The sequence below is a fragment of the Aquila chrysaetos genome, chromosome 14, assembly GCF_900496995.4.
Source record: "Aquila chrysaetos chrysaetos chromosome 14, bAquChr1.4, whole genome shotgun sequence".
NCBI lineage: Eukaryota > Metazoa > Chordata > Aves > Accipitriformes > Accipitridae > Aquila > Aquila chrysaetos.
The window spans coordinates 15,836,245-15,980,423 of record NC_044017.1 but is presented as its reverse complement, the minus strand read 5'-3'; the positions used below and the strand labels follow the sequence as shown (position 1 = coordinate 15,980,423).

At 42.0% G+C, this 144,179-nt stretch overlaps 2 protein-coding genes and 2 long non-coding RNA genes across 4 annotated transcripts; 2 read left to right on the top strand and 2 right to left on the bottom strand.

The window, feature by feature from the left end:
• Window positions 1-57,237: 57,237 nt before the first annotated feature.
• On the top strand, window positions 57,238-58,594 carry LOC121233798. Its single transcript, XR_005933965.1, has 2 exons — window positions 57,238-57,362; window positions 58,349-58,594. It is a non-coding gene; the product is annotated as an uncharacterized LOC121233798 (long non-coding RNA).
• Window positions 58,595-72,764: 14,170 nt separating this feature from the next.
• POU4F1 (POU class 4 homeobox 1) lies at window positions 72,765-75,320 on the bottom strand. The gene is made up of 2 exons (XM_030036630.1): window positions 74,776-75,320; window positions 72,765-73,871 (listed from the first exon to the last, which is right to left on the bottom strand). Exons 1-2 carry the CDS (start codon window positions 74,896-74,898, stop codon window positions 72,822-72,824), a joined length of 1,173 nt encoding a protein of 390 aa, XP_029892490.1. The 5' UTR covers window positions 74,899-75,320; the 3' UTR covers window positions 72,765-72,821.
• A 9,263-nt stretch (window positions 75,321-84,583) lies between these two features.
• OBI1 (ORC ubiquitin ligase 1) lies at window positions 84,584-107,787 on the bottom strand. The gene is made up of 6 exons (XM_030036591.1): window positions 107,598-107,787; window positions 102,739-102,874; window positions 101,672-101,763; window positions 99,782-100,030; window positions 96,332-96,420; window positions 84,584-86,929 (listed from the first exon to the last, which is right to left on the bottom strand). Exons 1-6 carry the CDS (start codon window positions 107,667-107,669, stop codon window positions 85,426-85,428), a joined length of 2,142 nt encoding a protein of 713 aa, XP_029892451.1. The 5' UTR covers window positions 107,670-107,787; the 3' UTR covers window positions 84,584-85,425.
• Window positions 107,788-107,955: 168 nt separating this feature from the next.
• On the top strand, window positions 107,956-132,031 carry LOC115350711. Its single transcript, XR_003926573.1, has 5 exons — window positions 107,956-109,019; window positions 116,894-116,980; window positions 128,622-128,703; window positions 130,075-130,234; window positions 131,870-132,031. It is a non-coding gene; the product is annotated as an uncharacterized LOC115350711 (long non-coding RNA).
• Window positions 132,032-144,179: the final 12,148 nt, after the last annotated feature.

Below are 144,179 nucleotides of genomic sequence, written 5' to 3'. Positions count from 1 at the left end.
GAAACTGCAAAAAGGATGTGCAGGTCACAAACTTCCTATGCAGTATACCAAAGCTATCCTAATTATTATTATTCACTATTCCTATTACTAACAAGTAATGCCTGTATCATAGCATGGTCCCAAAGGCAGTCTCTGTGTAAACAGTCAACATTTCATACTCTGTTATCTATGGTTACCCCTCACTTTTCTTCGTTCCGCGTGGCAGAGCCCTTCACTTCGTTTAGCTTCTAGATCAGCAGAGCATATATGCATAGGTTTAGTCTTAAACATACCTTGAGACCCATTTAAATCCTCTGGTCAATTAAGAATTGCATACAACTTATTTGTTAAGTCAAGCATGTGCTGAAGTGCTTTGCCAAACTGGGGTCTAGGTACCTAGAGTTAAAAAAGATGTATTCAGAAAACTCTTCAAGGCAAGAGGAGGAAAATAACGCAACAAATTGTTTCACATGGAATACAACTGTTAAACTTGGCTTCCTGCAGATTTTCCTGCACCTCTGCCCTCCTAAAACTAATCCTTACTTCCTTCCCACATGCCTCCGTGTCTCGCTTCACTTTTTCCAACTTTCCAGTTCTGTTTCCCTCCTTGCAGCCTGCACTCTCCCCACAGTCCTCTCACACACATGCCTCCCTCCAGCTATGCAGGAGGAAGGCACCAGAGTGCTGTAGGTGGTTGGGATGCTGACTGTGCAGACTGGCCAAATTGCAGCCTAGCTGAGCAGATCACCCCTGAATTCAGACAAACGCTATTCCTTCAGAGGGCTTGGATTTGATTCTCTTTCCTGCACAGATCCCGTTCCTTCTTATAGTTACCTATAAACATGTCACTACTGCTTCTTAACAGTCTGTCACTAAATCAATAAATAGCATAGCAGCAAGAGAGAGAAGATAAAAAACTTATATCAGGACTAGAAGGCTACTAGGATGTAAGACTGTTAGGATGCCATATTTACTCAAACACACCAGTTTAAAAGATTACTTATAGAAACTATTTATTTCTCAGTTACTTCAGTGAAAATTAAATTTTTATTGTTCGTTTGGACATGACAATAGCGAGCTTGAATAAAACATGACAGTGATACAGTGGATAAAGATACTGTCCCACTGAAAACTGTTTAGAAAAGTTGCCTAGGAGACTTAGTGAGATGAACTCACCCTGATTCTCTGTAGGACTCCTGACACCACTCAGTTTTAGTGCAGTGAAATTAATCACTGAAATTAACCACTGACACCTGCCTACTACATCCATAGGTGCATCAATCTTGATTGTTTCCTACTCACTTGGTATTATGTGAAGACTGACTCAGACTATTGTCTCATTTGCATTGACTCTTAGTTCTCATTACAAAAAACAGGTGCAAAGCATACCCCAAATGTTCTGAAATGTACTTTTAAGTATAAATAAATAATATATATAGGAATATCCTGTATAAGCGGATAGCATATCTTCAGGATTTACCTGGAAGATAGGTTAACACTGTGATGGATGTGAGGAAAGGATTAATATGAAAAAAATACTATGTAAATAGATGCTAAGGCTGAATCTATTATGCATGTCCAGAAAGCTATGAACAAGTCCAAAACTGCTATCTTGATAGATCGTACATGTTACATTTTATAACCATCTGTAAAAGAGATTTTAATAATTCCAGGGAAAGGAAATAAAAATGCTTATATTTACTGTGAAGTTTGTGATACAGACTAACTGAAGTAATAAAGCAGCGCAGTTTATGTCGTACTCTGGGGCTAATACTATCATCTATGTAGCAACTGAATTGACAAGGGATTTTTTTTGTGCTGGTACTGAGGTAGCACATGTCCTGCAGTAGGTATGTTTGTATCACCTAAAAAGGAAGAGCTTTCTTCATCTGTCTTTCCCTCAGGATCTGGCAAATGAATTTTGGAGCTTAAGGAAACAAAACCCACCTTTCAGTATCATCATCAGTCAACACCAAGCAAGATGGCTGCTCTCACTTTATAAAGCTGAATCGTTACTAAAGGCCCAACAGCAGGCCTTTTTCTGTACACATTTTGTGTTACTTTCCTCCACCTTGTTGTCTTTGGCTCCTCTTTTCTACTTCAAGCTCCATTATGCTGTTCTCTTTTCATGGCTCACCACCAACATATACATTACCCATTCTTTTTCAATCTCTCCTGTCAAGCTCCACTGCAAATTCATTCTTTCCTCTTTGATGCCTTCCTAGCTACCCAGCTCTATCTTAACTGAATCCTAGGTCCACAGCCCCAGATGACTTTTTACCACTTTTAACTCATTTCTCAAGTGTCCCCCTTTTCCTGCCTTTACTTTTCTTTCCGCCAGAATTTTGCTTTTCTTCCAAGAAAGCACAGGCAACACAAGTCATGACCTTCCTTCCTCACCTTGGCATGCATCTCCATTTTCCTCCTCCTTTTACAGATCTTGCACTATTTTCTGTCATAGACATTGACATTTCTCCTTTGCTCTCTCCTCCAAATCGCATCCACATGCCCCAGTGACCCTGTTCTATTCCAGCTCCTCACGTCCTTTGTTCCCACACACAGCTTCTCTCTTACTCTTCTCCTTAACCTCACACTCTACTTTGACTTTCCCCTCATGGTACAATATGCTTTAGATGCTTCAGTCCTAGAAAACGTCACCTTTGACCTTTCTTTCCTCTCCAAGTATAGCCTTAACTCCCTTCTCCATTTCATTTTAACTTCATCAAGTAGCTTGTTTACAATAAGGTTCGGTAATTCTCCTCCTCCCTTTCCAACCCATACCCTCTCCAACACACCTTTTTGCCCCCTGCCCTCTATGGAAACTGTTCTTGCCAGACACTCTGAAATCCTCTTCCTAGCCATTCTTGTTCTCGTTCTCTTTGACACGTCCACCATCCTTTACGTGGCTACCCGGCCTTTTCTTTATATAAGGTTTTCTGCTCCCTTTTCATGATATTGTCTTCTACTAGTCTTTTCTGTCCATGCTTTTGTCACATCTTCTATAAATCCATCTCAGATTTCTTCCTCATGCAGGAAGGAGTTACAAAATGGCTCTTCTTCCTTTATATTTATATTATTCGTGTAAGAAAATGAACTGCAGATGTTCAAAGGCATACCTTCTCTGACCTAGACCACCTTTTTCACTCCACGAGAAAGTCTGCTTTGTGGATTTCTACATGCTTGTGGATCCCTAACTTCTTTGCAAGTTAAAAAGTCTAAACAAGGCCTTTAATTATCTTCTGACAAATAGTCTCCAATAGCACCTTTCTGGATCACTGGATCATATTTTCACCTTCCTGCAGCTGAAGTATCTTATAAAAATACCTTTTATAATAACATACTTATTGTAGATCCTATCCAGACTGTGCCTAAGTTTTCTAAGTCTTTTGGCAAAGCATTTTCAAGACAAAATTGTCTGTGTCCTCTCACTCAGTTATTCCCTTCATACACACACCCACCCACACACACACAAAGCGAGTCCTTCGTCACCTTCTAGCTAGCTTACTGCAGCAGTTTTCTCCACCATTAACGAACAGTGTTGTGTCGCACTTGGATTGCTGTTGCAAAGACCATTTCCCAGCTCAGTGCTCTCGTAATATTTCCTTTCCTTTTCCTCTTGCCTCTTTCCTTGCTTGCCACAGTAGATATTATAGCAACCTGTGAACACTCTTCACTCTTTCCTTACTTTATAATTTTTAATTTTGTATTGATTATTGGACTCTGATGCTCTGCCAGTGTCAGGGCTGGTTGTCCTCTTGTTCCATTTTCAAATAAGCTTTTTCCCCCAAGCTTCCCTTCATGATCGGCTTAACATCTGCAAATACAACTTCTCCTCTACTATTTCTCCATTCCAGAATTCCTCTCTTTTCTGTGGTGCCCACAAAAAAGCTTGACAACATATTTTATCATTTTATTACTGGAAATATCATGCTGTTGTTCAAAATAACCACTAAGCTGGCAGGCATAGCATAATCATCTCTTAGTATTCCTCCATCTATGTCCATCTACCTGTAAGTATACACCGATTCTTGTTTTATAGTAAAATTGTATGCTCTTTAGGGCAGGGACTAGCTCCCTCTTCTGTGTTTGCACATTGCTTAATACAATGATGTCCTGGTTCGTGACTCCTGAATGGACAAGTAAATAATAATGATAATATCTCCACTCTTCCTTCTACAGAGCTCACCCACTGAGCTGACGGCCTAAATGAAACCCAGCGTGATTAATAATGCATCCTTTTACTGACTCTTACACGTTATTATTCTTGTCACCTGTCAGGATCCACTTTGAGGGAAATCTGTTGTTTTCTAATGAAAAAGGGAGTGAAAAAGAGGCAATTTCTTTTGCCCATTTCTTCAGAAAAAAAATTAAAAATGGATGAATCATAGTGACAATCATGAAAGAATTAACCTCCCCCCCTCCTGGAAGGTAGTCCCAGAAGGTGCCAGAGTTTTGAGGGGTTGTCACAACAATCCCCGGACATTATGTTAGGAATACAACTTTCAGCCCTATTCCGGTACTAATTAGTGTTTATTACTGTGTGGACATTTGCCCACTGAAAACCAGACCAAAAGACCATCAACCTATTTCACATAGGCCACTGAACCATAAGTAGATGATAATGAATTTTGGTTCCTACCAACCTGGGCCAGATTTGAAGCAATGACCTAGAGGTGAGAAACTCTACATCTCATTACCATTCCCCTGAGTAAACCAGTTCTCAAATCATGGGATGAAAAGAAGGAGGGAAAAACCAAGCCTTCCTGGTGTGAGTTAAAGGTCTGCATGAACTTTGAATTTCAAAGCTTTTTCTCAATCATTAATTTAATTCAATTTAAGTAGACTTTAAAGTCTTTTATATGACTGAGAATCTCCATAGTCAAAGTAAAGAGATATAAAAACAATTTAAAAAAGAACGTGAGGGTAGTTACTTCCTCTTGCTCCCGTTCACCCATCCCCCTTCCATTTTCCTTTGTCACAACAAGCCCAATGAGGGAGATCAGATTAAATATGATTGCCTACTATTCTGCCTAGCTGACAGCTCACCTACAGTGCTTTCAAAAATAAATGTTATGGCTGTTTTTGTACGAGCTTCAAACATGTATTTGACCTTTTAATATTTTATTTGGTTTTATTGATTTTTGCTTTAATACTTTAAAGTTTTTGTAGCTGAGGAAAATTGCCAGCATAGTACACTACACAAACGGACTGATTTGCATATGGACGCTTGTAAGATCCTGACCCTGATCTTCTCTAGCAGTGGACTGATGGAAAAGTCATGGATAGATTGTAATGAACAAATGCACATTTCAGCTTTCATGAAATGGGTCTTAGGAAAATAAACTGTGAAAAGATTGCAAACTGGTGCCATAGAAATGACAGCTAAAGCATAAACATAATGCAATCAAATTCATTCTCACCAAACTTTAGACCTTTTGCTGTAATTCTTTATATAAAAATCTCAGTTTTTTCTTGACCGTTAATACTGTTAATTATATCTGTATTTCTTAAGAATATTATGAGTTGCCATTTCTGCATAGTAGCAGATTGAATTTATTCACCTTACGGATATATTATTATCACAGATAATAACTGCAGCATGATAATTATCATTAATTATTCATTTGGATTAAGAGGCAAATAGGCTTGCATTCAAGGGTCTTCCAGAGCAGTGTTCATTGTTCCAGGGCCCTGTGTGCCAGTGTGACTAATTCATACTCCTTTCAGTGCCACTGTTGACATCTGACCGGTCCCATATGTATTTATTTCAAAATATTATAAAAGGAATAAGTGCATCATTTCAGGACATAACCACTAAAATAGACATATGGTTCTTTTCTGCCCTCTGAGTGAGAATACACAATTTTCTATTAGAGGATATGCTCACAGAGTATCATTTCAATAGATCTGTATGTATGCCCTATCTTTGCATTCCTGTGTCATCCTATTTAAGCTTATATAAGCCAATATATTTACATAATAGCTTTTAGCACAAATAATAATGTGTGAAGCTGCACAATTTGTCGTTCACTGAACATAGTATTTAGTCAAACTGATTTTAATCCATTCTGAAGCTGAACTAGGTTTAATGTACAAGGATCTTCTCAGCGCAAGGTTAGAAAAATCCAAGGGGAGGGAAAAAATTAGAAGGAAGGGGGGTATGGCTGATGAAAAGGGGACAATAAATAATATAAATGCTAATTCCTTTATGTGGCTTTCACCCAATACTTATTAGCAAGCCTCTCTCTCTCTCTCTCTCATTCCCTCTCTAATCTTTGCTTCATATCTGAAAAAATGTCTTGAAGGTAGTAACACGATCATCTGAGGACCAACATGACAGCTCCAATATGCACAGAGTGATAAATGTCAGTCTGGCTTTTATAGCTCTGAGGCTGCACTTATATATGCCCTCTGTGACTTACCATCTTTGCTTCCACAGATGATTCCTTTTTATTGTTAATATGTCAGCACAGGTCCAGTGCTATTCGCTATGAATTGCTCTGTAATAGTCTGGAACCCTCTTTCTCTAACTTCAGTTTTAGCTTGTTCCACTATTTCTATGCTTAATTTTAAGGTCATGTCCCTAGTGTTCTGGAACAAAAGCAGCAGATTCCATGTGGAACAGTATGCACTTTATTGGATATAAACACAGGACAAGGAAAGAAGAAAAAATGCAGAGACAGCAAAAGGAAATAGTGGTATCAACACTGCTAAAATGTATTATGGAAATGTCAGTTAAAGACTGCAAATTTCAACAAGATAAAATTAAACAATCAGGAAAGGTTGTTATCCTACTAATAATCGTCATCCCTTTTTGCACTCACATGCATCACCAATATATTGTTGGCAGGGAGATATATGTGGGGTGGAGAAATACATTGGTACTTGGGTCAAAATTGATAACAAGGCACAACAGAAAAAACATATTTGCAGTGGTACCCTTCGAAATGTGCAGCAAGAGATCGGCACCTAGAAAGAAAGAGAGAAGGCAGAAGGGTTTCACAGCCTGCCTGTATTAGGTCATCTACATAGTGACACATCCACTGCAAAACTGAGAGCGGGTCAGTCAGTACTTAAAAAAAAGGAAGGGGGGGTCTACAGGGTTTTGAAATGGAAGCAGAGCTAGAGCAGGATCAAGTGAGGGCTGAGGTGGGATGGTTGCAGTGAAGGACTCTCTATTAACAAGGGAGAGGGAAAGAACTGTTTGCTCAGAAAGGAAAGGGCAATGCAAGTTGGGGGCACAGGGTGAGTAGTCCACAGAAATACAGCATCTACCATTTGTATTGTGGGAAAATCTGGAGACCAGCAACCACACTGGAGACATTGCCCCAACATTTCATGAGTCTTGGCAGAGCAGATGAATTCCTCTTCTGATTAACAAGTGAAAGAGGTCAAATAACATTAGGACACCATGGCATAACTGGTATGTGGCACTGGCAGACAAAATCGCATTCATCAAATCAAGGGGACTGGAGCTCAATGCATTTAGAAAAGTCATGATATTCATAATTTGTTTCCAAACACTTGTTCATTCAGAGGGTAGAGAATAAAGGGGAAGAACTTACAAATTGGTGATAAGTTTTTGGGGAGCCAGGGATAAGGCTCCTAGGCTGGACAGCAAAAACAATACAAAATTATTTAGAATTAATTAATACACAGCAACAAAACATTGGCAAAAATTGTGGTGATGATGCCTGCAGGAATCTTTCAGAAGATGGCAATAGCATCAGGCCCAATAATAGCTTTTTTCAGTATAACTTGTGAAGCTTGATATTGAATCCCAACCAATGCCAGGAAGAAAGGAATGTTTTTCTTGAAGCCTCCTATCCTGTACAGAACTTTTAAGCCATAATACTATGAATCTGGAAGAAGAATGATTTTACTTCATTAACTAACTTCATTCTTATAAATAAAGCAACAGCAGTTTTAGTGTCCAAGTTGGTCAAGAATACACTGATGGGTGTGAAAACCTCAGTCTCATACACTCTCATTATATTTTTTGTTATAGTTCATTGTTTGTTACCAAAATAGCTGAGTCCCTGTTGTTTTTCACTTTTCTATAACCACCCAAATTTATGCATATTTCCTTCAGAGGGGTCTATTAAGTCAGAATGGTGGCACGCTCTTTCCTTTTGTGTTAACATTGGTGGCTATCCAAGATGAAGGCGGTGAAGCAGCCAGCACTGATTGCAATGGAGGGTGCAAACCTAAATCTCACTATGAGTCCATGCTAAAGAGAGGTACAGAAACAGAAACTTTTCAGTTGTTAAATGATCTAATATATACTAAAAGCAATCTGAAAAATCTTCCAAATATGTCATTATAAGTTTTCAAATGCCCATCACCTAGTCCTCATTGAAGGCTGTCTCCACAGGAGAGCCTTTTTAATTTTTATCACCCTCTACTCACTTTTAAACCCCTTTTGAAAAGTGAAAAAAGATATTTGTCTCTTTTACACTAGCTTCCTCATCAGCAACTTCCAGAAAACAAAGTATTTTGTGAATTAAAAAAGAAAGAATTTTCATCCTGATGATTAAAAAACAGATCATTTCATTCCTTAAAAGAATGAACAGCTAAACTGGAGTTCTTAATGGAAGCAGTTCATAATCTTAATTAGCAAGTTCTAAAAAAAGTTTTATATAATAAATTATTTTTTCATCTGTTAGAATGTCAGAGCATTTTACTCTGGGTTTGTGAGAAGTCTGGTAGTACTACTGTGTAACCCTCCTCAAAACAAAAGTGATTTTATTTTAAAGGTTGGCATAAATGTCATAATTACATACAGTATTTGTATGAGAAAACAAAGTAGATCAAAGAGTGTGACAGAGAAGAGACAAACAGCCACAGCAACAGAGATTTCATGCTCAGAAAAGGAGCCAAAATAAATTACATTTGATCTCTGTTAACACTGTTATAATTTCACCAGGAATAATCTCTGGATCTTGTGTATTACTTCTAATCCTCCTCAGGTACTGGGCTGTCTGTAAAAGTCACTTCTTCTGTCTGATGCTGTCATACTTCTGTTCTGCTGCTGCAGCGCTGAACATGTTGCAGGCAAATGCACTCTTGATCTCTCTGTGGATAATTTTAGTCATATCAAAGTTGGCAGGACACGAGTGAACTAGAACAGATGAATAACAAACTGGGCGTGACTGGACATAATTGAATCTGGAATCTTCCACATCACCAAGCAGAGAACAAAGAAAAGTAGCCAAAAGCTGACTATATCCCAAAGTTACAAATACTGACATTTTGAGAAGCTATCTGCACAGGACTACATTATTGTGTTATTATATTTCCCCCCCGTATTTTCCGATCAAGCCCATTAGAAGAGGCTGCTTGACTGTTGGGGGTTTTTTTCAATTTATTTATGGAAAGATATTTTTACAGGCTAACCCAGTTAAGCTTGACAGCTTGTTTACAATAGGACCCAGAAGACACATTACTCTATGCGCAACAATATAAATATACATTTGAGATGCACACTTACACTCATAACATTTGTTAAACATCTGAAGTGCACAGTGATCAGGTATCCAGAATGATCTCATTCTCTATTTAAATATTATGAAGGTAGAGAGATTGTTTAGCTTCCTAAGATGAGAACAACACATTACCATAATTAGCATGTGTTTTAAGAAAATTGTATAACATAGCTACTTTCTTAAAAGGTAATGATGATCTGATATAAGAGGTTTAAACTTCATCAGAAAGTCAGAACAGTGTTCTATCTCTGTTTGCATAATATTTTTCAATTTGGACATCCAGACTGCCTGAAACTGAAATTAAGTTAGGTTATTGGCCTTTTCCTTAACTGAGCCTATATCTACCTTATTGATTAGTGTGGACAAATAGGAATGGATTTATAGATCAAAACAGGTCTTGCTGAGAACCTGAAATCCACTTCATACTCACCCTGGGGGAGTGGTTTGTGTTGGACCTGCTTTAGCTTGGTCCTGGGATGTGGAAGCCCAGGAGCCATCCAAGAGCTCCTCTGGTTTCCTTCCATCCAGAAGAAATCTGGTGTGTGCACCCCAAGACTGCTTCGAGATATGGACCTAACCCCTGGAGATCCCTCCAAAAGAGCTCCCCTGAGCCTGCCAAAAGGGCTGACAGAAACCAGGTCTCAGAGCAGTTAATGCCATCTTTCAGTAAAATTATACTCCTGAATCCAAAAAACAAAGAGTCAATAAGGACAAATACTCAGGCAGGCTGCTCTCCGTCTGGAAGCTCAGTAGAGATCTGAGAGTAGGATTTTGTATTTCCTTATACCAAATCAACTTCTCCTTTAAAAAAACCCCTATAGATATTGTTAATATCTTGTTTTAAATTACTCCTTTTAAAGACTGCACCGTGCTGTTACAGGTGAATTATTAATCTGCTGCCACACTCAGGGTATTAATACTGGGAAGCACTAACAAACACATTCAGTAGCAGCTCCAAAATGCATGACTCCTCAGTCTTGTTTGCCACTGCATTAGAATACGGTAGTAGTAGAAATATGTCAAAGTTCGTTCTGTAATTAAAAAGGTACTGTCCATTGCCAGAACACAGAGCTATGCTGGAAGTTCATTTTTCTCCATCTGTGCAGCATGAAACTTTAATTGTGGAACAGTTTTTAAAAGTCCTGTGGCATAACCTGAAAGGAAATGAGCTAAAGTGTAGGATGGTGAGCATTCATGTATGACTTTAGAATCTACCCCTAGCCTCCAAACATGACGGTTGTGTTAGAGATGACAGGTTAACATGAGCTTCTACCCAGTCTTCCTTATATTTCCTAATGAAACCTTAGTTCCCACTCCTTTCCAGAAGACATAGTCTTGTCCCCAAACTATCGGATAGTGCTTCTGCTATTCCTATTACTGCTTAGTTCCCTTTTTCCTCAGGGATGACTAATGTTTAATATAAATGAAGCAGAACAGTTCCAAGGAATACCTGGTTTGTGGGTCAAGTGCACAGTGCACAACTTCTTCAGCTATTTTGTCACAGTTTGCAGTCCTCTCTTCTTTTGTGTTCACATTTGTGAAATTAAGCTATCCTGGCAAAAATATGTCAAAGAATAGACTTGCATGCTACTTACCTGAATATTCATGGAAGAGGAATTTTAGAGTAGCACAGCTTTGAAATTCAGAGCTTTACATACTCATCCTGTCAGGAAAAAAATTACCATGTGCCTTATGCTGAATCACAATGAATTCAGGCTTTGATTCAAAAAAATGGCACTCAGGTGCATAACCAGCTGGCCTGACGTGTGCGGGGAGTATCTCTAGGTACTCCTGAGCTGCACAACACTGCGGAGGGGCTCCAGAAGGGCTCCCCCATCTCCACAAGACCCTGCAGCTCCACGCACCCACGCTTGTCAGCATCCCCAAGTAGTAGCAATAAATCTTGCACTGTCGAGGCTGTTTCTACTCAGGGATGGATAGCAGGGTTAAAGCTCCACATTGCCACAGCTCTCGTGCTTTCTGTCCTAAAATCGTGCCTGTTCAGAGAGAGCTCAGCTGTCTTTGCAAAACACTCCGCTGTGTAGTAGACACGTACCGCAAGCCACTAGATTTGCATAGGATAGTGTACATGCTTTTGTTAGCCGCAAGTTTGGTTGTCTCTAAACAATCACGATCCAAAGAAACCTTGGTTATCTTGTATTATCAGAACGTTCTTGGTGATCAGTTCATAGTGTTTTAAAAGTTCATTAAAAAATTCATTGAATAATTAAGGAAATAGTGATCTCTTTGTGGCTATTTCATGAGCAGAAAGAAAGGTTAAATTCATGGGATAAATTATTCATTGTGAGTTATTCACTCAGCTTTAATAGTTTGTAATTCTATAAAGAGCTTTGCTTAAGAAATGCACTATATAAATCAATCAATAGCACTAATAATATGCAGGAAGGATTTTCTCCTTTGTGATCTGCTTTTCAATAAATTGTACCCCCTTGACACTTCAACTACCATCATATGACCATTCTTCTCACCTCCACCGCCCCAGCCTGTCTATCACTGGGCCACAGCTGTGACGTTCAGCCACCCAGCCTCCTTTACCCTCACACCAGCTTAACCCATTGCACTTAAGGGTCCATCAGTGCTTGTATGTACCTTTAGCTTCTCCTTTATATCTCTATTTTGTTAAGAATTCAGGCAAACACTCTTACACACACACTCACACATACATGTTTTGTTAACGGTATAGTTCAGTTGCATCATCAGTGTATCGGAAACGGAGCATCGTGGCACAGGCTTCATGCTATAAAATCTGAACAGCCATACGGTCGAGACGTTGAAACACCCCTCATCTAAAGCCCAGAGCCTCCAAATACTTACATCATGCCTACAGTGGTTTGGGGAACGGTGCTTGGAGGAGATACAGCTACGTCCGAGTAAAGCTGCAGCAACACGCGCTTCAGGGGACGGCGGCTGCTTGAGGAAGTGCTTGGGCGTTCCGCGGGCTTGTGCATGAAGGACATGCTGCCGCAGCCTTGGACACCCTAAGTAGTATCCATTCGATCTGGTTTAAAGCTAGTGCGAATATGTATACACACACCAAATCACAGCGTGGTCACAGCCTTAGGCACAAACAGCTTTACTCTTGCGGGCAGCCTATGTACCTCTTCTCTGCCGTGCTCCAGCTCTTGTTAATTCACAGGGGCCTGACACTACAGCTCCTGAAATGAATGTCAAAACTCCCATTAACTTGCAGAAGTGGGCAGAAGTCCAGCCCATTTTACTTTCGATTAGAATTCAATCCCCTTCAGATACAGATCCTTTATATTTTTCGCCTCCTCTTTCCTCCCAGCGCAACCCTCCTAGTATCTTCCAGATGCCTCCTTCTTGGCAGCCAGTCCCTCCTTTCCATCCAGAGGTCGTCCAAAGGCAGCAGGACTGAGAAACGTGCAGCCTCTGAGGCCGCAGTGCTTGGCTGCAGCCACGAGAGTCTTGCTCGTAGAGTGATGTGAGTTGCTGTATAGGGTTAGGACTCCTGGAGTCCTGCTCAGATGGTAGTGCTGAACGGGACGCACTTCTTGCCCAAGCTGGAAAGCGATGTTAATAATTCTTTTGTGTCCTGTTGCCAACCCCTCTCATATGTCCCTTTGGTCTAATCAGTGCAGCCTGATGCTCGCTGTGATCCTAAATTTGGCTACGTGGGAATGTTTTTTCCTCTGCTTCATGCACATATCACTACTGAGATATGTTGATATATTTATGTTTTTCCAATTAATTCTTTTTCTCCTTAACTGGCTAATTTAAAACTTACTTTTTCCTGAGTGGGATCAAACGGCTAATGCTTCAATGAAAGCCTTCAAAAATTATGAATACTGACATAATTTAGTGTCTTTAAAGTATAATTATAGATTGGATTAGTTGAACTGGAAATCTCACAAATTTAGATTCTCTTGAAATATTTATTTGACTATTGGTGACCCAAAAAAATTCCTTTTTGGGCACATTTCAACCTTTGTATTTCTGATTCTAAACAGACTCAGAAAGTGCAAAGACAAGGGAAAAGTGTGTAACTAACTCATTATTTCTATGTCACTATTTCAATTTCAAATAATTTTTCTTTACTGTGTATAATTTGACCTGTACCAAATAATTCAGATGAGAACCTTTAAATGTTTCCTATGGTGCTTCTAGCAAATTTCCTGCACAGCTAGAAATATCTTGCTTTTTCAAGCCTACTGCCTAATAATCATTCTTTTGTTGACTAATACTCTCAAACTGTACGATATTCAGTGGATTGTACTCTCATTTTCTGAGCGTCCAGTTTGAAGCTTCTCTGTTCAATTTGTGGCAGTACTGAGTAGTACCCCTGCATACTGCATAATGTTCAAGCTCTGGATAAAACACAGATGTTAGCCACCTCCATTTGGACACCCAAACTATTGGATGAGAGATGGAAATAGCACAGAAGAAATAAGAGTTAGATTCACTTGTTGACCTATGGGGATGCAAGAAAATTTAAAGGAACTGTTTATCCCACACATTAGAAGAGGAAGGTATTCTGTGGAAAAAGATAGGTTCCAGACCATATTACTTAAGACTGTACCATAATGTGTCTCCACCAGAGGGACAGATTTAGATTTCATATGCATAAGTAACCTTAACTGTGTTTCTCTTTGAAGTTCTTCAGTCTTAATCTTAATACTGTTCTTTGCCTGTAAAATTTGCATGTTAATACTAAACCAATCTTGTATTTTTTTTTTTTTTTAAGATACTGTCATTGTGTTCAGGTCTGTAGCAAAGAAATAAATAAAATTATCCATTTTCACTCTATCTCAGCAACCTATCAAACCGGCAGGTAGAAAAGACACCATATGTTTTTTTAAAAGTGTATACAGAAAGATTAGTCAGGGAGATGTATTGCTAGTGAGGGAACAAATCTGACCCCAGAGAGTCTGAGTTTAACCTTTTAAGCATTCTTCCTACTGAAATTTGTGAACACTACCATGCAGAATGGTTCACCATATATTTGTACTTTTCCTGTATTATATATAGTTTTAATACCCTACAAAATAAAAGTGCTGAACCATGTCTGGTATTTTATTGTGCTCCTAAACTATTATGAGTTAAGTATGACAGATGCCCTCCTCTAACTACAGAAGTTTTTTTTTCCCAGCTCAATCGCATAGCATTTCCATTAAAAGCTGAAGACCCCATCTCTAACCCTGGCAATACCTTCTCCACATGATTAATTATTTTACACATTCTGTAGTCCATTAGGGAAGTGTCTGATGGCCTCAGGACACAGATATCTGGCCTTTATATGCATTATTTTGCCCACCTCTTTTTCTTCTCTGTCCTTTTGCAGTGAAACAGAAAACAGCATATTACTTTGGTTTTTCATTGTCATGTTTGTTTCTTCTATTTCTAATTAAGATTTTTCATAAAAGTCATTAACTTGCACTTTCAATAATTTATTTTTGTAAAAAATCAAGTATCTTATCCAAAGATAAATACCTTACCAAATATCCTGTAGTTCCAGAAAAATATGTAAGATCGATGAAGTCTGTAGAAATATGTGTATCTCTTATTAGAAGACAGGATCAAATAGTTTCAATAATGACAGTGTAAACTAGAAAAAAATGTGTAGATATTGAGATCAATAGCAGCCTAATGGAGAACAGCACTGTGCTTCCAGTCTGTGCTGCTGATGTTCAATGGTCTGTTGTTCTTCTACTTAAGTAGTTCTAGTGGGGAAAAAAAGGATGTACCTGAATTTTATCTGTTGTGGTAATAGTTAACTCTGGCCTGCAAAATACTTTCTCCCATTTTTGCATAAGCTTTTAGTTAAAGGAAGCATGGGGCAAATTCTAACATATTTCCTATACTGTTCAGTATGCTGCCACGTACCAGAACTAGAGAAAACAAATATAATACTGGCTGCAATGAAAAACCCTGCCGAAACTCCCTATACTTTCAAAACAATCCAGATTCCACCCAACACACTGGCTTGAAGACAGAAATGTCATGAAAACTTACTTAACTGTTTTTTTTGCATCAGAAGAGCACATACCTTTCTTTCCTCCAACATTCTGAAAATTGGACCACTTTTTAAATTAGTTGGTTTTGTTTATGATACAAGAGAGCACTAAAATACATCTTGTATATTGATTTATTGGGTTTTTGGTTTTAGGATTTTGGTATTCTTTCTTCTATCTGTTGTAAAGCAGCTCATCCATCTGAATAATTGCAACAGACCGTGAATATAAAAAAAAAAAAACAAAAAAATAAAAATTGTTATTTTGATATTGACTTTAACTATACTCAAAAAAAAAAAAAAATGAAACCTGGAAGTTTCAGACAATGTAAGATTTGTTTTTTGACCTTTATAGGTAAATTACACTTGTCAGAGGTCATGGTTATCAAACTTCAGAGCTCAGGATACTTTCATTCCCGGTTGTAGATAGCAAGGCCTGAGGCAAATACACCGCAGAAAAGGACTGGATATAATGATGTTGGTCTTTCCCCAGACGAAGCTATGGTGACTATACATCTCATTTTGGACCCCCATCTAAGTGCCTAAATTTAGGTGGAATGAACACAGCTTTCAGCCACATTACTAAATTTTCTTAACATCATTTTCCACAAGTTGATTAGACTAAATCCCTTTTAGGAGAGATGGAGAACATGCCCACTGGAAAAACCTTGTAGGCCAGAGTTAAAATTCCCCGCATAAGTTCTGCTCAGTCTTGCCCCTACTGAACACCTTCAATAAAATTTCTTGTGCTGTAGTAAGTCAAGATCACGTCTGTCCTACACCATCATTAAAAAAAAAATCAACTTCAGTCTCACAACTTCATCCTCTGACATTCTAAATTATTCTCGACAGTCAGATTCCTAATGTTTTGACCAGTTTGTTTCCAAAGGGAGATTTATCTAGGTTAAGTCTAAGCATCTATTAAGTAGACTTCAATATCTGAGTAAGTGATCTTTGATTCTCCTTAAAGTTAGTGAAGAGGCGATAAGAAATACATATTTTTAGACTGAGATTCATCTGGCTTATTCCAGAGATCTACATTAGGATGAGATAAATCACAATCTGTAGGTGACAGTGTCTCTTCGTTGATCACTCTGGGAGTTTAACAGCTACTTTAAATGTAGACATAATAGACATCTACATTTGGTCAGTTAAAACACAGAAGAGTAGAAAATTCTTTTCTGAATTCTGGATGCATCTACAAAATAACTCTGCCTTGGGATTTACTTGTATCAAAACTTCCATTTTCTGTTTTTATATTTACCAGAGCAAATTAGAAATGAAAAAATCAGTGCAAAGACAATTTTTACATTCATTCTGCCAAACTGGAATGCAAAGCAAAAGCACTGACTTTCCTTATGGAATTAAAGTTCTTTAATAATGATACGTGGCCCATCACATTTTTTCTCTAAACAATGTAAAATTTTAACATAATATTAAAAATATCTTACTAGAACACAAAATTAAAACTTTTGCCTTCAAAATCAAACAAGGAAGTTGAAATACTTCATTACGGCAGAAATCTTAAGGTAGACACCTAAAGTAGGACAGATGCATCACATCCTAGGTGTGCTGAGTCCTCTCCACGAGGTACGGCTGGCGAGTTCCCGTTCAGACGTGCGAAACACAGCCAGCTCCCCACGGCTATGTCTACAACTCCTGTCCCAGAGCACGCTCTGGAGTTTGACGCTGCCAACCATCTCCCGGCCGCTCCTGGCCGGGCAGGCCGCGCGGGAGCCTTTCCCAGCCCGTGCTTGTGCCTCGCCAGGCAGGCAGGGACTTTGGGTAGCCCAGCTGCTCACTGAAAGTGGTGGTGGCTGATGCTGGTGGCTCAGAGCCGGGAGTATTTGAAGCTCCCGTGACAGGGATGTGGAGAGAAGCAACAACCACAGGCCAGCCTGCTTTCTTTCACAATTGTCCTCTCTAATTCTCCCTTAGGGGAAACTTCCCTTTGCTTCCTACTCTCTATCCTTTCTTCCTTTCTCCTCTACTCTTTTTATTCCTGCCCTCTCCATCCCATTACATCAATGCCACAGAAAGCTTCTGAACTGCATGTAAATCAGGACACAGAATTTGCACTTAGCTGAGTAAAAGCAGTAGATGCGATTCAAGTGCCCTTCTTGCTTAGGTAAGTTGTTCATCCCCAGATACAGTGTGTTCTGGGAAGGCAAACACCACGCCAGCTAAAAAAAAACCAAAAAAACAAAAAAGCCCAACTTAAAAGGGCGAAGGCATTCTTTTTTCTGAAGGCTGTGTACGGCCACCACTGACTGTAGCACAGGCTGTGTACGTAACACACCTCCGAAAACTGAGCCAGAACAGTTTTAGTTTCCACTCTGGAACCAGTCAAGAGGCTAAATATGTTCCTGACTCCCTCAGAGGCCTTCCTGGCTCTTTATTATAGCATGTTGATATTACATCTGGAGCTGTTCATTAATACATTTTAAAGACATATTTAGTCTTAGTTACAGCAGAAGTGGCATTGCAAATGATCTGCCATTCTACCTCAGCTTCTCTTCACCCTCTGAACACCTATGTTACATTTTCATTTTAACAAGATTTTCACTTTAATTTGATTTTTCAGATATCTGCTAGGTGTTGGGTTTTTTTTCTTTTTATTTCTTTTTCCATTACAGCCAGGTGTATAAGTGATTAGTTTATACAAATTTCAGAGGGTGTTTTGGGCTTTTTTTTTAGATCATAGACCTATAGGGAATATGATGTAGCTAATTTAAAATGCTTCACAGATTTACATTGAAAGATGCTCCATAAAAGAATGACACTACAAGTTACATCAAACAAGCAAACATTTGTTATGGGGACAGTAAAATTTACTTTTCACAAAAGGAGCCTACAGTAATAATGCATTCAATTCTATTTCCCAGAATGCTTCTTAAGTATGTTAATAAAGTCTTTATTGTGTCTGCTTATAAAAGTCGCCACCATTTCCCATTAGAAAGTCTCTGTTTATTCATCAAACATTTACTGACAGTGACTGCTGGGAGCAGGCTCAGATTTCCACTCCATTACACGTTTGTGGCATAAAACACATTAATTATAGATATATTACAATATTCAACTCATTGAGGAAAAATTAGATGATCAAGGCTCATTTTCCTTGACAATAAGCAAGTTAATGAAAATACTAATTACCTGATGATGAAGTGGAGCCTTCAGGATTGAACGCTTAGCATCTGTAGAAGAGCTCTGTGAATCTAGCACAGAATATTAAAGCCAGAAGCACTGGAAGTCTAAAGGGTGGTTCATGAGGTCATCATGTGCCCTTTAATCACAGGACAGAGAGTAGTTAGTTCATAACATAAACTTTTATATGCAGCTTTGATGGATGTCACGAAAAGCCACATAAGCATAGTGTTCATTTAAAACTAATTATTTTTGTAAACTGATATTTTTTGAATTGCTAGATACTTTGTTGAGCTCAACTTTTTTAAAGTAACTATGGAACCTAGCAATGACGAATTTTGGTATACAGAGGCATGAGAATGTTGGAATGAGGAAGAATGAGGGGCACAGCCACAAGACTTCCTTCATTTTCTCTGATTTCAGAAAAAGTCATAATCAAAACTAAAGGCATATGAAGTTAAACCATTTCAAATTCAGGAAATTTGTCCTTATTTATTTTTTTTTTATTGCAACCACTTTTGCTTTTGTGTTTATGTAATTCTTTTTACCATTTCCAACTTAGACTGTAAATTGGAATCACTAAACCAATGATGTCATCCTTTGGTTTCTTTCCAAGATCAATTTTACTTCTCATCTGCTTTTGACATTTTACCAATAGATCCAGGTAATTGTTGTGAGTAGGAGGTTCCCTTCACTCTGGACTGTTCACACTGTCTGTTAAAGACAGAAGTATCATTTATGTTTGTTCAGTTTAGTTCATTTTTTCCCCAACTACTGTGTTTGAGAACAACTTTTTAGCCATTACATATTGCTAAATGGGATTTTCCTGAACTGCTATATAGTAAATAATAACAAAATATTCCCAAAGTATTGTTTCTTTTCTGAAGATAGTAATAATCATGTTTAATTAGCAAATTCCTTTCTTGAATTTTCTGTAGGCGTCAGCACTGTATCACCTGACAAAATAATATTATCTTCTAACTAACTGCCCCAGAACCCTGTTGTAATCATGCATGAAAATATCTTCAATGTGTTTTATTCTATGGGCACCTATTTTTTTAATATATTGTTCTTCTTGTGAAAACATAAAACTGTGTAAAGCTGACAACCTCATTCCTAGGAACAGGATAGTAGGGAGTTTGCAGAACACAAATAACCGTATCGGTAAAGATCTCTACACTGTATGAGAAAGGTTTTGTGGAAATACCATGCAGGTCTTGAGTTCACTTTTCATCTCCAAGCACCTTATATTTAGGCTTGCAACATGCAGTTTATATCCTTGGTGTAGACCATTACTACTCCTTTGTAGCTAGATGTTTCTGTAGTACCATCCTAAAGCAGCCATCCAATACCGCTTCCCATGTAAAGGTAAAAATCTCTCTGTAACGATAACCCAACATCTTTCCAAAGCATTTCGAACAATCAATTATGAAATAATTTGGAATATATTTCTTTAAAATGTTCCATCTGTCCTGTTCCTTGTAATATGTTTTTGTATCACTTCCTCAGAAATCATTGGCAATGGACTTACGCTGAAATGAACAGAATGAGCTTTTAACTTGGTAAAACACAGTAAGACATGCATGCAACTCAGGCTTCTCTTGTTATTGACGTTTAGCATGTCTCTATATGTGGAATTGTATTGAAGCTTATATTTTATGTCCCTGAGTTTTTGCTGAAATGGGACTGAAACAGCATGAGTACTATGATTACTTTGAAAACACCCAGGAAAAAAGCAGCCACAAATGTTTCCACTGTCTAGGCAGCAGGTAAGATATAGCAGAAGCTTTCCTCAGGATTGTTATCTAACATTAGTTATGTTTCTTTATTTTGCTGACTGGCTAAACCTACTTTATACACTAAAGAGGGCCAAGGAGAATATTTAGACTGAAAAGATGAAAACTGTACTTCTTACATTAGCACTCTCTACCACCTTCTCTTCCACAGACAACTATATCCCATAGGTCTTTTACACCAGTTTTTTTGACAATTCATGGTCTTACAATTCCACAAGTCTATTAGGAACATTAAAATGGCTGCTTTACTTCAGACATAATACCCATCTATTTTGCCTCCAACAGTTGCCAGCAGTGACTGCTCAGCACAACAGAAGCAAGGATGCACCCGCATGAGCTTCCTCTCTCAGCTTTCAGAAGTCTACAGGGTGAATGCTGTTCAACTGACACTTCTCCACACAGTTTATATTTTGTTTTCTATAACTTAGATATGCAACAAAAATGGAAACTAAGCCTATCACCTAATCTATTTTTGCAGTCTAAAATTTATGAGCCTCACATTATTCAAAATAGTTTCATCGCAAACTTACAAGCTAAAATGACAAACAAGATAAAAGATCAGCATTACAGTTATAACTTCTAGCAATCTTACTGCTTATCCAGCGTACAGGAAGAAACAGGTACCTAAAAACATGTCCGCATGAACAGCAGGCCACCTACGTCATTGGGTGAGAAAAGCCATGGAGAAGGAGGTAACTTTAAGCTTCTATATTAAGTGCATGTATTCAGACTAGAAAGGAAACACACATCTGTATGACATTTATAATCCTGAAGCCAGCTCCGAGTGTAAGTTTCTAGTTAGAGTTAGGTTTTTATTCTGAAGGAAACAGAAGAAGGAGAGATGTTGACTCTTTTTATAGTGTATAAGGTAATGCTCACTTGGGAAACAGGGTAGGAGGATTCCAGGCCTTTCCCATGGGATTTAAACCCCGTAAACATATGGGAGAGGTATTGGCCAGATACTATAGGTAAAACAGAGAGAGGAATATATTAAACTTGTTGGGGTTCAGGCATGAGATAGATGTGTTGTACAGTGTTATCAAGACTTGAGTGGTTCTTCCTGCCGCCTCTGCAACAATGTAGACAACATGTGCTACACATACATTGCTCAGCATAGCCGGTCCCGGGAACCAACCTGTCCCTTAGGGTGCATGGTACAGAATGGCTTGCATCCATTCTGCTAAGGAATAACCCCCTTAAGGCCAACTGGCCACCTTCACAGTGCACAACATTTGATCCTGCAGCTGTCTGGGCTCCATGCACTGCCCTTGTGACCCTGGAACATAATAATTATGCTTTGGGGTTTTTTAAGCTCAGACTGTCCAAAAGAGTATGTCTCAGCCCAGCAAGGTGGTGTTTTCATAGCATGATGTGAAAGTATCTGTCGCATACTTTGGATAGGGCTTGAGTTGCCTGAGCATGCAAAGCCAGTTGCACTAGTGTTGGAGGACTGTGTAGGGCAGAGGGAACCAAATCTGTATATAGTCTTATCTATATTGTCAGCCAATATCCAGAAAGACTTTCGGGGTTTTTTTCGACAAGGCCTAATTGGTCACTCCAAAAGAGACGTCAGGAGCAAACTGAGATGGCACTCAGTTATTCGACAGCATAGAAAGTATTTTAAAACCACTGAGATCACTCCTGCCATATTCTCTTTCTGCTTTGACCTGTTCTCACTTTGTTTTCACGTCCTTCTGCCACAGATCAAAGAGCACCTCTTCAACACCTCTGTGCTCTGACAACAGCGCAAATTGGAATTGCGAGTAGCCAAGCATCTAGTCCCTTAGCTCTTTTACTCAGGGCCATGCTTACATACGCTATTGCTTTTTTACATTCTTTCACATTTAATTCATTTTTCCAATTCTTGCAATTCGTTGTAAATATAGCTGTAGCTTTATTCATGTCTTACTGTTTCACAGAGGAACACATCTCCTGAGAAGAATCATATATTGAGGAAAAAACTCTTTGTCTGCGCAAAGAAGAAATAGCAAATTGCATTATATGCAATAGCAAGTTTTGATATAGAGAATGCAGACACATTTTACACACGTGCATGCACTGGGTTTGTGATGCAAAAAGCCTTCAAACCAGTCCCATAATCTAAATCTTCGAACCGGTGTTCCCATAGACAGTAGTGTGGCAATAATCATGGAGACAATATCTGGAGTTTCATCTTTGTAAAAGAACCATCCTTGGTGAGCTAATGTGGATCTGCCCCAGCACCATAAAGGCTTCAGCAGAATTTAACAGGAAAAAATACATTTCTATTGTGTGAAATTGCATTAAATATTTTTAAAAGAAGTTTTGCAAAGCAGTTCCCACTAGTTTCATAAAGTCTATAAAATTGGCCATATTTTACTTGGTTCGATAGTCAGAATTCTCATTTACAGCAACAGGAATTTTAGTAATTCCTTGTCACTGGATCAAGTCAGTATGATGTGATATTTCTGCCTCCTTTTCAGGAGTAAAAAGTTTAATCACAATTGAAAAACAGCATTCAAAATGATGGGTAAAGCAGAAAACAGACACCTATTTTTTTGCGCGTATATTAAACACAGTAGCATAGATTTTAGGAACAGTTTGTCATGGGGATGCCATAGGATATCACGATACATGATTACATTTCTGACAAAAAATAAGCAAAAAAAGGCAGCTTCAAACAACCTGAAGAGGGAACCAGCAAGAATACATAGTCCATACGGAATACCATTTTCTGCACAAGCAGAACAAACTCTCCTCAACTTTGTTTCAGTTATGGTTCAACATCAGCCACTTATAATTTGTGGCTTCATAAGCACCAAATTAGTGCAAAATTCAACCTTTGCAATTTAAGTGTGAAACCCAGTCCACCTTTCCAAGGCATACTTATTTCTCATGTTTCTCACATTTTACCAATCCTCTCAGACGACTAAGTCAGGTGCTGCCAGTGAAGAGATTTCGGCGAGTGCCCTGGGCCATGCTGACTTACCTGTGGTAGTTCTCCACAGTTCCTGTTCAACCAGCGGTCACAGATTTCCTTGTCAAACCTTGACAATGCGCAGGTGCCACACAACATGGGCACTCTGCCAGATTCAGGACCTCAGAAACACTCTCTGATCTGCAAATGTGAGCAGAGCCATACAAACTAAGTTGTGCTAGACACCTCAGCATGGGGGTCGGTTGCCTGAGCATACACATCTGAAATAACCCAGACTCTCCCTTCTACTCTTGACCTGCAGTTGCAGGAGGGCATAAGTTTTCTTCAGGTCCTGTATCATATCTGGCAATCCTATGGAGCTGTCCCACATATCCTATACTGTCTCCGATGGCGCTAAAGACTTCTGTTTTAAAAACTCTCCTAAATTTCTGACTAGTGTGTAAAATTAGGTGAGAAGAATCCCAGCTCTGGTGTACAGTCCCTCCACAGCTCATTGTGCATTTTTAGCCAGACTTTCAGATGTATTTAGGTGTTTACATGGGAGGATGGGATACCAAAATGATTTTTCTAAACAGCTAAGCAGCTTAGGTGCCTATTTTCCATTGAGATCAAGAGAACTTGGGCACCTAACACATTAAGTAGTTTTAAATATTTTATCTGCATCTCTCAATAATTTATATTTTTAGAAATCCTACCTCCTGCAGTAAAAATGTACTGGTATTAACAGCTTAAGCCTATTCACATTTTCCAGTAAAAGACAAACTAATAGCAGAAATCCTTCAGGTTTCTCCTTTTACACACCAGCTTCAGCTCCTTTTATATTTTACTCCATCCCCCAAAAGCCTGAATAAAAACCCATTTAGTTTTATAGGCTTCAACAGCCTGTATGCATTTCAGGAGAGAGTGGAAACAAATTCCAGTTGTGTGAGTTCTCTGAAAGACCAGTCAGCCATTGATGCTCTCATTCCTGGGGGTTGTTGTATCACCATGATTCTTTTTCCTGTGAGCATTAATTGCTACAGCAGTGATTACCCTTCCTTCATACTTTTAGGAAAGGGGTCTCCCTCCTTAGAAGACTTTTTTATATTGCTTACATTTCCTTTGTGTATTTTTTTGGATTTTGATCGCAACTCTCAATCCCATGTAAATGAAAATTTACTACGAAGACAACAGTGGAATAATACTGAAAAAAAGTATTTATCTATGAAGTGAGGGAGCAAGGAATAAGGTCCCAGTACAGATTTCCAAGAGACTGCTAGAAATGTTTGGCTTGGGTATTGATGCTGCCCATTGTCACACGAGTGTTGCGTTGTGTTCTCTTGATTGCTTCAAACCACAGGCACAGCACATCTTCCTGCAGTCCTGGCTGAGAAATTTACCACCTTCATAGCAGATTTACAATCAGAGAACATTCTAATGATGCCAAATCCTGAATCTTACCAATGGAAAACTAGGGATGCTACGTGACACCCACTACATCACCATTCTCCGTGTAGTTTGTCCTGAATCAGAAACTCAGTAAAAACTTACACCACTCCTCAGTAATACTGCCCAAAAAAACCAAGCAGTCCCTCCTTTGCAGATTTTTAAAAATCATACCTGTGATTCATATAGGAGACATTTTCCCACTACTAACATATTAGATATTTCTGAGAGAGGCATATTTTTCTTCACTAGTTTAATCTCTAACACTTTCAAAGTCTTAAGAGGCTTAGTGCCTAGCTCTAGATATTTGTTAATGTGATTTTTCTGACCTGAACATTTTTCTATAATTTCATCCCTGCAGCACAGCATGTTACATCTAAGTTAAAAAGGCTGTGGGGATACAAAGAAGGAATTATTGTGCTAGAGTCTGAAGTTAAATTCTAACATTTACAAAGAACAAGTTGAAAAGAAACCTTAAATGTCCTAATTTGTAAAGATGTTAATTTTGACAGCTAAAATATAATAGTCACAAAAGAATGAAAGGAAAGAAGGAAAATACTCTTCTTTACCTCTAAAATGCTTTCTTCTTTGTATGTAGCAGGTGCCCCAAGACACATTATACTGCCTGCTTTAATTTGTCTTTAATATCAGATGTGCCTTATTGATTTCTTCTGTGTATGTTTTCATTCTGAATAATTCAGAGGCACAATTTTTTTCCATTATGGTCAATAGCCAGAGAAAATTCTGAAGATAATCAATTGAGCTCTGCCTGACGATTACTAGTGTTGATATCCCCCGAAGTGAGGGAGTCAGAAAGGCCAGGGATAATATGACACAACAGTCAATCAGTGCAATCAGTGGAAGTATCAACACTGGCTGTATGATGAGAGGCAGATCCATGCCGAGGATCCATAACGGCTCCTAAAAGTTCAGATGCTTGGCTTCTTGTCATATGCTACAACAGATGGACTATGTAAGATTAGATTCAAAAAGCCTTCCTGTCTTCTCTCTCCCCCTTTCTAAAACTGATGGGATCATAAAACAGCTGTGTGGTATGATTTACATAACACTCAATTCCTTAATTTTATTTTTTTCTGTTTTAAACTTTCCTAATAACAAATACTTTCAAAGAAATGAGCAGGATGAGCACATGGCCAACAAACGCTCACAAAAACAGATAGAAAGATTATTTTGATTTAGACCTAATGCTGATGGATAGTGTCTTTAGCTAGAGACCACATATGACCACCCTAGTAATTCCCATCACATGCTTCCACATAATCAGGGCACTTCACATTCAATTTATAGTAAAGAAATGTATTTTTTTCAGTGTAGAAATCTAATGAAGTTGCCAATAGTAGCTAACAAATGGTAGTCCTAAGCAATGTGTGCCTACAGACTTGAGGTTTGACGCAACTTCAGCTGAAGGCAAGAATCTGATTGACAGTAAGCACACAGAGATACACACACACACACATATACACACAAATATCTCTGCTCAGGTGGATAGCTCCAGTGAGTCTCCTAAGTAAAGCCATTGCCATGCAGGCCAGTGAGCAGTAGCTATGCAGCTCACCACATCTATTACCTAAATTCATAAAATGGCAATATATGGAATTAAATACTAAATAGCTTATAACTAAATAGTTTAATGACAATCCAATGTGTACAAAGTAAAGGAGTAAATTGGCAGCACTAGCTCAGTTTCCCATGGATAACTTATTTATAAATCTCTCTGTGATTTATTATTAATCTCCTTATGCAATAATCACTCATGCATATAAACATGGCTAAGCTTAAAAATTATATTCTGATTCATGTTTCTTTACAAAAGAAATGTTTTGACTATGGAACTCAAATCATCACTATTTTAAAGGTTTTGAAGACATTAAAGTGAAAAATTATGGAAAATATAATTTTAAATAGTTTCAGGTTTCTTTAATATTCCGTTTTTCATCAAGATATTATGGAGGAAATTACATGAGACTCTTACTCTCAGTTAAACATATCACAGTTAATCTGAAGCAGTTCTTTAAACTAGAATTAGTTTAACTAGAATTGACGTAGTTTATTTTTAAATCAGAGTCCTGGTCCATGAAAAAACCCAAAATATTTTTTAAAATTTATCTCAAAAGTAAAGGTACTTCCTCATAAATATTAATATTCTTTCTATGTTACAAACATATGTGATATGCTCCAATTATTTTCATAAAAGTAGGTCACTATGCATTTTACTCCTGTTTTCCGTATTCCCATGATCACAAAACACGTTATGATTCTTGTTCCACAGTCCTAGAAAACACAACCATAAAAGAAGTTGATGTCTAGAACCAAAACGGCAGATACAGTTGGGTTGAAGTTTTTATACAGTAAATGATCCACTCCACTGCAGCAGTATATGAAGCAATAACCATATGCTACAATTGATTAACACGGGAGTGAAGCTGAGGTACTTAATCAATCGCAAAAGCCACTTATTATGAGTCTATTATAAAGCAATAGGGATTTTTACTATTATTCAATGAGCTAAAATATGAAACAGAAGGAAATAAAAAAAGATAATGTTATTCTTTTCTGTAGAAAAAGGCTAAGTGCCTTTTAGAAAATATACCTCTGACAGATCTAGGAACTGGAGAGCAAAGAAAAGAAATTCAAAGAGGCTGAACATTAAATGTTTTCAAGACGTGTTTCTTGTAAGGACAAAACATGTTTTCAGACTCCGAGGCCAGGATTTCTTGCTTCTTATTAAAAGTTAGACATTTTGTTTAAGCTGTGTCCACAGCAAGTGAAAGACAATGGGTACTTGCAGAGAGCAATTCCTCTCATCTATCTAGACATCTTAGACTGGGATGAATTGCCTTCTGATGGCAAAAAGGCCTCTTTGTCTCCTGTTATGACATAGTGTCTGCATGCTTTTGTGTTGATAGCCCTAAAATTAGGCAAATGCCCAAGATCAGTATAGTTCTCATTTCTTCTTTTCTACTGAAATCTTTTATTGCATTCAGCAATGTTTATCTCCCACCCTGAAATAATTTGGCTAGGTAAAAGTATACTCCAAGCCTTTCTGGAACACCGTTGAGTACACCCTTTTCAAACCACTCCTCCCTTTTCTCCCTGCAATGTTCCTGTTCAGCTGCTGGTCTAGATCTGCAGCAGGCACAGAGCCAAACTTTCCGCCTCCTGCCCCACACAAGTGCTAGAACAGTGGCGAGAAAATTGTGTTGTAGTAACAGGTATTGTTACCTCAGTGATACTTCCAGCCCTTGTGAAGCAAAGGCAGAAGCAAAGTGAACTAATATAAGATCTTCTGAACCACAAGTTGTGGAAACCATTGAAACACTGGTGTGCAGCTGTCAAGCCTTTCACGTGCACAAGTGATACACCAAGAGACACCACTGTTTGACTTTAAAACTTTCCTTGCAGCATCCTTTAAGATGCTTAATTCTTCTGACTCCAGTCAGTTCTAGATGCTTTATGAGTCATTTGGCAGACATATCAACAGCCTTTGGAGTCTTTTTTTTTTACTCCAAAACAGACTTTTGTCAATACAAAGCAGAGCCATATTTGTTTCAGGGATGAGTTTAATTTTGTCAGTTCTCATTTGTTCAGAACCCAGATGTTACAAAAAGAACACAACACTTGATTTTTTACATAGCAATGTTTCTTTATTTCAGGGGAAGAAAAAAATTAGAACTTTTTGGCTCTGAGCCTTTGTCAGAAAAGTGCAACCCAAGGGAATCATTAACTGTGGGGTAATCTCTTTTCTCATGGATGTAATATTAATGTAGTTTCTATAGTCTACCTATTAAACGAATTGGAATGAAGGATTTTATCAGACCAAGATACTGTGAATAAAATAAATCTTATATAAAATTCACTAATTAAGTATATTACTACCAATAATGTTGCAGTGAGCACATTAGTGGAAGCTGACTTTCAAGATTGATATATTTCATTGAGGTAATGATACTAGTAGGTTTGAATTTGGAGAGCTCGATTTTTTTTTTCTCCTTCATGTGAAGCTGATGCTTGGTAAAACCTTACATAAAATATGTAGAAGTACATTAAGGTAAGCAACACTAGACTTTTAATTATCGATATCATTTACTGAGAAGTTGGTACGTTACCAAACTTCTGTTACTATTCTGAGAACTATCACATTTTTCTTATGTTAATATTCTCTTTTATTAATACCAAAGGAGACTAAGTGAAAACAGTAATTTCACAGACATTTATACTCATCTGAAATCATTTTAAAATGACATTTATGAATAAAGTCTTACAACCATTTTAGTAATATACTTGATAATCAGATCCAATATGTCTCATTACTTCCCCCTACATACTGGTTTTAAAAAATAATAATGCACTTTCATAGAACGTTCATTTATTTTTGTACAGTTGTTTAAAACAGTCTATAAAGCTGTCTATAAAAGGAAAACACACATGCACACCATGCTCACATACTTGTGCTTGTATTTCTTAGATCAAGAGATCACAGTAGGCATGGGTTCAAGCTTCGTTAGAGGGCACCTTTAACAACATTACATGTAAACTTCATTCTCCTTAAGGTCTCATAGCATATGAAACCTTCACACAAACACCTATCAATTTGGTCACGAAGCTCCCTTTCTGAACCCCTCTTCTGTCCTGTCCATTTGTCAGTGTATCACATCTAAGGATACATATCATATTTAACCTCAGCAAACTTGATGTTGCCTGCCACATCAACATTTCTTTCACGTACTCTCACATTAAAACTTGCCTTTTTGCAGTGCTCAGGGCCAAATGCCTTGTCGCCATAAAAACGTGCCCATAGTAAACCAAGTAGATTGTACTTAAGATTGCACTGAAGTTACCTTTTTTCCCCTTACCTCTCCTTGTATTGCAATTGTGTTTGAAACTAATTTTGCACATAGGGGGCACAAATGGATAAATATCTCAGGTATGGGGAGGGGGGGGATGTACTGCCACACAGTGATGGCCCATATTTAGGGTGACTACTGGCGCAGAGCTGTAGGTGCCGTTGTACATCCTGAGGTGTGGAAAGAGTTTAGTGCAGGGGTTATAAGTAACTCCACAGTAGGATCTCTCAACTGTTGGGGATTTATCTCCTAATAGGCTGAAAATAGAAATAATCAAAGCAATCTGCTCCCTTCAGTCTGGTGTTCAGAGTGAGAGCAATGAAGCCATTGTCTCTCCATTTCTGGCCACCACTGCCTGCCTCCTTACATCTCCTGGCTCTGGGAGGTGATGGGGGCCCTGGCTGGAAGACAGATGTAGCTGGTAGGGCTCAGTGGCACGTATGAGCTGCTTATAATGGGGGGGATTCACAGCTGTCAACAGCAACAATAAGCTCCAGAGGGGCAAACCATACAGCAAAGTGCAACCCAGGCAGGCAAATCAGTTGGCACACAAGATCCAAGCCAAATTGGCGAGGAAACAAAGGGGAACTGAAAGTCAGAACAAGCAGCAGGATAAGTGCCCTGCTCAAGAGGCCTTACAAAATAAAAACAGAGTAATTTTTGAAATTTATTAAAACCACGGCTTCACTCTCTGGAGGTTACACTGGACAATTTTACCTTAAAAGTGTATGGCATTAAAGATCTATGGCAAATTAGGCATGTTCTCCAAATATACATAGAAACAGACATGAACACCACGTGCCTTCAATATACAAAGCATAACTAAAATGTTATTAAGCAATAAAACTTAGTGTGGAGGACAATGGTAGTGCAGCCTGCTGATTCCTTGAGGGAAGTAATCTGAAGTAGACGCATCCCAAACCCAAAGTGAATTAGGTGGCTTCTGTGCACAATTACATCAGTTACCTGTTGCTTTTGTTCTTCTTTACCTCTTTTGGACTGTAAATGCTTTGGAGCAGGGATTTTCCTTCTGAGGTGTTTGAAGAGGATGTTGTACAGTAGCAGGAGCAAACAAGTAATACCCTATGTAATAGCGATTGGCCATGTGTAGGCTGCCTACTCTATGTGCCTGTTTGAGATGCATTTCATTCTGTGACCAGAATCACTGCTGTTACCCAGATGCGATAATAATGTTCTCTAATCTGTTTGCCATAACACTTAAAACGAGAGTAAATCCATAGACTTTAAGGTCTCAGTTCAGATGCCCAAACATAGATGCTAGCTAGTGTTAACTGAGATTCCCAAGAGTATTCCAAGACATCCATGTAGGACTGGCAGATAATTCTAACTCTCTAATTTTGTAACCTTTTGTGTTGTCAGAATAAAGCTTGTTTTCCTGTTCAATTTGCTTAGCAAAAAACCTTTAGCTTGATTCAAGCTGCAACTGCTGGTTTGGTATCACCAAGTATCTGACAGAAGAGAGACATTCCCATTTACTCCCACCATCCTGTGTTTTTTCTGGTTAGACCACAGTGAAGAGGCAACTTAAACTTAGGAAATATCCATGTTTTCATGTACATCCTTTGTCTTCTTTTTCTTTTTCACCTAAACATTATTGATTTATTCAGCCTTTCTTTAGATCTTAAGTTTCCTAAATGTCATATCATTCTTGTGCTCAGCTGGACTCTTGCATTTTGTCAACATCTTTGTTTAAGTGTTGAGCCCAAAACTAAGCACAGACTTCCCTGGAAGCCTCACCTGCAATGCAAAATAGTCATCTCCCTGCCTTATATATGACATTCCTGTTAACACATCTGAGAATAACGTTTATTTCTTTTTCACCAGAATTGATTTCCACCCCTGTTCTATTTCTGCAGTGCTGCTGCCTGACTAGATATTCCCCATGCTGTTTGTGTGTTCTTGAGCTCTTTTTTGTTGGAGATTCTTACTCAACTCCACTGTGTTGATTTGGGGCCAAATATATTTTTAATATAGCAAGAACATTTTGAATTCTGATCTAATACAATTAGAACCCGTCTCCCTTCTCACTTACAAAAGTACTAAGTTTAGTGTCATGAACAAAATGTACAAACATAGTTTCACTTCCATCATCTAAGTCATTAATCCAAATCCTGCTCAGTACAGACTTTTGCAGGATCCATTTTGAAATGTTCTCCTCACAGTGCAGTTCATAATTACTTTGAGCAAAGTTTTCCACCTCTCACAGACAAGCGTAACAGTGATTTCATTTAACTATTTCTCCAATTTGATCATGGAAGTCCTACATCAGAGTGTTCAGACTGACCCAAAGTTAAATTATGTCACATACTTATTACCTACCAATACATCAAACCCTGATTTTTTTTCACTTTTTCAACTAAAAATGAAGTTAGAATAGTTTGCTATTGAAGACAGGCAAACTTGCCTGTATTTCCCTCATTTTTTCCCCCAGTTTATTTCTAAACCTGTATGCCTACATTACCACTTGAGTTCAAATCAAAGGTATGCCTCTGAAGTAAATCTCCTGATGGTCCTCATGCTTTAGTTCACACTGAGTTTCCCAAGTTCCTTCTGGATTAAACTAAACTAGAAAACACCCATCAAAAGCCCACTGTATGTGCTGCATGGGACCAAATGAAAGAGAGTTTGAAGAAAGGCGTTGTCTGGAGTTAGGGTCTTCCACACCAACTCTGCCTCTACATAGCCACTCCTACTGTGCTGCACTACTTGCTGATTTAGACATAGCCTATGTGCCCTTCTTCCAATCTCACTTAGCTTCCATTAATTCCCAAAAGTAATAGCTCAGCAGCTGCTTCAGCTAACATCCTATGAATTTGAGGGTGTATTTTGTCAGGCTCTGCTGACATGTTATGCTAACTCCTTTTAATTTAGTTTTGTTAATTCAGAAGCAGAAAAAAAAAAGTACAATGTACTTTCTCTGTGCCTTCTGTTATTTACTTTCCTTCCTTCTTCAGTACTGAACTGATACTTTTTCTTGCTTTCCCTCTCTTCCCTCCCTAATGTATTTCTAGAACCTTGTCTGGTTGCCTTTCATGTCCCTTGCTAGTTGTAAGTCATTTTGCATTTTAGCCTTCCTGAGTTCATCCCTACATGCTTGTGCTATTATCCTCCACACACATCCTTATTCAGCTGTCCTTGTTTCCACTTTTAATGTATCTCCTTTTTTTCGTTCCTTAGTCCTTAAAGAGTTCCTGATTCAGCCACATTGTCTCTTGCTATGCTTCCAAGCTTTCCTTCGCATCCGAATACTTTGCTTTGTGCCTTTAATACAGTCTCTTTCAATAACTGCCAGGTCTCCTGAATTCCTTTATCCTTTATACTATCTTCCCAAGGGACCCTACTTACCAGTTCCCTCAGCTGTTGAAGAGTGCTTTTTTGAAGTCCATTATGCCTACTCTGCTGTTCTCACTCCTCCCTGTTCTCAGTATGATGAACTTGTAATCCCTTTCACCCAAAGCTGTATTCCACCATCAGATTTTCAATCAGCTTTCCCCTGTTAATTGGGGTCCCACCTAAAAAAAGCCATTCTTTCTACAGCCTTATCTACAATACCAAACCCTGGGCAAGGTGATGTAATGAATAGCATAATAAAGAGGAGTGTGATGATAGACTATGCACAGCCCAAATCAATCCATTTTATTCAGCATTGGTAGCTCTTCAGCTGCATGATGGTGGTCAGCGCACTTCAGTGAAAATGCACAACGTCTGGAAGGAGTTCAAAGCACAAAGTTGATCAGAGTGCGAGAAAACGGGGACTACAAGAAAAGGTTGACATAATCAGGTTGTTCAGTCTAGAGAAGTCCTGAGAGGCAGTGGGATGACATTTTCTGTATTTTTTAAAAAAAGTAAAATGATCTGAAAGAGAACACATAATCTGTTCTCCACATCTGCAGTGTTTAGTGGGAAAAGGAATCGGTTTATGTTGTTATCATTAGGTTCAAGTTAGTCATTAGTCACTTTCTAACAATGAGGATAATAAACAGTAGAATAGATTGCCTAGGGGAGAATGGATTTAAGAACAAGCTATGCAATTATCTGGCAGGATACTATAAGCACAGTAATCCACCAAAATCCAGATCACCCTCACAGCCACACAAAATAGCAGCAGCATCAAACATCATGTGTATATGAAGAGCCCACAGAACAGGGAATAAAATGAAGCACACTATGAAAAGACAAAAAAATGGAGCATCTGACATCCTTGGCACATTTTAAACAGCAAGCAAATAATGAGTTCCAATTTTATCCATCAAGCGTATCCATTCTTACATTTGCTGGTGTCCTAATGTACCACACAAATGATGAGACTCCCACTCATGTACAAGCTTTTATTCCCTTAAAAAAAGAATTTTTAAGTCACCTCTGCATAACATTAAGTATATAAACTTTGCAAGCTATTTCAGGGACTTAGGGTGAGACTGTGTATTCAGGCCGGCAGAACAGAAGAGCATGAACCTCTCTGCTCATCACTTTCCTGGTAAGGAGCAAACTTCATTGCAGTCCTTGTACTCTTCTTGGTGGGTGATATTTCCATCAGCCTCTACACTACACCTGAGCTGAGGTCCTGGGACACCACACAGACCAGAGCAACTTTAAGACAGGTCGCCAAAATTTTCTCTTTTGGCGTGCCTGCAAAGAAACACCCGTCCTTCTGCTAGGCAGGATAGTTGTCACCTGAGGTACAGAGCGGGGAACCTACCCCAATAGTATACAAATGTGCTCTTGAGACACCCTGAAGGACGGGGTAAACCCAAAGTTCCCCACTACAGCCTGCCGGCTGGATTGCTAAAGAGTCACCACAAAGGGCACTCCTGTCAGCCAAGTACAGAGGAGGGGCAACCATTTGACTTCACGGTGGCTCCTTCAAACCTGCTGCTAGGGCCTTTGCTGGTGCGGTCGTTTCACAGAAAGCGAGGCAGGCTCACGAGGCTGAACGGTCTCGGGCTCCAGGCGGGTCTTCCAAGGCCAGGAGAGCCGCCTGCCTTTGGGGCGGAGGACACGCTGCACCCCATGTGAGTGGAGCACATTAGCGGCGTTCCCCAGGAGCTCCAGGAGGCAGAGTGCATGCCTGAGGCACAGCCCCTCCTGCAGCTCCTGCCGAGGTGATGTGCCTCTGCATTATCCCCAATGTGGCGCCATGCCTGCAAGGCACAATTGAGTCCTCAGTGTTTTGTCCAAGCTATTGCTTCAGAGCCTGAATTTATGATATGAACAGAGATAGCATAGCTCTTAACCAAAGTTAATCATCAAATATTTATGTACATTAAATACTACGGTTATTCATAGTCAGAGATAAAAATACTGCTTTTTAGACAAGGCCACCATTTACGGTATGGGGTTTAGTCTTCGACAAATTCCCCAAATCTTTAGTTCTTATCACAGATATACCCTCTTATGGTTCTTCTTATGTTAGAAAAATTACCCATAGTTGCATCTCCAGGCTTGGCCCGCTTACTTTCTGCTCAGTTCATCTCATCCCTTTCCTTTTCTCTCCATGGTGGAGACCATTTCCCTCACAGTTACTACTTTTCAGTTGCTCATATGGTATGGAAAATTTTGTCTATTTATTTAAAAATACTGGGGCAGAGGGGGTGACTTTTAGGCACATTTTCTTTTAAATGGATCATCTGAAGATCTGATTTAATGCACTTATAACTCAGGAGCTAGGATTTCCAGGAGGGCTGGTTTGACCTTGCTAAAATGAATTTGCCTCTACCCAGCACGGAGGACAGAGAATAGGAACTTTTGCTACCGTGGCTTTTGCATATGTAGGCTTTGCACAATTATGGAGGTTTTTAGCCTGGAATTCACTCAATTTACCTGCTTAGGTCATGGCTTCTGAAGCAATTGGTCTTATCTAACAGCTCCCCCAAAAAAAGGGGGAGGTGCTCCCAGTCACCCCTTCCTGTTCCTACCTTTCTTCTCCCCTGGTAACAACTACATGCTCCTTCTCTCTCCTTTTCACTAAACCTGGCACTTGTCAGACTGATTCAATTTGGTGACTTACCAGAAGCTAACTGCTTTTTGATGTTGTTGTTGTGTTATGACAGGATAGTTTTCAGAGGGTTGATGAGGTTAGTCAGCTCACTGAAGACCCAGTGAGTATCTGCAGTGGCATAAGGTGAGCAGCAGTATTGCACAGGTAGGAGCAGAAAGAACAGGACTTACCAGCAGCAGGGAGCTTAGCCCACAACACACTCCAACACAGTCTAAGCAGTAAAAACTCAAGTGAAAGGTGCTTCCAACAACAGATAACCCAAAGAGAGCTGAACCCGACAGGAAATCTCCTTGGATTTAATACTCTGTACCTTGTTAATAAGTAATAGCCTAGTTATTGACTGCTTATGTTTACAGTATAGAGACCAATACATAAGAAAAGACTTGATAGCCCTATGACATGAAACACTACGATCACAGGAACACAATGCTGAACTAAACTAATTAGCCCTGCAGAGAAGGAAGACTTCTTGTTTAAAGTGCCATAGTGCTCTAAGATGGGTATATTGTTTCCAGGACCAAAGCTTGTATTTGTTCTGCATGCTACTGCATCGCTCAGCAGTAGCAGCTGCAATTAGAGGTAGTCAGATAATTCTGATTGCCTAATGCAGGTATGCCTCAAGAAATGTCAAGGTTGGTTTGGGGCTTTCTGATATTAGACAGTATCAAGACCTATTTGCATAACATTGTTTCAAGAACAATATCAGTCAGTCAGTATTCTAACAAAATAAATTCTTCATAATGTGCCTAACATTCAAACTATGTTGCAAGTATATAACAGCCAGTTTTTCAAGCATGCTCTTATTTAATATTGTCTATACTTCATGGTCACAAATGGTGCTGAGTATAACCCTAAAGCTACACGCCTACCAGAGGAGACATTCAGGTCAACAAACACTCTAAAATATATTTGGGGTGGGGGGACATCTACAGTCACCACACACACACTATTTGGGGTGATAAAATACCTAAAGCAAGATCTTACATTTTACAAGAAACCAGCTACAAAATTATAAGGTATATTTTGTACACATGTTAACATACGTTTCCCTTTACATTTGAAGTAGCTGTGGAGTCAAATTATCACCCTCCAGTTTCAAACGTTGCTATCCCCTCTTCAAAATTTGGTGCACAGTAAATGCAGGTTGTGCTTTTATGTACAGTCCAGGCTTAAGGTAAAAAGCTGAATTTAGAAAAACAGATTCTCCAGTATGATTAAACACAGGTGATAAAAAAGAAAAAAAATTAAAAATACTTGAAGCTAAGTTGCCTTTTCTTGAGCAAAGTCCTAAGGGCAAACTCCATATCCTATGGACCTCTTCTGCCTTTTCACTACTGGAGTATCATAAAAGAGGTAAAATGGAACAGAGCCAAAGCCTCCTTTTTCTTAGAGTAAAGCCTGTTTTACAACAAATGGATAGCTTTTAGAGCACCAGTGGGATAGAATAAGGCCAAAGAATAAGTGGCAGTACATCACATCAAGAGCAATAAGGAGAAAGCTGAAGAACCAACATAATGAATATACACTTTTTAAAGGGTATGGGAAGAGAGGGGTGAAACTGGGTTTCTATGGTCACGGATAAAGCATCTGGAACTAAGAACCAGCACCACGCTGGAAGTATTATGTCATCTTAACTAGCCCAGCCATCCCAAGAGAGCTGGCCAATGCCCCTACTCTTATTCTGGGAGCAGCAGATCTGTTTGGCAAAATCCCCTTAAATGGGAAGGTTCATGATAGTGGATGTTTAACATTTTTTGTCTGCAGGCGCTCTTTTCAAATGCCTATTTTGGGGATTCTCTCTGCATCTGAATTATTTCATAGCTCAGTGCAGAGACTTCTAAATGCCACTGACATTAACAAGTTGTACAGAGATGATAATCTCAGTTGGGCGCCACAGATTGAGAACGTGCCGGCTTGTATGAGTTGCACAGACTGTCAGGGATAAGAAATGGAAAGTGCATAAAGCCAAGTGTCATTTTCATAAGAACTCTCATGTTTGAGGAAAAAATCTATCAGAAAGGGGTGTCAAGACAGATCCTACAAAATGTGAATCATTCTACAAATGACTGGTTTGAAAACAAAAGTGAAGCAAAATAGAACTGGAAAGCTTTTGGGGAGGGTAAGATAATCTTTTCAGACAAAGCACCATTAACAAAATTTGTATTAAAAAATTGTAGAGCTGACTGGAGAACTAAATTGGGTAGAGCAGCTGACATAGAAAAAGTTATTTACTTTGAAGCTGCCTAAGAGATCATATGTTTCCAGGCACTGAAAAAATTTTCTATAGCTACTAGAAAAGGAAACTGGAAGTGGTATTCTTATAAAGGACAACTCTGAACAGTGACCTGAAGCATATTCAGATTAAATGCACAATTCTGATTGTACCCATTGAGGATTGGCTTTACTCAAATCTGGCTATGAAGATTTTCAGATATTTTTATTAAATACCTCAAGGACTGAAGCTGGTCACAAACTCTTGCTAACCATTCCAAGCAGGGTCTGCAGCAGGAATAACTTTATATTCCAATTTTATCACTAGCATTCAAAAAGGATGAGCACACCTGTGAATTCCAGCAAGTCCTTTTCTTTTTCTTTTTTTTCCTTTTTCTTTCCAATGGTCAATGTATTCAGCAAATTATGGCTGAGTCAGTGTTAAAGAGAGTGAAACTGAAAACAGTATCAACAGTCAGTGTAGAGCACTTTGCAGCTGCCTGACTTTGCAGGGTGGCATAGGTACAGAAATGGATCTTGCAATCTGTGGTCCATATCACAGTTTTACAATTGAAAAAATTAAACCATGACTGAGCAGCACATACATTATGGACAAAAGATAAGCGAGCCTCCTCAAAAGTGGGCATACTGTGATCTCATTTATAAAGAGAATAGTGATACTTAAATCTAGTCACAAAGGACATATGGGAACATAAAAGAATGGTAGAGAGAGTAAGGGAGAGATTCACAAAGGGATTTAGATGACACTTAAGTGTCTAACTACTATTTTATGCATTTAAATCCAAAAGTTATTTCTTTAGGATCTCTGTTTAAAACCTGGCTGATCCTGAAAGCCCTTCCCACCCGCCATGCTCCCACTTGCTGGCATTCAAGGTTGCCCAAAACCACTAACTCCCTTTTCTTTCCCATTCCAGAAGTAGCCCACTGTTGCGCAGTATCCATTTAATGCCTCAAACATATTTAAAAGGTTAGGCTCCCTACGAAATAAAGGCAGAAGAATGAGTGATGGTGACTCTTCGTAAAGTGGTTACCCATGTTGTGCAAGACTGAGGTTCAGTCCCTCTTTGCCTAAAGGAATTTGAATCCACAGCTTCAGGGAGGGTACCACAATCCTCCAACTACTGGCTAGCATGACCTCTCTTTTCTGAAGCTGTGTTACCCTGTATGCAAAGGTTTCAGCTAGAAACTCACTGTCTTTCAATTTCTCTTATTGACTGCCAGTAGAGGATATCACACTGAGAACAACACAGTCAGCCCCCACATCACCTAAAGCATCATCCCAGTAACTGTATGGAGATGCAGTTCCTTTGCTGTCTTTCATTAACAGCCTGTCCCTTTTTTTTATGATAGTGGTTTGTTTCCTGAGTGCCTGGCAAGTTCAGCATTTAAATTAACATGATAATTTGATAAAAACTTTAGGAGGAAAAGAGAAATGAAATGTGTGAGAGTTAACCATAGGGATTGATTGCCAAATAGGTATGACTTTGGATATAATGGTCTTTGGGAGAATTCTGCTATGCCCTCCTCTAGGGACCATCCAAAGAGAGTCACTACTTAAGCCAAATCTAAGAAGCACTCACTAGCCGAACGGTCAACTGGCCCAATACATATCACTACAAAATATGAGAGCTAAGGTTGGCTATCGCTTTCACCAAAGTCCTCTGAGACAGCGCTTGTGGATATGGGGAAATGTCATGTCAAACTCAGTAGGTTTCTGCAGCTTGTGTAGAAGCTAATCAGCATTTACTGAACACCCTCCATGCTGTAAACCAAAGCTGTGCACATGCTGTTTGCTAAAATTGCAGGATGTTTTTCTATCAAGTTGCCTTTCCGTTACATTATGCCCTGTGATTTATATTGCTAGCTCTGCTGGATTGTGAGTATTGCCATGGAGGGATATCTGAAACATGCAATTCATAATTGAAGTTGTGGATGCATGCTATTGTATCTAGGAAGCACTCTTTCCTCGTTCGATTGCTGTATATACGGTGTCAGTTAAGAGATGATCTAAACGTTTTTGAGGGAACTGTTCAGAGTTATTTCATTAGAAAATTTCTTTTGCGATGCACAAGAAGATTCTGAATAGATCAAAACCAAAATGGAGTTTTGAATATTGTTATACCTATTTCAGATGATAATATTACGCTTTTTATAAATAAAACATTTTGGCTTTATCAAAGTAATTATTTGTAATAAGATTATTTGAAGTAACTGAATAAAAAATGTTTCAGGTTTTCTATAACAGGAAATAATTCGAGATTTCAGCATTTCACACATTTTAAAGACAAACACATTCTGATATGCGAAAATTCCCGTGAAATGGAAACTTCATTTTCCAACCAGTTGTACTAATTGACTTTTTTTAGTACTAAAGAATGTAGTTGTGTTTTTCCAGTGAACTTCTGATGTCTGATTCCAAACACTCATTAACTGTGATTTTCTCATAAATGTTTGTTCCTATTTTCTTACCCTCTTCTTTCCATACCTTTCCTCCACCACTCTGACTTATGTAGTTATTTGACAAATTATATCTTAAAGCAGATATTTTAACTCAAGAAAAAAGGTGTCTTGGCAGGTCAGCTCAGCACCACCAAGTGCTCCGGGATATTTAACAGCAGAGAACCCTAAGAAGTGAAGGCAGCAAAAGAGAGCAGTTGTCCTTGCAGTCGCAGCTATTGCTAGTTATTTTGGAAGACTGAGGACAGCTGCTGGCAGGTCCCAACACAGAAATCCCTATGTAGTCACAGATTGGTCTGAATGGTCAATAATGATGTGAATACCTGCAAAGAAAGTATTGTGTCCTGATGTAGGGGTCTGCAAAGATAACTACTTATCAGCCAGCTGAGAAGCCTCTTTGGTCTTGATTATGATCTAACGTGCAGTCTTCCAGAAAATTTATTCTGGATGAGGCAGTAGCTTGTGTAGTGTCCTCAGGAGATAAGTCATCATAGAGATAAAGATATCCACTTCTACCCCTCCTATAGCTGGCTCTGCAGTCTTGCCATTCTCACACCATATGACGGCATCTTGAAACCTTGCCTGACAAGGGAATTAAGTGAATAACTTTTCTTTTTTCATCACCTATTTTTATATCCCTTCCCCCAGTCTTACATCAGATGAACTGATGCACTTTGGTATAATGAAAATATAATAGGAGTGTGTGATTAGATAAATGAGATTTTTCACTTCAGTTGATGAGACTTTGTGTCTCGCTGCTCTTTATTGTATATATCTGTTTTATACTCAGAGTAGCAAAACAGAGTTCCTCCCAAATGAAATGAGAAAATATTTTCTCAGCTTTCCCTCTAAATAATGGTTTTAAACATTTTTGCAGACTGTGATAAATAATTATTTAGTTGGATTACATGTGACAAAAACAGTTATGACATTTGTGATACGTAATATTCATGCTGTGCAGACACAGAAAAAGAATTAATTTTCCCTTCCAAATGTTAAAAAATAAACTGTTTCTCACCTGTAAGAAGTAATTAGGATTCCCACTAATTGTAGATTTTTTTGTTTCACTATAGTTCTGCATTGGAAAGGAGCTAAATCAATTTTGTAATGTAATTGCGTTTAGAGGGAGAAAGAGGACAAAAGAGTCAGATTACTAATATACAGGAAATATATGTATGTGTATTCCTTTTTACCATAAATACTGACATTTTATTTATCTGAATTAATCAATGCATAGGAAGCCTACCAGGAATCATTAAAGCACTACACAGTAAAGACAAACCAACAACAGAAGGAAAAATTTTTTAAAATCAAGTATCAAATGAAATACTTAGCTAAACAGCACAGAAATAACCATCCTACTCAGAAAGAAATCAATTTCCAGTTAGTCAGAGGAGGATGAAAAAAGTAAGAGGGTGACAAACAAAATCAAGAGGGCAAAGCAATGAGCAAGCAAAGACAGGTGCCTTCAAATAAACTGTGCTCCCCAAGCCATAGGGATAGATGTAATCAGAGATACACCATCACTTCAATATTTTTCAAGGTACTACACGTGTGAAACCAGGGGCAATAAACAGAATTGGTTGCGTTCATTTTCATTCTAATTTGAGTGTTTTCTTGAAAGCTTTGTTTTCTATTGCTCAGTATAAGCAAAGTATGCACTAAATTAAAAGTAATCTCAAAACATCCATTAAAATAATGCACTAAAATCTGAAGGATTCAGATTTAGGATTTCTCCCAAAACTCTTTCTTCGGAAAAGTATTTATTTACTGTTCAAATACAACTGCGTTAATTTTAAAGACTTCATATAGTTTTCTCTTTTTTTTTTGTCCACACAAAACAAACAAATAAATGTATGGGTCATGTAGTGTTGTATAACTAATATACCATTCATCCCTGTAGCAGCAGAATAGGTCAGAGTGCCTCTGACCATCCATGCCTCTTGACGACTAGCACACTCCCGTGCTTCATTTTGGACCACTCCAACCATCTCCTTCAAAAAGTAACTTGTTCTAGAGGGCCTCAGCAATGGCTGTGTAAGGTTAACAAAGCCAGGTATGTGAGCTTCGTACAAGAAGGCCCAACTGATGAGAGTGCTGAAGTACCTCCATACATTTTAGATATGCATTTAAGTGATTTTCTAGAACGGCTGCTTTCCTGAATCTGTACCTGAAGGAATCCAATATGGGTGAGGTTCCTCTCAGCCAGCCTGAGATGTTTTATATGTCAACATTTACATATAAATTAGTTGTCTAGATATTTAGGCAATGGAGAGCACTAGACATTTGTAGAGTTCAATTTATCTGACATATTTAGACATCTACTTTCAGCAGAGGAGAATCACTCCCCAGAAGCGTATTTGTGGTGTTTGTTGCCTGTAAAAGGAGTCTAGGCAATTAGCTCTGATAGAAGCATGCAATACTAATCCCACCCTAATTAACTAAAGATATAAATGTTTCCATTTCCCTTGACAATCATCATTCCCGAAATATTTTAACAGGAATAAGCTTCCTTAGACCTGGCCTATATAACATGAATACATTTTGTCCATTATGTGTCTACAGTCTTGATATAAACTGGTGCATATTTTCTTTTGGGTATGAACCCATTACAGGAAACAAAAGCAAGGCAGTGTCTTCTACTCAAGAACTTGCAATTAAAACATAGCTTTACGTACTGGTTTGTTAAAACGTGTCACACTGATCCACCTGTCAGGTGTCAGGTTGACAGTCTCTCTGACATTGAATCCAGTGGATGTGGACTCAATACCAGCTGTGCCAGGAGGACGGTGGTAATGAGAGTTAAGGAAAGCTATTGTTGCCAGTGAGATGATCTGCAACAGAGATAAACTTGCACATGGCTTCCGTTGTGGCCGATAACAAAGGAGAAGCAGAAAAAGGGCTCTGAAGGCTCTTGGCAAAAAAAAGTAGCAGACAGATGTGCTGAATCTCGAAGTCCAGTGCAAATGCATTCGGGTCAGGAAAAGTATAAAGAAAAAAGAGAGGGAGAAAAGACCTGAAGATCTTCATCAACAGGTTTATATTTTCTTGAGACTGTAGAAGACAACAGTAGTCCCTAATTTTTCCCTCTAGCTCCATTTGTCCTTACAGTGTTTAGATGGTCAATGCAGCTAATCATATAAGTGTGCACAGAAATAACAAGTATATATTGAAACCACATGTCTTTTTATTCTACCCTGAATTTGCTTTTCTTCCTTTCACTTAGAATAAAGACAGGCTATTATGCCAGCCTGGACAGTACTGTGACAGTACACAACCTAATACTTCCCAAATTCTACTGCCTGTCTGCTTTTATACCATTTATAGTTTCATTTTCTCCGTGATGATGAACTACAGGACTTGGTTTTGACTCTCAAAACTAAGAGCTTCATTAACATAGGCTGTGATTCTTTTCACATCTTAGAAATTAAGTCATTTGCTGTTAATTTCACTGCTGTTTTTCATTAATTCTGAGTAGTGCTTGGCTGGGAGAATTCTGGAAAGATTCTGAGTTGGTGGAGGGCATGGTGATGGCTTTTCAGCAAACACTCCTCTTTTCTCCAAACCAGTGGCTTTAAAGGTGTCTAGAAGCAGTGACTGGCTGGCAGAAGCATGTCAAAACCTTTGTGTCCTGGAAACTTCTTATTAAAAATGCCCTGTCAAACTGCAGTTGTCTATACTTCCTCCCTTATATAAACCAGTTTTTTTGGCATTAAGCCTGTCTGGAACTTTTCAGTCTTTCAGGAGTGTCTCCAGTGTATCAGGAGCTCTGACTACGCTATAGTGACTAATGCCTGAAAGTGTTATTAAGCAAAATATCAGAAGAAAAATAAATTTCATGCAGTCCCCAAGATGGACTGTTTGTAGACTTGACTTACTCTTGTATAGATTTAACAGCAAATGGTAAATAAAGTCTTTTGGGGCTTTTTAAGATGCTTAGATAGTGTAACAGGCAATTTGTATATATCGAATATGCATGTAACTATATAGTATTTAAATGTTCCAGCATGATCCTGATTGAATTGTAACTTGTGTACATATATTTCATCTACCAAAACCTCTCCTGCAATCTCAGCTCCATGTTCTAATTGATCTATTAACATTTTTGCTCACTGCTTCAAAATTGTTACATCCTGGTTTCTGCTGCCTTCTGCTAACAGGGCTGAGGACCATGGAGGTTGTTACTGAGACTCTGTCTCTTCTGTAATTTAGCAATCGTTCCTCCTTTTTTTGTCACTGTAATATTTTGATGCCAGTGTTCTTTAGGATGCTCAACTTTTCCCTTGACTACATCAGTTCTGAATATTTTGCAGGCAAAGTCAGTCATGGAAATGAAAGATTCAGAAAGTAATTTTTCTTAAGGTTCTGCTGCTAAGTGTACTAAGTGCAAGTCACATTCTTTTTTTTCTTTTTTTTCTTTTTTTTTTTTTAACTGGGACAACTTTTTAGAATGCAGCTTTGTGTCTATCAGCACTTCAGAATGCTAATATGAGAGAGAAGTTCCCAGAAGAACCTGATTTGCTAGAACTGTTCAGACTGTCCTTTATTCATTTGGGCTCTGCTGAGTATGATACCACTGTGACTCCCAACTATTACACACTAGTCTAGTGCTTAAAGCACTTAAGAAGGTTATACAATAATCCTGGTCTTAAAGTACCCAGCCAGGGCTGGAGCAGCCAGGTTCTAGGTGCACCTCAGATCACCCCGAGAAGATCCTCCACTCCATAGGTGTATATTCAGTGTGCGTGTTCACACCTTTCCTTCTGAAGTTGGTCTGAAGGGCACAATTAGGGCACACATACCTATAAAGTCATACCCCCAGACTGATAGGGCTGTGGAATACCTGCTTTTCTTCTTCATCAAGAGCTCTAAACACCCAGTTTTGTCGCTAATTGAAGATCTGATATATCAGTACTTAAGAGAAACCAGTTCAGATACATATTTTCCCCTTGTTGCTCCTTTCCTACTGGTTGCCATTGATGTCCCAGAAATCAGCATGAATACCTAAATAAGTGTCTAATTATCTTTCTTTGGCAACTCTCCATCCCAGAGCGGGACACCTTACCTAGCCTGCTGACACTCAAGTGTCTTTAATGACTGTCTGTCCTAGTGACACTGTAGAGGATCAGTAGCTCTTCTTTTGGTATTTCTGTCTCTTATGGTGTCACACCTTTCAACTCTGGAAAGAATATCTCAGGTAGGCTGACTCTCAGAAAATGAAACAGAAATGTAGGAACAGAAGTGGTATCTCTGGTGTTTTAAAGTTCTTGATGGGTTTTTCTTCCATACAATTGCTTTGGCCATACACATACAGGAACAATCTGGCATTCGTAAATTACTTTACAGTCACTCCTTTAAAATGAACAGCAACATGTCACGTGGTGGGGACCAGGCTTTGCATTGCCAGGTGGGAGACCTGTCTTTGATTGCTTGATTAGAGGAAGACATCTTAGGGAGGAAAGAGGAATGAGGTCGATAGTAAAATAGTTACGAGCAAAATTATTTGATGAGCTTCCCCATGTTTTCCAAGAATCTTCTGAATTTTAATTAAAATGTGACCTAGCAGCAACCCTGAGTACTTCCCAGTTTAGGGGTTAATTAGAACATGAATCTCAGATGCCATGGCAGGAGCTGAACACCAGCCAAAAAAGTGCCAGCTGCCCCCTCAGAGTGAGCGGTCTGCTTCAGCGCTTCTGACCCACGCCGAGGAACCTGCTTGCTTGCTGGTTTCCCATTTCTTCACTTCTTCTCTCTTTTCTTAACACAGCTAAATTTGGAATTATTTAAAATGTCTTCTATACTTTTATTTTTCAGAAAGGCAGGTAGTACAGAAAGCTGCTGGCATGTTGAAGCTAAAAAGGTCATTAGCAGCAGAGTACAGAGGCTTTAGGGAGAATTTCTGTATCTCTTGCCCCATCCTATCCACGTCTCCTTAATCTTGCTCTCTTTCAGCCTGGAAGAGTACACACTAGCTCACTGTAGCCTAATAGTTTTGCTTTCTAGTCCCCTCTCTTTCTCCTTTGTGCTTTCAGTAGATTCAAGGATCAAGGCCTAGATATGTCTTTTAGGTTGTTGAACTTTAGTGAATAAGAACAAAAATGAACAAAGCCAACATGTTTTTCATAAGTGATAGCCAACAGAAAACTTCCTCTGGCTGAAAAGTTCAAAGACTGTATTTTCAGAGACAGAGAAATCTAGCTTTCCTACCATGGCTTTCTGGATAAATATTTTGTACTATTGGGACAGAAAAAGTAGCTGTGAGTGAGTTTGCAGCCAAATCCTTCATTTAAGGACAATTTTGATGATCGTTTTGTGGAAATGAGGCTGGAATGGCTGTGGTCAGTTAGAGGGAAAAGAGTAAAAGAAGGAAGAAAAGACAGAAGAAGGGAAAGAGGGAAGGAATCAAAGAGAAAAGCAAACAGTAAAGGACTAACAGTAGGAAGGAAGGAAAGGGAGAGAGAGAAAGAAAGGAGAAAATACAAAACATGAAAAAGGGGTTATCTCATGTCTACTTTGATTTATCTTCATGCAAAAATAAACCTGGTCCCTTCTTTTCCTGAACCAATTCTTCCAGCTTCCTTCTGAGGCAAGAAAAAACAGTTATTCACCTTTCCAGGTAAAAATTTACCTCTATTTCATATTGCAACATTGAAAATATTTGCCGGGTTGGTCTTTTTAAATTCTTATTCAATGTGTTCTATAAGCAAATCAATATTTGTTTTGCTTTTCTTTCTCTCACTGCCTAATGACAGAGGTTTTCAACATCCAACAGGTCTTTTCTTGAGCAGATACAGGTAATTCAGGTCCTGAGTCAGCAAGTTCATAGACCTAACTTAATGCATATGCTCTGATTCACCCCATGCAGCAAAACCCTGAAACTCCCTGGGTCATCCACTGCTGAATCAGAGCCACGCATCTCCATGAGGCATACCAGAAGTTCAAATTATTCGCATCAGTGTACATAATTTTGTATATGTCAGCATAGAAACATATGTGTTAAAAAAAAAAAAACAAAAAAAAAACAAAGAAAGAAATGCTCCAGCTTTTTATCAAGGATGCAAATGATCCTGGAGAGATTTATTTAACAGAATATATACTCTGATATCTCTCCTTTTGAAACCGCATGGGAAAAGTGGGGTATAAAGGACATCCCTACTGGTATAGTTCTACCCCTTCTTAAATCCATGGTAAAATCTACCCTGGCTTCAAAAGGAGTTACGGAAGCAATGCAAACTGTCTTTGAGAATTTTACCTGAAAGGACAGATCTGCAAGGGATTTTAGTTAAATGTCACAGCTTCTATCCGAAAGGTGTAGTTTTGCAGTAGAATCTGCAGTCCTGAGTTAGATGTCTGTTTCCTTACAGAATTCCTTAAATTGTACAGGAAAGCTGGAATCCACAAAGACACGCTGAGCAAGGAAGCACTTCAGGAAATATTGAGATTAAGCATATGCCTTGAACTTTCTCCTTATTCTGTAACTTATTTTTTGATTAGAGGAGATGCCTTCTTCCACTTGGGATCCATGGTTCTAAAGGCCTGAGTTACCACGTTTTACTCCCTAATGAAAGGGGTTTCCTTTTCTAGCTTTTGGATAATAAAGGGCCTGAGAAATGCACATCTAGTTTTCTTTGCCACGTGGAAATACAATCTCCCACCTCTCAGAGGAGTGCTCATTCTCCTCAGCCAGAGCTTTCCTGGATAATTAAGTAATCACTGCAACAGACAGAAAGTGAGAAGTACTTGATAGTCAACCCCCCTCCCCCCGAGAAAGAAGAAGCTGGGTTCCAGTTCGTGAACCAGTGTATGTATTTAATACTAAGTAATCATTACAGCAGTGACTGGAATCCAGATCTCCCTTTTTCCCTGGTGACTGCCTTAAGTACCAGACTCCTTCTGTCTTCTGAGAAGCTTGTTCTTTCACTAGCTTAATGAATATTTAATCACTCTCTGTGAAGTGGAACATCACATCTCGCAAGGAGAGGCTGTGAGCAGCCAACCCCAGAAAATCTACCAGCCTGATGCTTAGAACATTTTGGTGAGAGATGCAGTTTCAAATCCCTAACAAAATAGAATGAATTGAATCAGAATTTTCTACCTTAAATGAAAACAAGTTCAGACTTAGCTTAAAGCATATGCTCTTTTCTACTTTTATGCAACAAATACTGAAGGACTTGGCATCCCCCATTCATCTACAGGGCCACATCACTCTTGCAAGGTATATCGGGAGTTAAACCTATTCCTATCATATTGCATACACAATAAATGTGTTGGATAAAAATAACTTAAAATCCAAAGATTGCATAGGCATGTGTTATACATCTAGAGGATCAGGGTTTAGGCAATTATCATATTGTCCAGAAGCAGATTTTAGACTCTTGGATAATTTTAATAATGAAACACTGGCTGCTTGGGCACAGACTCAGGGAAGTATATCATCTCCTAATTCCTTTTTAGGAGTTAGGAAAATTAAGAACATTAATTAGACAGTCACAGACTGCCTAAATTGGGTGCTTAGGCTTCCTAATTGATTAGTGGAGAGAGCTAAGCACCAAAGAGCAGTCCAGAGAGTTTACCTGCTGGGAGCAGACTCACTTAAAGATGGCTGTTATGAAACATTAGCCATAGAATATAGCTGTATCACTGCCTCCCTCTGAAGTTTAGGCACTGACATTAAGAGCTTAATCCAGTTGCCTATACATAGGCATCTAAAGCCGTATGAGATAGTGCAGGGTAGCCCTTCAGCTGCCCTTTAGCTGACGCTCCAGAGGAACGAAGGTCTCACTTAGCTGGTGGTCATGTCCACCAGCTCGGCAGACAGGTAAACCCAGGGTACTTGAAATAGCACTAGGGGCTTATGCATGGACAACTGAATCAAACCATGAGCAAAAGATTCAACTCCAGACCGTAATAATGTAAATTTAGGAGTCTGTAGGTATGTGTATACCGGTAAGGTAGTTGTTTAAGTGAACGGAGATCGTGGGTATGATCTCTACATGAGATGTGGGTGTCCCTTTAGTTCTGTGTCATATTCAAGAGCCATCATCTTGAATAAACTAGAGTATCTGAGATAGCGCTTGGAGCCAACAAGTGGAGAATTGAATCTACCCTTCAGTCAATATAGACAGCAGAGTCCAGAGAACTATTCAGGTGACCAAATACAGCAAGAATCCAGTGTACTTAGCTGAGGATAACCTCTTGAAAGAGCAGGTTTCATGTGACAGTGATGGCTGCAATCAGTTACAATGGAAAACCATCTCGCAACAAAGATTTGTGGGACCAGAGGGAAGGCAGACCTAAGGAACTGTGTATGACTCAAGTCTGGTGGCTAGGCTTCTCTACTGGAAGGAAGGAAACTAAGAAAGTGAACTGGCCAATATTTTTAGGAAAATGTGTGTCAATGATTATACAAAATAAAATAGAGTGCAATTCATAAACCATACCAAAAGAAGAGATCAGACTCTGAAGAATTCCCAAAGAGCAATCCACCTATGCTAGCATTTCTTTGCACTCCCGGTGACCAATGACTAATGAGTGTTACACAGCTGTCCATCTCTAACAGGAGAGAACACAAGGCCTTTAATCCCTGCTGACCTGATAGTGTAATGAACAGGATATTCCTTGGGATGTAATAGATGAGGCTCGAGTGATCTCAAGCTGCAGCAGGTGCTGAACCCAAATCTTGAACAAGTATCCTAGTGATAAAGCTTTCTTAGAGAAAACAGCAGGATCAGCTCCAATTGTGTTTTCATAGGCATACTTGACACTGTAAGCCAATAAGGCCCCTTGTTTAGACAATATGGCATCAATACGCTGTTGGCTTTGGAGCTGGAGATCTGTCAATTTATGATCGTAAATCCTAATTTAGTTACCAAACTTCCCAATGAAATTCAGAGGATGAATAGGAGTTAGAAACTTAAATATTTTGTGGACTTCCTGGGATGAACTGGCAACTGAGCAGAAAGTTAGAGCATTAGGTTTTGGACTTGGGTCTCAAAGGTAAAATTCATCTCACCTAACTTTAGTTCTGCAGTTTAAATGCCCATGACTAGGCCAGTCACCCTAGTGACTCCTTTATCATTAACAAAGGCAACTTCAAGACATTTCTTCATAAAATCAATATCTAAAGTAGGTCAGCAAGGGACTCCTTTTCCTAAATGTAGTGTCTAGTGCCAGATATTCCAGATACCACAAGATAACACGCCTGGCCTCAGCTGTAATTTGGTAAGTCAAGTATGTAGTTTCTGTTTGGTACCTGCCCGTCCAGCACACAATATAGATAACTTGGTTACCCTACCACCTCTCCAATGGCACTTGGCACCTCTGTAAGAAAAGTAACCAAGCTCTTTGAGTCTCCTGATCCAATGAACAGAATCACCTGTCACTATTCTGCCTGAGACTTCCACATCGCCACTCGTGAAAGGCATCTGAAGGTCTGGAATAGCAACATTTTTAGCAGTACCACTTAGTGTGACTGAGGAAGGACAGTTCATGTAAAAAATAAAGTCATCTGTATTTCATCACAAACCATTTTACAGTTAAACATTTAAAAGCTAGTTCTTTAGTCATTTTGAAATATAACTATCCTAGAAAGCTGTTTTAAAAGGGAAACAAAATCATCTGTATACTCATTAAGTATTAATACTGAAATGTAAACCATAAAAACACATAGTTTTACCTTAAGCCAACAATGTTGTACTTTTTTCATTTTTGTGTTAAATATACAACATTATTATGGATAAACAACTACTATAAATATTTTACTGCAAACTGGTTATAAAATAATAATTTTTAGGTATATTATTTTCTCATACATTTAAAAATAGATAGAAATAAAAACGTATATTATACATAAAAGTGATACATAAAGGAACTTTAACAACAAATAGTTCAAAGTTAAGGTTTATGTGTTGTATCTTTCTTGTTTAATATGAATGTTCAGTATATGGGCAAAGTAAGATAAAAGACAGCCCTTATTACTCCTTTCCTTGTTTTTAAGAGCATGGTGTTTATAAATACTGTGATGAGTAGGAACATGTTCTTGTTCTGAAACTTCAACTCCTTTTTAAAATGTTGGTTTCTGAACATATTTTCATTGGGTTTGTTGTTAAAACTCTTAATGTCCTTTTTATCCATACACATTAAATATTTTTTACAAATAGTACGATTCAAAGAATAGTCATTAACATTCTTGTTTACAGCAGCAGTCTGTCCGGGGTTAATAAATGCTCACCTATGACTTCCACCCTCTCCAATCTGTCTGTTGCTCCAGAGTCTGAAAACATAGGCTTCCCAGCTTCTAACAGGGTTACTGAACTGGAAATCTTCTCCAACAGAGGAAGCAAATTTTGCCTTTAAATTTTCTCCACTGAAGCTGTTTTGATATTGTTCCTCTCCCAAATGAACCTGTTTGAGACCCTCTATTGCTTCTGGTTCCTGGAGTCATATGAAGGCACATGTATATATATTGGTGTATGCATAGAGTATGATATGTGTTGTATAATATACTCACGCCTGCATTTTTTATGGTCAGATGACTATTGAAATCACATAAATATTTTACAGGAGAGAAAGAATTAATCCTCCCTAGCTGTAACCCTCTAAAAATGAAGAGAAATAGGCACCTCCAAGGAGTGATTCATCCTTCCTACATGAGATACTTGTTCAGAGGTGGACTGAACTGCCATGAGATGTTTCTCTCTTTACACTGACTCCAAAGAGACCTGAAACAACCGGTTCAGGTTCAATGTCTACTTTTTCAATGTCTAAAGCCAGCTGAAGGGAATCCCAGCCTAATTAATTGTTCTGCCTGAAAGGAAGATAGCAGTATAACTGTATCTACTCAAAAGGAATTGATGATATCCACGTAGTATAACTTTGGAGAGTAATACTGCCCTCACACCCACTGTCTGTTGTTGCTTCCTCCCTACCTCTCTGTGAGAGCTACCTGTCGTGGCTAACTATCTCGGCTACTTTTACTTTCCTAAATGCATCCATCCCAGGCAATCCCCTCTGACTCTCAGGCCCAATGGTACAGCACCATCCTGACCGGTACCGGTGTCCTCACACTACATAGCACTTGGCCCTGGATCTTACCTAGGACTTCTGCTGGGTTCATGTAGCCTTAACTCAAGTCTGGAGTGAGAAGGGAGAGAGGAAGGGAAGGCAGGCTGTGTATAAAATATCTGAACTAACATGAGGGATGCCCATTGGAGTCATTTTTAAGAGCAGTTGTAAGTAACAAAAATTTAAAAACAGCTAAAGATACAGTCTTACCAAATACATTTTGCTATTGACTGCAGGGGGAACAGGAGACTTCCTCTTTTTATCCACCTTTTCTTTCCTCTCCTCTTTCCCCTCCCCCTCAAGGCAAAGAAATCAAGCTGGATCTCTGATAAGGCAATGAAAACTTCTAGCACATCAAGCCCAACCTAGCAATCTGCTGTTGTTCCTTTCGCATGAATGACTATAGAGTCATTCTCATGGTCACACATCTGCAGCCAAAACAAATTCCTGAACGACTCCCTGTATTCCCAAGTTCTTTGAGACGCACCTGAATGCCGTGTAGACCTGGGCCACAAAGGATGAGGTGAGGATGTATAGCTCTCCAAGGCTGGTTAACTAGCTGAGGATTTCTGTCTGTGCCAAAGCCAGTGGAAAGGATAGGCAGCTCCAGGGAGCTGGCTATTCAGCTCGCCTATTGCAGTCAGCTGTCTTCAGATGAAATAAATCTCCATTCAGAAATGCCTACCTCTGTATTCATGAACAATAGCAGAAGTTTAACTGTTAGCTTAGACTAGGCAACTCGTCTCTTTTACAGTTAAAGGTAGGCAAGATGAACGTACAGCTCATTGACGGTTTTCTTTGGTCACAAGATTCACTCCATGCTGACTGATAAATATAGAGCTGCCACCCAGCATGACAGACGTGCATATGAAATCAGTCAACACATGAATTCCATCAGATTCATGTTTGGGCCATTAATTACAGCATGTACCTTGGGGTCTCCCACCTGCAGATGCCTTAGTAGCAGTGGTAATCACATTTATTCTGGACGTAAGAAACACTTCCTGAGTCATATAGAAAGCGCTGTGCAGAGTAGTGCTTAACCTGAGGGACACAACACAGGATAAAGAGGAACAGTAAAAGATATAGACAAAAGGATATAGGGGATGACAGCAAATGCAATGTTTCCTCTATAAAGAAGTGAGAGGTGGGATAGGAAGAATCAGCTGAGGTAAACGGAGTAAGCTACGTGGAGAGACAAGGTTAGGTGAAGGGACTGAAGGTCAGACAGGGTAAGGGGGATGTTTTCTTTATATCATATCTAGACAGTATGACAGAAACCTTTTTCTTGGGATCAGTGGGCATTCCAAGTCCATGTACCTCTTTTAAACTGAATATGGAGGAAAACTTCAGCTTGGTAGTGTTGATTATTGCCCATTAGAGATTGTGTGGAGATCACCAAGCTCATTTCACTTCAGATCATGGAATGAACTAAAATTGAGGTCCTCAAGGTGAAAAGCTAGTTTTTTTATCCACTACGCTAAAGAAGTAATATCTTTTTTTCTATTAAGCAACTGTGAAAGGAAAGATTGTGCAATGACTAGAAGTACATTGTAAATATCAGGGTTACCAAAAGTCACAGAGAAACCTTTCAAATAATCTGAAGTGGTGATAGAAAGAGTAATACAGTGAATTTGTATTGATGCAACAATCATTAACCCTACACCTTCACTTTCATTTGCATTAAAGAAGCAACTGACTGTATGTTTGTGATGTTCATTGGTTTTACCCTACCAAAACTGTTTGGCAGGTTGGCTAGTTTACTGTTTGTGAGTATACATGTGTGTATGTGTGTCCATTTATGTGTTTAAGCATGTATGTTGAGAAATATATTTCGTACTTTAAGTTCCTTATGTTACAAAAGAGTGCACATATATTATTCCAATATTTTAAATATGCACTATTAAAGACTACTTAGGATTGCTAAATTATGTGAATCCAGATTCTGCCACTTTAGCAGCTGTTAAAAACTATTACTTTGGGCAGTCCTACCGAAATCTGTAAGATTCTCAGGGAATGAGTTAAACATGCAGAATCTGACCCAAACTGTTATTTCCACAGATCACTGTGAACTACTATTTGTGTTCTCAGTCTTATGCAGAGACTGCTGTCACTCCTGTCTCTCATATATTCTGTGGCTTGTCCTATCCTTTATAGATGAGCCCTTGTAAAGCTAGAGATCGTTGAAATGCCCGACTCCATTATCCACATAAACCAGCAACTATTCACATCATTTTTCAACGACAAAGATTTGAAATCCTATACTGGGCAGGCAATTTAAACTGGAAAACTGGGAAAGGCTATTTAATACTGAAATAAATAATCAGGAAGCAAGTAACCGTGAATCATTAGGATGGTTAAGAAAAAATAAACAGAAAACAAGTAACTGAAAAAGCAAGGATAAAATTAAACAGTAATGATGATTTATAGAAAGATACTCCAAGACATGACAGAAGTCTCAGTACACCAAAAGGAAAATCTTGTTTGCTCAAATTATTTGTTTCTTCTGTCTAATGAATGTAATTCTAATATACAAGTGATAACACTGGCATTTCTTTGAAATGTTGATTCAGTTTAATTATGAAAATCACCAAGGTATTTTCTGGCTGCTGCATCACTCCCTGTACTAAGATTAATCACATCAACATCATTCATTTAATCTTCAAAGAGGAAGCAGTTGTCCACAAAAGCCTTCAAATAGCTTCATTAGTGCAATTTTTCAGACTCAAACACTTAGCTGGCAGCATATGATTGAGAGTAAGGAAGGTCATTATATTCATCTGTTTCCTAATCCAATTTATTTTTTTAATGTTTCTACATTTTTTTGTGGATAAGTATAAGCACCACATTCTTGTCCTTTGTTTTGGACAACCAAACCATGTGCAGTTCCAATACAGACAGAATAATTGGTGGCTATCATGTTTTACTCAGTTCGCGATGGGATGAATTTGAACCAGAATATGCTCCTCTCCTGAGCCCGGCACTGATTTAACATACAGATTGTTTTTGTCACCAGTCACAAGCACAAAGGACCTTAAGATGTGTTTACTTAAACATGCAAACAGGGTTAAAAAGGTGAGACACAGAGCAATGTGCCTAATGTTTTCGATGCCAGACTGAGACCTATTAACAATGTTTTAGAGAATAAAAATAAGTCTAACCTCTCCCCATTATTAATATTTAATTACATGCTAAGAGCATCATCCTCTTCAGTCTCCCATGGATGCTGAAAAGACCTTCCCTTGCTTCATATTACTTTAAAACTTCTCTAGCACAACCCTGTGCATTTTCCAAAAATCACGATACCTGATGTCCAATTAGCTGATATTGTGGCACAGTCTTTGAGCAGTTTAACTTTTTAAAAAATATAGCATTGCAACCTAACATATTCACACCGAGCGTGGCAGCTCACTACCAAGATCACGGTGACAACCTGGTCAGACACAATTATCCTACCTGCATAGCACTAAAATAGCCACTGATCAAAATGTGCTTAGTTCTATTACTGAAAATGAAAGCTGCCAGGTTTAGTTTTGAAGCTTTAAAAACCAAAGACTTTATTAAAGTTTTTGCTAACATATTTGCCTGCAGCTGTCAGTGGATTGTGCAAAAATCAGTCAATCAGAAAAGGGGAAGCCTTGAGATGTCAGGCAGCAAACGTAATTTTTTTTTTTAAATAAACTGTTTAAATTAATTAAAATTTTCCTTTCATTTAATTTTAGGTGAGGAGAAAAATCAATGTTATATTCAACAAAAAAACTTGGGCAAAAATTTACAAAAATGGATCCTAAGGCTCTGGTGAATTGCCACGATTGCAAACATGCCAATCATTCAGAGGTTCCCCAAAAGGATGGAAAGATGTGTTTGAACCACGAAGGTGTTTGTTTCATTAACTACTGGATTTAGTTCAGAGAGAGGAGCTCGGGATAGTTCCATAGCTACAAAGCTATATGCTTCAGTTGTCACTGTATCTCACGTAACTATTTTCATTCCTTTCCCTGGCATATAAACAGCGCCCATGCTCCATCCTTGGTTCACAGTGCTATCTAAAATCAATTGCTATATGAAAGAACAGCATAAAATGTAGGCTCCGTGTGGTTCTCAATCTAACCACTCAAACAGTGTATAGGTGAGGCTTTTATAACCACAGGTCCCCTGCACAAGCAAGGATTTTCTTTGTGCTTCTACTTAAAAAAAAAAAAAAAAAAAAGGCAAATCAATATTCTCAAAAGCAGTTGTATTAGCTAATACCCTACTTGCACCTTTTTGTAGATAAGACTTCCCCAACTCTGGTGCAGGATGAAAAACATAGGCTGGTGCAATATTTATTCATGGCAGAGAAAATTAAAGCATATCACAAGATGAGTTTACATACAGGGTTCAGTCCTTAAGCCCGTCTATGAAATTCGGTGGACTATTTTTCTCCTTGTGAGCTCTTTGGCTATGGAAGAGTCATGCCGGGGGACTCCTCACTCCTGACAAGAGATTGAACAATAGTCATGGAAATCATTTTGGTTAGGGCAGAGGTCAGGATGCAGTAACGGACCAACGTAGCGGGAAAGTCACAGCAGCTGGAAGAGTTACCATAGCTGAAGTGATACAGGAGCCACCAGAGTTTGTCTCCACTGGAATTTGTAAGGCATTTGCCACCTGGATATTCTAAGCCATGTTGATATCCCATCCTTAGTTCAAGGTGTTAGACTCCATATATACTTATTGTTACCCCAGTATATCAGAACTTTCCTTGCAGGAGCTGAGGGCTTCTGTGAAGGATTTTTCTTAAAAAAAAAAAAAAAAAAAAAAACCAGCAAGTTTGAGGTTGGAGTACTTGCACTTTTTAAAACATTTCCATGAATTGCTTTCAGATCTTGCCACTGGATCTTGGCAGTATGAGGCCACATCATTTCAAGCTGTGAACAACAGAGGGAATGACCAGGCTCATCCTGCAATTTGTCCCACTTCACTGGAATACTTAGAAATTGTTAAGCAAAGTAAGCTTATTTCTGCTTCTACCTTCTCTCTGCAGGACATAGTGGGGGAAAATAACCGTTCTACTCTGCACTTTTTAAACAGGAGTCTTTTAAAAAAGAACAACTGCATATCCCTGGAATCATGCCATCCAGAGAGTCATCTGCCCTCATAGTTCAGTACTATAATCAGTATGGTCCTAATAACTTAGACTTAAAGGGCTACTATACTCCTTGGGTGACATTTAGGCCCTATCCTTCACTCCTCCTTTTTATTCAGATAGTGTTATCCTCGGGAGTCCCAAAGCTTCTTGGTCTCAATCAGGCCTTAACAGAAGCAAAAGTCTTCAGAAAGGTCTTGCTGTGACAAATGTAGGTATTATATGCTACTGTTCTCCTCAAATCTCAGTTTCTCTAACTACATACTACTTCTCTGAAAACTGTGAATTACATAATGAGTCTAACCAAGACGTATGCTGCAAGTACTGCATCGGTTATTAGGCAAAGATATGAAAATAAAGCTAATCACAGGGAAAGCATTTTCAATTCATCTGCCTCACACTGTCCATTTACAAGGCATTCATTTATGTTGGTTGCTTTTAATTTTAACAGTAAATGAACTTTTGTTGTTAAAGTAGGAACAGATCACTGAGTAAGTGGCAATGTGCAATGGGAATGAAGAATCAAGTAAGGATATATTTACATCAGAAAAGTAAGAGAGAAATAATCTGTAACCTGTAAGGGCGACAATGAATACAAATCTATTTAGATGGCCGCTAAAAACAAATTGGGATTCACCCCTCCAAGGGTCCTGCTCTGCCTTTTTTTATATTAACAATACACAAGTTTTCAATCAAAATTGGTACCAAGTGAAAAACCTTCTTCACAGAGCATGAAGAAGTAGAGATTCACCTTTTTGACCACCTTCTTTCCTGTCTTCTATATATCCTCATAAAATATTTACTCTGCTTCTGAATGACCACTCTGATTATCCTTCGACTCCTTTTCAGATTCCCTGATGATGTCATGGAAATGTTAAACCCATTATGCTAAGCTAGGACCTCCATCTACTGTGACCTCTTGGCACTAGCTTCTAAGGACAGCATGATACTTTTACATGAAAGTTAGTCTTCCTTCAGGTCATCGATAGATGGACTCAATACACCGGCACTTCAGTCAACACCGGTAAAATTTAAGCAAGGCCACGTAACAAGTCCAAATCCGTTTTGTGTTTACAATAAAGTGATTAAAACGTCTATTAAGAGCTACAATTGTATTCTATTGGAAAATAAGCATTTATATTATTTCATGGGTCCACCCCATAGGTAATACATGGCGTTCCTTTTCATTAAGCTGTTAGGGAAGTGATTAGTGACTAGCACCCTGCTCTAATTATCTTTAATGTAGTGTTTCAAATTGATCATGCATAATGCAATTAGAAATCATAATTAAATTAATTTATATTGATTTAAGCCTTTATAAGTTGTTAATAACTATGGCCCATTACATTAATTCCTACAAGCCAACATTAATATTTTCAATATGCTGAGATATTTCACTTTTTCCCCCCGTTCGTGGCGTCGGGCGCTTCATTACGGCGCTCACGGGGGATGGCTGCCAGGGGACGTGCCTGGCAAGTGTCCCCGGAGCCGGCGGGCTCCAGCTCGGCGGCCGTGGCCCGTCATGGTCCAGGGGCGAGTGGGTGCTGGGGGGACGAACGAGCCGACGGCTGACTTTAACGCGGGAACAACGACCGCTGCCCGGGCCGACAGCGGCCCTTTGTATTTCCACGGAGACGGAAAGAGCCCGGCAGCCGCCCAAGGGGAAAACTCGGGGCGTGGGAGTCAAAAAAGAGAGTCCAAAAAAAAAAAAAAAAAAAAAAAAAGGCAGCCCACGCCGGAGCTCCCCGCTGGCCGGGGAGGAGGCGGGCCCGGCCCTCCCCCGCCGGCGGCCCCACGGCCGGGGTCCCGCGGCCGGCGTCGCGCGTGGGTCGGGGGGAGCCGCGCTGCTGCGCGGGGGGGGGCCGGCCGGGCGCAGGGCGCTGGTAGCCCCGGCGGGAGAGGCGGGGGGGGGGGGCCTCGGCCCCCTGGGGCTTGCGGGGGCGGCGGAGGCCGGCCTGTCGCCCGAGGGGGGGGTCCCAAATCTCTCCCTCCTCTGCTGGCAGTGACCTTATTCCCTCCCATGCCCCCGCCCCCATCTACCCCCCCACCCTCCCCAGCCCAAAAAGCTCTCGCGAAAGTTACTTCCCTCCCCGCCCCCATTCAACTTGTGCAGCCTGGCCACTTTTCGAAAGAATTACGCATAAAAATCAAGGCAGTAAATCCCCCGGCGCGGGATGTCACGGACGAGGCAGCGCTGTCAAACGGGTGTGCTTCCACCCCACCCTTGCCTGACACCTTTCAATCAGAAACCGATGGTCCGGGGTCAAAATAAGTTTCCCAGGGAGAAAGATGCCAGGCTATAATAAAATCTTACAGCGGGGGGGTTAACAAACCACTTAATAAAACAATTTATGCTTAAATAATATTTCTTTTAAAATAAAATCGGGGTTTGCAAATCAGGATTTGATTTGAGAGGCATGAATTCTATTATATGTACAATTTAATCACGGGGTATTTAAAATAGACATTTCCATCTAAAATCCAATCAGAAATCAACACAGTACCTCGAGGCATTAAGATGATCATCTCCATTTTGCATTTGTAAACCGGTAGAAATAAATGTGGCTTGTGGATACCAAGAGGTCAAGTACGGCTGCTCAAATATTTTTCTTACAAAATGACGGATTTATTAGACAAATAAGTAGCCCGGCTGATGCAAAACCCCCAGTGATTGAATTTTGACGTTGAGTCAACAACAACTCGAACTACATCAGTGCTCCAAGATTTAGTTATGATGGTAGAGATTACTGAACAAATAGGAGGCAGAAATGAATACAGATTTCCAAGGATCTGCCCCTGGCACCCTCTTCTTGACATTCCCCTCCATATGCTGTCCCTATTCACAGTGTATTCTAATTAAAGGACTGGGCTATGTCTTCTAATTTTACAAGAACTTTTAAATAATTAGTCTGGTGTGTGTTAAAAGGGAAAGCTTCAGACATAAGGGGATTTCAGTCCCTTTAGGATGTCTCCCCGGCTTTGCAGTTATCGCAGTCCCTTCCGTGTGGAAGGGTGGAAAACGCCTCTGATTTGATTGCAGAAAGACACGAACCCTGACCAAACCGCCGTATGCAAACACAGGCGTCCTCGCTTCATTTCCAGCCCATGCAAAGAGGGCGGTTTGGGGGTTTGGGGGTTGGGATTTTGGTGTGAGATTTTTCTTTTTTTTTTTTTTTTTCCCCTCCCAGTGGCAGAGACGTTGAGGGTCCAGCATTCCTGGGAAAATCTGCCCACGGATCCCAACCGCCTGTGAAACAAGCTCGGGCTGCAGCCTGCACAGCCCCGACAGCGGGATTTTTTCACGCTGAACCTGCCCCCTCCTCCTCCTCCTCCTCTTCCTCCTCCTCCCCTCCCTCCCCGCTTTCCCCCCAGCCCACAGGTGTACGTGTCCAAGCGAGTTCCCCGGCCCGAGCGTTGTTAGCTGGCGGGGAGCTAGGCGGGTGCTGCAAAGCCTGCCTGAGCTGGGGGAAGCGCTGCTATTCTTGCTTCATTTCTTCAGCGCTTTGGAGCGTTACTTTTACTTGCTAATCACGGAGGGGCGCTTAAATAATTGAGAGTACGTTTAAGCATAAAGCAGTCAGTTTCTAATCTTTTCAGGGGGAAAGGGACTAATCTGCACCTGCTGTGAGAGCCCTTTTTTTATTTATTCTGTATATTACTTCCACTCCAAGCTGGACCTGATGGCTCCTATTACAGTTGAGCCTTGCGGAATCCATACCCTCCCTTTCGCAGCCCCTTTCTCTGCTCCCCTCTTCTCCGCAGGTACAAACTTTTCCTTGGCAGAGAAGAGGGAGCGGGGGGATCTTACCAGTCACCATTTAGCTGAGATTTTTTTTTTTTTTAGAGAAGCTTTTCAGAATTCCCAAGCTCTCCAAATTTGCCTTCTTTCCATTGCCTCTGCTGTATCGCATGCATATTTGTAGAAAAGGGAAGCACACACTGGCTGCCACGGTGATCTAGATTATTTTTTAATAGGGGATAGCTCGAGAGCAGGATTTTAACGTAGATTTTATCCTATTTGGCATTTGGGAGGAAATTGTTTAATAAGCCTTTCTCCTACTACCTATTTTCACTGCCGAGTTTTTACATTGGATAGAGGCTTCTCGGAGTCCTGCCAAAGTTAATTCCAGATTTATATTTCTGTAACCTACTTAGGATGCAAAAAGAAAAAAAAAAATCCTGTCAAATTAAAGTGAGTCCTCCTGTCTTGCCTGCTCCCAGCAAATAACTTGCAGCACCTAATAAATCCAGATGGAGTTCCTCATATAGCCCGGTGCAGAAATAATTATTGTCCTGGCTTGTTTCATGTCAGAGGCCTCTTCGGCTCATCTGTCATGAAACCAATTTCACTTTATTTACATCCATTTGCTAGTTTAATTACTGTGCTGATGAATAGCCTGAAGGAATTAAGTTACGAGTCTTTGGAAACCTAAAACGACAGATATATGGGTTACCTTTTAAATAGAGGAAGAAAATGATGGGTGGTGTGTGCACCAAAATTTAAAGGTAATAAGAGCCTTTCCTTCGCTAGGTGGAAATGCAGAATCAACTGACACTCAGCCCGTGCGTTTACCTCTGTCTCTATGTAAAGTATCGCTTAGAAAGGCTTTCATATTTTTTGCAGGTTAAACGCAATCTGTATTAAAGCAAAGGTTCCAGAAGATGGGTGCCAGCTTTAGATCTAAGCACAGATGCACTCATTATTTTTCCAGCCACCGAAAGAGGAAAAACATCAGAAAATAAGTCTGTCTTAAAGACCGACTTCGACATAACCTGTGCAATGTACCATACAACACAATCAATAGGGTTACTAGCCTGCGTCAGCATTCGCAGAAATTGTCTCAAGCGCTTCTTCCCTCAAACTTGCCTCTCTGCCATGCACTGTACCCACAGAGGGAATTTCAGCCAGCTGGGGGATCTCGGGCTTTTTACGGAAACCTCCGAAAAGCAGAGTTTATCCTCGTGTTCCGCGTCCCTGGTCTAGCCCACGTCCTTGCCCTTTCTCCGGGTGTTTTTCAACCATTCCCAGCACACACGTGCGTGGCCGCTTGGCCTGCAGATCAGGGGCGGGGGATCTGCTCCATCCACCCCGCACCCTCCCCACGCGGGGACCCTGCTGCGGGGTCCCGGCACACCGGGGGGGTCCCGTCCTCCCCTTCCCCCTCCTCCACTCAATAACTTTCCTGAGGCGCTGTAGCACTTTGTCATAACCTAGAATTTCAAAACTTTAGGCGGCATGTGCCTGAGCGGAAGGTCAGTCTCTTTAATGTTCCCCCTCATTCGTCATGAAAGAAAAGAAAAAAAAAAAAAAAAAAATCCAGGAGTCTCGGAATTAGGCTGGGAGTGTCGATCGCCCGGGCTGTGCCCCGGCGTGTCACCTCCGGACTGGCCAAGAGGGTCCAGGAGGAGCCCGAGTGAGCATGTTCGTTCTAACCCTGAAGAGAAAGTGCCCCAAAGCACCCCAGCTGCCAAGCAGAGAGCGGCAGCCGGACCCCAGCGCCCCCGCACCTTCCCGGGCGCTAAGCCTGGGCCTTGGGTACATCTTTATTTGCCTGAACCGCAGGAGTTTGGGTGAGCCCGCCGGGCCCGCTTTGACGGCTGCCTGAAAAATTCACTTCCACGAGGGCTTTTCCACCGCTCTCTTACAGAGACTACTTCTTCCCCCGCTCCCGGGGATTTTGTGGATCCGGTACTTTTGTGGACCTCGCGGGTTTAGTCACCGCGGGACAAACCTCCCGCGAAGAAATGACGTGCTGCGATAGGTAATAGGGCGCACGGAAAAGTGGCGAGGGCCGTCAGAGGTCCGGCTGCGAGTCGGGGAGGTGATTCTTGGCTCGCTAGGAAAAGCCTTCTCCTCCGCAAGGAGAAGGCTGAAGGGGCGGACGGAGATCCCCTTTGTCACCCAAGTTGAGCAGCACTTTTCAAACCAAATCCTTTGCCGGGGGGAACGTGCCACATTTCCCCCCCTCCTCCCTCAAATCTCGCTAGCGGGTGACCTGAGCCGGTTACACGAAGGTATAAAAGAGAGCGGATCAAAAGAGAATTACAGCTGCGTGTCCGAGCTACTCCGGGTCTTTATATCTGAGGGAAATGAAAGCAGAAAGTATACAGCAAAATAGGGTGGGGTAGTAAAAGCCCCCTTCCCCCCCGCCTCTCTCCTCTCTCCCTCTCTCCCCCTTTGATTAATAGATCCATGTGGCTAACGGCCTGACATATGGTGTGCGAAGCAGCTTGAGATGGTACCTCGGGCATACCCTACGGCCATTAACATATTACAGGCTTCTGTGCAGACAGACAGCAGCCGGCCGCCCGCGCAGCCCTGCGCAGCCCCGCGCAGCCCCGCGCCCCGCCGGAGCTCTCCCTGGTGCTGAAGCGGCGCCGCGCCCGCCCCGCGCCCGCTCCGCGCCCCGCGCAGCCCCGCCGCCCGCTCCTCCGCGCCCCGCGCCGCCCCGCCCGCTCCTCCGCGCCGCGGCGCCTCCGCCGTGATCGAGTTCAAAAAGCAGGCGGGCGCGCACACGGATTTGAAAGTCCTGGATTCGCAGAGGAGGCGAGCGACAGCAGCACCACTCCTCGCCCCTAAAATGGGGATTTCTCGCGCGCTTTTTTTTTTTTTTTTTTTTTCATCTAAGGAAAAAAGGGGTTGCTATATGTAAAACGTTTACTACAGAGAACGCAAAAATTGCCTCGTGCGGAAACCGGTCGCATTTTAAATGCAGTGCCAGCTTGCAGAGCAGAAAAGGCAGATTTCTTCAAATAACCCAAAAGTTGGGAAACTCGCATCTATAGCACCTGGCAGCGGGGGGGGGGGGGGGGGGCGGGGGTGGAGGTTACTCCCAGCCGTGTTGTCTGGAAGCGGGAATTATAGTACACAATACAGTAGCTGAGAATGCAGCAGAACTTCAGGTTTATTTAATCCATTTCAAGGGTTCTGACGGAAACATAAATCACCCCCTGCACTTTGCCTTTTAGTCTCCTGTAGATAACTGCCCCAGCTCTCTTGAACTTTGTTCTGGCTGTTTTGTTGGGAAATAAAGCTAACACTAGATTAAACGTTTCAGGTAGCTTCATCTTCTGATTTCAGGAAAATAGTGTTAATAAGGAGCTTTGATGTTGTTTTACTTTCAGACTGTATGCCTTAAGGCACAAAAACGCATAAAGGTAGCTGGGAAAGTAAATTGCCAGAAGCGAAGAGCACCCTCCCTTTCAAAATCCTGTAAGTACTCCTCTCTCCTACATCAAACCGATCCTATGCAGAGCAGCACTAGTGGGTTTGAGATTCCCTGGCTTTTGCAAACATCTCTCATTTCAAGGCACACACGCCGATGTGTGCGCCTGTGTTTATGTGTGTGCACTCGAGTATTACCAGTTGTTAATGAAACTGAAGATTATAGGGGGAAATACGAAAGGCTAGTTGCAACAGCCGCGCTTTTTTATTGTTATTTATTTATTTTCTTTTTCCCTAATAAGAAGATAAAATCCCCCGGGGAAAAGAATCCTAGAGATTTGCGGTGAGGAGTAAAGCGGATGCAACGTGAGCAGGGAACTGTAGACCTCCACCACGCCGAAGCAGCCCAGAATAAAAGTTTCGCGTACTGCACATTTGGGGTCTTTCTAGCTATTCCGCCAGTAGCCTCCTCTATTATTTCGGGAGCCCAGCACATCAGCCTCGCAGATTCCTCGCACACAATCAATACGTTTTGCATAACACGAGTCTCTCCCCCACGCTCTCGCTTCTCTTGCCTGCTCTCTATTTTTGTTTGCCTCTCGTAGGTGGACGGGGTTTCTACACGGGGCTTTTCTTTTCAGAAATTAGCGCCGACGATACAGAGTCTCAAAAGCAAGCCGTGCGCGGTAGCTGGTGCTAGTCACTGCTTCCTCGGGTCAGAAATTGCGCTGGAGCCCACCACAGCAACCTTGCAAGCATGCGGTTCGGTTTCAGACAGACACAGCTTGCCTCTCTCCAGTCCCTCGCCTTTAACACTCCCCCCCCCCTTCCTCTTACAGCAGTGCTTTAATAAAGTCACATAAGTGATTGAAATTAACATAAATCATTATTAGTTATTAGGATTTGCTCTAAATTACTCTGTGAATATAACACCAAACCCCATCTGCCACTCCTGCTCTAGCAGCAATAGATTGCAGATAAAATAAATGTCCTTACCCCATTAGAATGTTCCTGTCTCTGTAGCCAAAAGCCAAACAAAAGCAATAAATACAGAGCTTTTTTCTCTCCACTATTCAGCTGTGACTGTTTTCATCAGCTCTTCCTCTAGAAAAGCTCGATAGCTGCCTGAAAATATTGCATTTTATATCACCAAAGGGCGATTAATATTGCATTAACTGTATTTAACATTTTTTAAGCGCGAGTAATCTGAAATGAGTAAGTTTCTGTTACTAAATACAGGGGATGTCAGAGCTGGTGAAAACAGCTTAAAATATCTGTATAAACAGATTATTTGTTTCATACTTTGTATTTTTATAATGTTATGGTATAGTGTGCTCTGTTTGAAGTAGAAGAAGCCATGCTAATGGTCTGTTTAAAGTATTCTGACACTGTCTGGAGACATCCAAGTCTCTGCCTTCATTAAATGTTTATTGTCAACACTTCAGTGAAAAAAAGTCTTGTGTAAGTGAATTTCCACTGCTGGATGCTGTCAACACTTTGTTTTATTCTGATCCGCGTGTACAAAAGTTTGTATACATTATGCTGAAGTGAAGAGAGGCAGAGATTTAGCGAGCTATAATTAGTTACCAAACAAACTTTTGTTAGTAATTCGGTTTACATAATGACCATAATCAAGGGCTAAGTTACATATATGGGCGCCTTGTCTTCTTTCCACGCAGCCTGCAAAAAGATGTATTCGTGCTGACATGCTATCCCCTTGTCAAGGAATATCTATTTTTAAAATAAATAATAAAATAAATTTTAAAAACCCAACCCAGACCCACAGCTTTTACGTATTTTAGCTCTGGCTCACCCTCGCAAGGGTCGCTTTCTTTTGTGCGGGCGAGGGGTGCACATAAGCCTCTACCCCTCCCGGCACCTCGGTGCTGGCCGCATGAGCCCTGTCTCCGCGGCCGGCCCCGGCCCCGGGGCGGTGTGTGTCCGTGTGTCCCCCCGCACCCCCCCACACACACTGGGAACCCCTCTGTGCGACAGACACCGCGGGCAAGCGGGAAGGTCCCTCGGCGTTCCCACTGAAGGAGACTGTTTAGAGACTTTTGCGGCTCGCTTGTGAAAATCAATGCGAAGTTACAATTTATCTTCGACGTACCGGCGCAGTCTGCCTTTCTTTTAATTATTTGTTTAATTTTGATATAAAGCCTTTTAAATACTTCAGTCCTCGGAGTCATTAACGTCTTATGACATCCGATTTTTTTTAAGTAGTTCCCCCTTCGCCTCCCGACACGTATTTTTTTTTAAAAAGAGGGGTTTCACAACTTTTCCCCCAGAGTTAGAGACGCTTTGGTACACTTGGCTGAGCAGGCTGAGGGAGTTAAAATGCAGTTCAGAGGAGGACTCCTGCTTTCCCAGAGGGGCTCTGACTCCGCCGAAGTCCAGAGACCAATTTGGGAAGCAGGTTTTTGCCTGCGCAGCCGCCCCTTGGCGATCAGCCACCGCCAGCTCCCGGCCGGGGTTTGGCTGGTGACACGGCCATAAATCCGCGCCGGTACGGCAGGCCGGGCTCCCCGGCCCTCTCTGCCCGCGGAAACACCGCGCTCACTCCGCCTTAAAGTTGCATCTTAAACCAGCAGGAGGAAAGCCGCCCCGCGGGGGGGGGGGGGGAGATGTGGGTGAGCGTCCCTCCGCCCCCCGCGGAGGCAGCCCCCGCGCAGGAGGCGCGGTGGGGACCCCGCAGCGACCGCCGCGGCTATCGGCGGTGCGAAAGCAAAGGCGGAAAGTGCGCGCCTCTGCCCGCGGGGCCCTGCCTGCCCCTGCCTGCCCCTGCCTGCCCCCGGCCGCTGCCTGTCCGCCCGGCGGCGGGGCTGGGGCCCGCCGGTGCAGGCGCCACTTTCTGCTAGTGCTGCTTCTTCAAAGATTTATATGTGACATCTTATTTTAAATTAACTTTTGAGCCCTGGATTTCATTCATCCACCCACCCACCCACCCACCCATCCACCCTCCGCCTACCTATCTGTCTTGCCATGATGCAAAGAGGCTTGGTTGACGTTTTACCACCTCGGTCCCGTCTCTGGGACCTATATATTCAGCTGACCTATATATTCATCCACTGCTTTTCTGCCAAACTGAGCCTCCTTCAGGTGCGAAGGGGTCGCAAAGGAGGAAAAAGAAAATGCTTTCCAAAAGCGGAAGGGGAAGGAGGGGAAGCGGGGGGGGGGGGGGGTGTTCGTGCAGCACGCCTCCCATCAAGCTGTCTCGACAACAATTACTAAAGTTTTTAATTAGCCTCTTGTTATAATTCATTTTATTAATTTTCCAAATCTCAGCCCATGAATTATTAACGGCGGCTCCGTAATTGTGTTTGCAGCGGCGCACGTGACGGCGGCGGCCCCGCCGCTCTCCCCGCGTGGGTCCCCCCCGCGACCGGGACCGGGACCGGGACCGGGACCGGGGCCGAGGCCGGGGCCGGGGCCGGGGCAGCAGCCGGCTCTGGGATTTTATCAACTCTTAAATAACATAATTACCGATAATCAGACGCTCGCCTGGCAGGTGGAAACAGGTTCCCAAGCGGTTTAGAATTCTGCTGCTGATCTTTTAAAAATCAATTAGGCTTTCCTCCGCTTTGGAATCAGCAGGTAAATATAATAAAGCTTTTTTTTTTTTCCCCCCTCCCTTAAATAAATAAATAAATAAATAGCGCTGGCTGAAAAGCGAGACATAAATAACTGGAGGGATTCAAAATCGTTTGGGAAATGCCAGAATAACACAGGGCAGCAGCGGCCGTATCAAGGTTTATGCGCTCGAGTCCGTCAGAGTTAAAATAATTATCTTTCGACAAATCTATTTCTCTTCGGAGGAAAGGGGGGACACGGGGGGGCGGGGAGGGAGGCACATAAACCATAAAATCTGTGCTGTAGGACACTTCATTCTCCTTCTGGGGAGCCTTTTTACTTGTTGAACCAGGACCGAATTAGTCTTAATATCACAGGAGAGTAAAAATCAATACGATCGTGGCAGTGGGTGTCTGTTATTCACTTATGACGGCCTAATCTAAGTTGAAAGCAATCGGAGAGCGAGCGTTAAGGAGAAATTCCGGGAGCCAGCCCGGGTCTTGCGGACTCAGGAGTGGAAAATCACCTCAGGAAAGCGGCCGGACCCCTCAGGTGTGGCGAAAAAGGCCATTCAAGGGACGGCAGCACCCAAGTGTCCTCGGCAAGGGTCACAGATGCTGGAGTTGAGGAGCCTTCAGAGGTGGCAGCCGCCACCCGGCAGCGGCCCCGGCCCGTATCATAGCGGGGGCAGGAGGGGTAGCAGGGGGGAATTCGTAATTTTTGGTCACAGATTGCACTTCTGTATGCAGGAGGTTGCATACAGCTGGGGAATAAATGCGAATGCATGTTCTGTCTCTTCGTATTTTCTCTCTTACTTTTTTCCTCGGATGCAAAAGTTTTAGCAGTCCTTAGGTTAGACCTTATAAACACGAATGTAAACACTTCTCTCTCTCTCTCTCTCTCTCTCTTTCTCTCTTTCTCTCTCTCTTTCTTTCTCTCTTTCTATATTTTTAGTGAGGCGTTTATTAAAAGTGCCTCATGAGTATTTCGTGGTTTTATGAGCTATTCAGATTCATCCGACGGAAAGCATGACATTCCGGTTTTGCACAGTTTCCTACCGTGAAAAATAGGAAACTCTGCAAAGCTTTTATTTTCACCATCTGTTTTATTAACATATTATTTTTTCCTTTGTACTCGATAAGGATTGTACTTATTACAAAACAAACTCCTTAACTTTTCAATACATACATCGGTCATTACTGTATAATACAAATGTGGTATCGTTTGTAACATTTCAATCGCTTGGGGCAGATGAAAAGAACCCCCAACATTTGTAATTATTTTCATTTGTTCATTCCTGACTCTCCAAAAATGATATCCGGTAATACTTTTCTATAAAATAATATTTTTACAAATGCATTTATTAAAAATTCTGATGACATTTCAAGTTAATAACAACAGAAACAAGTCAATTTCCGGTGGACGAGATCTATGTTTTTTTAAAAATACCTTTAGTGCTTATTTTTTAACATCAACAGTTGTTTAAAGTCACAGCTTTTTGAACGTATTATTCTTTTCTGAACATCACGTGTCTTGATTCACAGATTTACCGGCGAAATTAAAAAGATTTGGCTAAAATATGTCTACAGAAGAAATAATCCCAGCTATTAAGTAACTTTTTACATTTGGCATCTGATCTAGTCACAGGTCATCAGAAAATAGAAAGAGGTTCTTTGATCACTCGAAGCAGTAGGTGGCATCCTATACGTTCCTAATGAACAATTGCATTTACAACATAAGGAGAGATCAGTTTAGGATTTTCATATTTATTAACCCAAAATAAAAATAAAGTATCTTGTTACATAATTAAGTGCAATTAGGCCAGTCAGAACAACATATAAACCTGAAACCACCCAAGCTTTTCTTCTTTATACATATTTTGTAGGTGCATAATCCTTTCCAGCAAACTGAAAAGAAATACTTCAGAAGTCCTTCTTAAAATTTTACTTTGATTTATATTCTGCAGTTATAGAATAAACTTCAAGAAACACACGCAGCTAATATATAGTTAATTTTATTCAGAGCACCGATTTTCACATAAGAGCTATCTCAAAGTAATGATTTCTGGATTTAGCAGAAAAATACATCTCTCACTATTTTCTTTTTGGTAGAATTAATCTTATCGTCTAACGGCCATACCTTGAATTTACCAGCCGTGTCTCAGAAATATTTTTTTTCTTTTTTATTATTTTTTTTAAATGCACCCAATAATAATAACTATTCTGTTTTCACGTTTGTTTTATTTGTAAGTATGCTGGGACGCATCTCCCTGTTGTATTTTGGCGTACAGAAATATTTCTGATAGAAATAAAAGTAATAGAGTAAAGACACAACCAAGGAGAAAGCTCAGCAAACATACATGGACAGGTAGATTATTCAGTGAGACTTTTCAGGATCCACACGTGGTTGCAGTTTGTAGCTTTTTTTTTTTTTTTTGTGCATTAAAGAAAATATTTACAATCGTCTTTCTTCTCCTTTTTTTCCTCTTTTTTTTCCTCTTTTAAATCTAAATACAAGTACGTGACAAGAATGTTTGTGTTTTCAGTGAAAACAGGCAGTTAAACTGTGAAATTACACCATCCACAAAAGATTCTACCAGAAGCTAGTCTATTTAGTGCTCAGTTTCAAAATGCATAGAATGTTTGCGCTGCAAACAATGATACACCAAATAATAATCATAATAATAGCAATAATAATAAAATAAATAGATAAATAAATAAATAAATAGATAAATAAATAGATAAATAAATAAATAAATAATATCGAGACTTTACCACGGATCTTTCTATGCCTTTTTTTTCCTTTTTTTTTTTTTAGGTCATGCATAATTTCAGTCTATTGTTTGTTTTGATTTTAACGGAAGGGTGTTTTCTTTTCAGAAATTCCTTGCTACTTGAAAGCCCTAACAGGCGTTCGGTAACAGCCGGAGCCAGCAATGGCTTCTGCACGTAGCTGGCGCTTTTACCTAACGAGCTCTGACAATTTTTTCCTTTTTTTCTTTTTTTCAATCCGCGAGACATATAATGCACCTTGATGATTATTAGTAGTACCAGCATCGTTATTACGGAACAACATCATCGCTTCCAATCCGGGAGACTGCGATAGTGCAAATTGAACCCCCCCCACGCACACACTCCCCCCCCCCCCCCCAAGCCATCCTCTACCTAACGTTTATTATTTACAATAAACGACTTTGAAGCCCAAATGGGTTTTTTGCGTGTTTGTTCCCACCACGCAGACCCCCGCAGAAACAAATGCCATTTCAGCCCCTGCGCTGGTGATCTCCTTCGCGTAGCGGGTGCGGTAACCCCCCAGCCCCGGGAGGAGGCCGGGGCAGCACCTTTTCCCCGCCGCAGCCCGCTGCTAACCGAAATCCAGCAGATTTGGTAGGGATGCCGGGGGGGGGGGGGGGGCCACGGGGTGGGGAGAGCAGGACAGGGAGGGGAGAGGACATAGTTAACCACGAGCCTTAATGAACCTGACCGTGTTCTTTCGGAGCGCGTCCCTGCTCGGGCAGGTTTGGCATCTGCCTCCGGCCGCGTCTCTGCAGAGACAGACAGGGACCTGTCTCCGGCCGTGGATGGAAAAACGCAAACCGCGCGGGCCAGGGAAGAGAAACAAAGGGGCTGTGGAGTAACTTGTTTGTTTGTTTGTTTTCCTTGAGCTAGCTAGGATTACCGAGGCGGGAGCGGAGAGGAAAGGGATCGCTCCCGAGCCTCGGGAGCTCCGGCTGCCCCGCCGGGCTGCGGCCGCCTGCCCCGGCCCCGGCCCCGGCCCCGCTCGCACCGCTCCCCCGGCACAGACAAGACCCATCGCCAAAGCCTCGCGAAAAACCGCATTCGAGGGGAAAAAAAAAAAAAAAAACAAAAAAAACCAAAAAAACCCCAACCAACAAAAACCAACAACAAACCAAAATACAGAAACCCAACCCAAAATAAAACAAAAAAAACCCCAAACCAAGCCAAGCAAAGAAAAAGACACACACCCCTCCCCCCCCAAACCACCGCCGTCCTCATTCATTACCAAGCCAGGGAAAAGAAAGAAAACCAGAAAAGTAATGAAAAGAGACCCAAACCAAACGTAGCATCGTCACCGACAGTTTCGCCTTCCGGGTTTGTTGGTCGGTTTTGTTTTCCTTCGGAAAGTTGTGACTTAGGTTTCTCGGTTTGTGGTTGCTGCTGTCACGGTATTTATTGGTGTGTGTCTGGGTGTGTTTACGCTTTAAGTTGCTCTTTCTCCCGCTTTCTGTCGGGGTGGGGGGGCAGAGGGGGGATGGGGCCGCAGAAGTGACCCCCACGGGTTTCGAGAGCGTTTTTACCTCCGCCCTCCTGCTGCTTCTCGTCGGCGTCCCGGTGTCTCTTTCTCTTAATAATTGATAGCGCACCCCACCGCCCCCCGCACGCCCCCCCCCCCCCCGCCCGAGGAGTTCGCGTTTTCATTTCTGCATCGTCCCTTGGTCCCCAGGAGCTTCCCGCGGCGTCTCGGGCGACGGCGGCGGTGCGTGGGCGTCCCCCGCGGCCCCGGCCCGGCCCGGCCCGGCCCCCCTCCCGGTGCCCCCGGTGCCAGGGCCGCCCCTCCCGCCCGCCCCTAGTAGGTGGCGGAAAATTTCATCCGTTTCTGCTTCTGTCTCTGGTTGCAAAACCAAACCCGCACCACGTTCTTTTTGAGGTCCAATTTCTCGGCGATGGCGGCGATCTTCTCGGAGGAGGGCCGGGGCTGGACGGCGAAGTACGCCTCGAGGGAGCGCTTCTCCGGGGCGGCGATGGAAGTCCGCTTGCGCTTCTTCTCCCCCCCGTTGAAGAGCTCGGGCTTGTTCATTTTTTCCCGCTGGGCGCCCTCGGCCTCCTCCAGCCAGGCCTGCAGGATGGGCTTGAGGGCGATCATGTTGTTGTGGGAGAGGGTGAGGGACTCGAAGCGGCAGATGGTGCTCTGGCTGAGGGAGCCCACGCCCGGGATCTTCAGGTTGGCCAGCGCCGAGCCCACGTCGGCCTGGGTCACCCCCAGCTTGATGCGGCGCTGCTTGAAGCGCTCGGCGAAGGCCTCCAGCTCCCGCGGGTCCGTGTCCGAGTCGCAGATGGAGGCCAAGCCGGCCGCCCCCACCACCGCCGCCGCCGAGGCCACCTGCCCCGCGGCCCCGTGGTGCGCGGCCACCAGCCCCGGGTGCGGCAGCCCCGACGGCATGTTCATGGCGGCCGGGTGCGAGAGGTGGCCCAGGCCGTGCATGTGCGAGTGCGGGTGGGCCGAGGTGGAGATGAGGCCGCCGCCGCCCCCGCCGCCGCCGCCGCCGCCCCCGCCGCCGCCGGCCCCGCCGCCGCCGCCGCCCGCCCCGTCGTGGCCGCCGCCGCCGCCGCCGCCGCCGCCGCCTCCGCCGGGCATGAGCGCCAGGGAGGGCGAGGTGATGTGGTCGAGGAGGTCGCCGGGCTCCAGCGCCTGGTGGTGGTGGTGGTGGTGGTGGTGGTGGTGCGCCAGCGGCACGGTGGAGGTGGAGGTGCAGGGGACGCTGTTCATGGTGTGGTACGTGGCGTCCGGCTTGAACGGGTGGCTCTTGCCCTGCGAGACGGCGATGTCGACGGCGGCCAGAGCCTCGGCCCGCGCCAGCAGGGTCTCATCGAGGCTGGCGAAGATATTGCTCTGCAGCTGCAAGGGACACAAAACAGAGCGGGGTGCGGGGAGAGGAGGGCAGCGGGGCACAGCGCGGAGAGGCAAGGGGCCGGCGGGAGGGAAGCGGGGCGTCGCGGGAGCGCCGGGGGGAACGAGGGGGGAAAGCCGAGGGAGGGGAGCCCGGGAGGGGAGAGGGGAGGTGGGCAAAGTCGGGGTGACCGGCCGGGGGGGGGGGGGGGTATGTAAAGGGGTACGGGGGGAAGAGCCAGGTGAACGGAGGAAGCGGGTTGTAGCAGCAGACAGCACGGGGAAGTGAAGGGAAAGAGGGGATGGGGTAGAATAATGGGGGGCGGGGGGGGGGGGGAAGCGAGGAGGGGCAGCAAAAGAGGAAAAGAAGAAGCGAAGAGTAGAAAGGGCAAGAAGCCGGGGGGGGGGGGATCCGAAAAAGAGAGGATGAGGGCGTGAAGGGAACAAATAAATTAAAAAAAAAAAAAAAGGAACGGAAGAAGAAGAGAAAGGAGGAGAAGAAATGGATCTGTAACTCTCAGCTGGGGAATTGTGTCAAACACAAGAGCACATAAAGCGCATTCCTTTTTAGAGGCCGAGTCATAAAAATTAATACAGAAAGTGGATGAAGTCGGAGACTCGTGTGAACACCGCTTTCAAAAAAGATCACAGGCGCTCAGATGATTGCAGAGGACGACATGAAAAAAACATTAAGCGCCGCTTGTCAAAATGTGCCTCGCAGCGGTTTTTTTATTAATGCACATACACATACATGCAGTATACAGAAAAGAGAGAGAGAGAGAAAGAAAGAGTGTGTGCGTGTGTGCAAGACAGAGAGAGAGAAAGAAAGAAAAGAAAATAAAAGAAAAAATGAAAGAAAGAAAGGAAAGAAAGAAAGAAAGAAAGAGGAGAGCTGCAGCTGCCTGTCCCTTACCGGTGGAGTTGGTAGGCATGCTCTTCTTATTGCTTCCGAGCTGGAGTGTAGAGAGGGGTATTTGTGCTCAGGTAGGGTGGGATGCATGGCAAAATGCGGCTGCTTGCTGTTCATGGACATCATCTTGAAGGCTTGGCATGTAAATCCACAAACACTCCTAAAGTCGGGGGAAAAGTGCTCTCCGGGCGCTCTCCTCCCGCCGGGGGAAGCCGCCGACGGCGGCGGGTGGCGGTGGCGGAGCCGGTGGCGGCGGTGCCGCGGCGGACCCTGCCCCCGCCGCCGCCGCTGCCGCGGTGGCCGGGGCTGGGGTGGGTGGGTGAGCGGGCGGCGAGGCTCCCTCCGGCCCCCGCCGTCTCACTCCTCTGCCTGCCGCTGCCCGGCGCCGGGCGCGCTGCGCTGCGCTCTGCCCGCACCTGAGCCCCGCATCCCGTGGCTACCGCCGGGCGGGCTCTCGCGAGAGCGCGGCGGCTCCGGCTTTGACAGGCATCAGCTGTCTCCCCCCCTTCCTCCTCCTCCTCCTCCTCTTTTTCCTCCTCCTCCTCCTCCTCCTCCTCCTCCTCCTCCTTTTCCTCCCGCCGCCCCCGGTCCCTGCCTCCCCGCGCCTTGTTGCATCTCCCGCAGCCCTCGCCCGTCTCGCCGGGGCGGCGGCGCCGGGGCCGCTCTTATAGCGAGCGGCGCCGAGCACCGGGCGGCTGCGGCACCTGTAGCTGCCACACGTGCGCGCTGCGCGGCCGCCGGCGCGGCCCGGGGCGCCCCGACGGGGCGGGGATGGGCGGCGGGCGCCCCCGGGGCGGGGCCGGCCGGGCCGCGGGCGGGCGCCCCTTCCCTGCCCCCCGGAGCGGCGGCAGGGAGCGGAACGCGGAGGTGCGCTGCCCCGGCCGCGGCCGAGGGGAGAGGCGAGTCCGCGCCGGGGACCCTCGCCGCAGGCGGGGGCGTCCCCCCGCCGCGCCCCGCCGCTCCCGAGAGTTACGCGTCGGCGCCCGGAGAAGGAACCGCGGCGGCGGCCGCGAGTTCGAAGCCCTCGGGGGCTGCCGACTTCCAGGCGGTCGATCGCGGTTCCCCCCCGCCCCGTGTAGTTTTGTTGCAAGTACGGCTGTGTCAGGCACCGCGGGTGACAGCCGCCTCGCCCGCCAGGAGCGTGGGCTTCCTGCACGGGAAGCGCCGCCGAGCTGGAGTTGTGCGTTTCCTCCCGGCTTCCCAGCCCGGCTTCCCTCGCTCCCTCTCCGTGGGAAAACCCAGCTTTCACTGGCGTGGTCTGGGGCAGAAACAATCACGAACAGAACATACACTTCTTTTTCTTTCTTTCTTTCTTTCTTTCTTTCTTTCTTTCTTTCTTTCTTTCTTTTATTTTATTTTATTTTATTTTATTTCTTCCTTTCTTTCTTTCTTTTTTCTTTCTTTCCTTCTTTCCTTCTTTCCTTCTTTCCTTCCTTCTTTCCTTCTCTTTATTCTCTTTCTTTCTTTCTTTCTTTTCTTTCTCTCCTTCTTTCTTCCCTTTTTTTCTTTTCTTTCTTTCTTTTCTGTCTTCCTCTCTTTTCTCTCTTCCTTTTTTCTCTCTCTCTTCCTTCTGTCTTTCTGTCTTTTTCTTTCTCTCTCTTTCTGTCCTTTCTGTGTCCCGTCCCCCGCCCCGCTACCCAGGTACTTTTTATGCAAGAAACGAGTCGATTCCATCTTATACAGCCTGAAAGAAAAAAAAAAAAAAAGATAAAAGTAGCCTGGAGAAACGATTATTTTCTTTTTCCTTCATTCCTCCATTCTTTCCTCTTTCTTTCTTTCTGCCTCTCTTACTCTTTTCTTTCTCTCTCTCGCTTTTCTGTGGTTCATTCTTTGACTACTCTTGCCTTTGAATGAAACGGTTAAGGAGTGACACTAGGGTTAATAACGCGCGGTTGTTTTTACGAGTGATTCGGGGTTACTGTCCCGTTTTAGAGCAGATTTTTTTTTTTTCTTTCAGCTGCTTATGAAGTTGGAGGCAAAACTGTGGAAGGAGTGACTCTGCTACTGTGCCTGTGGGATTAGCGTGACTCCCTAGGGCACGGCCCCCGCTGAGTCCCGTCCCCCGGGGCACGCCGAAGCCGGCCCTCGGTGACCGACCAGATGCTCCCTTGTTTGTTTCAGCAGGGCTGCAGGCAGGCAGGCAGGCAGCGGGGTGTTTGGATCAGGGATGTGACAGCCTCGGAGTGCATCGGAATTGCTCTCTTTCTCCCGAACGCCTCTTATTTATGCGCATAAACACAGCCGAAAGGGCACACAGGCGCGCACGCACACACACAGCACACACCACAACCCCAGGTAAAGTCCACATTTGTCTTCATAAGCCCTTCCCCAGCTCCCCATCCAGGCCGGGAGGAAGGAGGGAACGACTGCCAATTACTCGTGCGAAAGGGAGCCAGGTCTCCATCCATTACCGCGTCCCCTGGGGTGGCGGAATGCAACTTCATCTCTGAGGGGGGTGAGCTTGAAACTGAAAGCCACCGGTCTGAAGCGGGGTTGGGCTCTCCTTATGTATCGAAATCATTGCATTGGAATAGCCAAATCATACTTTATGTGGATTTCTTTCTTTCTTTCTTTCTTTTTTTATTAAGTCATATCACTTATTATAGCTATTTGTAAGCTACCATGCCTCGTAAACAGAAAGCCTCCTGGGCAAGGGATGTAGGGGAGGAGGAAAGTGGGAGACACCACCACCGCTTTTCACCAAGTTGCTGAGAAGCGACCAGCTCCAGGAGAAAGGCCCGAGCAGCCTGCCTTCCCTTCCCAGCGGCGAAAAGCCAGCCAGCGGCACACACCGCGGGGCTCCTCGGCTGATCCCGGGCCGGGGCGGGCGGGGGGAAGCCGGGCTCCCTTCCTCGCCCGGTGGAGGAAGGCGTGGGATGCTGCCCCGCCTGGGATGCGTGGGTGTTGGTCCGCGCGGCCCCCGCCCGCCGGGACGCGGTCAGGTCAAGTTCATCAGGTTTCCCGAAGGGAAGCGCTCGGAGCCAGGGAAAACTGTGCGAGCGGCGACAAAGGCGGCCGGGGGGGGGGTGGGCTTCTAGGCGAAGCGGTGACCGGCCTTCCTCGCCACATGCCAGCCGGCCTGCTTGGCCTCTGCGGCCGGGGTCTCTAACCTCCGGGCTGGCGGGGGCTGGGGCGCGTCTGCAGGAGTGCAGGCAGCCCGGGCCCCGGCCCTGCTCGCACCGCCGGGAGCGGGGGCGGGCGGCCCGGGCAGGGGCCAGTGGGCGAGACCTTCTCCTTGGGCGGAGGAACATCAAACCCTCCGGCGCCTTTCAAACGACCCCTTCTGCTCCCGCGCTTGGTTTTTCGGCCAGAAAGAGCAGAAAATTCAGCCCCCCTCCCACCTCCGCCCCGAGCGCCAGCCGGAGGCTGAGGAGGTGAGGATCTCTAGATGTTCTAAGGGTCTTCTGTCCCACCTCCCCGGGGTCTTCTGGAGGCAGGGGCGGGGGTCGGCACGTTGTCTCTGCAGCTCGCCGTGTGCATCCTGCTGGATTCTCCTCCGTTTGGCAAACGGGGGCTGAAGTAGCCCCGCCCGGCTGGAGAGACACCCCCTGCCCGGTGCTGCTCGCTCCTTCATTAAAATCGCCCGGGGGGGGACACGGGACACCACCGCGGCAGCCCGAGGCCCGGGGGTGACTGCGTGCGGTGGGGGGGGGGCAGAACAGCCTCCGGACCCTGGGGAGGCGTCGGGCTGCCGGCGGCTCCGGGGGCGGCGGCTGCCGCCTCCCGCCCGGTCCCTCCTGCTGCCCCCGGAGGCCGCAGCTGCGATGGGGAGTCGCAGCCAACTTTGCCGGATCTTTCAGAGGTGCGGAGAGGAGAGGGTAGGAGGTAGGAGGAGGAGGGGATTTGTTTCAGGCAGGGTTTGGTCTGTCGCTTATCAAGGCCGAGAGGAAAAACTTTCCTTCGCAGTTCTTGGGACACTTTTTTTTTTTTTTTTTTTTTTTTTTCTGGAAGAGGGAAAGCGCTAACTTTAAAGCAACGCTTAAAATTACAGCCGCTCCAGATGCTGCCCCGACCGTAACGCCCGCTGCGGTGCTGCCGCCGGTCTCCGCGCCGCAGCCCCCTCTGCTCCCCCTGCCCCACCGAGCGCGGGGGCTGCTGCCCGGGGGGGTCCCCGGGGCTCGCCGGGGCCCCCTGCCACCAGCCCCGGCAGCCCCCCCGCTTTCCCCGCCACACGCAGCCGGCTCCCCGGGAAGACGGCTTGAGCCAGGCTCAGCATCGCACGGGCCTGGTAATAGATTTTATCTTAATGTTCGCTGTTATTTCTATTCCTCGTGGGTACGTCCAGGCTCATGAATACTGATGGCAATAAACTCGCAGGCTTTGAGGGGCGAGTTCATTGGAGATACGACCATGCTGCAGCCCTACTTTTATGGCCCAAGATGCTCAATAAAGGGAAGGAGGCATATATATATATAACGCATTTACTTGTCTCCCGTAGATTTCTCCAGCTTCAAATGCAAGAAATAGGCAGATTTCTTTAATTGACTGAACTGCCTAACTCGAGAAAGTAATAAAGTAACCCCTTATTCCCACAGTGAAACGATTTCTAAATTAATTACTGTAACCCATTGTATTTGATTTCTCTTTTTAGGATTCCCCAAAGATGACTCTACTAAAGCTTGGGATATTAAGTATTAACATCTGATCACAGTTTGCTATATATTCCGACTTAAAAAATAATAATAAAAGTTGTTGTGGATCTTACAGAACCGCTCGCTCTAAACCTTCTGGATATTTTTATTTCACCAAACGTTAGCTTTACATTTTTGAGTCGCGGTATTCGTCCTGCCCCGAGTGTCAGTGAGAGCACTGAGAGAAAACCTACAGTACATGTGTTATTTGGTGAAGTTCACAGAAAGTCAATATCCCATTTAGTGTAAAAGCTATTTTCCCTTTAGATGATAAAAAACAACCTTCAGAAGAAAAAAAAAAAAAACCAAAACCAACAAAAACCCAACAACCAACCCTTTGGGTGAATGCATAAAAAGTATTTCCATGTCCTGATGAGGACTTTCCTTACATCAGCAAAGACCTGCTAATTACTGATGTACAAGCCGCAATAACTGCTTTTGCAGCCAAAGTGTAGAATGTTGTCATATTAAAAATTGAAGCGCTTGATGGTGATTTAAGTCCCAAGGTAGTTCACAACGTCCCCTTTCGGGAAAGTAAGGAGACCGGAGGAGCCGGGCAGAGGTCCGGCGGAGAGCACGGCAGGTCCTCTTGCCGGTAAAGTTTCTCGCTCTTTCTTTTAAGCGTTGCGGAGGAATGAAGAAGCACATCGAGAAGCCCCTCCAGCAAAACACCTCGCAGACCGTGCTCGCTTCCCACACCGACCGGTTGGCTGCTGGCTTCCACCCGCGCCCACGATCGCTCCCGCTCCCAGGACGCCACATGGCGATGGGGTAGCCGAAAACCGCTGCCTGCCCGCCCGCCGACAGCCAGGGGCTCGGGGGGGGCAGGGGGTCGGTGGTCCGCCGGGTCTCGCCGTGCTCCGGGGTGCGCTCGGCTGCCAAAACCGGGAGCGGAGCGCTCGGCTCCCCCCCCCCCCCCCCCCCGCCCCGCGCGAATCAAAGCACCTTCCGAGGGGCTGGGAAGTAGTTGCCTTGTCATGTAACACATTGCCCTGATTTATTATAAAATTTTAACGAAATCATGCATATTTTAACAGCCTTTAATCACTGCATGAAAATTTAATTCATGAACTGTAGCGCGTTTAAATAAATGAAGTGTTAATTCATTAGGATTAATTAATTTGTTAAAGGATTGTGTGCAAGGTTAAGGTGGAAGAAAAACTCTTTGTTAGTTTCGCGTCTTAATCACCAGGTTTTGTTAACAGTGAGGGGGGGGGGGACCCCGCGACGAGGCTTTGCGTGGGCCGGGGGAGCCCGGGGAAGGAGCGAGGCTGCGGCCGACGGGGGAGGGAAACCTCGGCCTCCCCCGGCCTTTTCTGCGTAGCTGGGGTCGGGCAGGCCGGCGGCGGGGCCCGGGCCGGTTAATTAAGTTAATCCTAGGCGAGGAGGTGGAGGCGGGTGCCGAGGAGCCCCAGGCGGGAGGGGATGGCGGCAGGCGGGTCCCCTCGCCACCCTCCGGGCAGGGGAGAAGGACTCCGCGCCGCCGTCCTGCCAGCGGCGGGCAGCCTGCGCCAGCACTTCTCTCCCCAAAATTTGGAGACGGAAAGAAAAAGAAAAAAAAAAAAGAAAAATCCCTGACATCGTTTTCAGCGAGGTCGGGACCGCCGCGAAGCCGCCCGGCCCTCGGAGGTGCCTGAAGGGCAGAGCGAGCCGGGAAGGGGACAGGGACCTCTCTCGTCCCTGCCCGGCCCCCGGGATTCCCCGGCACGTTTTGGCAGCTCGAAACCGGCACCCGGTGACCCGCTGAGCATCAGGTACGAGTGGCAGCTGCCCAGTGGATTTTGACATTGCCCGCCTGGCTTCCCCGAAAAACAGCAGACGGCACCCACACAGCCTGTAAGAGAATTGGAGAGGAGACAACGCTTTCTACTGAGAAAAGCTGAAAAAACCCCCGGAATACTAAACTTCATTTGTTTTTCATCCCAGTTTCATCCTCCCCTACTATCTCCTGCTACATTCACGAGTGTCAAAGCACGAGTGTCCCCTTCGCCAAATGTCCTTTTCCCTCCATCCTTCAGCTAATGAAGATGGCTTTTCCAGTTAGAGCTAAGGGACACTGAGGCAATAGCTCGATGTTGGGGCACGAAGGCAGGACAGACAGGCCACCCCTTTAGGCCAGACCTGGCATGCTGGTGGCTCATCACAGTGGTACAGGACTGCTGCAAGGGAGCAAGGCGCAGGAAGGGCCAGACCTGGATTAGTAGCCAGAGGGGATTGCTTATCACCTCTCACTGTGGGCAGTCCTTGGGATGACCGTGAACCCCCACATCAAGTTACCTTGGAGATTTCTTTCCTCTCAACCAAACCTGGGATGGGGAAGGGAGAAGCCTTGGTCTGTTCACACATGCCAAAAGCAGCAAGGAAGGAGCATCATCTTGATAGTTTGCAAAACATTTACCCAAACTACAGTATGGAAAAGGTGTGTGAGGAGGTGTGTTTTTCAAGCCTTATGGCTGCTGGGAGGCAGAGGGAGGACCGTGATGCTGTGCAAGAATTAGTATCAGACTTAGATGGTTTGAATTGCCTTTAAATGGCATTATTTGGTGACGGAAACAGTTGTGAAATGAAGGGGGAAGGGAGACGCAAGTAAGCACTCCTTGTATTGCATATACAAGCTATGCATTGTCCCCCCTGCCCCCCTTTTTAAAAGATATTTTAAGAACAGACAATAAAGCACATTCAAATCCAAACACAGCCAAAGTCAGTAGCTGGTGTTGGTAGGTAGAGCTGTTCCAGCAGCCTTTCATCTGAGGAAGCAATAGCAAGCAGAAGTAGACTCTCACATGGCCCTCAGGGCATCATGGAGAAGCAGGTCACTCGCCAGACTGCGTGTAGCTAAAACTGCCCCTAACAAAGTGAAAACCGGACCTTGGCGTTCTTGCTCTAAGGTATAACCCAACAGATTTCACTGGCAGCGAACTGAGGCCGGTAGCAATCTCACTCTCCCATGTTACCAATACTCCTGGAGAACACTCTCCTGTGTTAAAACCTGCAAGTTGCCTCATATTTAGTACAGTAAGCATTATTAGATGAAGTAAAAATTTTACGAGCTATTAAGTATCATAAGACATCATAGATCTCATCTCTGCATCACCCTGAAACATCTATTGTCTTAATCAAAATTGTAATAGTTAAGTTTTAGAACTTGTGTATTACAGTTCTACATTACTACAGAACTAGGTAACTATCATAAAAAATTAACAGCAATGAACTCTCATTTAGGCCCTTTTATTCAGAGAGCACGGCAAGTGCAGCAAGAGATTAACCAAGCACAGCATTGACAGAATGCAGCCTGGAGAACTGAAACCCCATGTATGGCCAACAAATTTCTAACTGAAGAAACCCTAGTCATTACATATAGCTTAAATTTTTGAGTTGATAACTGCAACAATCACTGTCAAAATTTAAGCCAAAAGGAATACAATCTACATTAACCAAATCAGATGCAGAACTTAAGAGTGTGGTAGTTGTTTAAAAACACTCCATTAAAAAACACGAACACCCCCCCCCCCCCCCCCCAACCCAACAACCACAACCAAACCAAACCAAACCAAACCAAACCCCAGCCAAACAAAACAAGACTGATCTGTTTCAGCTTTACAACTTGTGAAACATAAAATGCTCCTACTTACAGCACTGGATGCAATCACAATCTGCTCGCTGTATCTGCAGCTGAGATCCGAGGGTACAAGAGAGCTTGGAAATCAAGCAATTATGGATAACTATGGTAACTTTCTTCCCACAATGTCGGAAGTTACCAGCCTGGAGCCAGGAGGCTACAGGTGACAACGTACATGCTCCCACAAACTTTCCAAGCGAAAAGCCAGTACTTGGCCTGAAATGCCTTGCTCTGTCCCCACTTGAGAGTAAGATATGAAGTTTATGACCTTGATCTTCAGCATTTTTTTAACCTTAGGCTCGGCTCTTCTATCCATTCAAGTTGCATAACATGTAAAGTCAAAATATCCATATTGAAGAGCAAGTCCATAAGCAGTGTTCCTGTCCAAAGGACTAGGAAGTAGCATGAAAAAAAACCCAACATCTTCCTTTTTTCTAGTTTGATTTCAGGTATGATACCAGTTTTATTCACGTTTCCATCACTGAAAATTAGTTGAGTATTAGAAGTATACTGGAGTATAAAATGAAGCCCATAAATGCACCCCCCTCAAACCAACAATGAAACAAAACAATGACCTTAACACTTACTTACTGCGTATTTGCAATTGATTTGCAATACAAGGATGTTTTAAGAAAGTATTAGAGATGTATATTGAGAAGCCCTTGCCTCTTCTCCCAAAGAGTCAGATCATGGGAGCATTTTTTGACTTGTTAGTAAAACTAGTCAAATCAAGTAGCAGCTCATGTCCAGATGGTTTTGCCAGCTCCCTGATTTCTGAAAAGTATGTTAAAATTGAACAACTAGATTTTTCTGTGAAGATTAAAATTCAAGCAGTATACTGAAAGCAGTGTATGAAAGCACAATGCCATCCAGGAGAGGGTCCTTGCACGTATGGTTTGCATGATGATTTTTTGGTAAAGCAGTTTCTCAAAAAGTAAAGTCCCAGTTTAGGATGAACCCACTCAATCGCATGAATGCATGCACACATTACAATGTCAAATGTAGTTCTTGTTCAAACCACTTACAGGACTTAACTTTACTAAAGATGAGCCAGCCTATTGAAATTTTCCAAGTGGCTATCCCTCTTTTCAAAGGGACAAAAGGCAGCATATAGATTTTTCATATCATAGGTATTGATGAAGCGAGGAAGCCTGTTTGTACGAGATGCCGTCAGAGGCCTATATAGAAAGAAAAACCTGCATCTTGCAATTAAATATGCCCTTAAAAAAACTTAAACACAATAATGCAAAGAAACCAATTTTGCTCTGCTGCTTAATTAGGTCTCCTGCCTGTAGTAGGCCATCACATTATGTTGACCTGTGCAATACTTTATGGAAGAGTCACCTCCAGAGAGGCCGAAAGCCATTTCCATCAACTGTATCGATGCTGACACTAGAATGGTAATATGTCTAACAAGGAGGAGGAAGGGAGATTTGCTTTTTTTTTGTGTGAATAAGCTCCCATTTTTGTTTTACAAAACTTAGGTATTTTCCAAATTATGGATAAAAAAAGTTTCCCCATTCTCTTTTTGCTAATTCAATATTTGAGGCAACATCAAGGATTACAGTGCTTATAACATGTTTTATTCAATTCACATAGAAAAGCATGCAGTATTAATGTAAAATGGTACAGTATTAATGTAAAATGTTCAGTGCACATTAGGTAAACAAGACATTAGCATACAAACCCATTTTTATGGTCTATACAGGCATATTGAACACGTTTAGAATAACAATGCTTTTGGGGAACTAAATTAAAAATTGTGCTTAACTTCAAAAAATACAATCCATGTTTGCAGTGTTAAAGAGGAGATGTTTTCTAACTGAAGTGCTGTAACCCTGAAAAGAAAGAGGCTGCTACCTTACACCCACTTAAAACAAGAGTTTCAATACAGTACAGTGCTATGAAACAGTCCAAGCAGCAACATTTCCTCTGGGAGGCAAGTTTTATGGCAAAACTGACACTGTTTTATAGCAATTTCATGAATCCATAGGATATATAGCCAGTAGCTGCCTTACACGCACAGAAAGTAATCTTTAGGAATGGGAAACGTAACCTTTAAAACAAATTCTTACATAAATGACTGATTTGACAAGACCACTTAAAACTGTCCTGTTCAAGGGAGTCATTCGCTGTGCTCACAACTGGAAGATCATGTAACCTGAAAACTTAAAAAAACCACCCAAAACCCCCAAGTAAATAAAATGCCCAGCCAAAAGAAAAGAATCTGGAATGGTTCTTCCCTAGGAAAGAGCTTGTAATGGGCAAGGGAACATTCAGTCTTCACCTAGTCAAAAAAGGCAGGATCAGATTGCATGGAAGTCATTAAAAATTAAGTTCACCTGTAAATATTAAACATTTGCAGGTTGACAACTTTGAGTCACGTTTGATTTCCAAGCAGAGTCAGTTTTTGGTGGTTTTTGATGGACTAGCACTGGAAAGGCTGCTTTGAATTTTCCTCTTGGTCGACTGACTGACATTTTTATTTTTCCTTTCAGTTATAAAGGAAGACACCCAAGGAGGATTAAGCTGACTGTGCAGGTCAGGTGACATCTTTAAAAAGCAGGAACCGAATTTTTGTTCCTCAAACAACCTTTGTGAGTTACTGAATAGCAAACTCTGGGAAAAGTCTCTTTGAAATAAACAGTTTGGAGGTTTGATATCACTAGCCACTACGTTTTGGCCTGTAAACAGTGGAAAGTGGTCATTCATATCTAGCTCAGATGGGGAGAGGATGGAAAACATAGCAGGTTTCCAGCCAGCTCTGTCAACTGCTAGATCGCTTGTCTCTGGACACTTCATATTCTGTTCCTCATTCATCTCTTCCAGTTTCTTCTCAGTTTCATTTAGAAGCTTAGAGCACTCTGTTGACTTTGAAGAATTATCAAGATCGGAGGACTTGAAATTATAGCATGGACTCTTGCTGTTGTCTGATTCGGACATCATTGAGTCCAACTCGGAAATTTTATCGAGGTAGGCAGCATCCATAGATGCCTCACTGGAGGTTCTTGTGCGATTCATTTCAGAAGAGCAAAGAGTATGTAACCTTTTAGGTAAGCAAGAACTTGTTTTATCACTGGACTTTGCTGACGTCTCATCTGACTGACCAGCTACTGAATTTTGCTCCGATTCATCAAAATCTAAGTTCTCGGCAAAATTGGTTGGGCAGGTCCCCCAAAAACCTGGTTTTCCTGTAGTAAAACAGTTCAGCTTCTTTTCGCTATTACAGCTGCTTGTGCTGTGTTCTGGAGAATCTTTGCTACAGTCATCTGAAGTGTCACAAAACTCTTCAAATTTCAGTTTTCTCAGGAATGTTGATGGTTTCCTTGCATTTTCTTTTCCATCAGGAGTGTTCAACTGAAGGCGACTGAGAGACAGAAAAGGAGTGCATGGTGGTGGAAGATCATAAAGCTCTTCATCTTTATATGGGGTACATTCCTCAATTTTATTCCACTGCTCTTCTAAGCAGGCATCCATATTTGTAGTATTTTCATCCAGGAGAACCCCATGACATCCTGGAAATAGTTCTTTCTTTGGGGCACACTGGGTATTTGAGCCATTTGAACCATCTTGACTAGAAGAGCTTAAACAAGTTCCACCACTTGTCAGCTGTTCAAGACTGTCAGGACTTTGACTGGTAGTCAAAGCTTTTTTCTCCTCAACTTGGGTTTTCAAACATGCTGTATCTTCACTGCTCTCAGCTCCTTTAGCATCTGTGGAAAGCGCTCTCTCACTAACAGCACTCACCGTCTGGGTTCCTTCGCCTGCATTCTTCAGCTGTAAAAGCTGACACTCCATTTCTTCTATGTATTTATCACTTCTTTCCAGTGCCTTTTTTAGACGGTTCATTTCACGTTCACTTTGTTCTACTTTGGACTGAAGTGCAGCTACTGTAAACCTACCAAACCTGCAAGAAGTTTTAAAAAAAAAAAAAAAAAAAAAGAAAATATTAAGCTTGAAAAAGACATTCTCACGGTGCTTTGCAAGCTTATTTCAAGAAAGAACAAAGCTATTAAACATTGTGTTGATTTGAAAAGAAAACTCAGAACTTTTCTCTGCTAATTATGAAAAAAAAATCCTCATATATAATGTACAGGTGGAGTGAACACCTGAAAAGCTGAAATTAAACTATTAGTGGTAGTAAGGCAGTAACAAGCAGATTACCCTTCCAGAGGCTGGTTCTATCAATTCAACTCAAATATGCATGAAGAATTATCCCCTAAAACAATGGCAAAGATTTATGGTAACATTTGAACAGTGGTCCACATCTTGAAATATTTACATTCAATCATTTTCCTACAGTACAGCAGTGTTTTACAATACATTTCTTACACAATGTCACCTTGCCAAATATAAAATGCCAATATGAAATTCAGAAATTGCAATAGTCCTTTGAGGTGGTTTAAATACTTATATAGACCATTTCAATTATGCTCCTGTTAGATATACAGCTTTTCCTTGGCCATCGAGTGGATGGTACTTCCACTTACTTCAGAGTTACTTGTTTTTTTGAGCCTTACAACCAGAACAATCTAATTTCTTCCTTGACTCCAATATAAAAAACCTGCTGCTTGTGGTTTGTGAAAGTTGGGTGTTTGTGGGGCTTCCAGCTTGAGCACATTTTCAACTGCCAAGATACAGACTTGCCTTCCCCCCATCCTCCACCAGCTTTCAAGACTGACCTTCCCCAGAGGGCAGGTGAAGGTTTCAGCTATATGCCCCGACTAATTCTAACCTGTCACTGACAGGTAGGCACCAGGGAATTCCCTGCTCCATTCAAGGCTTTCAATTTACAGAAAGGAAAAACAATTAAAGTTCTGGTATTATTAGGAAGGAGGGAAGGACCTGCAGCCACCCTACAACTCTGACACGTAAGGTTTTCTATCACAAAGAAATGACAATTGTGTACGTGGGCTTACACTAACCTCCGCTTTCCATCTTGCAGCTCCATGTTACAGCACAAGTTTATATTCGCTCTTCCAGCACAAACATTGCCTGGAATTTCCACCCTGTTTCTTTTTCTGTCTGTCCCTCCTTCTGCATCTTTCAGAGTCACAGGGAATTCCCATTCCATTTTCCCCATTCCATCCCCTCACTACTTTGCAAAATGCTCCCACTGCAACCCTTAAACCAGTGAGGTCTGAAGGTGGTCTTCAATTCCTGAGGCCAAAGCAGTAGGAAACTGCTCTATGCTGACAACTGCAATACAGTTAAGTGAGCACTCTGGGAAAGGAATAAGAGGTATCACAAGCCCCAAACAAGTTGGGCATGAGCGACCACATCTACTGACATACTCATCGTTCAACTGCTTCTGCACATTTAAAGGACTTTTGAAGATTTTGGTGTAGATGGTTCAGTGGTGGGGAAGACTCACACAACAGTCTAAGTCAGTCCTTTCACAGAACTGCTACTAGACTACTTTTTAAATCAGATCAGCCTAAGCTCTGCACAGTTTTGGTATGTGCCACTCACTGCTCTGTAGACACGAAATGGCAAGGTAGTAGTTTTATATTTAGAAAGGAGTGTTCACTTAGTAAGATTTTTTTTTCCCCTGAAAGAAGCTGGCTGGATTGGAACTCTATCGAGGCAAGCACCCTCCCACCTCTGCATTACCTCTACCCAATTACCTTTGTCTTCATAAAAATGAAGACAGACCATTTTTCATTTGCTTACTCTATGGGTAACAAGTTTTCTCAATTGATTATAGCAGTTTCTCCATTTCTGGTTGCATGCAAGAGGGAAATGTGAGAAAACATGCACAAGACTTCCTCCCTCTCCCCTATGAAACTAGATAAAAGCAGAATCACAGACAACTCAGGAATGTTTCAATTATATTTTCAGGTGAAGGGGGTTACAATGAAATAAGCATCCTCATATACAACACATTTTGGCTTATTCCCTCCTTCAGTAAAAGGAACTCAGATTTTGGTTTAAAATACTGAAGGAGCCACTGCAGCACAGCAGAGCCCAAGCAAGACCCTTCCTGCTTCCTTGGGTGATCCAAAAGTACTTATTTTGCCTTTCTCTAACAGACCTGTTCACACAGCCTTACAGGAGTGAACCCTACGCTGCTTAATAAAGGACATAAAAATGATGCAAAAATATGATTTAGCTTAATAGCCAAGTGAGAGATGGGGAAAAATGCTTATGTAAAATAAGCAAGATTTTCTGGGGTCTGCTGTGACAGACACTTTGACATAAAAATTAAACATGTTTACATTTATATGCATACCTGGCAATTCCTTTTTAATGGAAGAATGCTGTAATATGTTTATTTAATGCAAATAGCATTAGTGACAGCCTGAGATTTGCTTATGAGGAAGAACCACTGTATTCTCAAGTGCAACTTTTGTAACAAGTGTCCTCAGGTTAAGAAAATATACAGGGTGTTGTTCAAAGCCAAATAGCATCACTAATATGTTAATTGTTGTAGAGGGAAGTGGTTGGGAATTTTGGTTTTCAGAAATGGAGCATATGACATGCTGCCTACTAACAGTTACCTCTGCAGTTAAGCACCAGAACAGTAGCTGCTTTCTGTTCCTGCTTTGACACTTGCATGCATTTATTTCCCAGATTTTCAAGGACATGGATTTTTAAGACAGCCGTATTACAACGCACATATTTAAACCAATTACTCCAGACCACAGCATGACATAGGTGGTTTAGTAACTGATCTGGCAGGTCAGCAAACAGTTTAAAAGACATGCATATTTTGGTTAAAGAAGCAAAAACCCTCCCCATCTCCCCAAACCAAACCACTCCCCTAAGAGATTTCCTCTTCTTTTCCCTTCAGATGTACAGTGAGCTGTGCCATAGCCAAAAACATATGATCTAGTGATGATAATAATATAATGCAGTACAGTTAGATGAAAATAAATTAAAGTTTGAACTGACACTCTAGATAAATTATTTTTCCTGAAGTATTTGACCCATTTCACACTCGGTAACGAGTTGATACATTCTTCATTAGAAGTTAAGGTATTCAGTATACATGTGGTAAAGAGCACTTTTCATATCCTCACGTATGGACAAAGTCTTTTCAGCGTTAGGTTCTTGTTCTCTAGTTGTATCACTTAAAAATGCGTTTGTATCACTACATTTGTTTCAAGTACATCCTTTCTATAGAAAACTGAAAGGCCAGAGAAACTAGTGGTCACTCTTGAAGTGAATAGAAAAGACATTCAGGTGGGATTTGGATCCTTCAACACAGACACCTAGTGACATTTTAGATGGCCTGAGGTCTTTTACATGACTGCTGGCCTCCAGCTATCACTCTGGAAGGATAGAGGTGCCCTATAGGTCCTGTATCACAGCTGCCAGCCCCAGGCAGATGTACTGGATATGCTACAGAGTCTGAGGTGATACTGCATGTCTAGATAAGCACTTGAACCCTGTATTTCAGGACCTTTCTTCAGTCAGAGTCCTTCTTGTCCCAGCATGATTCTAACTTGACACCAATCAGAAAGTTGCAGTCAGCTCTCACCTACAGTGAGCAAGAAGAACTAACATTATAGCTATAATGTTTGAGTAACCCTCTTTCACATTATTCCACAACCACTCCCTCAGTTATGTTTGAGTATTCCTGAAGAAGTTTGGGAAGTTTAATAGTCTCTCACCTACAAGAGAAAAACTTCTTCAGTTGTTTCTTGTCTTCTTACCTATCAGTTCTGCAAATTCAGCTTTAGGGTTTTATTTTCACACATCAGTGACCACTGACTGTAGCAGATTGGTCAACTCAGTTTAAAACCACACAACCTCAAACAAACATTTCTCTTTGTGGGTAGTAAGCAGCTGCAGCAAATAGTTTTCCTATATAACCATTTACAGAAGACTGGGGCTGCAAAGTTGCCATGGAAGATGACTCTTCAGTTCTAATCACCTGATGGCCCAGACTGGGGACCGCCCTGTGGCTCAGATACATGAGCATGATCCATCCTCCAAAGGAGACCAAGGGTGAGAAGTGGGAAATGACAAGGTACAGTCAGGCCTTGTCACAGCTGGAGATCAGGGAAATGCCAGTGTGCACAACCAAACCCAGTCCCATCATTTAGATACACATTTTTCACTTGTGTTCTGCAGTTAGATGGGAAGAAAGGGCTAGGAAACCCAAGAACAAAACAGCTGAAAGCCCCACTAGTTTCTACAGCCCTTCTGTGGTATCATGTACCAGATGCAGCCGGACAAGAACAAGTTCTGCAACCATCCTCTATATCCACTATGAAAGGTGATCTGCAGCAACATCTTGACAATATCCCAGGTTACATACAATTGCCTTAAAAGTAAGTCATACTTGCATAAGCATTTTTAAGAAGAAAACCCAGTTACTGTCAGATGGGGACCTTTTCCTAGCAAGCAAAAAAAAAAAAAAAAAAAAAAAGTCAAGAGATATACCTCTATACCTCAAGCATGTTGCTCTATTTAAGATCTGAAGCCAGAAAAAAGGAAAAAAAAAAAAAAAAAAAAAAAATCAGTAATGGAATTTGGTTCCACTGAAGAGTTAGGCCTGGGTATAGCCTACTACTGCTTTCCATTCTGCAGACCAGGCTGGCTGACAGAAGAAAGCATACAACTGCTCCTTCAAGAAGGAAGTAGTAGAAACACTTGCTACAGCTAATTTTCTAAGTTTGTAAAAGAACAAGTTATTTTCAATATGAGTAAATACTGGGCAGTAAATCCCCTCCATCACACGATTCAGAGAGTACAAACCAATCTGAAGACACACGGCTTTCCTCATGAAATCTCTCCTGAACATCGGGGAAATCCACTTCCTACACATGACATGAGTAAGGCTAAGCTTTACTGTTTGTTGGATGACCGTAGAGCAGCAGGATTTGAACAAAAGAATAGTCAAGGTACATTCTTTGAAAAAAGCTTCTCCTTTCACTTAGGGAATTGGGTGAATTCAGACAAATGTGCAAAGCCTCTCCAAACATTTAACATCTTTCACTGAAGCAGCACTGGTCTTCCAGATTATACCTGAGGTCAGTGAACAGCATAAGCCAGAAAGGATTAAACTAGAATTACTACAAAAAAACCCACCAGAAAACCCACAAAACCAAGCAGTGAGATCTGAATGTCCTTACCCATCTGCTTAAGGTTTAGATCTTCACATCTGGAGTGGGTGCTTCCTTAGGATTTAATGCTATGACTCAAGAACTCAAAGCTGTTTTGAAGGCTACTAAATAGCATTTTCTCCTATTTACTTTTAAGGCCACACTGCAGCTGGTCTTTGAAAGTGTCACTCCTCTGGGACAGCAAGCTTGCAGGGAGCTGAGAAAGAAACCCCATTTTCTATCAAGGAAAACAGCAGCATTCTTACCCTCTGCACCCTGGACACAGGCTACTAGAAGCCTATTTGTAGGCTCAGTGAAATGCAGACCGAATTAAATAGTCTGGCATAAGTGGAAATATTTGAGTTAGATAAAAATTGGATGTTGTAAAGAATTACCTAAAAAAATCAACAGCCTTAGATTTCAGTGTGCAGGTACCTGAAGTCACAAATCTAGACAAGATAAACAGTAAAACGGGAGGAAGGGGAAAAAAACCCCAACAAAACAATAAAACTACTCACAAAACCAGAGAAAAGAGATAACACAACAATTTTCTGCATGTTACAGATAGTTTTTCAGACTGGGATTTTAACTGGCAGAAGAAATTAAATATTTAGGGAAAAGACTCCTAGGAAGCCTAGAAGTCTGGTTCAAGCTAATTTGAATCTAACCATTCATAAAATACACTATACCCTGGAGTAGATGGACTTGTTAGTTATTTTCCTTCAGGTAAAAAGCAAACATCCCTTTGCCAAAAATGCTTTTAGATCCATTGTGCCTTGCCAATAGACCCAACAATTTTCTATTTTAAGTAGAGCTGGAAGTAATAGGGCTTTATCATCCTGCAAAACTTAAGTTTTGGAAGTTTTCCTGTTCTGTATCAGGAAAATAGAAGCCACTGAAAATCACTCAAGAGAAAGACCAAAGAGCAAGCAACAACCACCAAGCAATCTGTCTGATTTGCCTAAGAAAGGGGAGACTAATGCAGGTCTTTGGTAAGAATCAGAGGAAGAAACTTACTCTACTTGCTTTTCAGAACTATGTCCCAACTATGTGATTGTATGGTATTCTGGTGAAGGTCTACTCTCAAAAATGTTTCGGGGGGGGAAGGAAAAATCTAATCAATCAGCATCATCAATTAAAAAATTGTGTAAAAATCCCTGGCATGGCTGCGATGTCAATTTTATTGACATAAATAACATTTTTCAGCAGGTTTTAATGGATACGAACACATAAAAAACAAGTCAAGACTATGATAAAAGGAAAGTTTTTTATTGACCACTGAAGAAGGCTAATTATATTTTTCCTGTGATGTCAGAGGTAGAGTCTGTGTTACAAAGGGATCATTCACCTGCCATCAGTGTTTCCTTTGCTATAAAGGAAAGCCTACTAAAATAATTTAGGTTGTGGTATTTAGCCCTAGTGTCATCATGCAAAAATTGAACTATATTTGGGATAAGGGGACTGAATACCAACAAATCCTTTCAAAAACAATTTGATACAAGTTTTAGTTAGTTATCTAGCCAGTTGTTTAAGCACAAATCCATACCTGACAATCTGAAGCTAAAAAATACATGACAAATGAAACAATGCTGCTGACACTAAGTTCCAAAGATCCAATCCGGCAGCTGTATTAAATTGCACTAGAGAGCCATTCAGAAACTTTTTACAAAAATTACCTTCTGAACAATTCTGAATAGAGTGAAACAACTGTACTGGCAAATCAGCGTACCTGCACAGAAAAGTTTAATTATAGCAACATTGTCGGGCTCTGATGCCTTCAATTCTGATTTCATATGCAAGGTAAGAAAACAGTTACTGCAACCCCTGCTCAGAGTGTGAAGCCTAGTTGAAAGACTTTTTAGATAGTGTCAAAGTTTGTCATCAGAACTGGAAAAACATTTAAAAACTGTCTTGATGTTAGGTCTGGTCTAAATATTGACCAGACTAATGACTACAAGCGTGAAAGTTAATTTATAAAGTCTGCCAGCAACACTAAGACGGAAGAGACCTCCTACCACCTGAAGGATGTTACTGGAATTCAAAAGAATTGTTTTAAGTTTGACATGTGCATCAAAACATCAGCCTGAAGAAAGCCAATTAATGGGTAAAGTCCCACACTTTGCAAGGGGACATGAGCAGCACAAATGCAAAATGAGGTAGGAAGGTAACTTTCTAAGGTAGCTATTTAGCAGAACTGGTATGGGCCATTTGCGCTAGTAGTGCCAGGTAAAAGGAAGCAACAAAAAGCATATTGCAAGATATCAATATAAGATGTAGCAAGACACAAGACAGTTTTTCTGTTCAACGTAGTGCTACTGAGGCTTCATTTGGAATCTAGTACCCAGTTCCAAGCATTATTGCTTCAGAAAACCATAGACACTGGAGAGCCATGAGAGTACAGCAAAACCAAGTATATCAGAAGTTTACTTCTTAAGTCACACTTATCTAGAAGAACTGGGCACACTCAAGTCTAGAAGACATGACTAGGACTGAATAGATATAGGTAGGGTGAATCAAAATTGCTAAATTTAAGGTGTGGAAGGGTTTCTTCCAGGGCAAATTTTTCTCTGCATATACTTAAATTCTTGTAGTACACCACTGGGCTCAAAGTAAAACCAAAGCTGAAGATAGCAAAAGCAGGGTACAGACATGCAATTGTCTACCCTCCGGAAGTGCTTGAATTGCTCCTGGCCCAGTTTAAGCCTGATTCAATGCACGTACTCAATTCCCATGTACAGTTCTAGAGTTATCATGGGCCAAAGATCATTCCCAACAGGGAGGTAGGATGTTACTATTTGTTCTGGAGACTTAAAAAAAAAAAAAAAAAAAAAAAAAAAAAAAAAAAAATTTAATAGTAGAGACACGGACAGGCCAATCTAGCTGGCATCTGGGTTGCAAAACAGGCCTCGGCACTGGCCAATTTCTAATAACATTTGGCTATATCTGTGCTTCTAAAGAAGAAAGTGACCGGCTATTGTTTTAGGCCACACTGGCAAAAGATGGGAAAATAATCAGCTTGCAACAAAAACTAGTTCTTCATGCCTCCGCCCCTCTGGTGTCTAATTTTTCCTGACCAACAGGATGGTAAAGCATGCACAAGCTAGAAGAAATGGGAATTCTCTCCACTGGGGAGTTTACCTGACATCAGTAAAGTAAAAATCAAGTTAGATTACCTGGTCTCTTCTAGCTCTTCTTTTCTAGGATTTATTTAGTTATAACTGCTTATTTTTCAAGTTTGCTATCCTTGCCAACTCACTCTTGAATCTTATGGGAAAAGATATTCCATGCCATTAAAGCCCTCTCCATTGCCAAGACCTTAAACAGGGCTCCATCTCCCTTATTAGGGGACTTCAGGGCGGAATGTACTTTTATGCACTTAACAGCATAGCACAAGGATCATGCATCTTCTTTCCTGTAGTCTTGAATGACAAACAGTCTGGCAAGCAAGCTCTCTATAAGGATGAATTTAGCCCCCCAACCCCCTGCCTCAAAAGCACCGTATAAACCTTCAGCCAATGCTGCTCTTACCTTTCTAAGTTCTAAACCAATGAGAGAAGAAAGGTAGAAAACCAATGAAAGAAAGGAACACAACTTTAAAAATATGAACATGTTGCTTCACAAAGTACTTCCAAGGAGAGGTACCTTAGCACACAGCTGTAATTAGTATGGCAAAGCTTCTGCTTTTTGAGGTCATTGTTGTTGATGTTTTAACTGTTTAAACAGAGTACTAAACACAGGTGTCAGTTCTGGGAACGATGTTCTCATGCTGCAGAAGCTCGATTCTACGTATCTTGCCCAGACACAAAGCTATCAGGGACTTTCTTGAACAGGGAGCCCAAGTCCACAGAACAAACCCCGAAGGCAGCAAAAGGAAGAACAAAACAAAACCAAATACAAACAACCAGAACATCTGCACTCAGTAACAGACCTTCTACTTTGACCATATACCAGATTTAGAAATCTCCCAATTACAAAAGTAAGTTAACTGTAGAATTCAGCTAATAAATCCAGTCCTTCAATATTGGCCAGATAATGCAAGGAATAGCACTTGTAGTCATGTCACATTCCTTCACTGTACACTTGCTGCTATTCTGTAAGTTGCATTTGTCACCCAAGTCTATGAGGATAAAAATTCTAAAGTCTACCTGGAGACTCATATGCAACACCATGTACACCACCACAGTTTTAGGTTAAAGTCCTACAACAGTTAAACAGTTCATAAATAAAATATGGTAGCTTTTAAAATATTCACATACTTTTGGGGTGATCTACTATCAACTTCAGCTTTTAGTCGCAAATTCTCTCTTAAAAGGCTATTGTTTTCCATGCTCAGTTTCTTATTTGCCTAAGGAAAAGAGAAGGAAAAAAATAAGTACACAGTAAAACAGAAATGACTTCTAAAATTTATAGGACAAGCTGTTTCTCCTTTTTAAAGAGACAGAACTAGAAATCTGAAGGCAGGAAACAGCCTTCAGACAGGGACACCACTTAAAAATCACCATGGGAAATGGCTTGCAAAACTGAATAGCGAACAGACATTTTTTATTTATATTCCCAAAATACATCGCAAGTGTCCTATCTAGGGAAATAAACACAGCTATGTTAGTTAGCACAGAAAGTCATTAAGGAGATGTACTAATGGCAATTCCATGTTTTTTTTTTCCACATGACTAAATACATTAAGTACATTAACATTACAATGTGCAGGTATCAGCAAAACTAATGTTGAACAGCTTCCCCCCTTCCAAATTAGAGTAAGATTACTTTGGGTTTTTTGGCTTGTTTTTAAAGCATAGTTATCCTGAGGATGTAAATCCATTATGACAAGCTATTTGCAGTCTTTCTTCACTTTCTTCCAGGATGCTGTGATTAGGACTCCCGATTCACAACCCTTCTTACTCCTTGAATTGAGGTCAATTCCTTCTTCTCAGTTCAGCAGACACCCTTGTTAACAAGATACTTCATATAAAGAGAAGCTTTCCTGCCACCGTGTTTCAGAACAATGAATGCCACTATCCTAACAAGTAGAAAATACTCTGCACTTCATAGTCTGCTCAATCTCCGTATGCTGAAAATGGCACCACTAGTCCAGGACTTGTAATTCACAGTCTCAATTAGATGATACTTCGACTGCATAATAGAAGTATGATCTAGAGTTAGATCCAAAGAAGGAGCTATGCAACTGGGCTCAGGAGTGAAATGTACTTTTTCAGAAGCATCAAACAGTGCAAGGAGAGAGGCAGAAAACTCTAAATGCTTACAGAAATATCCCCAGCAACTTCTCCAGGTGAGGCTAAGACAGTGGGGGATAGCGGGAATGGAGCAGGAAAATAAAAAAACCCAAACACCATCCTCCCCCCTCCCCAACACCATAATATTCCTAGGGGCAGAAAGAGTAAATAGAGACTTATAGAGACTTGCGATAAAGAAGGAATGGCAAGGGTGAGCCCAGGGCTTGGGTGCCCAAGTGTCAACTATTTGGTGTTTAAAAAAATAAAAGCACAAAAAACTATCCTGAAAGCAATAAGTAAGAATCCAGGACACCTCACTTCCAAAGGAGCATCAACCCATTAGACAACATGGCCAAGACCTTTCTCTCCTTCCAGAGACACGGTTCCCCCAGCCAAACAATCAAATAGGAAATTGCGTGACTTGCGTAGAGTTGGTAGGTAGGGCATCCATCTGGCATGTGGCAAGGCAGGACTGAACCTCTTTGGTGTCCTTCTTCCAGACAGTGCTCTATCCTCCAAGCCAGTAATCTGCAAGGGATCCCCACTTGCACCACAATGTCTAGATTAATGAGTTCATATAACCCCACTATTAATAAGTGTACTTTGTCTAGTACTTCTACTACTGGTCTTCTTCCATACTTGCTACAACTCCACTCAAAGTAATAATGCCTACTTTGGGAGTCTCTGCTCTAGGACATTAAAAGATAAATGATAAAGGTGGCTGCTATTTCCTGACTGAGTCTGGTTTTTAAAAGAAAGTGATGGCAACCACATTTTCTGAGGGACCCTGTGCCACTGGGAAGCAATGGGTGGTTGAAGCTCCTGTGTCAGGTACTTTAGGGTGTAAGAAGGTTTCTGGTTCCAGATTAAGCGTACGTGGAAAGAGGTCTTGCTGTTCAGACTGAACAGCTCTTGCCGTTGAGACTGGGGTTGGTCAGTGCACACTAGGAAGTGAAACAAGGTCTAAAAGAAGAGCCAAGTGACTTAGGTACTTCTGGAATTGAACAGCTGTTGAACAGGGAACAGATGGGAATAGAGTGTTTGACTCAATGATCTTAAAGGTCTTTTCCAACCTAAATGATTCTATGGTCACAGTTTAAGACTTGGTCCCTAAAACCCATCTAAACCTCTATTCATATCTAACCCTTAACTAAATTCAGAGACTCCATAAACTTAAAACCCTTTTCTTGCTAAGGCTGAAGTTGTACTGAAAAAAAACCCAAACACACCCCTCCCTCAGTCCCTGCTATATTCTTCTTTTTACTTACCTAGGGAAAAAGTTAAAAACCTTAGTCACCACAAAAAAACCAAGAGGCACTACAGTTTAACTTCATGGAAAAAAAAATACAAAAAAAATTACGCAGACAAGAACTCTTCCTTGAGACTCCCCTTTTGCCAACTATAAGTGACTCTGAAGCTCCTGGGATCCTCTTAGGAGGGCAGAAGATGTGTCCCAGCCTGTAAAGTTTAAGTCTGTTTTGGAAACTCAGTTTATTTCTTTTAGTGTTTATCACACAGTCCAATCAGAGCCAGAATTTGCTTTAGACTACACAGAGGCAAATCTAGAAGTGTTGCATTAACAACAACAGAATGGCAGAACAGTATAATGTGGGCCTCTGAGTCTGTAGCACAGGAAAAGTGTAAACACTATTAATGCTTACAAAGGAAAAAAAAAAAGTCCTAAACACGTAACACTTCGGTTTTGCAGGAGGCAACCCAGGACTGTTAATAGAAGAAATAAAGGCAGCATTTTGAATAAATGCAAGTCCAGTTCTTTCCACCTTGCCTTTCAAATTAATCTCGAAATTTCACTCTTCTTCAATGTTTGAGGTGACCCTTCTTGTGCCTGCAGGTAGATTTTGCAAGATATTTTTATTTAGATGTATTTTCACATGACTATCTCCTGCATCCCTCCTTCTGCAGTACCAGATTTTCCTTTATATTACATTCAAGATGTATAAAAATGCTGCAGGTTTCCAGTAAAGGATCTTCTGGTCATAAAATGCTGAAGCTTGTCTATTTTCGGTCAAGGGGTCAAGTTACTCTGTCTCAGCAAATTGCACCAAAAATATCGGCTAGCAGGGAGGGCAATAGTGCAAAATCTGCCTCAGCCAACTGTACTGTGTTTGGCCACTGAATGTTGTAAAATAGATATATTATATAGATTATTGCAAGCCTGAAAAATCTGGTCGTCAATACTGGTGACAAGTGCTGCTATAATCCAATTACCCAGCCATAGAGTGACAGAGGAGTTGAGGAAGAGTCACATACAAGACTCACTGGAACAAGCAATAACATCTGACACTTGCAAAGGCTATATGGAAATACTATGATACACCAACAGTCACTGGAATTCAATTTCTTCCTCTTTCTTCTGGATCTATGAAGTACCCAGAGGTCATGCTAGCTCTCACTCCCGTTTAACTAACACGAAACAGTTACACTACAAGATAGAGGAAGAAATGTATTTATTACCTCCTTTAGCTTTTCCACATTATCCATCACTTTTTCATATATATCATTGGCAGCTTTCAGCTTTTTGCTCCATTCCTCTGGGGTTTCTGGGCCACTGGTACTTGCTTCATTTGCTGATTGGCTAGTTTCCTCATTTTGGCAAGACAAAGCTGATGCTGTAGGATCCAGAAGAGATTTCAGCTGTGTCTGTAAACTGAGATTTTTACCTCTCAGGTCTTCCACTTCTTTTTGCAGGGATTCTATTTCATCCTAAAGGTGTCAGAAATTCAGGAATTAAAATAATGCATGAGATTAATTAAATAATACTGGCAGGTTCCCACAGCACTTTAGAAACATGGGTTCTGGCAAGCCCAGATGCATGCCTTCGCTAACGTATATATCTAAGTATGCTTATGTATTGTGCTCTAGGCAGGATTTTAATCAACCTGCACACTCAAGCATAGTCAAGGTTTTAGTGAAGGGAATCCCTTGACTACATAAAGGACCCTGAACAAACTGGCGGGCAGACCAAAAGCTTCAAAGCATTCAACAACATGAATCTATTATTAGGGCACTCTGTGGGAGGATTTCCTGTATCAAGAGTGTTCTTAAGGTCGTCCTCTGCTGACTCATTTGCTGTTACTTGAGAATGTTTTTCTCATAATCATTCTGAAACATCACATGTTCGGATGCTGAAAGTCTCAAGATTCAAAATGGACAGAACACTGCCTGGAAGAGGCTGCTCCAGCTACATGGAAGTAGCAACATCTTAGGAAAGACTCAAAATGCAAAGAACAAAGCTCTTGGCTATATCGCTCTGAAGCCACAGAGAAGCAAAAACCTTCAAAAGCCTGTTGTTAAAGGGATAAAAGAAATAATTTTTCCTGAAAACATGTCTTCTACATTGTTCACCAACTTAAATACTTGAGTTGCTCAAGGTCAGATTACTGAAAGAGGCCATATATGCCATTTACATAAATCCAAGGCATATTTGCATGAATAATCAAGCTTCCCCCACCCCCAACACAAGAACAACCATTTTAAATTTAGTTTTTTTGAAGAGATTTGTGTTATCCTATGCCTATCTGTGTGATTTTGGAGTTGACTGAATAGAAAGGCAAGGAACCTCCTTTTCCTGACTCCTCCTTTCACAGAGGATGAAAGAAGCTGAGCTACAGGCAAGCTTGTCATAAAAGACAGCCCTTACTTCCCCAGTGTTAAGGATATACACAGTGTCCGTTTCCTTTCTCTCATTCTCTTCCCTGAGACAGGTTTTCTTGCAAAATATGTGATGTCTTCACACTGCTGCTACTAAGGAAACAACAGCTGAGAAAACAAGCTAAGCATATTCCTTATTAACACCTTTTCACCTTCTTCCTAAGAGAATATTTTTCCAGCAGGAGAGTGGAGATAAACTTCCAAGCATTCACTTTCAGAAAACAATAAAGCAACAGTGATAAGAATTAACCTATACCAGAAGGTTACAGTGGGCAATATTCTTTAAGAAGGAATTTAGTCTCCCTGAGCAACAAGGGAATTACTTCAGAAAATGTTTGCATTTGTATCAAAGACAAAGCAAAAAGCCCCCAACACCCAATATGCATAAAGAAAACCCTCCCATACCACCTGGGGGTGGAATTCCCACAAAACTATAGAATTGGCTGTACTTGGCTACCTGTAGTATTGAGAGAATATCACCGTGACTTCACCGGGACCACTTCAAGCACCAGCAAATGCTCTTTTGTAACCTTAGCCAGAAGGTGGGATTTTAACACAGCTGAGTTTCATATAGATCCAGTATAAACCTTTACTCAAATTAAAAATGGGACTCAAAGCAAAAAGACCAGTTGTATGCAGTAATTTAACAGTTGCAGTTCCTCTGGAAAGTCCCAACACTCCTCATGTCCTTACCTCATATTCTTTGTGGAGCAATTCAAGCCTTGTTTTACGTAGGTGTTTTCTGACTGTTGGACTAAATATAGGATCACTTTCACTCGTTCCTCCTAAAGCAGCACAGGACGAAAGAAACACTAACATTGCTTCTTTTTCAGTCAATTCAATGTTAGTAATCCACCTTACAGTGCTTTTCATATTATCAACTACAAATACAGCTAATATTAGACCAATCTACTACCATGGGAGATTTAAAGTCCTGTCATTTCAGAACACGTTAAACAGGAGTATCTAGTGATGTTTAGAAGTCAAAATCCTGCCTCACAGCAGGAAGACAACTTTTTGATTTTTCTGCTTTGTGTTTTCCTTGACAGAATCCTATCTTATTTAAGACCATACTATTAAAACAGAGTTGGGAGGGGCGGTGGGAACTAAGCATACATTTAATTAGTGCAAGATAGTGTAAGTTTCTGAAGTAAGACTGTTCAGATATATTTTTTTCTCAGAACCAAATGGTAGAGCTGATGTTTTATGTCAAATAAAGATCACGGTATTTCCTAGCTCTGCGGAAGTTCAGATCCACATTCAGATGTTGTAGCTCTGTGCTAAGAGACATTTTCTTAAAAATAAAGCAAAACAGGAAATGATGAACAAAACAAAACAAACAAGCAAAATAAAAAGAAAAAAGACCGCATACATTCAAGATTCTGGATTTAAGTACACTATTTCTCAGGTAAATGCTGTTGTCTTAGGTCAACAGGTTTTAATGCATAGGTAGAGTACTTCAAGTGGGATGCATTTTTTTCAGTTAAAGGCACCATCCAACCACGATTTAAAAAACAATCATTAGAGCCACGGGGTACTTGCTGCCTTTGATTAATCTAGCCATTAATATACACATCATCTTTGGAATTTTTACCTTATAGCTATTATGTATGTTTCTGGAAAGATTTAAAGTCAGAATTTCCTTAGACACTAGTAAAAAACACATAGAGGAAAAAATATCCAGACATCTTTGGACTCAAAAGAATCTCCTCCAGCAGCAAATACCAGAAAGTTATTTCAAAGCCTAAAGTTGTCCTTACCTATAATTTCCTTGCAAGGATTTTCAGGTGTGATGGGAATCCTGCAAGCTGGACACTGGTTATTGTTCTTCAGCCACACTTCAATACAAATAGAACAGAAGACATGGTTGTTGACACAGATGACCGGGTGACGGACCTTTTAGTATTAAGGGAAAAAAAAAGAAATTAAAAGAAAGCAAACAGAAAGACACTACGAATACTTAAAAACTCTTTCAGGTAACAGGGTATGAAAATACACTACTCTATCTCTCAGTGCAAGTCTGGTCTTGCAGGAAAGAGACACTCGTTTCACAGGGCTAGCTAGGAATAACCTCCTCACTCACAACACCAAACTCCCCTATTATTGAAGGCACCAAAGCTATAACCATTTTTGCAAAACTAAGGTCCTCGATTCCAAGAGCTCATTAATACACAGTGTGGCAGGCACCCTTCCTTCACCCCACAACCTCCAAGAACTGCAGCCAACCACTCCAGTGAAATGCATTTGCGTTCCTAGGTAGGAGACCAAAAGACACGCATTAATTGATTTCCAAAAGTGAGGGAATGAGGGATTGCTCCTGGCAACAACCAACACTTTGCCTTGGAAGAGGTGTCGCTGAAACGGGTGGTGTTGCAGATTAACTCTAGCCTGCACATAATCAGCTTCATGGAAATCAGATTTAAAAAGGATAAGGGCCAAAACAACAGAGCAGAAACATGAACCAGCAATCACTAATTCAAGCCGCCTGCTAGATATGCATTGCTACTAAATAAGTCATTACCCAAGAACAGAGCAGCTAACTGAAGGATTAAATATTCTAATCAGACACAGATCCTTTCAAGAAGCTTTTGCTCCCCTTCCAAAACTGCAGGGTAAACAAACTTTTAGAAAATACTAATGACAATGCATTATTCTCTTGTCATTTAACTATAAACCCTGTTCAAAAGTAAGTGTGCACACAGGGACCAAATACGATATGGAAGTAAAAGACCTTCCCCTATATCTATGCCTTACTGCAGCTTCTGTTACAGCTTACTGTAATACACACTCTCAAATCTCTTAAGACTTAACATTAGTATCTGTGTTAGGGGTCTTAGAAATAATTATTTTGCCCAAGAAACACGTTTTGAGACACAGAGGTATCAGTATCTATTACTTCAGATTCTACTGTGTGGCACTTAAAACCCAAGTTCAAGAGAATCCTTTCAACTTTAAATGACACCCTCATCATCCCCAAGATCTTCCTCTTTCATTCTATTAGTAAAGTAGTGAAACTAAAAAGGAAAAATGAAACGTTGACAGGGAGAAGCAAGCAACTGCAAAGGACAGCCAATAACCACTTGGGAAAACAGATTAGATGTGTCCTGTAGTAATCATACCCATACAATCAGTCTTGCACAAGCTAAAAACCAAGCGTTTTACCACTGAAATACACATGGATCTGAATTAAGGCCCAGAGCTGTCAGCTTCTTTTCCCATTTACTATCTATGTCTCTGTCACATTACAGGATTCACAGTATTTTTAAAATCTCCCGTATGACAGTCCTGGGAGCCAAAGGATTTACCTATACACAGTCAGAAACTCGAGTTACCGAAGGAGTGAATAGAGAGAGACTAAGCAATTTCTCCAAGTGTCTGCACACTTTCACCTCTAATTAAGGAGGCTTTTTTTGTGATTAATGCAAGTATTAGCACACCAATGCTTTGGAAACATTTAAACATTACAATTTCAATTGCTAAAAAAAATAATCTTGTTATTTACTGCTTTTTACCAGAAAAAGCGCTTTCACCAGCTTTCCCACCAGCAGCTAGAAGAAAAAAACCCCAACTTTTTCACTAGCCTTACTCCTTTCTTACTCAGAGAACAGTTATATGGATGGCAATGATAGGATACAGAGCAGAATAACATAAAATAATCCAAACAGGAAAAGACATTTCAGGAGTGCAGGTCTCCTCCCTGGGGAGCAAGAGACCCTCAGTTACCCCAAACCTGACATGGAAGCGCACTTCTTGCAAGTGAATGATTACTCCATATCTCTAGCAAAATAGTAAGTCACATTTATTACTCTCCAGGGTACAGTGCTTCTGATTTACACACCTTTACAAGTTTCATTTCAGGGCTGAGGTTTATACTTTTGTTGGCTCAGGATCCACACAAAGCAATCCACGCGGCCGCTATTGAAATGCCACACAATGGCTGGGGGTGCTGCCGCCCTTCACCGAGTCCCTGAGCCACCGACTGTGACAAGCCTGGGGGGTGGGGGATCGTGACATACTCATTACTAAAAAACGCATTTCACTTGAATTACAGCACAGTTTCGATTCCTTAACTGACCATAATGTCTAGAAAGACTACAGCTTAAGACGGCTTGATCAGCTAGATGATTTTGAGCAATTTCCTAAATTTGCCCCCACACATAATGCGATACTCAGGCAGATCAAAATCAAATCCTGTACACGTCTATGTCACTTTGAAGGCACTTCTGGACCTTCAAGCAGTATTAACAGAGGAGCAGGCGCATGGAAGAGCAGGCACGCTGATAGCAGTGAACGAATCCCCAGACATCCTAGGGGGTTTCAACACACACAGAATTGTGTGCCAGTGCCCAAGCAAACTGTCAACACCAAAACCAACAGGAGAGACAGAGACCTTCAGTCATTCTAGGACGAGTAAACCTAATAGCCCAGTGCAGATAACTTCTGATCTGCTCGCTAATTATGAATACGGATATGTTAGAAGATAGCCCAGACTGTGTTAAAAGATCATTCAGGTGACAAACATGAAATTTATCAAGCAATTAACTCTTATTATAAATGGTTATTTGCACATCTTGCCAATATACTTTACGACACTGTTCACCCCAACAAAATGGGCTAACGTGTCCCATCCTCCCGCCAAGATTTTTGCTTCACTAAAAACAATGATTGGTTGACATTATTGAATAAGTTTCTCTTCAATATCTCTTTTTATCTCCTTACCAGCATGCACAGCGAATAGTTCCTATTTTTGCAGTCAGTCCTTTGCAAATTTTGCAGAGATAGAAAGAGGTACATTCTGATTGTAGGGTAGGCTTTCTACTCAATTTGAAGCCTACGCTACAAATCACAGAAGTATTAGTATATGTCAAACCTCCATGACACTTTCTGCCCCCTCCCCCCCCCCGCCCCCAGACAGGACAAAACTGGCAAGATTTTTCTCTTAATTTAAACTAAGTAACTTTTTCTTCCTCTAACCTTACTCTTGAGAAGAGCTTTTTCTGACAAAGTTTTTCAATGAAGTTCCAAGCTAGAGACAAAGATATGTATCAAAAAAAGGACAGCCAGAGCTGTCAACTTTGGCAAAATTTAAACAGCTTCACGCATCTAAAAAGGAAAGCATTCAAAAAACTTTATTACAGATATCACCAGTAGATTCACTTATATAATGCTAATATATAACCTCAATGCAAGATACCAAGCAAGAAGAGCGTGGAAATCTCTTCCAGTACAAACTCAGGCACATCAGCTCCTGACCAACTCCAGAAAAGAAGTGGAAGTGTGAAACAGTGGCTTGAAATAAGCCAGTGGCATTACAGCAAAATATGAGTGAATACCTAACGAATCTATCAAGTGTTTATATTAGAAAGTCACTAGGGTCAGATTCAAATAGCAAATACATTGCCAGTTTGATCTCGCTCTCCTCTTTTTCAAGAGTGTCCACTCTGCATTACAGACACAGTAAATTTGTGTTCTCCTCCATTTTCATTAAACAGATAAATAGAAAAGGAGAGGTAACAGGACCACAGCCAGGAAGTCTTGCTTGGCTTCCACAGAAAAGCCAAGAAATGAGTAAATATGGTTGCTAAAAGCATCACTTTGTCAGAGTTAAGAGATTTGAGAAAAGGGAGACGTCTGACTACTTTCACTGCCAGCACTACACCTACTTTATACATCAAACGCGCCTATCCTTTTGTTATCACTCCAGCAGAAACCGTCTCGGAGTAAAGGCCACGTGAGGTAGAAAGAAACCGGACAGTAAACGCCAGAGTACAAACATAAAAGGCCATTTCTTCCCTTGTAATTACTGTTGTGCTTTAAGAGGTTTGTTTTGTTTTGGAGCGCAAGGAAACGAGCAAAAAAAAGAGTAGTGGGGAATGAGCAAAGAATTTGAGAAGGAATTAGTGACAGCTATGAAATTAGCTCTGGGGCTTTCAGGGAAGAACAGACTAGCAAGAGCGCTCCGCTTCCCGAGGGAGAAGAGAAAGGGACTGAGAAAGGGTCAGAAAGAGGAAACGGAAACTTTTTCTCCACACCGCTGCAGTTTTGCTCGGTACTTTTTAAATCCTCTTGGTTACGCATCCCCGCTTTGTTTCACTTGTCCTCTACGACACAGCACCACGCTCAAAGACAAACTCACCTCGTGTTTTAAAGCAGATTATCCTACTGATACCGGAACAAAAAAACCAAACCTCAAAACCTTCACCCTGCGACCAATACGTACACCCACGTTTCGGCGCGGGGGCGACCTCGGGGCCTGTGGCCGCCAGCCCCCTCTAACAGCCCCCGGGAGGCTCCCGCCGGGGGTGGGGGGGGGGGAGATCACGGTTCCCCCCACCCCAACGGTGGCAACAAACCTCGCCCGCAGCCGGGGGACGGGATCGCCTCCTCCCCGAGGCGGGACCCCTCACCCCCCCCCTCGGGGAAGGGACCCCACGCCCCAACTTTCTTCCCAGCGCGGAGCCGCCGTCCCTTAAAGGAGACAAAGCCGGTGGGGTCAGGGCTGCGGGCCGCGGCGGGGCCCCCCCCGAGAAGCCGCCGGCCGGAGCGGAGCGGGCCGGGCCTCCCACCCGCCCGCACCCGCCGCCGGGCTGAGGGGGCAGGGCAGCGGCGACGCCGTTACCTTCCCCAGGCAGATGTGGCAGGTGATGGGCAGCGTGAGGGACAGCGTGACGCTCGGCCCGTGCTGCGCCATCGCGGCGCGGCCCGGCCCGGCCCCGCCAGCGCGGAAGTCCCACGGGCGGGCGGCAGCGGCGGCGGCGGCGGCGGCGGCGGCGGCCCCCTGCCAGCCCAGCTACGGCAAGCCGGCGAGGCCAAGCCGCCGCCCGGCGGAGGGAAGGCGGCGCGCGCTTTTGCAGCGCTCCCCTGGAGGGCGGGCGGGAGCCGCCGGCCCCTCACGGCTCTGCCCGCCGCCGCCAGCCGCCCCCCCGCCCCGCCACTTCGCGTCCCCCCGCCGCAAAAGGCCCGGCCTCGGGGATGGCGGGGGCTCGCCGGGCCCGCCCGGGCAAGGCCAGGCCGGGCCGGGCCAGGCATCGCCGGCCGCCGGCCCCGAGGGGGTGGCCCGTGGAGTTCTCGGCCTACGCGCGGCCTTCTTGAGGGGAAACGCAGCGCCGTGCGGAGCGCTTGGTAAAGGGTGCTCGCGGGGGGAGGCCGACGCGCTTACGAGGGCCTTCCTTTCCCCGTATAAAGCCATCCCTCGCTCAGGTTTCATTGTGCTGAATTAAATAAACCGGGCGTTCTAACCCTCTTCATTCCCCCGAGTCCTCCTCTGCGCTTTTCCTCACGTCCCTCTTTTTTCCTACTCCAGAATAGGATACAGCAAAAGGGAACATGTTCCAGGGGAAACTCCCCGGGGCGCGAGCCCCCCTTCCCCACCGCCTGGGTCCAGCTGCAGCAGCCCGTACCCAGCAGCGGTCTTGTGCCTGGCATCACCCCTCGGCTCCCACGCTGCCCTCCTGCTGCGCGGGCGGCTTGGCTGAAACCCCTCGCTTCTTGGCCCAAAGCGTTGCCCGCCAGCTCAGGTGGGATTTTCACAGCCCACACGCCCGCGGGTCTGAGAGCGACAAGGAAATGAGGACCGCGATAAGCCCCCAAGCCCCGCGAGTGCCGTGCACGGTGGCACTTGCCTAACGATGCCTGATGGAAGATACTGCGGCGAACCATGGAAACTGAGGGGCCAAATCCACAGATGACAATTCACACCTGCTGCCTGGCTTGCACCAACGACTCTCCAAATCGCAGAGCCTTGGTGTTGCGCTTTCCGGGCTGCCGGAGAGCGGCTGGGAAGCACTGCTGGCGGGACGGGAGGCTCCTAGGAGTCTGCTTGCTTGACCTCAGTCCCAGGATTCCTGTAGTTTCTTGTAAACGTGCCACAGCATGCTGAAAATTATAGACCTGAGTGAGTTAACATTGCGCACATGATAAATGCTTGGAATGCTGAGCAGCTAATTCAAACAAGCGTAAAGTTGTGGATGCAATGATTAACAAGGAAAGTATCTTAGGCCGACATAGCAGAGTTGCACGGATGCATTTCAATTTGATATAGGTAAGTCACTGCACATAAAGCGAGCAAACTAATCCATGGTGACATTCCAGCGTAGGTGATGCCTAGCAGCTTTGATGGTAACGTATCCTTAGGTGGGAAAGGACAGGTTTGAATAAGGTGCGCTTGATAAAGATTGAGTATTCATGTGTTAAAATGCAACACTTTTTAGTAAACTTCATGTCGTGGTTTAACCCTAGCCAGCAGCTAAGCACCACGCAGCTGCTCACTCACTCCCCCCTACCCAGTGGGATGGGGGAGAAAATCGGGAAAAGAAATAAAACTCGTGGGTTGAGATAAGAACGGTTTAATAGAATATAAAAAGAAGAAACTAATAATGATAATGATAACACTAATAAAATGACTATAGTCATAATAAAAGGATTAGAATATACAAGCAATGCACTATGCAATTGCTCACCACTCACCACCTGATGCCCAGTTAGTTAGTCCCTGAGCAGCAATCCACCCCCAGGCTAACTTCCCCCAGTTTATATACTGGGCATGACATCACATGGTATGGAATACCCCTTTGGTAAGTTTGGGTCAGCTGCCCTGGCTGTGTCCCCTCCCAACTTCTTCTGCCCCTCCAGCTTTCTTGCTGGCTGGGCATGTGAAGCTGAAAAATCCTTGACTTTAGACTAAACGCTACTTAGCAACAACTGAAAACATCAGTGTGTTACTAGCATTCTTCTCATACTGAACCCAAAACATAGCACTAAACCAGCTACTAGGAAGACAATTAACTCTATCCCAGCTGAAACCAGGACACTTCAGAAAAAAATGATTTAATGTCAAGTAAAAAAAGAACAAATTAGCAACATAATGGACATACGGTTAATTATCATAAGCTGGAGTGAGTGGACATCCACTGTGAGGAGATGCTTTGAGTCCCAGCATGACTGACCTGCCACTTAGGTAAGAGGGTGCTCAGAGAATTTTTGCAAGAGAAATGTAAAATTATTGGGGTTTGAGCTTTAAAGAGAACCACTGGAGCCTGAAATTCATTGAGTGAGTTTATCGTGCAGCCAGCGGACTGCACAGGAATGTGGTGGATCCCTGTTTTTTATCTTTCTTAGCTTTATTTTTATATTGATTTTTATTGAAAAAATGTGAATAGACAATACAAGGAGCAAAAGGGTAAATGTATGAAAGAGAAATCAAAAGCAAGGAAATGCATCTTACAGTTGATGTGTGAAACTCTTTTAAACGAATCTGGGATAAAGCAGGAACCCTTTCAAAGGCATGACTTCCACTGCTTCAAAAAAGTGTATGTAACTGGAAAGTGACCTGTTAGAGAACAAGCTCTGTTGGGATGAATATATTTTCTCTCAACCAAAAATAGGTTGTAAAGGAGCTTATTTTTCTGAATAAGCTGCTAAAAGGAATATGTTTTCTGTGTAAGGAGGTTAAAGTTATTTGTTCAGCAGATTTCTGCTGAAGTTGGATGCCTAGTCAGTGAACGAATACTTCAAAAATTATTTGTGATCTCGTAGCGCCTGAGGTTTAGTTGAAATTTATGGGATGATGTTACCAACTCTTCAGGAGCATGGAAAATATTTAATTCTGTAGTGCTGAGAGAGAGAAAGAGAGACCACAGAGAGCGAGGAGAAGGGAACTGGAGGGGTAACAATCTGCTGCAGCTAAGGGGAGCTGAGAAATATGATGTGACTGCAAGAGGTAACAAATCTTTAAAAGGTCCAGGGTGCCTAACACAGTAGTCCCTGTAGCGTGGAGGGTGCTTTTGCAGTAGGGCTGGAGCCAGGATGAAACAGATAAAAAACTTCCTGGAATGCCTGGCATGCCTCTGTGGAGGCACTGGAGCATAACAGGCAGGCAGGAGTTGGGTATCTGGCCACTGCTGTTACTAAATCTGCAGAGAAAGGATGGTTAAAAGGATGGGTTAAAAGTCGAGAACCTAACTATGAATGATCTCCCAGGATTAGGGCTTTATTTGTGAAATGCTTCTGCCGCTTCACTACCTGCTCTTGGAATCTCAGAAACCTTGAGCTGGTCAATAGTGAAAATACAGAACATTATCTATCACAAAAATGAAAAGTTCTTTGATGACTGCTTGAAAGGAACTGGTATAGGACAAGATAAACTGGTCAGAGTACTAAACTGAGCCCATTAAGTCTTTTTAACTTGAGGCTTACATTGTCTGATTCATAAAACTGAATAAAGTTACCGTATTTTTGGCTTAAAGTGCCTAAGTTGCCGATATTTTGGGTCTGTGTGTGTTTCCCAGCAGCACGTTGTGCAGAGAGAGTGAGGGGCAGGTGAGGGTGTGAGCAGTGAAATTCATGTCTTCTTGGCTGATTAGCCCAGCTCATTTCTAATAATTTGAGTACGTTTGGATGTGTGGCTTTGTGCCATGAAAACCTAACTTGAATGTCATTGTTTACACCTGCACAAATAGATGTGAAACACTGATTTTTTTTTTTGTTTGTTTTTCTTTTTCTTGTTCTGCTGAGGTAGAAATGACTGGAAGCTGCTAGGCAGTGCCAAGCCAGGCTATCTGCTCTCAGTGTCCACTTCTGCAACCGTGAAGTCTGTTTAAGTTTGCCTTGAAGAGTTTCCTCTTCAAGAAACGAGGCTGGATCTTTAGCTTTTAAGAAGGGTTTCCCAGGTGGTTTTACATGGTTTAGGGGAATGTAGAGTGAAATTTGCCTAAAACCGAGAGTAAAGTAGTGTGGGATTCTGGGTGCCTAATTTCAAACCTGTGCTCCTTAAAATATAGTACTTTTGGAAAGGGTGAAAACAGGTTCTCCCTGCACAGGATTTTACTGTTGACGAGCCCTGCGGAGAGATGGCCTCGCTGGCTCCTGTTGTGAGGCACCAGCTCTGGGATTCACCGCTGCCTAATCCTTCTTCTTGATGCCATTCAGAGGCCATTCAGCGGAAGTATGTAGCTCTCAGATACTCGCTGTCTATGCTGCCTGAGCACCATAGGCTGCTCTTGCTACTTGCTCTTTGGGAGTTCCCATGTGACTTTCATTTTAAAATGAAGGCAAATTTCATCTCTCTCTTTAAAACAATGTTTTGGGTTCTGGCTGTGGAGAAAATGTTGTACCACCAGAAAGGAAATGAAATGAATGCTAGAGGCCAGAAGGTAAATCTCTGGCCCTTGGGTAAGTGAGCTGGGGGCAGAGTAAGAGCATAGCTTTGGCGATTTAATAATGTTTGAGACTGGCAGTCTTGTGTAAGCTTGGTGCAGTTAGTCTTCTTCACACAAAATAGTAAAAAATGAGAAATTGCTTTTACAGATGCAGTTTTTGTTTTGAGTTTAACCATAGTAACTTTATCTCCTCTTAAAGTAGAATATACCTGCTCTCAGGGTCTGTGGTCCACAAAGGAATTCAAAGTGACTAGCTCAGACCTAGACATCTTACTTTTAGGCGTTGAAAGTTCAGTGAGAAAACCCCCATTCTTTATGACCTTTTAAAATTTTTTTTGATCTTGCCCTTCTGATACTTTCTGTTTTTCTTGCCATGTGTTAGCAAGGAGCCAAACAAGTAAATAGAAAAGCTTGGTTATAGCTGAAGTTGGTGCAGTTTGCATGCCTAGGACATTACGCTATGCCCCTTTTTCTTTTCGAGGGTCACGCAAGAGGTTGATTTCCCGTCAGACCCTTTTTCAGGTGAATATTTTATCCAAGCAAACTGAATTATACTAGAATGACATCTGAGGGCAGGAAGAAGCTCCAGAAGTATTATGCTGTGCAGGCACTCTCTAACCCGCCTGTAATGGTATGTCTCAGGCTAAGGATATCTCCATGGGCTTTTCAGGAGACTGTTTGGGGGAAGGCTGGTTATTGCAGCCAGAGCCACAGATGTACCACGCGGTGTCCTGACCGTCAAAAGTTACGGATAAACAGGCCGTGCTTTGTGTTCGGTGTTGCAAGTGTATACAGAGCCTTTTTGAAATAGGCAATATAACAGAGAAGAGGGGTGAATTTTAGCTACTTTTTATGCATAGAAGATCTCTCTCTAAGCCTTCCATCTGCAGAGATTTAACTGTCTTCAGGAGAATGGTGCTTCTACCTAGCCATACAGGGAATATCTTCAAGTTTGGGCCATTATTCTGCAAGTTTTGGCTGCTGCTTAACCTCTGATGTTCCTCCTTACACCAGTTTGAACCATGGAGTACGTTACTGACAAAATGCAAACGCGGGTGCAACAGGCCTTAGTTTAAACTGTAATTATGACGGCCTTTCAGTACACCTTATGGTGCCTGCTACCAGCTGAGGATCTGTCCCCAGGATGTAGCAAGGAACAAGGCAAAGTGCTGCCACATACCAGAAAAGTTCGAAAAAGTTACAGAGATCACAGAGATCATGGACTTTCTTTTCCTTTTTCTTTTGTTTTTGGAAGCGAGGGGAGGCTGGAATTAACAGTGTAAAATCTTAATGAGTAGATTGTGCTTAGCAGTGCGGTTCACCTCTGTTATTCTCCCAGTCTCAAATGTTTACCAGCCAATCAGAGCGTTCCTTAAAACCGGAGATTTATAATGAAAAGTCAGCCCTAATTGAATTTCTTCATTAAGAACACCATCAAACAGATACAGAACACCTTACACCACCTTGTTTAAATTAGATTCATTTTTCTGATTAATTATTAAAAGGAAAGTTTAAAAAATCATAAAATCTTAAGTGCTATTAAAAATTGATTAGGAATGCATTTTTTCATTGACCCAGTTTGTATTTTTTTTTAATTTTTTTTTTCGTCAAAGCTAATACATTTGAGTAGCTGCCTCAGACAGAAGTTTGTAATCATTTGGTCATCAGTCAATTAATCACAGCTTCATAAATATTGATCTCAGATTACATTTATTCTTCATTCTTGAAAGATAGTTTTTTATTAATTTAAGCTCACTCACATACATTGTGGTTTACACTGAAATTATTTTTAAAAGTTCTATTAAAATTTAATTTGAGCAGCCAGCCAACAATGCAGCCACTGCACATTGTGCCACCTTTCGGCCGGTTTATCCGTTCCTCCTGAAAGGTCCTGAGTACCCACAGCTCATACCGTAGGGCTTGCTGACTGGCATCTGTCACCTATAAAATCTCTTTAGCTGGAAGTTGCAGGCCACTGTCATCCCAGGCAGAAGGAATAGTTTGAGAGTAAGTGTGGATTTTTCTGAGGGGAGGAAAGAAGTGTTTCCCGTCCCACCTTCAGTGGCCGTGTCCTGATTCCTGGTAGTGCATCACAGATGGTGCTGCCTTCCTGATGGCCGTACAGTGCTCTGGCTGCTCTTTGGCCTCTCCCAAGCATCAGACAAGCCGTGTGAGGGTGTGTGTTCGTGGGTACATCTGTTGAATGTCCCCAGCCCTGCTGTAGTCCCTGTCATGGAGGTCATATGTGAGGTGATGACCCATCCCAGGATGGTGAGGGTACCTAGGAGTGCTCTTGCAGGGCCTGCCTCTGCATCTCTTGTGCCTGGGAGTAAACCCACTACTTACTTTTGTAGGAGTTGCATTTATAAACAGAAACTCTAAGGATTTTTAAAGAGAGGCGCTGTAAGGAAAAGCGTGGGCACTTTGGTCCCAAGCATCTGGAGTGGACACCGTCCTTTTCATAGCATGTTCACCACACCTGAAGCAGTACTGAAGCAATGTAAGCAATGTTTATTAACATTCCCAGTCCAGTTGCAGCTAATAATCTCCATATTGACAATTAAATCTTTTTTTTTTTTTTTTTTCTTTATGCTTGCTCTTATAGTTTAAGAAACACAGGTATGGACATATCAGGGGTAAGAGCACACAGCTGAGGAGTGACCCGAAGCATTCATGGAGCAGAATGAATCCTTTCCCACCCTATACTTCGTGTTTTACTTTGTAATGCTGTGCTTCACACTGAGAATGACAAATTTCTCCAGGCCAGGAAGAACTGAATGGCAGACTTGCTACAGCTGCTGCAGTACATTTGGGTTCTCTGTCCTATTCTCTGGTAAAAAAGCATGTTAAAATAAGTCACTGTTCTCTAAAATCCCACTTGTCTGAGGACTTCAGAGTAATGGGATCACGTAGCAACCGTTATCTTTTACATCTCTGAAAAATCCCATGCCTCATCTTTAATGTCTGAAATCAAAACTGGTTGCCCATTGTTGTCACTCCAAAACCGTGTTTATTCTAGCACAGCTCTTCTGAGAGGCTCTGAAATACAGCTTCAAATTATGGGCAACAGAGCGTCCTGGTGTGCTCCTCAGCATCAGTGTGGAGTCATGTGAACCCCTGTCAGCGTTCCTTATTTTTGCTGACATTGGATGTGTGTAATATGGACAATGGATCATTTTTGTGACTATCCATGTACCTAAGATTGAAAAAAACCTGTTTAATTTTGGAGTCCTGTTCTCCAATCAACGTATACTACTCATTTACCATATATTCTGCTGAAATGTAACATCCTCATATACATTTGGGATATCCACAGCACCGATTTTTCCTGTAAAAAATTAAATCACACTACAGCAAGTTCTCGGACCCCTTCCTTTAAATCTCAGTCACACACCGTGCTTTTCTGCCCTTTCAGAAAAGTAGTCTTGTAAGGATCATGTCAGAGACAGCACGTGCAGAGGACATCCAGATAGATACCCATTTGTTTTACAAATAGCTGTGATGGTTTAAGATCTTACCACCTCTGAGCTGTTTGCTACCCCTGTTCTCCTTATCTTCCAAGTCAAACTCATTTTTCGCTTTCATTGTCCATGGGCTGTCAAGATGCTGCACATAATTTGTTTGTTTTGCATTATGGCAAATCAAGAAGGGTATTGTCTGCTACAGAGACAGTCATTTCCAGCAGAGAAGTGCTAGCAAGCGTATGTAACGGGGGATGTGTTAAGTTACTCCAGTTATATCCTTAAAAAGATGCCTGTCTATTCTCTACATGTTGTGTAATCAGAAGTGGATTCTGAGTCCAGTTGCAGCTGACATCTTCAAACAGGGGGGGATGCTAAGGAGATCTAGTAAATATATCACCCTCTGAGCATTTCTTTGCAATAGTCTGGTGGTGGGAGCCAGCTGTCTCTTTATCCAGTGATTTGACAGATGCCAGTGTGAATGTGAGCAGTGTGTTAAGTTTTGTACTGAGCTCGGTAATCCTGGACGGTCTTTCCTGGCATAAAAGAAGAAAAGGAAAAGCTGCAAAGCCATAGAGAGAGACGACTGTAACAGTGCCCCAGCTCTTCCTGGCTTTTTGCTGCAGACACCTGCAAAATGGCCCAATTGGAGTTTTCCCACTGAAGTATTGTGTCACTAACTCACTGTTCAACAACTTCAGCACTTCTGAGAATGAATCTGGTAGCTGAATATGAGCTACTAGTTTATGGAAATGCATCTTTTTTTTTTTTTTTTTTTTTAATTCAGTCTCTCCCTAAACACACAGAGTTCTTTCAGTCCAGAATATACAAAGCTGGGTATTTTAATGAAATTGTTTTAACTTCATAATAATGTAAGAGAAAAATAATCTCTCCTGTAAGTATATGCAGTAGGTAATTCTGTCTCTCTAAATTTTGCATTATTTGGATTTAGTTGATTTAATAAATTCAGCTGATCTTTGAAAGGCTTTCTAATGGATTTCTTGTTAAAAATGTAAGAAAGTGTTGTTTTGCATTTTGTTAAAATGTATGTTTACCCTTGGCTCAAAATCAGAGACCTCTCGAGTGCAGTGGCAACCAGGGCATTGTATACGGCTCCTTGCAGGACCAGGCATTCGCCAGCAAGATACATAAGATGCTACAGATCCAAATTGGTCCCAGGTCTTTCATGCTTGCCTTACCTCTGAAATCTATAGTCCCATTTTCTCTGTGTCTTCATTACAATAACATTTAACAAAGATGTTCAGTATTCAAGTAATTTTTCTTGTTGTCTCTTACAGAAACACCCCACCCCATTTTTAATAGTTGATGACAGCTTATCAGACACATCAGAGACTTCAGAGTGCTCCTGGGACACAGCAGCTCAGGTAAATGTAGACTTAGACTCTGAGGCTAGTTTCAGGAAAAACAGTTAAGAAACAGACTGCTGTACAGATCTTAAATTGACAAGAGAGGAAGGGAGGGAAGGATATAACATATATCCAGGAACTGCTGGAGTTTTATGAGCTTTGTGTTATTGTTTTTTAAATCTATCCAGGGGGGTTATGTTAGGAGGGAAATGGAGAAACGGAAAAGCAAAGATAGAAGCAATTGGAGCGAACAGCCAATAAGTGGAGAGAGGGGCCAACGTGAAAACTGCAGAGATATTCTGATGATGTTATCAATATCCATCAATTCTGGCTTGAACGGCAGCTGCAGCTGTTCTGCCAGCTTTGCTCCTTGGCAAGCTTGTCTCTGCAGCTCCCTCACCCTTCCACGCTTGTGGGGGTGAAGGAGAAGGAGACCCTGAGTGAGTCCTGGTGGCCATGAAAGGCGGCTTTGCCAGTGTTCATGCACTCTTCAAGGAACCCATAAAGAGCCCTTTGAAGGGCTTGCAGGGTATGCAGCTTTCATCTTGGGTGTCTGAAAAACAAAGTGAGAATTTTTTTGTAGATTCCTCTTCACCCAACGAAAAGATGTAGGTATCTACATGTGAGCAAATCTCATCAAACACATCTGGCAGTTGTTGCAGAGAAACAGAGCTTTCTAGGATATGATGCATCATATCTTCAGATAAACATCCTAAATAGATTTGATGAATTGTATTCTACAAGTGCCTAGTTTTTCTCCAATGCCTATAAAAGGGACCCTGGGGTGAGTAGACTAGACACTGTAGATGTGTCTTAAGACTGATGAGGTGAATCCAATAATTTGTATTGAGAAGCTGGGATGAAGGAACATAGGTGTTTCAATTCTGTATGGTTGGCAAACTAAAGATCTTGATTTCAGTGACATTTCTGTAATCATATCCTAAGTGCAGTGGGTTTTAGATCCAGCTGTTTGTCGTCTGGGGGGAGACTAAGCCAGACTTGCTTACAACTCTGTTTTTCCTGAAAGCAGCCAGAGTCTTGCTTACTGATAAATCTATAAATGAACCATTCTGCCAGATATACTGCACCAATAGCTTTCATTGTGAGTCTCACTTGCTACAAAACATCCTTTGAAAAGGATTGCACTCTGGCAATAAAATTTGTCTTTTGGAACTTTTTTCTACATTGTTTATTTACATTTTTTTTCCTTTTCCATTTCTCAATTTCTGTTATTCAGAAAATAACTTTTGGTAACTTTAAAGAGGATAATAAAGAATACATATATTTGTTGAGAGCGCTTGTAGGAAGGCTGGACTGCTGTATCATCTGTGCTGAAATATATGAGTAATTAATTTGCTAAGTGCAATCAAGAAAAATCAAGGACTATTTACATCTGGCCTTGGCTTTGATTTACTTGTTAAAGCTCATTGTAGAAAGTCAAGTAAAAACTTTGATCTTACAATGTTCTCCTGAGAAACACCCAAATTTCTCTGGAATTGAAGACTGAGGTGGCAGCCTGCATTGTCTGTGCCCAAAGGCCTCTGTGCTCAGAGCTGCTACTGACTTCAGTGGGAATTTTGCCTGAGTACAAAGAGATGAACAGGAACCTAGAGTAGGAGCAGAGGCCATGTTGCAGCTTCACTTGAAAATGAAGCTTATAAGGGCCATAAAATGTTGTGGGTTTTTTTTTTTTTTTTTTTTCCTGTAATAGGCTACAGGTATTTTAGATTCAAATTGGACACCTTTAAACTGGAAGGAAGACTGTACTCACACTGATAACTTAATAGCACACCTAAATGTCTTTTAAAAGACTTCAATTTACCTATTAAGACCCAATAGACTCTCTGTTAATTTGACAGAATATCCATGTTCCCTGAACTTAGGGCTATAAAAATTGTTCATCTGCTCAGTCACAGGCCATTTAATTTTGGATGCATCATTGCCAGTTGGTTACAGTAATTAGCATTCTCTGTATTGTAGCAGCTTCCCTGAAGCTATGCTAAGTAGGGTTACACTTCTGTATGGAAACATAAGCAGCCTTGTGCAAATGAGCCTGGCCACCCATCTTAGAGACAGAAGCCCTAGCTACAGCTTCTTGGCTCAGGGTGCCCTATATGCCCACCTGCAGATCTTATTTACTGGTTATTAATGACATGAAGTGTAGGCAGCTGTGAAAGGCACAGCATGGCAGCTTAAAACCTCCGCTCCAAACTATTCTCTCAGCCTTGTCATTTCTTTGAGTGACACTTGATTTCCTTTTTTTTTTCTTTTTTTTTAAATCTTCCCCTTTATACTCTCTTTTAATGAAGTTATGGGACAGAAATGAATTTTCTGGATGTAAATTGTGCATATGTGTATATATAAAAAAACCTGTGAAAGGAGGCACAGCTTTTGCTAATGCAGTTACTTGCCACTTAAAACACAGGGGTTCTCAAATAAAAATGTTTTGATAAATCCTTCCTTATTATGAATATATGCTGCAGATATTTTGGTTGGGTATGTTTTTCCATATCTCCTAATGCCTAAAGTAGTATTTTTATTGTATTTTTAATAGAAACACCAACTGCCAGTACCGGAATATGAGTAGTGCTGGAATTGTTCTTTTGTAAAGTCTAGAATAAACAGCACAATAGCTAAAACCATAAAGAAATTTAAAAAAGGCCAAGATTTTTTGCCATTTGTTCTGCAGCCTATGCACATTTTCTTGTTCTCTGTTGAATGTCTGTGCTTCCTTTTCGTTTCCTGGGAAACAAGTGAGGGGTTGTATGCACTGCAAGACGTACACTAAGAATAATTCTTCCCATTTAATCCACTCTGATTTTTACTTCTTAATATACTGGAAGGTAACTAATATTTAATACCATGAAATGTATCTGTGCATGTTTAATGATTCAATTAATCAGAGAGAAACCTTCTTTATAATTAAATATGGATAGGCTATAGTCTTTTCTTCTCATTGACTGATGCTACTGAGAATAAGGGATAAGAATAATTTTATACTATTATTCTGTGTGCCTTTTATTAGAACTCTGAACTGTTTGGGTGAGTAAAATCAACCATAAAAGTACATTTTTTCTTAGAGTTATGCACTCTGCAGTTTCTGTATTCCATGAAAGTCGAACCATATGAATTTAGATACCAATCCTATGAAGACTTACACATGTGTTTAAGCAAAAGAGAAGTTCAACTGATGCTAATGTGACTACTCACATTAAGTTTAAAGCCTGTGCTTGAGCCTTTGTTGGACTGGCTTTTTCAATTTCTGGAAGGAGCCTGATGTGAGCTTGGAAGAGATCATATATATGCTTGCACTGTAAGTCCCGATTTGATTGTGATTTGCAGCCATTGCTCATTTCTTTATAAGTAGCAATTTTATTAATCTGCGTGTGGACCTCTCTTGACTTGGTTGCTTACTTAAACAAAGGTTACAAACCATCACTACAACTTATTTTTCTGCAGCTCCATACAAAATTCTATAAGTATAGGCTACAAAAAAGCCAACTGTTTTCAATATAGTATGCAGACAGGGTGTATATGTTGGCAAGTTAATAAAATAAAGTAATGATGTACATGTAGGCAGATTTAAATATGGAAATGGAGATTTCCTGCTTCTTGACTTCGTATAAATTGTTGAATATATTTGTTTAATGATTTATACAGACCCTCAAGCCATAGCAACTAGGTGCTGTTTACAAAAGTTAAAGCACAAATTACATGCACAGCCTACAATGGGCTTCATTAAATGACCACTTCTGCTGCCAAGGATACCATATATTAATAGTCATGTTGTGAGACCATACCTATCAGTTGAAATGCCTTTCCATATCTGCTTACCTATCTACCAGCAGACACAGGTACCATGATATGGTGTTGTACATGCAATACTGTTACACTGTAAGTCATGTGTTACTTCTAATTTAAATATTTTAAAATGACTGTGCTTTTAAGTTTGTGTGCACACAGCTGAATATACCTAAGTACTTGGAAATGAATGCTTATGGTTGGCTGTGTTTCCACAATGTCTTTTGTATATTAAATCCATATGGGCTGGTGAGCTGAGATAGCAATCCCAAGTTTGATTGACTGACCTTTCCACTGAAGGTACAAAACCTTCCATTTTCAAGTTTTCACTGCTCACATTTCATGTAGTCATATTTTTCAACATATGTACCTACCTTTTTAAAGAGAGGCTATTTTTCATTATCATTGTAACAGGGAAATAATTTGCAAAAAAATCAAATGCCAAAATTTCCCTGTATAAATAGGTTACACTTCCAATGGGTAATATGGTGCCAGGAGATGCCTAGTCTGAAGAATAAAGACGTGATTATACTATTTCTATAGCACCTCAGTCAAGAAAGGCTGATTAATTTGGTTTTAGGATGACCTTAAGGCAGAAAAATGAGTGTTTTGCTCAGTTAGGGCCCAGGTGTCTGGTGCAGAGCTCACACGTATTATTTGAAACATTTCTGTTGAGACCTTAGAAACTATGGAAAAAAAACTGAAATCCATGGGTTTTCACTGAGACTAGGTTTTCTTTCTTAGGGGCAATAGCGTGCTGCAGTCAGGTGTTTGTTAAGAAGGTCATATTCAGTAAAAAGAAAACCAATAACCTTCTCTGGATAAATGATCCAGTCAGTATGTAAGTAGGAACTGATGCCATTCATGTAGGCTGGCTATCACGTTTAGAACATTTTAGTGCCTCAATATATCTATTTTAGAGATCAGTGCTAATGTTCCCTTCATTGCTGATATTCCATTTTCTTTAACTGGAGTGAACAACTGAAATAATGTTGTGTCATTAGAGAGTGAAAAGCTGTTGATGGTGAGCCAATGTGCCACAGGTGAGGAAGCCAACGACTACATCTGTCCTGAAGGGAGTTCTTCTGTCAGCCCTTATCTATACAAACTGCAGGATGATATGGTGGGGAGTTTTATCAGCATGTTTAGTGTAGGTGCAGAGTCAGCAGGTAGCAAAACCTCAAATAAACTATGCAGGTCATCTGCAAATGAATGCCAATGACAGGTTTGGACCATGCCAAGCAGTCACACATTGGGAAAGAGTTTAAGTCAAGGTATTTTAAGGGAACTTACTATTTTAGAGAGTTGTAAGCAACGTTATTTGCAGTATGTATGCAGCTTCTCCCCTTGTGAAGCCACCTTGGGTAGCTCTACTTCCATGAATATATACCATTGCACGATTTTAAAGTATGTTACCTCATCATAGTACAGGGTGAGAAATGTGTGAAATGTTCCCTTTGAAAGCCAAGGTTCTCCTTCTCTTAAAATGCCCATTTCTAGCGCGAGCAGGTTGGGAAATGACACTTAAAAACCTAACATTTTTATGTATAAAAAAGTTATCACTTTAAGATGAATTTTGCACACTTGACACATGGACATTTGCAATTGTGGGTAGAACTCCATTTTTGGTGAGAACAAATTATTTTAAATGCAAATTTAACATGACTGACTATTGCCCATTGGGAATGTTACACTTAGTCATATGGATATTGATTGCATACCGGAGACAAATATTCCTAAAAACATAGTTATCATATGGTTGTGAGAGTTAATATTGCCATATATGTGACATAGGCTATACAAATATCTCTGGTTCATGAATATGAAGAAAAATGTAAAGAATAACCAGGCTGATTTCTTGCTGGGTCCCAGCCTCAGGATATCTCTTGACTGAAGTTTTCTGAAAAAAATGGAGTTGAGAGTAATTGGGTACAGTGGGGAGATGGAAAAAATAGAGATCTAATATCAGATAACACTGACTGTGAGATCTATTGGGCTGTGGAAAAGTCCCTGAAAGAAGCCTAACTACTAAGTTCCATTTTAATCTAGACTGGGCAAAGCACTAAAAATACCCAGTAGGGAATGATACTGTGTTGGCAGGGAGATGGGAGAGATGATACAACACACCTTACCTACCTCTTCTTTCCATAACTCTGTATACTCAGTATAAGGTATTCTTTATATGCAAATGCAGCATGTGGTATAGACTATATTGAATAAATAATGCAGGCACATTGTGGGGCTTTTGTTGTTGCTGTTGTTGTATCTGGGATCTTAAAATGCTTTACGCTGAGCTAATGTGTGATCACTGATAGATAACCACCCTTGTATCACAGCTGCTGGCATCACTCTCACAGCAACACTTGTAATTTTTATTAATGTATCTGTTTAGATTTATTGCATGTATCGATTATTCCTGATGCTGAAGAGTAGATAAGTATGGAACACAAATTCATTAGAAAAGTAGTTCCCCCCCACCCCAAACAAGTCTTTAAGGAAAGCAGATACTCCATGGTCCCTTCTATTTCAATAAAGAATATGAACATATGGATACCATATAAAAATAATCACAGGAATTTTCATTGGGTATTAGAGTGCATACATTCGGGCTCAGCATTGACAGCAGCATCATTACTTGCCCACTCACAAATATCTGTCCCAGGAAAAAGCTGATGATTCTTCTCAGGCCAACAGAGAGGATGACCAGGTAGGTGTTCAAGAAGAATGAGAGGATGCGTAAGGAGAGAAGAAAGAGTTGCAGTGGCGTTTCCCTCACTTGACGTTTCTGGTCCAGAAGCTTCCTTCCTGAACAAAAAGCGTGGAGGGGTGCGAAGGATATGACATGAGCCTTGGCCTCTTAGATGACAGGAGCTGTTGCACGTAGGACTTGGCACTCCCTCAGCAGCATCATTTGTTCACCTCAGTGTATATAGGAACGTTCATCCCCTGATCATGCAGACTAGGGAGTAGTTTGGATCCAACCGCATCCTGCCCAGGCAGCAGTCTGGGTTTCCTTAAATTGAGCTCAAAGTAATAATAGCAGCATAAAAAAGTATGAGGCTGCTGCATGCAGTGGCCTAGTGCTCCCAGTGTGTAGTTGAGATATGGCCAGAACATGTCCCTGGACCTTAATAATGGGCAATGCTATTACTGATACTGATTTCTTGCTGTTAAGTTCTGGCTTAAGCAGTGTAAGGCAAACAACCTGAGCATGCTTTTTTCTGTGACACCAACTCCCTTATGCTACTTGCTGTCTTTGCACACTGCTTTGTAAGGGGTTCTAAAGCATGGAAATTGAAATTGAAAACCACACAGCACTTACGCTTTCTCCTGTAGTTCATGAATCCCAGTGGCTCCCTTTCAGATCTGACATTTTCCCAGTAGCAGAACTTCACACATATTTTGAACTTGATGCTTCAGCCATTAAGTCTAGGCTTTGAATTTTGGACTTCTGGATTAATGAGCCTGGTATCACAGATTTTAAATTCTGCCTAGGTTGTCCCATGGTTGCTCAAGGCTCTTTCTGGATGTGACTCTGTAGCCATGGTTCCCTAACATTTCCTCCACCATAGGAGCACTGTTCCATACCTGAAGAGAACAGCTCTGGTTTGAATTCATGGCTTCTGTAAACTCAGGTGTTTGGATCAGCCTTCTGTGCACTAGAATGTTTTTTTTTTGAAATGACTTGCTTAGGAGCAGCCACTGTTCTAGTTGTATCTCTCAGAGAAGGAATTAAGTTGCGCCCCCTCATTCTCCCCCTTCCAAATCTGAGATTTTTCTTATTCTTGAATTACGGTTGTATGAGTTGCATTCTTATGTTTCCTGTTTGGACAGACTTATATTTTTATTTCTGTGCAATGTTATTAGTTTTGGCCCTCCAGTGAATGACATTTCCATCACTAGCTTCTCCCCTCCCTTCGGCCCTACAGAAGTAAATTAGACTCGCCCCCAAGAGCTTTCTGAGACAGAGGTAATCTTCTGGTGTATTTCGAAGTGAGGTTCTTGTATCTGATGGAAGGCTTTAGTTATGACAGCAAAACAAATAGTGAATAAATATGCTTTTAGGTTTGTAAGTGGGTGTCAAGGAAAGCAACTAAGAAGCAAAATGACCTGCCCTGGCACTGTCGCTTTCACTTCCACTGGGAGTCAGGGAATCGGAGAGGGGAGAGTCTGGGTAGCAGAAAAGAGAGCTGAGCCTCTGTAAAGACTTGCATCTGTGTTAACAGCTTGCCAAGGAAAACTGATGCCTGTACATTAATCTGAATTATCACAGTCAGTTTTCCTTTTGTAACCAGCTCAGTCACAGCATCATGATCTCTTTCTTGAACAGGAGGTGAATTGAGCCCAGCATGGTGACAGCACCAGGAAACCTAGAGAAGGAGAGAATAAAATTAACCGATACTAGACAATTCAGAAACAGAAAAGACACTGAGACCTGGCACAACTTTCTTTTCATCTAGTTATTGACATCATAATCCTGCTTTCTTTCAATACTCCTAGTTCTCTTCTTTTTTCCAAACAAAATTCTCTTCATCCTTTGAGGTCTGTCTCTGTTATGTCAGTTTTTCCTAGCAATTTATACTTACTTTCCTCTTTGTGGAGGGGGTTTCTTTTAAGGTCTTATCAGTAACTTTCTAACTTTAAAATAATAACCTTATTTTAAAACCCATTTATTAATTTTAAAAGCCCATCCTATTGCTTATCATGCTTCATAACACTCTTAGAAATGTCTGTTTGACCATTGGTAGACATTTTTCCTCATGGTGTTATAAGTGTTACTGCTTACTTCCAAAACTCTTGTTCCCACACAGAAGTAAACTGGTAGGGACTGAATCAAAACTCATTAAAATCCAATGACTCTGTTGGGTTTTGAATCAGACTTTCAGTGAACTGTAGTCTGTCAGTTTTTACTCTTCCCTCCCTCTCCCTTTATTTCATACCCTTGACAGAGGTGCAATATACCATGAGAAGGGGTCCACCCAGTTTATGCTGCATTTCAGATGTTGCTTGATTATTTTCTTATATAAGACCTACTCTTCTCTTTTCATTTATTTGAAAATCTCAGGTATCATAGGGAAATATTTTGTTTTCCTTTTGCAGTCAGGGTTTCAGTGGTTCCTCCATAGCAATTCACAAATCCTATTTTCCTAGTCATGTGTCTAAATGGTGTGTTGTGTTCATATTCCCTTGACGGGTTAGCAGTTCCCAGGCTCTGGGATAAGCATCATAACAGAGAATTGGAGGGTTTTCAGAGTCATCCAAAGGTTTGTGAGAGGACAGGAGAATATTTGACAGTGCAGAGACTGAAGACATTAATTGTATTTTGTTTGTTTTTTTTTTTTTGTTTTAATCTGCCAAGCACTCAGTGGTTGGTCCAGATCTCTCTCCAAAATAACAGGGAACAAAGCTTTTACCTTTCCAGGATGAATACGTAGTTGTCTACTACTTCCTTTCTAAGGAAACGTGGGAAGCTAGCTACCACCAGAGTAGCAACTAGATTTGTTAGACAATTATGTTGCATGGCTGAGCTTAGGTGCCGAAGGCCCATTGCAGTGAGAAAAGTAGCAGATACCCAATTCTTTCTCACTCAGTGGAGGGTAGAAATACTTATTCCTGCTTTCAGAAATGCTTGTTTTCATTTTGTCTTTCTGTTTGGGGGAATGGTCCGATCTCCTTTCCTTAGGTGGACACCCACCATAATCTTCTTCAGCGTCAGGTCTGTGGTAGCGGCTGTGGCATACCCAGTCCCATGTGCATGGGAGGCTTGAGCAGTAGGTTCCCTTCGTTGCAGGGCTGTTGGATAACTCTGGGCTGCATACATACATGTTTTGCTTTGCCTTTGCTTTTGTCAGTGTCCTGAGGTATTGTGCTGAGGGCTGACCTCCTCCTGCAGGGGTGAGCCAGCTTCTCAGCAGCATCTGCAGTTGGAACTGTTTGGGTTGGTTGCAAATATTTTCTGCTGACATGAGCCAAGGGAGTTTGGAAAGCACAGAAAAGTACTTGCAAACTGAGCACATAACACAGGTGGTTGGGATTTTGCAGAGATCTGGCGCTGGATTTTTAAAGGCACTTGGCACGTCTCGTGCCTAGGGGGATTTTCCAAACCTACTTGAAGTAATAGAAACAGGCCATTTGTTTTACCTAACTTTGGTTTCCTAATCAGCTAGCTGACTAGACTCTCTCTGCAGAGAGACAAGAACTTCCAGATTTCATGCCATGCAAAAATAGTTGCCTAAGGTAAATGGGTTAGACCAGTCTCTCTCATCCCACTGGGTGAAGAAATTAAGAGAAGATTAATTTGCAAAAAGCCCACTTGTATTCCTACCATCAAGACAAAACCGTGGAATCATGTAATTATGTCATTTGGAGATTATGGGAGGGCTACAGTTGTAGAAATGTAGAAAAATACATTTTCTGCTAGACAGTGTTTTTTTGTTTCTAATGACCTTGGCCTCCTGTCCTCATATTGCTTATCAACCAAAATAGTATTGCCATGCCTAATACCTCTAAGCAGATCAAGTTGAAGGAAAATGCAAATTCAGGTAAGTCCAAATTATATGTTCTTTCTGGGTTGGATTCATAAAACTGTTTCAGGCATAAAGCAACCACATTTTTTTAAGCTAGCATACACTCCTGTTACATTTTGTGAAAAATCATTTTGGTTTTTTTATGTCACAATGACATTTCATATCAAACATTATTTATTTTTAAGTGTTTGAACCAGCAAATAAAGTATAAATGTTTCAGAGAGATCTATAGCCCAGTTATAGACTACTCTCTTTAACTGCTTACAGTAGCTTTGCAGGATGGTAACTATTTTTATGCATTTATGGTGGTCTCACTAACCTGAACACTTTCCATAAACTTATTTCAAATACAAGCAAAATGTGTTCATGCTACATCTATACTGGTAAGTAGCATTGGCAATCTTTCTGCCCCTGGTTTTGGCCCACGCTGAGCAATGCTTTCCCAAGCTGCTCCTGGGGACGATTTATGAAGGGCACTGCTGATACCCAGTGGGCAGCTTGGATAAGGCCACCCTGTATGCAGAGTAGTAGGGTTTGAGTTTAATTGCTGTCCTCTGGGCTGTGCAGTGCAGGTTGGCCAGGGAGTGCACAAGGGAATGTTTGCTTTACTGATGGAGCTGTGTTAACAAGCAGTAAGAGGTAACACAAGTAAGAAAACAAAGAAAGCGTACCACCTCGAACTTATATTCATTCTTGTAAGAACATAGATGAATCTGGTAGCAAGGTTATATACCTAACTCAGCCACAGTGACAGTAACCAGGCTTCCTACTCATTCCATGGCAAGAAGTGGGATTTATTTGTTCATTTTGACTGGGACATCCTATTACACATGATGAAATGCAGAGAGACAGGCTAGACACCTGTATCCAAAGCTGCACTATGTGAAAACTTCTCCTAAGGGTTAGTGCCTTGGACTCCGAAAGCCCCTTCTTTCTGGAGAGTCACGTTCTTCAGTTCCAGTAGTTTTGTGAGGGGACATTGTTCAAGTCTGTCCAAATAGGCTTTGGCCGTGATTCCTTCTTTCTCTTACATCCACATGGAATATTCTCTACGCTGTTTAATCTTGGCCCAGTAGTTGCAATATATATTTTATTTTGTTTTCATTTTCTCCTCATTTTAAATTCTCCAGCGTCTCCAATTAAGCTCCACTTGGCTGGCAGACTTAAAGAATGATCTCATTCATGTGCCAGACAGACAGGGTCTCTCCCAAGTCCACCCAGTGTTAAGTAATGACTTCCACTTTCAGACAACAAATCAAACTCTTTAACTTGCTACTGTACATATCCTTCACGAGCCATTATTGAGCTAAACATGTTCTTGTTCGTTTTAGGTGGCTTGAAGAAATGAGGCAAAGGAGATGAAAGCTGATTTTGGAGAAGAAAAAAATTACATATTTAGGTACCCACACATAGGTAGGTGAAAAGTACTTCTAAATTAACAGGCTTGTTTTTATTAATTGTATAAAGAATAACTCCTTGTGGGTTAGTGAGGAGTAGGAAGGGAGAAGGAAGATAGCGATTGCATTGAAACTTGCCCTGCTGGGAGCAGCCCCTGTCTCTGGGTCTCTTCCATGCTTGTGTCGTCTGAGCCTGAAGCAGCTCTCTTCTGATCCGTTAGCTTTCCACAGCCATTTTCACTCTGCTTCATACCAGTTTATGGTTACACAAATCTGCTCTATCCAAACGGCATTAGATAAAGAAATGTATGACTCTCTTTGATGGATGCTATATTCTGAACTCATTCAGACAGGAGGGTTAAGGCTTTCCGTTTGGGTACTGGTTTAGTACCAAAGATTTTTCCACCTTGAGTACACCTGTAAAATCCATGGGGTTATTGTGAGGTGAAATACCATGCATTTGAGTGGGAATATGTCTTCTAGCAGGAAAGGAAAATAAAATGAAATCTTGTTTTAGTGTTAATTAGGGTTAAAATGGTAAATAATGCTTTGTCCTACTTTGACAACACTGTTTTGAAAATACAGCCTCTGACCCATGACTGTTACACACACATTTTTTCTTTCTTTACAGAAGACTGCTTTTATTTTTTGAGAATCTATAAAAACATGGGACTTGTTCTGAGCTCTGTGATGCTGGTGTTCCTCTTATGTACATCTGTTTGAATGAAATCAGAAGAAAGACCTTGGATTCTTGGGTTCAAATTGAGTTTGAAACTGAAGAGCAAAAGCATATATTTGGTCTTTGATCTTATACATGAGCCTTCCAACCACCTTTTCCATTTACTGCATTATTTGATTTAAAGTCATGCTTTTTTTTTCTTGGAAAGTTCACTGAGCCAATTGCATGGCTTTCACAGTGATGGGTGTTTACTTCCCAATTAGTCCCACTGAGCCAGCAAGACTATTTGCCTGAGAGCCCTCATCGCTGTGAAAAAAACCCAACCACCCAACACAAAACAATGAGGATCACAATCTGGCCCTTTGCAATTAGCGCAACACTGTCAGGGTTTCACTTTCCTGCTTAAATCCTGTAATGAGCAGCCATCGGAAGAGGAGGTAAATAAAGCTGTCATGCATATTGACAGTAATACAATATCACTGCTCATTTTTTTCCCAAAGTTAGAATTGCAGAATTAGTGTGGCACACGATGTTCTCCCCTCTCCAGCAAAACACGTACCAGCTGCAGTCTTTTAAAGTCTCCTATCATTTTGTTAGCACAATGACTGCCTACGTGAGCAAAAAAACATGGAAACTGCATCCTACCACAGTTGACAAGATTTTTTATTTTCATGATTACTTCCCTGCCTTTTTTTATTTTGCCTGCAGGCAAAGGTTGGCATACATGTCAAGAGAACATTCTCCAGCTGGGGCCTGCAGTATAGAGAATTGTATACTCCAGAGGGCTCATGGGACCTTAGGCAGATTATTATGGTAATATTGGAGACTGCTGTCCTTTCCCTCCCACAGCTGGGCCGCCTCTCTCATTGTAAGTATTGAAGCAATATGTTTTGCAAATTATACATTGGGAACAACAGGGACCCGGGAAAGTGAGGGAGAAAGAGAAACATGGCAAAATGTTGCCTTTAATATGATATTTTTCTTGTTCATCAAGCAAAAATAAATTAAAGCTTTAATTTTTTTTAATTAAATGAGGATCATATATTGGGAAAAAACAGCTATAATAGTAAAAAACTTAATATTGATTTTATTGAGTGAGAGTTTTAAGAAAATATGGTTTATTATAGGGAAATTTCACACAGTAACCTGATGCAAGAGAACCAGAGTAAGATTACATAATAGCTTTTATTACAGATTTCAAAAATCCTTTTGAGTCCAATGAAGCTGGATTAACAAAAACTGCACAAAAAAATATCATTTTAATTAGTGCTAATGTGATCTCGTCATGGTCCAGCTGTTTCACACAGGATGAAAATCTGTGTTGCTTTATTAGCAATTCACTCTCCAAAATAATGTCACTTCTGATTTTTTACATTTCTTATTGATGTATATTTTAATAAAATATCCAAATGATTTGGTGAGTACTGTCATAAGGAAACTGAGGGTTTTTTTGCTTGCTTGTTTTTAAATAAAGCGAGAGCATATATGGCTTAAAAGCATTACTGGTAGATAAATATTTCATTTTTTGACCTTTTTCAGAAACATTAGCATAAAAGTCTGATTAAGATTTATATGGTGGTGTCTTAAAGGTGATTTTGTATTTATAAAACTAAGAAGGAAACTAACTTGGTAACAAGTTGAAATGATCGCTTACATGGGCCAGATACTTCTCCTTAAAGACGGGGTTTTATCTGCTTTTTAGTAAGCGTGGGCTTCAAATCACAGTCTTTAGCCAATATTCCACTATTCCGTTAGCCAACAGTCATTTTAAATTTAGATCTCCATTCATTTTTGACAGAACTATTTCACAACTCAATTCCATTTGGAGCTAAACTTCAATTTTAATCTAAATTAATTTCAAGTTACTGAAACTTACTGCTTCATTTATACATGAAACTGTAGTATATTGCCTTAGACACCTGCCTGAATTCTACATTAAAAATAAGCAAATGTAGAAAATCTCAGTGCTCACAACTCAATTTTCTTCTCCATTATTTTTATATGCTTTAATACAGTGGAGACCCCTTGCATGTACCACTGTAGAAAAAGACATTTATTTTTAATAACTTTATTCCTTTTCCCTATGTTACTTAAAAGATTTCATTATGCACTATTGCTGCTGTGCTAATATATTTATCAGCTCTCTAATTTAGCTCAGACTTTGCTAATGTATTCCAGGATGATGACCAATGCTTATGCTTTTTCTTAAACATTGTATGGTTTCTTTTCCAATTCTTAGACAGTGATTTTATCATAAACATTTAGTACAGGGAAACAGTTTGCAATCCAGTCGCAACTGTTGTAAATTAAAGTGGGATTAATCTATACCATATGGTGTGTTTTTGACTATCAAATTATAATAATAGAAGAGGTTACTAAAGAAAACAACAGAAGAACTGTATTTATTGCACTAGATTGGTTGATTGCTTTGTAGAGTCTTGAAAAAACCCTGATGATACCATGACAGTATTTCTCTCCATTTCTTCTCTGTGGTCTGTAACAGCATTAGAGAAGCCACCCTTTGTAAAGAGGAAAGAGCCCCCAAATAACAATGAGTTGGTTCCTTGTGTCACCATGAAGCCGCACATTTGCTACTCCTGAGCTGATGTGAAGATGTGTATTTCACATTTGATGCAAGATTGCACTCAGCAGAATGAGGTGAAAAGGAAACCGTAAGGGTAAAGGGTATTGTTTTGTGAGATACAGAAGCCAGTGCTGTGGTGCATTTTCTCTTTGGTTCTCCTGGAAGACAGAGGACTCCCAGTCCTGAGCTATCTTCCTCCTTCCCTTCCTCTCCCTATCCTGAATTCCTCCTTCCAGACACCACATATTGGCTCTCATCATTCTGAATTGTGATAAGTCATTGTTTGAGGCAGATTGCCCCTTTAAGTTGCAGCATTCTCTATTTTCATCATTATCCCGGTGTCAGGTAGTTTTGCCACATATTCTTGAGGTTCCTCAGCTGCTTTCAACAACTGTTCTTGATTTCAGCATTGCTAATGACAGACTGCATTTTGCAACCCAGTATGCACAGTTTGCCTAATACTTACCTTCCTAACACAAAAGATTTTTCTGGATTTGTCACATGTGGGTAAAGTGTGACATTTAGAAAGACAAACCAATCTATCTGGCTTTTTCCTATCTTGTCTACAATGAAAAATCCCAGTGGAATGAAGAATTGAAGAAATTCTGCATTTCTCCCTTGGGGCTGGTGTCTAAGTCTAAATCTACACTGCCTGATGAATCTGCCTTAGGGAATGATCCTTAGCCCGTGGGAAAAGTGGTGCACACTTACTTGTTCATGTTGTTCAGTGTAGCAGGACAGTGCAGGGTTGAGGGGGTCAACTTTGGATCAGTCTGCTCTGTACTGTCTTTTAGCAGTGGTCCCCACAGTGAACTACCCCCCAGACTCCACTTGATTTCTGTTTTGAAGGGCGTTAGACAGTTCGTTCCTAAAGAGGTCCCAGTAGCAAAGTAGCATTTTTGCGGTGTGGGTGCTCAGAGGACTCTGGACCCTGTAGTGAGCAGGAGAGGTCAGTTACCCAGCTGTGTAGGTGTGCTGTAATACTCCAGCATTTTCTCCTGTGAAATCTTGACAGCAAAAGAGAGACTAGCAGGAGGAATCTTCCAAGCAGTGGTACTATTTGTGAGTCCCCACACCAGCTACACTGCCTTGATGTGAAATGTATCAGTGGGTGACGCTGGTTAATGTCATGTCAGGTTTCTTTTCGTAGCAGGTGAGAAGGACTTGGCTCCTGAGCTGTGTTGGGTCTTGCCAGCTTGTGGCCCTGGGAACTCACTGTTTGCAAGCAGCCTTATCAAAGTAAGATAAGACTGATAAGGAAGATAAGTAAGATATCCATGCACTAACTCTTGAGGCACAGCTTTTTCCCCCAAATGGACTTTGGTATTGTTTTGATATTTTTGAGGGAGAGCTTGCCTCCATCCTGCTGAGGCATGATGTGTCACAGGGGGTCCATGTCCACATTTGTAATACAGGGGCTAAAGCAAGAGTTGTTTATGTCTTTCCTGAGGTGGCAAACTGATTTGAAAGGCCTTGTAGACTTGGTGACTATTGGCAGACAGCTATCCCAAGAAGGGACTTCAAATATGCGTGCGGGTCTGCTCTTGAAGATGTTAATGGGGCAGACAGAGTGGGCATGATTCAGGTTCAGATGCTGAATAAATAGGTCTTGATTCCTTTTTCCTAAATATAGTGTTTAGGGACATTTGAAAAGCCCTGGGCAACATAGCTGTCCTGCCTGGCTTCCCGCCACTGGTCCAGAAGGGTTCAGGTTTCCCACAGGTCTCAAGTCAGATCTGCCAATGACATTCAGGTATCTCAGATGTCCTGCACCATCTCAAATGGCACTAATTGAGACTCTGCATTTGGGGACGGGATTCATCTTCAAAGTGATGTGAGTGTCTAAATAGAGCTGTATGCCTAGCTGTGCGGTAGGTGTTAAGCCAATTTTAGCCAATGGAGACTGGTTAGTTAATACAGTCAGTGAAGCCCGCAAAGCTACCTAGCTCACCCTAACCTACATTTAGTCAGCTAATAGCTCTTTAGGTTCCACTGGGACGGATTTGCGTGGACTATGACGACAGCTTAGGCACCTAGGGTGGGATACAGCGTCCATCTGAGATATCCTAGAGTATCCCACCTGGCCTAAATAAGGGAACCGAGATCTCAGAAGTCTGGTGTCATATCTGGTCAGTCCTGTGCTAGTGTTTCAAATGGCCCTATATACTTATGCTACAGCAACTAAATCCTGCCCTTTACAGATACCCTTACAGATATCTTTATTTAGTTTGGAGCTGATACCCTCTTAACTTTACTTCTGCTCATTTTTTTGGTGTTTTTCCTGGTATCTGGAGCTTTTGCACTTGTGGCTTTTACATCATGCTAGCTACAGTCTTTTGTCTATCCAGCAGATCCAGTGCTGGGTTTTTTTGTACCCTTCTTACAAATTTATGGTCACAGACCATGTAGCTCATATCAGCTGAAAACAAGGAATCCTTCATGTGACCAACAGTAGCCACCTGTGACTTGTAGTGTTTCAGCTAATTTGAAGGAAAGTTTTGGTATCTTCCCTTTCTCTTATAGAGCAAATCTATCAGATTAATGGGTGGAAGGGTATATGGAAGAAAATTGTTCTTTGATCTTGTTTTTCTCCCTTTTGTGATGATTGTTTTTCAGCTTTCCTAGTGAAAGAGTGAAAGCCAGCATTTTGTGAATCCATCCTTTCAAAAATACATCCTTAAGCACACTTAAAATGGATTTTTTTCCCCTTCATGGTCTGGGTGATAATGAAGCAATGCACAGCCTGTGAGAAGCAAGCATTTTTGAGTAAATTACCAAATGATTATTAAGCACACTTGTTGGATATAATACAAGGGACTTTATTATTGTCAAGTGTTACGCTAAAAAGGCAAAATGGAAATAATTACTTTAAGGATGATATTAAACTACGTTGGGGAGTGAAGGAAATCCTGTAAATTTCAGCAGACCCCATGATTTAAACATATTGAGAAATTAATTGGTGTGTAACTCTTCCCTTTGTCAAAGTGTCAGGACTTAACCAATGTAAAATGAGAAATCCCTCTGCATAATACCAAAGTCCTGATTTGTATTTCCATCCAGGTTTTAAGTGGTGAAATCCTGACTCTCTTCAGGTGAACAGGATCTTTCTTTCATGTATTTGGCTCAGAGACAAATCTTGGTGAATTCTCTGGAAAGGTTCACTAGACAGTGAAGGATATGCATCCCTTTCTGCTAGTGGTGTCCAATGCATGTTCAGTATTTGTTGCAACTGCTTTCTCCCTTGAATCCCTTTGTCATTAGAGGCAACCAGGCCCTGGCCAGCCTGGTATTATGGGGAAGACTCATCACAATACACTGTAGCTTGCCTAGGTTGCCATGCGAACCTCCTGAAGTTTAACAAGGCTAAGTGCAAGGTCCTGCACATGGGTCGGGGCAATCCCGAGCACAAATACAGGCTGGGCAATGAGTGAATTGAGAGCAGCCCTGTGGAGAAGGACTTGGGGGTACTGGTGGATGAAAAGCCAGACATAAGTTGGCACTGTGCACTCACAGTCCAGAAGGCCAACCGTATCCTGGGCTGTATGAAAAGAAGCGTGACCAGCAGGTCAAGGGAGGTGGTTCTCCCCCTCTACTCCGCTCTCGTGAGACCCCACCTGGAGTACTGCGTTCAGCTCTGGGGCTCCCAACATAAGAAGGACATGGACCTGTTGGAGCAAGTCCAGAGAAGGGCCACAAGGATGATCAAGAGGGCTGGAGCACCTCTCCTGTGTAGAGAGGCTGAGAGAGTTGGGGTTGTTCAGCCTGGAGAAGAGGAGGCTCTGGGCAGACCTTATAGCAGCCTTCCAGTACCTAAAGGGGGCCTACAGGAAAGCTGAAGAGAGACTTTTTGCAAGGGCATGTAGTGATAGGACAAGGGGGTAATGGCTTTAAACTGAAAGAGGGTGGATTTAGATTAGATGTAAGGAAGAAGTTCTTCACTGTGAGGGTGGTGAGGCACAGGAACAGGTTGCCTAGAGGCTGTGGATGCCCCATCCCTGGCAGTGTTCAAGGCCAGGTTGGATGGGGCTTTGAGCAACCTGGTCTAGTGGAAGGTGTCCCTGCCCAGGGCAGGAGGGTTGGAACTAGATGATCTTTAAGGTCCCTTCCAATCCAAACCATTCTATGATTCTATAGTGAAGGGTGAGTGTTACAACAGATGTGTCAGACATTGTCTTAAAAATGAGTGACATAAATGTCAAGAAGTTTCATTCTTGCTGTCACATGTTTGAGCTCCAGTCTTCTTGCATATATGAACACACATAAGCCTTCCTTTTGGTAGTCTTTCTTTACAAGGGAAGGGTGGTTTAGCCTCCATTCCTCTCTTTTATTCTATGACTTTAAATAACATGCTGGTATTAGTTTTGTACTGTACTATCTTCCTTACATTCTCCCCATTTTGGTGGGGAATACATACATTTTTTTACTGTGATATTTTTATTCTTCTACAGCTGAAGTACCATGGAACAACTCTGCGCCTCTGACCTTTTAATCTCTTAGGAAATTAGAGGTATCAAACTTATTAGCACGTGAGAAGCTGAGGTACACAAAAGCTTTGAAAGCAGATCTTGAGATGTCATCATCATCAAAATTTGAAGGAACACTGTATCTAACTTCTGTGAGCTGTTACATATTGCATTCATCAGTTCATTAAGAAGGCACAGGAGCAAATTTGTAATGGACAGTTGTGGCAGAACCATTTGTTCTGGAACAGGGTTGTCTTTCCTGTCCACAATAGCTTTGTGATAAATTTATTTTTATTTCCAAATTCTCTTCCACTCAAACAAAGGTAATGGAGAACTTGAAAGCTGCTGTCCCATAGATAGCTTTCATTAGGAGGTTAGTAAGCACCTCCAGTAAGGAACTTCTTCCATTGTCAGGTGGACTTTTCCTCTGAAATCTGTTTCTTTAGTTCCCAAATTGTGTAAAGGTCTCTCTAAGAAGATGTCGTGGTTTAACCCCAGCCAGCAACTAAGCACCACGCAGCCGCTCACTCACTCCCCCCCCCCCCAGTGGGATGGGGGAGAAAATCGGGAAAAAGAAGCAAAACCCATGGATTGAGATAAGAACGGTTTAATAGAACAGAAAAGAAGAAACTAATAATGATAATGATAACACTAATAAAATGACAACAGCAATAATAAAAGGATTGGAATGTACAAATGATGCACAGTGCAATTGCTCACCACCCGCCAACCGACACCCCGCTAGTCCCCGAGCGGCGATTTCCCGCCTCCACTTCCCAGTTCCTATACTAGACGTGATGTCCCATGGTATGGAATACCCCGTTGGCCAGTTTGGGTCAGGTGCCCTGGCTGTGTCCTGTGCCAACTTCTTGTGCCCCTCCAGCTTTCTCACTGGCTGGGCATCAGAAGCTGAAAAATCCTTGACATTAGTCTAAACACTACTTAGCAACAACTGAAAACATCAGTGTGTTACTAGCATTCTTCTCATACTGAACCCAAAACATAGCACTAAACCAGCTACTAGGAAGACAGTTAACTCTATCCCAGCTGAAACTAGGACAGAAGACTTTGATCACTTTCTTCTGATATGATTCACAGCCTTACTCATTTGGAATAACTATATTAGATTGGGGATGCTCTTTGTATTTGAGGGCAAATTATTGGGATAATCTAAGGTTAAAAACATCAAACCAGCAACTTGAACCCGTTTAGCGGGTGTTGCCTTCTGGTAGGATGTGGCTTCACACTTCTTGCCTTTCAGTCCCCAGTGTAGGGGTTGGTCTTTTTTCTGCTTGTTTATGCTGGTTTATTTGGTTAATTATATTTAAAATGTAGATCTGGAAGCTGTTGTTACCCTTCTGCATTTTGAAAGTGGATACTAGTAGCCTATCTTCTTCAACCAATAGTTTATATTAAGGATTTCACCAACAAATATGAAGACATACTAAATTAAACAAGAAAACACTGCTGTTGGTAATTTGCCTAAATTTGTTGTATGTAGATTGGAGCCTCCACTGGAATGCATATGAGGGATTTTCCGTACGGTAAAAGGGCTGGAAACTGCTGCCTTAGAAAACCACATTGTCTAGAAATTAATCTTTAAATTAGAGACAGGCCCATCTGTGTGCACCACTAAATTGGAATTGGGGGATATAACTCAAGAGTAGGCCTCATGATACTCCTTCTCAAAAGTGTAAATTTCACTTGTTTCCACGTTGTGAAAACAATATTTTGAACATTAAGGGAAAAAAGTGCTGTGTTCTTTTGAAAGTTGAAAACTTTACAAGGTACTAAATAAAATAGAAGTCAAAATACTGTGTTTGGAGACTTTAGTAACTTTAACGTTCCAGCTGCCTTATTTTAAATAATAATTGGCATAAAATATATGCTAATTCTAATATCCATAGGAAAATACTTAAAATTGCATTAGTTGATAAATAAGTGAATAGTCACTTACTATAAATCTTGTATTCCTGGACAAAGTAAATGTAAATTTCCAAAGACAGTTCATCTCAATCACCTTGGACATCTACTTTACTAAGGAATGAGTATCCTTTGAAGGTGCCTGTATTTCTCCACTGATAACAGACCAGAGCCTCGGAAAGCAATTTAGACTAAATGCCTGTTTTAGGTGCGATTAATTCTAGTCTATTGCTAAGGGCTCAAGTCAGTCATCCATAGGTAGGTGCCTTAGGCGATCGTAAATGCCCTAAAGTATCTCAAACTTGTACATGGGGCTGGCAGATAGAACACAAGAGTTATGGGAGACCGGTGACGTCTGTAGTAGCAGCAGAAGTGCAGGCAGGATGCCCTAGGGGCATCTCAAATGGCTTTAGGTGCCTATGGAAGGTAACTGAATCAAACCAAAGGGATCATCTCCATTTTAATAATGTAAACTGATGACTGGCCATCCCCTGAAATCCTGAACAAACAGAGGTACTTTCTGAAATTCTGAGAGCGCCAGTATTGTGGTTCACTGGTCCTTCAAGTTACTCCTCTCTGGCATGCAATAAAACAGATTATATATTTAGGCATTTAGGCTTCTTATAGGTGATTCTAAATGTGATAGTAAGCGCCATCCCTGTATTCCCTATCATCTTGTGCTTGTGCCAGCACCAATGACTCTAATGTCTGCATTCGGTCTTATGGGCAATGTCTCTTAACTGACAATTTGCAACCTAACCAACACAACAGTATGGTATAACAACACTACAACTCCTCTGTAAGGCTGTGGAGTATGTCTGAGTAAGCACTTGCTTAGAAACCAAAATGCATCAGAGAACAGGTCTTGCTAAAGATTCTGACATGCTCTTTAACACAGTTTTACTGATGCTGGATCTGAGATAATGATGCTTTATAAGCAGTGCCCATCATTAAGTTTTTTCTTCTGGGAAAAATCTGAAACTGTTTCATATCAGCCTACCTTGTAATTGCAGAAGAAAGTGAATTCTTGCGTTTCCTGCTTCTGAGGCTTGGAGGTCTTGGAGGCAAGCTGGGAAGCAACTTTCACAGTGCAGCTGCCAGCAATATGGCAGAAATCACAAACAGAGACATAGGATCTTTATCATGGATAATGAGGGAGTCTTCATACTGTATGGAGTCAAGTTCCCTCTCCTGCTAACTAGCAGATTTTTTTGCAAGACCTTACATTTGCTAAGTGTCAGAAATAGCGGACATACTCAGCTCTGCTCACCTAGCATTATTGTGAGAGTGTGTTTAAACATCTGTGTGTTTAAATTTGCAGCTTTAACGTTACGTTCATGTTGCACTTCATTATGGATGCAGCAATGACTGAGGAAACAGAAAGGAAACTGAAGAGGCCACGCTTCTTGGTAGCAGCCTAGGAATTAAGATGACAGCATTAATTATTTATGCTGTAGAACGTCTTCATTGGCAGGTGGTGGTGTGAGGAAAGGGAGGAGGTCAAAAACCACATCTACTTATATTTTTATGGTGAAACATCAGAAGAAACAAGAAGCAAGCCGTTAACCATTACACGTATTCGAAATCAAGGAATGGAGTTGCAAATTGGTTACTGCAGAGTTTGCTTGTCCCACGCATCAGAAAGTACTGTGATCGTAAATCTAAAATTATTGTGTTTGAGGACAACTTTTAAGACAGAAAAAAAAGCCTAATAAGGACCTCCAGGGAACAGCTTAGTATTTAATAGATAGAAAAGACAGGACATCACTGGAGATGGCTGGAGTTCCACAGATAATCCGGGTATTGCTTTCGTCCTTTGAATACAGACTGCCATAATCCTTCAAGCAGGATGGAACAATGCCATGAAGATGGATGCTTCAAAATGTCCTGTGAAATAATGGTGAAAATACATGCAGATTAGTCACTCCATCTGTTAATACAGCTTTTGTTTCTTTGTTTGGAGGGGAGCCTTTGCTTTGAAAAAACAATTGGAAATGTGACAATTACAGATGTGACTTAAAATAAGACAATGAAAAGATATTTGTAAGACATTCAGATACATCCTTGATAGGTAGATAGGTAGATAGCTAGCTAGACAGACAGAGAGATAGATAGATAGAAAGAAAATAGCATATTAGATAGAGGCAATAAAAATGTAGACTGCCAATGCTGATGGGAACATTGCATTTTAGGGGAGGAATTATAATGTTATAAGATGCTTGTGAGTAATATCTAGTTTAAGGAATAACCAGGTAGAATTGAAATACTTTAGAATACTGTTATTTGCAATTTGTGTCACAACAGAATCTAGTGGTCCTAACTGGAGAGACCATATTGTACCAGATGTTGAGTAATACAGACAAAAGATAATCTCTTCCCAGAAAAGTTAGATTTCAAGCAGACAGGCTAGAAATAGGTGCGAGGATATGCAGCTTGTCTGGGATCACACAGCAGCAATTCCTTAATGCTGTGGTCTAGTTGTCTAGTTGCCCATTCATAAAATTACATTGCCAACAAGTTGTACATACCTGAGCTGTCCCAGTCTCAGTGTTGTGTGCAATGACCTGTAAACATTTTTTGTACTGAAAAAAAGCTATTCTTTTCCTTAGTGGCAGAGGAGTTGACCATTGAATTATCTAGTAGTTATTTTTATAGAATCATAGAATTGTTTGGGTTGGAAGGGGCCTTTGAAGATCATCTAGTCCAGCAACCCTGCCATGGGGAGGGATGTCTTTCACTAGACCAGGTTGCTCAAAGCCCCATCCAACCTGACCTTGAACAATTCCAATGATAGGGCATCCACAGCTTCTCTGGGCAACCTGTTCCAGTGCCTCACCACTCTCATAATAAAAAATGTCTTCCTTATGTCCAATCTAAATCTACCCTCTTTCAGCTTAAAACTCTTGCTCCTTATCCTGTCACTGCAGGCCTTGGTAAAAAGTATTTCTCCATCTTTCTTGTAACCCCCCTTTAGGTACTGAAAGGCTGCTATAAGGTCTCCCCAGAGCCTTCTCCAGGCTAAACAAACCCAACTCTCTCAGTCTGTCCCCACAGGAGAGGTGCTCCAACCCCCTGATCATCTTTGTGGCCCTCCTCTGGACTCGCTCCAACAGGTCCATGTCTTTCTTATGCTGGGGACCCTGAGGCTTGATGCAGTACTCCAGGTGGGGTCTCATGAGAGTGGAGTAGAGGGGGAGAACCACCTCCCTTGACCTACTGGCCATGCTGCTTTTGATGCAGCCCAGGGTACGGTTGGCTTTCTGGACTGTGAGCGCACATTGCCAGCTCATGTCCAGCTTTTCATCCACCAGTACCCCCAAGTCCTTCTCTGCAGGGCTGCTCTCAATCAATTAATACCCCAGTCTGTATAGATATAGGGATTTCCCTGGCCCATGTGCAGGACCTTGCACTTGGCCTTGTCGAACTTCATGAGGTTCACTCTGGCCCACCTCTCAAGCCTGTCAAGGTCCCTCTAGATGGCATCCCTTCCCTCTAGTGAATCAGCTGCACCACTCAGCTTAGTATGCTTGAGGGAACTTTTTCTGAACTTTGAGTTCTTTTCTGAACTTTAGCTCTTACATTTGTAGGAAATAGTTGGTGCAGTCTGTTGCTGGCTGCTAAAATGTTTGAGCCATGATACTTTGTGAGATTCTACAATCTAGGATCTTTTTGAACGAAACACAAATCTTTAGGCAATGGAGATTTCATTCCAGCACTTCTTCCATGTGTTAACAACCTCCTCGGGAGAGTCTTGTGGCAGTCCTGTGCCAGCTGACTGCAGGGATTTCTTTTCTTGAGCCTCCAGGTACCTCCCATCAACACCTATCAGCAATTCTCTCAGATTAGGCTTTAAAAAATAATTTCTCTTTTTAAAATGAAGGCATAAAGTTTGCCTTCTCAAGAAGCAGTTATACTGTATTTTAAATGATTTTTCACAGTGGAGGCTTATAACTCCTAATTATGATAATGGAAGTATAATTATTTCTTTGAAATGTTATATAGTGTGTATGTATGTATAAATATATACATATACACCTATAAAGTTATAGGCAAACTCTAATAAACACTAAGCTTGCATGCAGTAGTTAAGAAATAACTGTACATTATGCCTAAGAAAAAGAATGAAAAATGAAAGAAAATTGACGTATCTGGCTGCCTAGTTAACAGTGAGTTGTTGAACCCCTGATTGGGTTGCTGTGAATTTCTTTCTGTTGATTCTGTCAGGACTCAGGTACACTTGGATTTTGGTTTTCTTGATGTGCTGCTGTGGGGCTCCTCTGATCCTACCCTGGCTAGTCATCTGGTCTGCCAAGAGAGAGAAAAGAGCCTCGTCAGAGAGTGATCGATAGCACTCTAAACCAGGGCTTTGTGTTGGGTGTCTATGGCAAGGTGCTGGCAGTGGGGGGGCTGCAGGGGTGGTTTTTGTGAGAAGACACCAGAAGCCGCCCCCAATATTGGACAGAGCCAGTTCCAGCTGGCTCCAAGGCGGACCCGCTTCTGGCCAAAGCTGAGCCAGTCAGTTGGTAGCACCTCTGTGATAACATATTTAAGAAAGGGTAAAAAAAGGCTGTACGACAGCAGCTGGGAGAGAGGAGTGAGAAAATGTGAAACGAGTAGGCAGACACCAAGGTCATGGAAGAGGGAGGGGGAGGAGGTGCTCCATGGTGGGGCAGATATCCACCGCAGCCTGTAGAGAGGACCATGGTGGACCAGATACCACACTGCAGTGTATGGAGACCCCACGCCAGAGCAGGTTCCTGACAAGAGCTGCAGCCCATCGAGCGGAGCCCAGGCACGAGCAGGTTTTCTGGCAGAACTTGTGCCCCATGGGGGACCCACACTGGACCAGCCTGTTCTTGAAGGACTGTACCGCATGGGAAGGATTCATGCTGGAGCAGTTCTTGAAGGACTGCAGCCTGAAGGAAGGACCCATGCTGGAGCAGGGGAAAAGTGTGAGGAAGGAGCAGCAGAGAGGAACTGTTATTGGTTAACCACAACCCAGATTCCCAATCCCCCTGCGCTGCTTGGAGGCAGGGATGGTGGAGGAGTTGGGAGTGAAGGGGAAGGAGCAGGGGGAAGGTGTTTTCATTTTTGTCCTTGTTTTTCATCATCCAACTCCATTTAAATTTTAATTTTCCCCTAGTTGAGTCTGTTTTGCCTATGATGGTAAGTGATCTCCCTGTCTTTATCTCGACCCATGAGGTTTCTCATCCTGTTTTCTCCCCTTGTCCTGTTGAGGAGGGGGAGCAAGAGAGAGGCTGGGTGGATGTTTGGCAGCTGACCAAGGTCAACTCACCACAGTGTCGAAGACACAGGTGCAGTTGGAATAGGAAACTGAATCCGCTTTTGATGATGTTCATCTCTCCATCCTCTGTGTTGCTAAGGTATTCTCAGGCAGTATGTAAAATCCAGTTTTATATGGTGGTTCTAATTTACTAGTAAACCCACCTGAGACATGAAAAATAGTTAAATAAATTTCTTTTAAAAAATATTTTGAAAACTCTTCCCCTTTGTGCACAATTGGAAGTATATGTGTTCATGCATATGTATGTGTGAATTTAATCTACTTCCTTATCAATATGTCTACTGTGTATGTGCACCCTCATCTGCATACACACCTACAAAGAGGTCTTCCCAGTTCACATAGCAGCTAACAGTCATGCAGAGTTAACCAGAAGCAGCAATGTGTTTTCCTTGTTTAAAGAAAAGCTCAGACCATAATGATTCTGGAAATGATTTACTCAGGCTTGAGTTGTATTGGCCTCTTCTCCATCTGAATAGATTTCCATTCCATAGAAACTACTGCTGGTATGTCAAACTGTACAGTTTACAGGTCCTGTAAC

What these genes read in the sequence shown, in the direction of transcription:
- OBI1 (XM_030036591.1), bottom strand. Translation starts at nt 107,669, where the DNA reads ATGGCGCAGCACGGGCCGAGCGTCACGCTGTCCCTCACGCTGCCCATC. An exon ending in GCCACATCTGCCTGGGGAAG is followed by an intron (nt 102,875 to 107,597) that starts GTAACGGCGTCG and finishes TAATACTAAAAG; the next exon opens with GTCCGTCACCCGGTCATCTG. An exon ending in GATAGTAGATCACCCCAAAA is followed by an intron (nt 86,930 to 96,331) that starts GTATGTGAATAT and finishes AACTTCTTGCAG; the next exon opens with GTTTGGTAGGTTTACAGTAG.
- POU4F1 (XM_030036630.1), bottom strand. Translation starts at nt 74,898, where the DNA reads ATGATGTCCATGAACAGCAAGCAGCCGCATTTTGCCATGCATCCCACC. An exon ending in CATGCCTACCAACTCCACCG is followed by an intron (nt 73,872 to 74,775) that starts GTAAGGGACAGG and finishes TGTCCCTTGCAG; the next exon opens with CTGCAGAGCAATATCTTCGC.